The sequence below is a fragment of the Aspergillus thermomutatus genome, assembly GCF_002237265.1.
Source record: "Aspergillus thermomutatus strain HMR AF 39 chromosome Unknown NODE_61, whole genome shotgun sequence".
Classification (NCBI taxonomy): Eukaryota; Fungi; Ascomycota; class Eurotiomycetes; order Eurotiales; family Aspergillaceae; genus Aspergillus; species Aspergillus thermomutatus.
The window spans coordinates 1-124,736 of record NW_020798110.1 but is presented as its reverse complement, the minus strand read 5'-3'; the positions used below and the strand labels follow the sequence as shown (position 1 = coordinate 124,736).

Below are 124,736 nucleotides of genomic sequence, written 5' to 3'. Positions count from 1 at the left end.
TTAGAACCAGTTGCCCTAGTAGATCCAAATAATTCAAAAATTTATATTAATTTGATTGTGTGGTAGTAAGATATCTCATAATATTTCAGCATCGGCCAAAATTATGTTTTGCTGTCTCGCTCGGTTGTGGATTACGTTAGTAAAGAAGGCTTAGTCAACCGACCGAATCACAAGGGCTAAACGCACCAGTCTGATTTGTTGGGAAATGATCATTTTGAGACGGAGGATGCACTCCGCGATGTTGTTGGGTTGATCATCACCGCCACGTTAATCTCATCTCCATAACCCCTCCCCGGCCTCCTCTTCCCCTTTCTTCTTTCGTTCTCTTCTTCTTCAGATAACTTCAACTTCAGATACTTGTATATACTCTGCAATCCAGAAAATGGCCCACAAATCTACCAGATCGTCCACACGCGGGAACTCAGGTCGCTCCGTCCCCTGCTCCTCCGCCTCCTCGCTCGCCAGTGCAGATATGGATGTGGATCGCAAAGTCTATATTCCGCTGTGCTTCTGCCTGATGTCGTTTGCGGTTATGGTCTATGTCAACTGATTCTATCCAAACACATTCGAAAACTACACTCCAAGACCCTCTCAACGCTGCGTCGAATACCGACCACCCTCAACGGTCGGCGACGTCATCCTCGTACAATCGTACTATCGCTCCCCGATACCGATGGTCTAGTCTACAAGACGATAAACATCCACATCCGCCCCACCCCACCTCACCATACTCATCGCCAACAAAATCATGCGTAGCCATCATATGCAAATCATATGAATTTGAGACGCTACAAGGCAAGAACGACGTTTTGAGATGGACTCGGCACCTGTTCTCAGTACCTACAACGTCCGTCATCTATAACGCTCACCTCGAGATTCTACCAGACGATGTCGTCCAGTCGACCCCGAGCGCGAGTCTAGATCACATTGGTTGGTTGCAACATGGAGAATAATTGTGTCAGGGAGGGGGCATGATACCATCCAAGCATGCAAGCCAGGCAAATATGCCTTGCACAGCAAGATATGCACATTTGATCATGATACAGAATGAAAGAATATCCACAGTCAGATTGCTATGAGTTCTAGAGCATCAGTTAGGCTTAGGCCTGAAAGTGAATACATGAGACTTAAATATGAGGCCCGAGCATATATTTCAGCAATCAATCAGTTAGTTACTAAAGATACCACTCACATCTGCGTGTTCTGTTCATCTTCGCGATTCGACTTCATTGCGAGCTCGAATTTTTCTTCTATGATAATACCTTCAGCATGCCACACACCTCTTGGACACTGAAGCAGAATGCTCGTCTAAAAGATTCCTACCCCAAAATGTCTTCGACACGAAATCAGAGTACTTTTCATTGCGGGCATCTGATGGGGTATATATATGATGACAACGGACGCCAGGCCAGAAACTCAGCACTCTTTTCGGCTGGAGTATCCTTCACCCTGCTCATGCCTCGAGCTCATCCTAGATTCCTAGGTCCTTTACGCTCAGAATCAGATTTGCAAAAGACAATATGCACGTTTCTGTGGCTAGGCCGTTATCGCCTCCAGACCTCAACCCATGATACAAGTCTGACAATAAAATAAGGTACGAGAGCATAGATCCCTAAGGTCAATCTCCAAAGAAGCCAGCAGGGAGGCGTGGGGATTTTCTTTGAAGGAGAGACTAGGGATAATTGCTAAAAGTACAATTGGAGACAGAGAGGACTTAGTTACGCCTACTGAGAGAATGTGCCGTGCCGGCTTGACAGAGGACCCATTAGCAGATGGAGACCGTCACTGCGCTTTACTAGAAATGCTTTCTTTATTTGCCATAAGCCATTGTACCAGGTAGTGGGCAGTTCAGAGAAGGAGAAACTCTTTACACACAAAAAGCAAACATTTAAAAAAGTACTACCTACTACTCTTCATAAGCTACCTACTCAATTTCCATTGCTTTTTGTTGATTTTACCTGCCTTTTTCAAATGCAGCTGAACGTGTGGTACCCGGTGTGTTTAGTGAAGAGATGAACATAAGAATGTTTGTTGTGAGTTTCCATATAAGAAGCCCGAATGGTCCAGGGGTAAGATTCATCCTTCGGGGTAAGCACCACTAGTGGTGTCAAGCTTCAGCTCTTCAAAGAGCTTTGTCTGGATGAGACCCGCGTTCGAATCGCGGTTCGGGCCCTTCCTTTTTTTGTTCTTCCACACACACACACACACACACACACACACTCTCTCTCTCTCTCTCTCCCCTTTCTTTTTTTGTTTTCGTTCTTTCTGGGGTGTGTGTGTGGTCCTCCACTCTCACATTATTTATTAATTATTAAATTTATTTTATATATATATCAATTATATAGAGAGGGATAGATAGATATATATATAGACAGGTGAGATCTCTTTATTTTTTCTCTTTAGTCCCTCTATTTTTCTTATGATTGAATAAATGAGCCAGTTTTCTTTAGAGATGGTTCCGAGAGTACCACAAAATATATATCCATGTACAACGTCTATTCACATTTCTATCAAATTCACTACACATCTACCGCATGGTCACCAGCTCCTCTGCACTGGTCGGGTGGATAGCAACACAGCTATCAAAGTCCTTCTTGGTAGCGCCCATCTTGATCGCGACACCGAAACCCTGCAGCATCTCGCCCACGCCGAGACCCAGAATATGCAGACCGACCACCTTCTCCTCGAGGCCGACACACACGATCTTGAACTCGGTCGGGTTCTTCTTCTTCTCCTCGGCCGGCAGGACGTCGTAGTACATCGCGGTGAACTTGGTATAATAAACCTTGACCTTGTCGTCCCCGTAGCGTTCGCGTGCTTGCGGCTCGGTCAGACCGATGGTGCCGACCTCCGGGTGCGAGAAGACCACGGTGGGGATATTCTCGTAGGACAGTTTGGCGGATTTGAGGGCCGGGGGACCGAAGAGACGGCTGCCGAGTTGGCGACCGGCTGCGATGGCGACTACACGAAACAAAAGTATTTAGTCGGGTTGTTCAACAGAGGGACAAAGAAGAAAGTAACGTACCCGGTGTCAGTTCCGCAACGCCAGTGACATCGCCAAGGGCGTAGACACCTTCCGCCGAGGTATTCTGGTACTGGTCGACGGTGACGTGGCCGCTCTCGTTGAGCTTGACGCCGGGGACCTCGAGATGCAGATCCTCGATCTCGGGCACACGACCGACAGCCCACAGCAGCTCGTTGAATTCCATCTCCGACCCGTCCTTGCCAATCAGCTTGAGCACCTTGTCCTTGCCCTTGCCGTCCTTCAGCAGTTGCACCTCCGAGAACCCGCGGTGGTTCTTGTGGATGTGCACGCCGGTCGCCTCGTACCGCTCCGTCATCGTCTTCTGGATCATAGGGTCGAACTTGCGCAGGAACGTCTCGCCCCGAATGAACATGTGGGTCTCCACGCCGACGGCGGCCATGACACCGGCCAGCTCGACGGCGATGTACCCCGCACCTACGACAGCAACCTTGGGCGGGAGCTCCTCGATCTCGAAGAACCCGTCGCTGGTGATACCGTGCTCGGCGCCCTTGACGTTGGGAATGATGGGCCGGCCACCGGTCGCGATGAGAACGTGAGGCGCCGTGTACCGCGCCTTTCCGCCGTCACTGAGCGTAACCTCGATGACCTTGGGCTCGACGAACCGGGCGCGCCCGTGCACGAGGTCGATGCCCTCCTTGCCCCAGTTTCTCTCGTAGGCACCGTTCAGACGCTTGACCACGGCATCCCGGGTTTCCTTGAATTGACGGTAGTCGATCTTGATGTCCTTGGGGATGTCGTAGCCGTAGTGCTCGCCAACGTGGAGGGCTTCGTTGATGGAGGCGAAATTCCAGGTCATCTTCTTGGGGACGCAGCTGCAGCCCCGTTCGGTTAGCATTTCCCACGCTTCCCTGGGCACGCATGGGAGCAAGGCACAAAACATACCCGACGTTGACGCAAGTTCCACCAGCCCGTCCACTCTCCACAATCAGCGTCTTCGCACCATACCAGCCAGCGGCACGCCGGGCGCTACCGCTACCACCACTACCACCACCCAAAACAATATAGTCATACTGCTGGACGTCTGTAGGAGCCATCTTGGTAGAGTCCGCCGCAACCGCAGTCGATGTAAAGTGTCGAGAGAGAGAGGCGAGACGGGGCGCTGTGTTGGAAATCAGAGTGCGAGAATCCAGTTTCTGAATCGTAGAGTTGGCTCGTCGATCTGCAACGGTAGAAAGGACCCGAGCGGACTGAAAGATCGTGGGTGAGCGGACCAGTTGCGACACACGAGGTTTGGATGCCTGAGCTGGAAGCAGAATGCGGAGGGAGGAGCGGGAGAGCATGGAGGATCCTCGTTTCTATTTCTTTTTCCCCCTCGGCGAGTGGTGGATGTCGAATGAGGGGAGAAAGGGTGGAGGAAGATGGATTATTGGAGGGGGCAAAGCCAGCTAGAGTAATCAAGAGCTAAAATGGACACTCCGGAGATTGAGGCTGGCGGGGAGCTCGAATGCGGTCGATGACGGTGGACGCGGATTGCTGACGCAGAAGAACTCAGCGGAGTAGATCGACTACTATGCGAGGTAATAGACTGCGAGATCACATACCGTCTACAACGGCAAATTGTCTCCAGATAATTATCTCCCAGGATTGACGGCGGTTTCCGATTTTCTTGATCTTCTGAAGATGAACACCAAATTCGCCGATACACACCGATTTCGGTGTTCGAGGCCTGGAAATTCGGTCATCACAGCCACACGTGACGCGATTGATTGCTAAGCATTTGATGATGAACAGCACAAAAATGACAAATCCTCAGAGAGTCGGGGTCGTCCTATTTTGGGGGAATATCTAACCCGGAATAAGGGTATCGAAACATTATGTATTTATTTACATGAGAGACAAAGCAAATTCAAGTTGCCGGTGATACCATATTACATCTCGGTCGGTAATCATCACACATAAAGCTTTGTAGCACATGGATGTGAAGCCAAAGCAAAAATAACAGCATCAATGATGACAGATTCGCACGTTCAATGAGATGGAGAATGCCCAGACAGACGGCGCCCGCGCCAACAAGTCCTCCGTTCATGCACTCGCTCCATCCAACAAGAAACAGAAGCTAGGGGGGTCATAGAGCAAATGGAATGTTCAGGAGATATGAGAGATGAGCTGACCAGATAGGATTATCCTAAGAAGCTGAAGGTAGTGAAGAGGGATCATCAAGCAAAGGGCTGCCCGGTACTGCATCCAGAGCCACGGCATGCAATGCGGGTTTCTCTGAATCTTGCAACTGTCCCCGTTGGTGACGTTCAATTCTCTCCTTGACCCATTCTGCCACTTCCTTGTCCTCGGTAGCGGTACTCGGAACGTGTCCACTAGGTTGGCCATCAGACGAAGCGGCGGATGTTGCATCGGTACCGTTCGACTCCGTCGGCGGTTGCATCAAGGGAGCAAGCCAAGGATGTCTGAGCAACATACTATACGAAGGGCGCTTGCTGGGATTTTTATCCAAGCAAGCGCGGACGAATGCGTGCGCCTCTTCCGAATATCCTTCCTCCGGTAATGTTGGCGGATCTCCATGCACGATAGCCTTAAGAATGATATTAGAAAGCGCTTGATCACCCGATTAGAATGAGGAAGACTCACATGCAACTGGCTGAAAATGTTGTTAAAAGTTTCAGGAGGATATGGGTAGCGACCGATAGCGCATTCGATAATGGTCAGGCCCAAACTCCAGACGTCACTCTGCACACTATAAGTTCCACCACCAGTCGCGCCGGACTGCTGCACACCACCTCCTGCAATACGTTCAGGTGCCATATAACTCTGGCAGCCAATATTCGTCTTCGCGATACTGGCGACCAAGTTGCCGCTGACACCGAAATCGCAGATCTTGATTTGACCTCGAGAGTTGACTAGAATATTAGTAGGCTTCACGTCCCGATGAATGATGTTATGATCATCTTTGAGGGTCTTCAGTCCCATGACGGTGGATAAAGCAACCTTTCGAAGGATGTTTTCCGGTACGCCGTCCTTGTAGATTTTATCAATAGAGCCTCCGTCCATATATTCCACACACATATAAACCGCGCCCTCCTGGAAAAAGGCGCCGTAGAAGTCGATAATGAATGGTGAAACGCAACGGTGCAGAATATCCAACTCCATGATGATCTGGGCAAACTTGTTCTCATCCAGCTCCAGGCGAATCTCTTTCATCGCCATAATGTAACCGGAAAGATTGTCCTGGGGCTTAGCCGCAGAAGTGCTATCCGAGTTCGAGTTCTCGGTCGGGCGACTAATGACCCCGCGAAGCCCCATACCAGGTTTGCGCATATGTGGCCGGCTATGTCGAACTTTGTAGACCGTTCCGTAGTTGCCCTTACCTAGCTCATCCAGTCGTTCAACCTCATCTAACGAGATGCTGAAACTATGCCCGGATGAGAATTCGACGCCGCCACCGTGCAGGATAGCCTTATTCTTGAAATTCAGAGTTCCCGCCTTGGTGTCAATGTACTCCGAATATTTGCTGAATGCGGACCCTCCAGATCCATCTGAAGAGTCATTGCCAGGCGAGCTGCCTCCTGACACACTCGCAGGGCCAGTGGCATCTGACAGTTTCAACCCTGGCTTCATTCTTTTCGCGGCCAGGCTGCCAGTTTTCGGCGAAGGCGAATGGGAACCAGGAGAAGCTCCCGGAACCGAGGGTGAAGATGCCCAATTTTTACCCTGAGGGCGTGCCGTCGGGGGAAGGCGTCCGGCGAGTGCGCCTCCCATCGGAGGCGATGGCCCTGCTATCGGACTCGGCGAACCGGACACGCCTGATCGGGACGAAGGAATTGTTCCGGTAGAGACGGCATGAGGTAAATGCGGGGGAGCACCTTGTCTGGAGAGGGAGAAGGCCTTCATCTTGGCCAGGATGTCCTGATTCAAGCCGCCCGGCTGCGCGCCACTCATGGAGGCGTGTGGCCGTATCGGCGTCCCCGCACCACGCCGAGCCGCATTGATTTGGCCCAGATGAGTTGACGAAGCACTTAGTCCCGAAGTCATATCACGGTCCGGCCGAAGGGATGGTGCCGAGGTATGAGACGGAGGAGCAGTGACAGAGGGGGAAAGGTCATCGTCCGTGGTGGTGTCGGATTGATTGTCAATATCGACTTGGGGGGGCGGAACCTCTGCGACGGATTCTTGTTCTGGCCCCATTGTAGTCGCGCTCATCGTGGAGATGGGAAGAGGGGATCGCCGTTTCGGCTACTTTTTTTTCTTGATCCGAATACGGACAACCCAGGACTGCGATCATGAAAGGAGGGAAGGCGAAGAATCCAGATTGAGCTAGTTTCTGAGGAAAGGATAGAGCAAGATTTCTGTAAATGATCCTGCTGCTGTAACAAGTGTTAGATATCTGACCTGGAAGAACCGTGAGGTTCTAGGAAGCAGGGTAAATTGCCTCAGCGCGGGGGCAAAGCCATACCGAAAACAAGGCAGGATAGATGGACCAAGTCACCACGACCCAAGAAAGACGAGTGTGAATCACTTGCAGAATCGCCCGGTGCCTTGAAAAGACGCCAGAGAAAGGGAGGGAGGGTAATTGTACGAATGGACAAGTTTTCGAAAGGTATAGAGAAGAACCATAAGAAAACGAAAGAGGAGAGGGAGTTTGAGATAAAAGATGGAGATCCAGGGAATGATGCCTGGGGCAAGTGTGGCAGCCAAGCACCCTGGGAAATCTTGGCTGTGGATGGTCGAGAAATTTCCAGCTACGAGCACGTTTTGTTGAACCTGGGTTGACTTGGGAGATGGCGGAATCCCAGTTTAATTATGATAATGGATTCAAATATTAGTAGTAGATAGTAGAAGTAGTCATCTCCAACTATCTTTCTACCCATCAACCATACAATCACATATTCGGGTTGACGAGATACGTAGGTACTATGGCCGGGGGATGCGCTTCTTCCTCTCTTTGGTGCGGGTGCGTTTGGCGGGAAGAAACACCAGCCAATGGTTGGCCTCAGGCGCTCAAGGGTATCGTCTTAGTAGGTGGACAAGGCAGCAATCAATAATCATATATCATTTCATTTGTTATCGAAGTACGGAGTACGGTATATACTCGTACCTGTAAAAGTACTTGAGCTCAACCTTTTGAACAGTCTTGATTCTTTACAGACGAAATTCCAACAGAAAACAGTCTCTTGAGAAGTCTACAATGGCCAGGCTGAATATGAATGAAACCGAACCATCCGTCTTTACCGTCGGCACACGGAACTGCGGCTTCAGATCTATGGCTGACACCCACGGAGCAAATTCAATCTGATAGACTACGTTTCTAGCCATATCATCGACTTCAGGAGTTCTAGATAGTAAGGTACCTAGCTAGGTAGGCTGTTTCTCGCTTTGACGGCACATGTCAATGAAGCTCTTATTGTTGCTCACAGTATCTTGGATTCTTGGTAATAGTATTAATGGCGTAGGTTTGATCTTGATTTTGGAGAATTGATAACCCCACACTACGTCAGACACAAGCCTCCCAAGTAATTAGTTCATTCCTCACGACTTGTGTCAAGGAGTCAAGGTGTTTGCTCGGAGAAATATCAAGCTCTGTTCTTTGGCGTCCTTCTTGACTTTGGGCACGGAGAAGTTATTTTAAGGACTCGATCACCGGACAATCGACATCGCTGTATACTGTGCTACACTGTGTCTGCTATCCTGTCCATCCCTGATAAATCCTTAGCCCCAATTCTTGAAAGGTTGCGAGTACTCCGTAGTCCGTAAGGTACCTAGCTACCTACTAGGTATTGATGATACACCATGGTCTCTAATTGATCAAAAGGAGCTGTCATTGGCGGGCTCACTGGCCATGTTGCCGATCGGTTGAAGTCCCTCCCGTTGTGGCGCTGCTGTGGATGGTGCAATGCATGAATGTTTGACTTGACACAATGACGATCAGCCAGTCATACTCTCTGAATCGGAATGAAGGCAAAATCCGTTGATTGTGTGCTTATTATTATTGCCCATGTTTGCTCCTAAAGTCTCCCACCTTGATTCGGGTACGAAACACCAAGGCAAGCCCGTTAACCTGTCCTTTGCACCCGATGAAGTCATGTATAACGTCGGATACTGATAGTAATCAATAATGCAACCCGACTGCGTGTGGTTCGGCAGCCATTCGTCAAGACCCAGGGAACTTGTCAGTGGTTCTTCTTAACAATAATTTAGGTATCATATTCAGGTCCCTGTCCTTATCCTGTTGTGTTTGTCGGCTTGAGTGAGGTGCAGTCGACCCAATTCGAAAGTATCATCAGAATGATTACAGAGAGGACTGACGATGACTTTATATATTCATGATTCAAACTGTCGGACTTTGAATGTATCCGCAAGGATTCAACATGTATGTGAGCCGATCATGACGTGATGGAGGTAAAGCTCTCATCGACTGTCCAAGTCTATCAGATATGTCAAGCAAGAACTGTAGTAGTGCCGTATACTCCGTACTCCTGATGACTTCAGACCAAGTTGCAGTATCTAGGTAAGGTATGAGATAGGACTCCTGTGTTTGTATAATGGATTTTCACCTTTAAGCAAGTAGTAGTACTTCTCTAAGGATTCGCACATCAAGAGGAATTGCGCAAGTGAGATAAGTATGGGGTAATAATGACTATCGAAGCAAGGTACTTATGTTGACTCTTTGGAGAGCCAAAGTAAGGTAACTAGGTACGGAGTACGGAGTACGTAGATAGATAAGTGATAAAGCCAATCACTACCGCAGAATGTGCCATTGTAGCACATTCTTCACTCTGACTGGATGCTTGGCACATCTTTTGCGTCAGAATGGGCGTTTATGCCTTTATGCCGGCCATCTGGATCGATCCGGATCAACTCTGCAAGAACAAGAAGCCTCAAAACAGTTGTCAACCCATCGCTGGCACCTTTAGAGGTCGGACAAAGGATTAGGTAGTGGTTATATCATCACTATCTCAGCAGCCTGTCACCTGGACCATTTCATTCAAGATACCTGGAACTTTGCTTTGTACTGACTGAGGACTATTGATCTCCCTTCAACGATCTTATTCTTATCGTTTCTCGCTTTCTTGGCGCTAAGACTCCTTTCTCAGCTCAGCCTCTGGGCGATTCGCCATCCAGCACTGCCACTACCGGTAATTCTGTAACTATCCCGCAAGAGCTTCCCCATCCCATTTCTCTCATCTCTATCTTCGTCCTCATCCTCATCCTCAATATTTTACTGTCACTACAACTGTGTATAACAACGGTGTATACTATTCTCAATTGATCCCGTCTCTTCTCTCGCCGATTCCCACCTCTTCTCACCTCCTGGTGTGCGCGAAAGCCCGACCGGCGGCAACCTTAAATAGTTAGAATTTCTTATCGACGACATCACCTTCGGCTTCCCGCCACCGAACATCCTTCTCTCATCCTCCACGTCTGGGTGATTCTAATCAACAACTTCCCTGGTCCATGGCCATTTTTACGTCTCCCACATCGCTTCAGAATGTCAATGCCTTGGTTCCCCGCCAGTTCGTGACCCAGATGCAATCGGGGGTCATGAACCCGGGGATCCTTCAGAATGGCGCCCATTCGAGCCACCCATCATTCTTCCACCTCGTCCTTCTGGTTTTTGAAGCTGTGTTGGAGGTCGTGTGTGTCAGCTTGCCCGGTTACATAGTTGCCAAACAGGGCATGTTCGATGCAGAAGCTCAGAAGTTGGTCGCCAACCTCAACGTCATGCTGTTTACCCCATGTCTGAGTATGTAGCCCTTTCTTGTTAACTCCGGTGGATAATTTTGAAGCTGATATCGCGCAGTCTTCATCAAACTTGGTTCCCAACTGACGGCGGAGAAACTCACCGATCTTGCCATCATCCCGTTTATCTTCATCGTCCAGACCTTCGTCTCTTACTCCTGTGCTTGGGTTATATCGCGATGTTTCCGTTTCAAAAAACGACCCGCCAATTTTGTGGCTGCAATGGCTGTACGTATTCCAAAATCTTCTCACTGCGTTGCCTATCTAATCTCCTCTATCTACAGGTTTTCGGTAACTCCAATTCTCTACCTATATCCCTCGTCATGTCGCTCTCACAGACCCTAAAAGGCCTTCACTGGAGCAAAGTCCCCAATGACAACGATGACGAGGTGGCGGCCCGTGGAATTCTATACCTACTCATATTCCAGCAATTAGGTCAGCTCGTTCGCTGGAGTTGGGGCTATCATGTTCTTCTTGCTCCGAAGGAACGATACCTGGAAGAGGCAGAGAGGGAAGAGGGTGCGACCCGAGTCGAGCAAGGCCAGGCATGCTACAGCGACAACCCGAACCAGACGGATCCAGATGAGCCACTCGTCAGAACCCGAAGCTCTGATAGCCTTACTCACCGTGCCGCGGGCTCCTCCGGCGACACGGAGGAGTTCACGTCCGGTGAACAGACCCCCGTGACAGTCCGGACGTATTCCTACACGAAGCTGCCCACTCATGGCAAAGTGAACGGTGAAGCAGATCACCCCCCTTCTCTGATTGGGCCCCCTCCCAGCGGACCATTCCTTCCGCGTCAAAGTACTGGAGGCGATATCCTGTTGTTTCCGAACGTTGAGTTGTCGCACGAAGGTCACCACCACAAGAAGGGACCGTTCAAACGAGTCAAGGAGTATCTAGGCCAACGCCGCAGTCGCATGACAAGCTCCATCGCGAGCGGCTGGGAGAAAAGCACAAACGCAGTGTACAGCCGACTTCCGACCAGCGTACAAAAACCCTTGTCTGTTTGCGCTCGCGGTATTAAAAGGTTTTTCCATGGCCTCTGGGACTTCATGAACCCCCCTCTGTGGGCTATGCTTGTGTCGATTATTGTGGCATCCGTGCCGTCCCTACAGCACTTGTTCTTCGACGAGGATACCTTCGTGAACAATTCGGTCACGCGAGCTATCAATCAGAATGCTCAAGTTGCTGTACCCTTGATCCTGGTCGTCCTAGGAGCGAACCTTGCACGGAACACCTTGTCTCAAGAAGCGCTCGAAGACCTACAGCATCCAAAGGAAGAGAAGAAGCTGATTATTGCCTCGCTCGTGGCACGCATGCTCCTACCGACCTTGATCATGGCCCCTCTCCTTGCTCTGCTCGCTAAACACGTTCCTATCAGTATCCTGGGCGATCCAATCTTCATTATTGTCTGCTTCTTGCTTACTGGAGCTCCGTCCGCTCTGCAACTGGCGCAGATTTGCCAGATCAATAATGTCTACGTCTCTGCCATGTCGAAGCTTTTGTTCCAGAGCTATGTTGTTTGGTAAGTTACTTGCATGCTCAATCTCAAGATTCAGACACTAACGGATCCTAGGATTCTCCCTTCGACTCTAATACTTGTCATGTGTGCCTTGGAGGTCGTTGAGTGGGCGTCCGCTTCTACCTAAATGGGTTTTATGATTACGATTAGTGTAGTTTTATGGGTTATTCTTACGGCTTGGTGTCTGGTGGTTTGATTTGTTTCTTTCTTTCGATGTCTTATCACCGACATGCGGTCGGTTGACGGTCTTGTCTGATTACGCAGAATGGGAAATGGACAGGTGATACCAATGGCATAGGATGGCTACGTAGATTTCTTAGTTAACCCCACCAAAAGCTGGCTCTTTGCACCTCAGGGCTTCTTTGCATCGTCATGATAATTAGACTAAGCCTACACTACATAGCTGCACACTTCTCTCTGCTACAGAGAGTTGCACGTCTGATCTCGTCACCCATGGCAATCACCACCCCTGCCAACAATCACTTCATGACACGATATGGCAATGAAGCAGCTATACCTGTGAATTTTTTCCTTGGAAGCGAAGTACTCTACATAGAGCTGCAACCGCGAAACCCACAAGTAAGCCCTGCCGATGGAGAGATCGTTCCAACATTGGGATTACATCTAAGTCTTATGGAGAATCCATTCAACCATCCCTCCTCTGCGGACAGGGGCTATTACAATTGGGTCTAATCGGGCCATAATCTCTTGGGTGTGTATTCAGAACTTATCGCTGAAGTCGTAGATGGCTTTTGCATAACCACTGGGCATGGTTGCTAGAGGAGAGTGTGAGGTGGTCATATGCTCATGCAGGGACGTAAAACAGACTAAATAAGCGTAATATCTATTTTACTAGCGAAAAAAAAAGACTAAAGATATGCACACTTGCTGGAGGCGATGTACGCAGCCGCAAATGGAACTCTCCGAGGAAGCAATTCCATCGGCGGCCTGTTGAGCTCTATCGCATTGCCATCGCGAGGGTGTCTTCCCCATTGTTTCTCAACAGTAGTTACTCCGTACACTCATGCATATACCTATATAGCTGTACACTCCTGCCCACCAGAGAAGACACCATTGATTGTCTCATCACTCATGACATCCACCACCATCGCCATGCCATTCGCCAAATGCCACAGAATATGACAATGAAACAACCACACCCCTGGATTCTCTGCCCGGAAGCGTAGAACCGCATACCCACGACTGGGGATCTGGACCGTGTCACGCAGTACCGCACGGGAGAGATCATATGGTGAAGCATCCCTGACCCCGTTGTCATTGGCATTGGCACGATCGACAGGCTCTAAACCTGGCGGATACGCGTCGGTAAAGGGGTTATAGGAGCCCCAGCCTATGGGAGCTTTATACACGTGTAGAACGTAGAAGTGGTGGCCGTGCTGGGAATGATCAGCTTCTGTCTGTTCTGTTTTGATACTTCATCCGTGGAAGGCGAAGGGGAGGGGGAAGCCATACGAGGTGGAAAGGGTGAGCCCCTTCGTCGAGGTTATTCACCACCAGGTCTACCCACACCGGATCAGGTCCTGTAGCAATAGAGAGTTGGTTTTCGTCCCATTTGTCGCGGGGAAGATAGAGGAGGGGCGATGGAGGGTTGCTTTGCGGTTTCCAGGAGGTGCGGTTGAAGTAGGCGTAAGGGACATTGTGGTTTTTGGAGAGTTTCTGGATCTTGGTGTACACGACGTGAGTTTGGTTGGCGTGCTTGGGGAGTGAAGAAAGGATGGTTTGTGAAGACGGGATAGTCTCGAGATTGAGCTTAGGATACGGCTTGGAGTTGGAGCTGTCTGCCTGGGGGCTGGTGGTCTTGTCTGTGGTGATGAGAAAGGTTTGTTCTGCGCTCAGAGCTGGATTGAGGTATCTGAGGTTCCTGAAGTTTGAGGTCAGGTCCTGTCGTATATCCTGGGATATGGGGTTCGGGCTTACTCGTCATCGATTTTGATAGTCATGGATTTCTGTTTATGTGTGGTACTTTCTGATGAAGGTATAAGGATTGCATCCATACGTTGTCCGGGGTAGAGCACGCCGGCTGAACTGGCTTGTGGTTGGGGTTCCACATCGTTGCTATCGAGTTGGATGAGATCGAAAACGCTCTCGGCGAAACTCAGGGTAAAGCCTGTAAAGGACCTGGTGGTAGGTTAGCATCTGACCAAAGAGAGACGCTTCTCCACCTGCCCTGTGTTGACCACACGTATCCTGTAGGACAAGCCATCGTCAAAATCAAGATACGACAAATCGATATAATTCTCGACGCAGTCTACCGGTCGTGCGGGTACGGCCATGGAGCAGTTGAAATGGCCCACGCCATTGATTAATAGCGAGTCTGGGACAGGCTGCGTTGCGTTAGCACAACAACCAGATCTATTTGGCCTACTAACCTCATTGCCAAAAGATCCAGCGCGCATATACCAGTCTAGAACTTGGAAAGCTGGTCGATGATACCAGTCACCAATCAGAAGCAACATGTCCTCGCTGTAGTTGTCTCGATGATTTGCTTTCTCCTCTTCGGCCATGAGGCCACGTACAGGAAGTTTAAGGGGAGGCGCATGCACTACGAAGCCTCCATAAAGCCCGTCTGCTCTGGCCACTCCGGAATGAGCATGGTACCAAAATGTCCCGCTCTGGTTCTCAGGAATGGTGAGGTTATAGATGAATTTGGACCCTGGAGCGATTGGACATTGCGAGACTCCAACCGCACCGTCCATTGGGCCTGGAAGATATCATTAGTGATTCGGTACGACAAGCTACAAATCAATGAAGCACTTACTTTGCACATGTAAGCCATGCCAATGGATGGAAATCGACTCATCTTCAAGTCTGTTGGTCAGGGTTATGACGAGAGTATCGCCCGAGCGAGCTTCGATCGTTGGACCTGGGAATAGACCTGTCAGATTATCGATCAGCAAGATAGTTCCAGTGGAGGCAGGACAATAGATCTTCACCATTGATCCGATAGACCCGTTTAAGAACTCCATCAGGACGTAAATAGTTTGAAGTGACCACCCAGTCAAGATGTCGCGTTTTCGGTTCACGGTATATGTGATCCTCAGGATGAAGCTTTATCATCGGACGCAATGCATCGGGGTCACTTACTTGCGAATGACTGTCTTTGCCATGGGTTTGTGATAGGCCTGGCAACGAGATCCAAGGGTTCGGTGTGGAGGTTTGTTGGAGATATGCTAGCGCGATCAAGACACATACAGCCAATGGCCACACCACTAATCCATAGGACCAATTCTTTGATTTCGTCGATGTGCATTCATCACAAGATCTCTCATATCGCTGAGACACCGGTAATAGCTCCTCTGATTCTATTTGGTTCTTGCTCAAGGAGGTCTCTGCGCAACAGCCGCGCTGTTCCTCCATCGTCTTTCAACTCCAGAGAAATCGTTCATTTGAAGAACAATTTATTTTGCCGATCTGTCATATGAAACTGTTACAATTTCTCCTCGTCTCGTCCGGAATCCCGGCAACAAGCGAGGGGTTACATTGCATCATGTTGATCTCCATTCCCTCGAAGGATGGTACCATCCTCAGGCATCCAGCAGGAACCACATCCTGCCACACGTGCTCGCAAGGAACGCCTGATGGAAGCAATCCAGAACTACATCTCCGCACCAACTCAAGGCTTCAACTCCACCTATTCATCGCTTATCAGCCTGTCAAGGCTTCTTCAATATTGCTTGTTGCAGTGCTGATAGAGAATCAAGCTAAAAAGGCGCCGTGCTATTTGCCAACGTTTTACGTGATGATCAAATCACATTCCGTGATTGTCGAATGTAATCTTCGAATGTTTACCATGTTTTTGTGCTTTTTATGATCCTTCGGCCTCTGGACTTGAGTAACCTATGTAAGTCCAGGATGCAACGGTATTGTATACAGACGTTGCTGAAAGATCGCCGAACTGAGGCACCAAAATTGGATAAATTGATCCTTCGCCCTGCAGTTTGGTAGCAAGTCCTCCTCTCTTTCTCGGTGGTCACTCTAACTTGTTCAGCACTGAGTTCTGAGCTGAAGACTGAGGTCGAAAATGCCACTATTGATTGGCGCTGCCTTGGCCGTGCTCCTCGGGAGCCGGCCTGTCATTGCCGGATCTTTGAAGGACATTGAGCATGTCGTTATTTTCATGCAGGAAAACAGGTCATGGAACAATGTATGTTCTTTGGCAGCTACATCTCAATCCTGGGGTAAAGCGGTCACTGATAAACACAGTACTTTGGCACGATGGCAGGAGTCCGGGGTTTCAATGACCCCAACGTGCAAGTCAACCCTGGCGGGTTGCCTGTCTGGTATCAGTGCGTATCACAAGTCGATCGAGCGCTCTCACTGGCAAGAAAATAGCTGACGCATGTTTCGTTCAGGCAAGTCGACCCGAGCATGTCCACAGACGCCAAAACCCTCCTTCCCTGGTATCTCGGCTATCAAGGTGGATCTTGGCCCGACGCAATTCAGTGCATGGTGGCGGGAGATAATGGTTATACTGATAACCAGGCGGCTCTGAATCATGGCCTGAACAATCATTGGGCCCGCAATAATACACCGTGGAGCTGGGGATACCTCAAGAGGAGCGACATCCCTGTTCACTTTGCTATTGCTGAGGGCTGGACGGCGGGTGACATGTATCAGGTTCGAACTCTTCTTGGCAGGTACACTCTACCAAGTATTGACATCAATCCAGGAAGCTCAAATCACATCCACCAACCCGAACCGCGTCACATTGGTCAGCGGCTCCGTAAACATACCTGGAAGTCCGCAGAGCGCTGACCAGGGAGGACCTTATTTGGACAATAATGAGACTCCGGGTAAGAAGCATGACCATAAATGCTGTTCTTCAGATTGACAAGATCGATTCAATAGGCTGCGACAAGAACAACGTCAACTGTTATCCTCTCAAGTGGAAGACCATCTTCGAGTTTTACGAAGATGCAGGTGTCTCTTGGCAAGTGTATCAGGATGATAACAACTTTGACGACAACCCTCTGGCCTGGTTTGAGCAGTATCAAAATGTTTCGGCTTCATCGCCTCTGGCGCAGAAAGGCATGGCTTACTTAGGACTGGAAACGTTCTATGAAGCAGCCGCAAACGGAACTCTCCCAGAAATCAGTTTCATCGTTGGTCCTGCAGAGCTGTCCGAGCATCCCCCGTACATGCCAAAGGACGGTGCATGGCTTCAAAAGAAGGTGGTCGACTCGGTCGTGAACAGCCCCAAGTATTCCTCCACACTGCTGCTTGTCAGTTACGATGGTATGAAAACATTAGCCGCTCGATCATAACGGTTGACACTGACGCGGCCGTTAGAGTCTGGCGGCTTTGGAGACCACGTTGTTCCCTTTCACTCCCCTGAAGGTACTCCAGGAGAATGGATGGAGGACCCGTATGGCAAATTCGGGCAGATCTTTGTCGGACCCGGTGAGCTGGGATTCTCCTCGTATCATTGGTAACCTGAACTGTACTGGCGGTTGATACCTTGATAGGCGTTCGAGTTCCCTTCTACATGGTGTCTCCCTGGACCAGGGGCGGCCGTGTTTTTACCGAGCGAGCAGACCACAACTCACAGATCCTCTTCCTGGAACAATGGCTGACCGCTCGCGGATACAAGAACATCCAGACCGATCAGATGGTGCACTGGCGTCGGGAACATATGTCCAACCTCGTCAACGCTTTGGATTTGGACCATGTAGGGCCCTGAGTGACCATGCAATCTGCTTCGGTAACATCACTGACGATTTCATAGCCTGACTACAGTATCCCTCGTATTCCAAATGCCGATGCGCCCGCTATGATCGGTAACTCGTACGTTGGTACATCCATGTGCGAAGCCAAGTATCCGGTTCAACGACCATCTGTCCCGTACGGGCAGCAGAACGACACGTCTGAAGCCTTGTGGTTCGAGGACGGATACAAGGAATGCGTTGGTTACTTGACCGAAGGTCGTTACCTGGTGTTTGAAAGAGCAGGTTATGCACTCACGAATGCCGGCAACTCCACTCATCTGAGCAGCAGTCCCGCTGTTTCTGATCACAGCGAAAAGAAACATCGATGGGTGATCCACTATTCGAATGGCGAGGAGAGCGGGCTTTTCCTGATCTCCAGTGCTCTGGATGGTAAATGGCTCGGGCCAAGCGGCACCCTCCTACCAGCCAACAGCAGTGACCAGGCGGCTCAAGTGAATATTACCTTCCTCGGCAATGGTCAAGACTACTCGTTGGAGTATGCTGCTGGATCAAACGAGGTCGGGTTAGGAGGAAAGTTAGGCTTCAAGGTGTGGAGTGTAACTTATCACAACTAGAATTTGCATGAAAGGTATGACTAGGTCAGACGCCTGGAGTACACAGCATTAGGATGCAATGAGAAAAATGTTCAGTACAGCACCGTGTTGTTGCTGTAATTGTAGTGGTAATTACGCCATAAAAAGGAACGTGATTCTAGCTTGGTGGCCTTGCAAGCCAGGCATTTTTCAGGCGACGAACCTATATAATCCCTTGTTTCCCCTCACACTGTCTGTCCCTCTGTTGACTACCACTTGTCCTCCCAACACCAGATGATTCCCAAGCGACTCGGTCATTTGGTATGGCTTCTCGTACGAAAAAGAAAACCCCATGCGACAAACCACAGTATGACTATGGATGAATAATGTACGACTTTTGCAAGATCACCGCGTAACCACCTGATTGCGGGGTCAACGCTTATTTCTCCCCATGCGATTTGATTCCTGAGCCCCAGAGCAACGAACCTCAATGCGCTAGTCAGAATCATTCGGTAATAATGCTAGACTTACCAGTATCTGCATTGCAGATCATTGTCAGCATCCGAGATAGTGAACAGCTAGGTATCTCTATCTTGACGTTGTTCTTGTCTGACTCCTGCGGGAAGCTGATGATACCCGCTTCAGAGGAATAAGTCACGAGTGTGAAGTCAACCAACACGCTAGGCCAATGTATAATCGTCTCTTGCAAGCCACTGGCTCTGGACTAAGCAAACATTGGCGCCGCAGAAGCCGTTCTTTTGTTTTCCGGAGGGCAAGTCTAGACGATGATTGCCTGAGGATTCGTACTTCGTCTCCCAAGTACGTATCTATCTCTTGAGGTACCTGAAAAGGGAAACTAGTCACCTGAGGCCACAGTCTTTTTGGCCTGATAAGCGACTTTTTGGGCAATTTTCGCCACTCTCTTTTTCCTCTTCCCAGCCAGCTTTCATCGCAATTCTCTTTCTCCTCCATATTATTATCGTCATCCTGTCGCATCTGTTCATATCTTGTTCAAGCATCTAGATCTGTCCGTCTAGTATTCTCAAACAACGATTCGGTCCCTTTAAACAGTGGTTCCCACCAGGAGAATCCACTCGATTCCCGACCGCTTCCAAAGTTCAAACCGTGTCTCTTCTCTTGTCGGCTCCCCACTCGACCGCTATTATTCTCTTTCTTTCTCTTCTCTGGCCTTCTCCGTCTATCCAAGGTGATTCGTGAGTGCGTCTATCTACTCTCCTCAGGCTGCAATCCGCCGTTGCTTGAACCAAGTGTTCCTGTTTTTGAGGACCTTCAAACCAATCGCTTCAAACAAGAGTTTCACCGGCTTCCTATCTTTGTGTGACAGCTCTCAAACTTTTTGTTTGTCATTTCATCAAAATCCTGTCTTTTCGCTGGGGTGTTCGACCACCTCCTGGGCTGTTGGACATGCCCTCCTTCACCGACCCGAGCGGCGATTCTGGTCTGGGAACTGATGGTAGGTGTCTAACTTCGTCCAATTTATCATTTAGCCCTGATAAACGTTTCCATTCTTGTTATCAATTGAGCTTTCCGTTCGTAGTTCGGTACACAGTAGTACTTCTGCTCGGTTGTGGCTCAACCGTCCCCGGATCACATGAGCGCATAGTCTGTTCACGACTTGTACCCAAAGCAGCTTTTATGAACTACCTCCATGCATCAACCTACCAATATCCCTTGCTCTGTCCGTACCTTTGACTAGGGAAATGATGGATTCTGACCAATTTCTAGAAGGAGTGAAGCCAATTTTGGGAACTGGCCTTAATATCTCTTCTTTTCAGAAGATTCTCACTGAGAATGGGCATGCGAGCCCAGCAATTGCGGCGGTTGAAGGAAGTCCTTCCAAGCAGCACCGCGCGCCAGTGGCCAAAAAACCCACGGCTCGAACCCCATTGCATCATATATCACAGACACCCAGCGTCATAAGCGAACCTCGGAGCCAGTGTGAGAAAGACCAAGGCGCGAAGATTGGCGAAGAGAACCCTCATGATGGCCTATTTCACCAAGTATATGAATGGCTTCAGCACGAAAAAGTGAAACAAAAAACCCGCCGGTCGAAGTTGAGGGGGACAGGCGAGGGTGTCGAAAGTGATGGCGACGACGATTACTACGATGGTATCCTGGAAAAGACTGCATCTCACGACTCCGAGAGTGTATTTGCTCTCGACAAGCTCGAAAAAATCCTCATTCGGTACGCCGCTTCTCGCATTGAGGGCTCCTCGTCGGTCTATCCCGTACGGGGACCAACCCGCAAGCGTTCCCGCATCAAGGGGCTGCGGAGAGGCTCTGCATCTGAATCCGATCAATTCGATCTTGACTCGGCAGCTCCCAGTGTTGATGCAGTACTGGACAATTCTAAGACGCTCGCATACACAGGTGGGACCGCCGAGGGTGACGATAAAGACGGTGACACCGAGGCAGACGATCGACGAGCCAAGGATAGGGAAGCTTGGCTGACGTTCAAGAACGAGATTGTCCGCCTTGCCATTACGCTACAACTCAAAGGTTGGCGAAAGTTTCCTCAGGAGCTCGCTGGCGAGATTGAGGTAATCAGATTGAGTGGTGCCTTGACCAACGCTGTGTATGTGGTCAATCCACCAAAAGCTATCCCTCCGCTTAAAGCCGAGGATGGATCTTATTCTCTTGTTCCCCGAAAGCCCCCGCCGTAAGTCATCTGTCGATTCTCCGAGCCTGGTGATAAGTGTTAACGATTTGTGTAGGAAGCTTCTTTTGCGTATCTATGGTCCGCAAGTAGATCACTTGATTGACAGAGAGAACGAGCTGCAAATTCTTCGCCGCTTGGGCCGCAAGAACATTGGGCCCAAGGTACTGGGAACGTTCAACAACGGTCGATTCGAGGAGTTTTTCGAAGCACGTCCACTTACGCCCAAAGACTTGCGTGTTCCTGACACCATGAAGCAAATCGCGAAACGTATGCGCGAGCTGCACGAAGGGATCGAATTGCTTGAAGAGGAGAGGGAAGGAGGCCCGGTAGTCTTCAAGAACTGGGACAAGTGGGTTGATCGCTGCGAGCAAGTCATCAACTGGTTGGACATGGAAATTCAGTCTGAGCACAATGAGGCCAAGGCAGCTTCTGAACCTTGGCGCCGCCGCGGCTTTGTTTGTGGTGTCCCATGGCCCATCTTCAGGAAGGCCGTCGAAAATTATCGGAAGTGGCTTGTATCAAGCTGCGGAGGGATCAGTGAGATCAAGCGGCAGCTGGTTTTTGCCCACAATGATGTAGGTCAATCCTTCCGGCCTTTGCTTTTGGTCTTCGATTTTTCATCCACTAAACGGGTCAGACTCAATATGGCAATCTGCTTCGAATGGAACCCAGCTCCGAATCGCCGCTTCTTTTGCCTGAAAACAAGCACAAGCAGCTGGTCGTCATTGACTTTGAGTATGCTTCGGCAAATACTCCCGGCTTTGAGTTTGCGAACCATTTTGTGAGTATAAACTGACGACGTTAAAAGGCCCCAGCTGACCCAATGCAGAGCGAATGGTGTTATAACTATCACGATCCCGAGAGATCCTGGGCTTGCAACAACCGACACTATCCAACACCGGAGCAGCAACGCATGTTCATCGCCTCGTACCTGACCCACAGACCAGGAGTGCGGTCGTCCGCTTCTCCGTCCATCACTCCCCTCATGCGAGGGAACTCGTCGAGCATGACCTCATTAGCGCCTCTGGACCTCGACTCGACCACCGAGGCAGACCTCCAGCGGCAGTCGGAGGCCGAGAAGTCGCAGGAAGATAACTTGGAGGCCGAGCTCCAATTCCTGATGAAGCAGACGAGGGTCTGGCGCGTGTTCAACTCTGCTCAGTGGGTGGCCTGGGGAATTGTACAGGCCAAGGTACCCGGTATGGAGGAGGGGATTGCGGCGGCCGCAGCGGCGAAAGTGTCTAATGGGAACGGTCACAGCAGTGATTCGAACGTGTCAGTCGTGACAGCTGCTGAACCACCCGTGCAACCTCCAGTCGACGCGGATGTGGACGAGGCGGACGAGTTCGACTACCTTGCCTACGCGCAGGATCGGGCGATGTTCTTCTGGGCGGATCTGCTTGCGCTGCATTTGGTCCGGGAGGATGAGCTCCCGCCTCAGATGGTGGAGCATATCAAGTCTCGCATGATTGAGTATTGAGTCTGATGTTTAGGATTGGCCCAGGGGAGTGGAGGGAATGGATTTTTTTCACTTGACTATTTATGACGACTGATGACTGATGATACGAAGCTACTTGGTTCTTCAACGGTACTGCGCAGCTAACTTGTTCATGATTCGATGTACATGTACATAGCGTTCTTTTCGTGACGGCTAGCTTCTGTACCAATGGTGCGCTTGTATCCTCCATTACGCTCATGGGAACTATCATAGAGCACTGCCTATCGAGCATGCCAGTAATCATCATTTCATGCGTTAACCCCTCCGACTCAACAATCTCTTCTGAGTCTCCTGCTTCGCCTTCTCAACCCACGCCTCATACGCCCCAGGCCCCTCCTCCTCCTTCATCCCCACCACCCCCTTGACCATCTCCCCAATGAAACCAACAAAATTCCACCGGCGCAGGGTATTCTCCCACGCCCACGCCCGCCTCTTCCTCGCCTCCCGCTCCAACAACTCCACATCCCCCGTCTCCCGCGCGCGCACCCTCAAATCCCTCACCACAGCCATAAGGTTAAACCGCGTCTCCCCCTCGGGGTACCGCGCAATCCGCCTCTGCAGCACCTCAATCACCCTCTCGGGGAACGTCTCGGCATCGCACGCGCCATGGCTGATCGGATACGGCTGCAACCCATCAAGCTCATACAGCACGCCGTTGACAGGCGTGTACGCAATGAAATGGTAGACATCGCCTTCCTCGTCCTGGGGACCGCGCACGGTCTCGTCGACGAAGGGCGAGGCGCGCGCGAAGGCGTTGTGTGCTGTGCGGATGATCTCGGAGTTGGAGAGGGCCTCGCCGCGGAGGTCTGCGGGGAAGCCGGTTGTGAAGTCCTTGAAGGAGCGGAGCTCGGGGCCGATGTTGATGGGGTGCGGGCTTGAGGAGGGGGAGTCCTGGTTAAGGATGACGGAGAGGATGGCTTGGGTGCCGCAGGCGTTTTGGATGGTTTGGGCGGCGAAGAAGAGGTTTTCGGGGTGGGAGGTTTCGTAGGTGCCGTCGAGGGGTTGGGTGGTGGTTGCTGAGGGGGGTTCGCGGATCCATTTGAAGAGAAAGATGACGCCGTAGACGGGGCTGGTGAGGGAGTGAGTGTTAGTTCGTGGGGAGGAGAGATATGGTGGGGGGGGTTACCTGAGTGAGCGTATTGTGTCTGCGTCGAGGGAGATGAGTTCTTCGAATTGGACGTCTTGGACGCCGAGGTTCTCGATCAGGGATGTGAAGACGCCCTGTACGGGTTAGGTTTGGAGTTTGGGAGAGGAGAAGTTGGATATTTACGTACCTCATCCGACTCGATCGTGCTCCAGCCTCCGCCGTCGGCCATGACAGATAAATCCGGGTGGTAGAATGAGGTGGGGTAAGTGGTGTGTTCCGAGTAGCGATCACTGCTCTAGGATGACCGAGCGGATAGAGATGGAGCTGTTTTGAAAGTGTACGTATATGATAGATGGTCCCTCTTGGAGCTGCGAAAGGAAACTGTCAGGTCCTACGTAAGGTAGCCCAAAGAGGCATGTTTGGCAGTGATGCAAACAAGCTCCGACTCTCCGCTTCAGCACGACTTCATTGCGATGCAACAATCTACTCATCAGTGAGATGATCACGAAGCAGCCATTGATATGATGAAAGTGGTCAGTAACATGTAGCACATGCAGTTTTGTTGTTTTCAACTGATATACTGGCTTCCTCTACTTCACGAGGATGATGCTCCAAGCTACATCCACCTGTATATATCTTTGCTACCATGATTGAGCATCGCTCATTACCTCTATGGAGGACAGGTTCTCTCTGCTTAAGCATACATAATACTTAAGTACAACAATATACTTTTCAAGAGAAGCATCGCTGCTCACTGAAGAGCCTGCCCGCTATGCTGTCTACCATCTCAACCATGCCGCTCCATCAGGAACAGGTAGCTACACAGAAGTCATCCCAACGACCATCAACAAATAGTTCAGTACTTCTCATGGAAATGCAAAAAGTACACAAGCCGAAGCAAGAATAGAACAAGAACAAGGCCGCAGTGACTCTGATAGCACCCTTCATCGACTCTCAGACACCACAATTAGCCAAAGTACCAGCAACCTAGCATATCCAACTTGAAACACCGGAACCCAGATGAAAATAAAGAAAATCGGACCCCAAAATCAGACCCACCAGGAATCTAGCAATCTACTAGCAGATTAGTACGGAGTACGGAGTACAGACTAACTATCTTCATCATACCAAGAGTCCCAAGGGCCAAGGCAGAGGCTTTCCCATACAGGCCCCATGTACCGAATACGAGGTCAACCTATTTCAGCAAAGGTTAGACTAGCCTTTAAGCCTGACAGCCAGTGAGAAGCTGATAATTCTGAAGATTATCGATTGACGATCAGGGTCAAAGCACATGGGGACGGTGTCACGATACGATGCCAAATTTAGGTGGAGCTAAGTAACTTACTGTATGACGCTATTAAGTCCCCAGTTCAGACCCTCTCGGCTCGTTGCACAGCCTTGAAAAGACTTGTATGTCTTCAGTAATTGATCTCAAGCAGCTGAGTACTCCATAGTAAGTTGTCGGTTGACTGTCGTCTGATGTGCTCTGTATGCCAACAGACAGCTCCTGACGATGTGCGTCTTCTAAAAATATACACACGTGCGAGCTGGGATGGTATGTATTTCCAGATCGACATCTTGCATGCTTTAGTCTTGTGATTTCATCTCCTCCGTCGATTGTGCTGCAGCTGCAGAATTCAGATTATCTTTGGACTGACTCCGCATTTGTATGATATCCATATCCTATTTTTGTAACGACAATGTATGCGATGCTCCAATAAAGTGGAAACGAGAGTAGGGTATATTGCTATCTTGGTATCAAATCCATCCATTCCTTGTTTCATCCTCGTTCCCCGCATTTCCCTCTTGTAAGCTGGATAAAGTAGTCCTAAATCAATCAAATCATTCGTAGCGAATGTGGGTATGTGAAGTTCAACAAATATGCAAGACAAATCAAATCGAAAAAATGGTCCAGAGAAAGCATTGCGGCCATAGAATCAAAATTGTACAAAAAAAAAAAAAGAGAAATAGCCCTCTATTCGCCCATGCTCAATCAAATGCGTTTTCGTAAGTCGGCCCGCGAAAAGATGTGTAGTAGAGAATTTGAGAAGTGAAAAAAAAAAAAAAAAAGAACAATCAGGTGCAGATGGTTCCGTTCCAGGCTTCCGTCGTCGCGGTCAGCCCGGCAATGTGCATCGAATGAGCATCGTCGTAGAGTCCGATGCTTAGATCGAGGGTTCCATCCGCCCGCGAGATCTCTCCGCAAAGCATGTTCTCCAGATAAGGCGGCGCAAATGCGGGCGAATGATGAAGCGAGCTGGGTTCAGAGAGGAGTCGAGGAGATGGGGGGTAGAGAGTATGCGACACCGGAGCCGTCACGTAGGTTCCCGCGGCGTCAAATGGCGAGCTCGCAATCGTCACCGCAGGAGGCGAATGGAGAGGAGATTCAAGAGGAGGCGTGTAAGGTGCATAGGTAGCGGAAGTCGAAGAGGGTGAGGACGAAGATGCGAGGCGATAGTCGTGGTAGTTGCGATATGGGCTGGGGGGCGTGGGAGAGCAGTGGTCGAAGGAATGTCGCGGTGACCACTGAAGACGGCTCTTGTACCTGGCAACGAGGTGCCGAGGCAGGTCCATGAGACCTATGGCAAGTTGCAGCTCGGGACTGAAGGGATCTGCTGTACTCCTGGTCACGATGATCCGGTAGATTTCCTCCACAGGTCCTACTGACAGCGGGCCCAGGTAGGCACCACCCATATCAGGAAATAAGCTGTCCAAGGCGACTCCAACGCCGTAAAACTGTGCAAGAATGGCCAGAGCGCCAATATCTGCATCCCCACCGCGGAGCATGGCGGCGGGGAGCCAGAACAGCCATCTGCGTAGCGGCTGGATGCGCTCAAAGGCTTGCTCGGGTGTCTGCGAGAGAAGATCCATCTGAAAGTTGCGCACAAAGTCGAGCAGCTCTCCAATTCGGGTGTAGTACTCGTGGTTGTGAACGACCCTCTTTTGCACACTCTGGAGGGCCACAATAGTCTGGTCGAGGCTGGCCAGGTCGGTGTCCTGAAAGCGGTATCCTGTCATAACTGGGGAGTTTGTGCATGCCAGATACCTCTGGTTCTCGAGAAGCACGGCCAATTCGGACTCGTGCTTCCAGATCGGGTGCATCGCATTCAAAACCTTGTTCGGATTAGTTTTTTTTGCCCCCCTGAATTATCTTTCGGCTAGTATAATAACTCACCGTGGTAAGGCCTTGCTGTAAGGATGCCCACGTTTGCCAATCAGATGCATGCCACGAGAGCAAAATAGACGAGGCCAGGATGGCCTCGCAGTTTTCCTTTGAAAATGTACCAATGGCCTTGTGCAGACCCTTGATTGCGATACCGCGATGATGATACGCGAGCTGCTTTGTCTCCTGATTCCGTGTGATCCAAGCGAGGTGGGAAGCTGACAGGGTGAGGATCGAGCTCATCACAAAGTCATTGGAGAGAGCGAGGGACAGAAAACTTATGAAGCTGGTTAGAAACGCTCATGTTCATTCTCATCAAGGACTCCTTACAGTGGCATCTTCTGAGCCCAGATTGTACACTCTCCGAAACCACGGCGATGAAGATCGATGGACAGTCCAATGATATGATGGATCAAGCGCAAGTCTGACCGGAACAACTTGTACCACGCATTTCGAGGGTAGTGCATCAGTTCTGGGAAGGGAGGCACTCCGGTGACGTGCCAGTTCTCAATCTCCACCTCGATCTCCGGCGACATGAGCAGGTCAGGGGCTTTGCGGGCCTTGTTCGATTGCTCGCGTGCAAGAGCAACGTCCATGTAGTCGCAACGGCAATTGTGCTTGGTGCAGTTTCGACTACTCAGGAATTAGCAACGGACAGCGTACACAGCAGCCGGCGTGCTTTACCATTGTGGGAAGGTCTCATCACATCTGATATGTCGTCTCTTGCATGTCGCACAGCCATTCCTTGACTTGGTATGGCTCTTGCGAGGAGGACCACCGCCAGGACCGGCCATTGTAACTAGTGAGGATGGAGGAGGGGGAATATAGATGTGAAGCTTGAGGATGGTGTCCTAGGAAAAAGGCTACCAACGGCAGCCAGGTGATGTACAGTGCACAAAGATCTTTGGCAAGCGAAAAGAAGGACTATAGTGGGATGGACAATGGACAAAGTATAAGTAAGTTTGCCTTCTCGGTCTGGCGTCAGGGCGTTCGGAGGCTTGGGGCAAGGACGGAGATGAGGATGAGAATAAAGGCCGATGATAAAACAACGGAAGGAAGTATATAGTCGATCCGGGACAAGGTTAAAATGAAGAAGACTCCAAAAATAACCTCGAGCCGCAAAAGCCCCAGTTGGAGGAATGAAGATATAGAGCAGATGCACGTGGAGAATACGAGAAAACGGCAGCACCCTTGGGGTCGGGTTCGCGTTTTGAACCAGTATGGAGTATGGAGTATGGATATTGGAGAAGATCAAGCGAGGAATGACAGGAACAGGAGCAACGGAGGATTAAATCAGTCAGTGGGAAATCAGGATGGCTTTGAAATGCAGCCACTTTTTTTAGTCCCTCTCTTCTCCCTTTCTCAGCCGTTGAGCGCTTTGGGAAGAGGGAACTGAACGATCGTGTCAAAAAAAGTCCATGGCAGGAAAAGAAAACAGACTACTATTAAAATCAAAATATAGTACTACTCTGGAGCTACGTCGATAGGTAGTGATTAGTAAAATAGACGAGACCATAGTCATAATTAATAATAATAATGATAATAAAAAAATAATCAAAATGAAGGGACCAAGATAGATCAAGACTAGTCCACTGCTTGAAGATTGGGACGCCGACATGCGCGAACGCCACGGCGGAGGACCGGTCAGATGCTGATCGTTTGGGATTAATAGACGGAGTCCAGTAGGAGAGATCGAAGATACATGGAACCATCTGCCACCAATATGAAAAGAGTAAAAGGTTCAGGACGTCGGTGTGGGGGCCCAGAAGATGGAGCAACCTTCAGAGTTCAGTTTACAGTTACCAAGTTACAGACCGTGGAAGAGAACGCAGCATCTTTGGATTCTACAGGAGGTGAGTATCAAGTCTGCTATGTACTTTTCAGGGAGAAGGGTAGGTGGACAGATGAGATGCTGCTCGAGAGCCTCCTGCCTGGGAGAAATGATCAGAAGCATTCTTTACCTGTATCCTTTGTCCTGATATCTGGTTACAGAAAAATGTAAGGATTTAAATAAAATAGACGTGATAAGAGGAAAATAAAAAAACAAAAAAGAAATCTACTACTATGATTGAATGCAAAAATACTTCAAGGGCAAGGTACATAATTATAATAGACTTTGATGGCACCTGGAGTTCAGCTGGAAGAGGGGCTATCCTGGGTACCTAGTAGTAGCTTGCACCTGGCCCAGTCCAGCATTTGATCGGGCCCGAAGCATCGAATCATCTTTTTTCTTCCCCCTCCAGCCGGCTGCACCACATGGCAGAACCACCACCACCACTATTATTATTATTATTATTATTATTATTATTTTACGTTTTAATCAATTGAAGGAAGTGTTTGGATTTTGGATCAATGGTAGATACCTAGTACTAGGTAGTCTAATTTGACGGGGCAAAGTCAAAGTTTCGTCTGGACTAGTAGTCTGTAGATAGTCTGTCGCGCTTTTTGAGACCGAGGCCGAGAAAATGATGGACAATGCCAAAGGAAATTATCTCCACTTATCCACAACCGACTGGCCGCCAGCAGAACAGGCAAAGTGTAGGGCATCGGATGTTTGACACACTCAGAGAACTGAAAGTCAATATTGCAGAGTAACAGAGGGCGATTTCGTCATGCTGCTGTCAATGTCCCTTGAGCAGAATGGGTTGCATCCCTGTCTAGAATGATCCTCCAGAAAGGGGTGCGAGAAAAAGAAAAGAAACCACATTCCCAAACGACAAGTCTGATGTTTGTGACATGGGTAGAGAGGTACCGACGATTACCTTGTCAAACTTGACATCTACCATTTCTCTTGGAAACAGGACAAGGGTCTGCAGGATCTCTAGATCCTGTTAGACCCAGGAAACAGTTTGGTCGACTCTGGAGCATCGCATCTGTGACGTTCTCCATTGAAGAACTGCCCGTTGTGGATTTTGGGGGAAAGACAGACATTGGTTGGGACTTAGGGGGAAAGCTCCCATGGTACTGCTGTCCATAACTAACGGGATTCGGTTAGCTGAATGATTAGCTAGGGGTGGGCAGCGGGATGTTGACAGACAGCTCAAATACTTCTTGTCATTCGTCACTTCGAGAACAACCTCATTAAGGACTCAGATGCTGCCGGAGGGTCTTGAACACTCCTTTCAGCGAGATGGCAATTTCTATCCCCATCATTCGATAGCCAGAAACTCGGAGAATATGACACTTAATCTGACAGGACGGACATCCCCTCATTCCACAGAAACACTACTCCGTACCTACTGCATTCCATGCTGCAAAGTCCATACAGTCTGGTTGATCGACTAGCCTGTCAACCATCCCTATCTCTGGTTCGTCAGCTTTCAGCAATACCTTGGCATTCAACTTAGACTCAATTCGGATACATTGAACGAGCAACGATCATTTTAACCTATCTCATCCGTTCATCGCCCAAGCTGCCGATTCGGCGGCAGGTCCCTACCCGAGACAAGAAAAGGGGTCGCACTGCTTATCTAACTCTTAATTGGTTTGATCCTACTTTGAGTGTCTATCACAATTACAGGTGATTCTGCTCTCAAGTGAATTTAATGGGACAAACTTTGAAAAGTGGTAAGCTTAAAGCTCGCTCGGATGGATACCAATAGACTCTGTTTCGTTCTCGGTGCTTCTGAAAGTTGGGCCGCCGTGCCCCTTGATCTGACAGAATGAAACAGCCGTTTCAAGCCGAGAGAAAAGCACGTTGGCTCCACATATTACGGTGACGTACCGGTCGATTTCGACCTTCCTGGATGTCCAATGTTGCCGAAAATATCTATCGAATCAACGCTGCTGCCATCGAAGGAAAGTAATGATACATCAGTCAAACTGCAAGCAGCAGTGGCACAGACCCTAATCAAAGCAAGAACAGTAAAAATTGTCCGCAGTCATCAGGCATGGCAAGGAACAATCAACAAAGAAGAAAACCCATCGACAACGACAAGTGATGGTCAAGTCACTAAACCCTGTAAGGCTAAAAACCGTCATAACCACTGCGCGGGTCGACCAATCTCATTCCACTGCTCAATCGACTAAACTGAGCTAGGCTGAGGCTGTGAAGCTCTAACTACGTACATTAGTACCAGTCACTAACCAGATAAGGCATCATAACGCTTGTTCGAGATGAACGAACGGGCTCCTCTAGTACCAGTCCGCCGTATGAACTATCTATTTAGCATTCGCAGGAGTAGTGAGGCACTTTACAATGCTGCTATTACTGAAAGTACCTCTAACTAAGGAAAGTTTGAAGATTATTGTGCTGTGCAGCCCTTGCCCTCTGAATTATCCCAACAATCTGGGTCATCTGCGGCTGAGCCCTGAGCAGTGAATCCGGTGAAGCCCACGAGTGGGGCATATCTTGATTAGTCTCTTCTGGAGTCCGGGCAAACAATATGTTTGCATTTGCAGATTCAGACTGACATGGAAAAAAAAAAGGCTGCCACTTATAAGTTGCAAGTTGCAAGCTTGGGTCAATCGCATATGTGCATGAGGCTGAGGCCTGTTTGCTTCCACGTGAATAGTCGAAGATGATCACAGGATATATCCTAGTACATCACAGAAGTACTCAGAATTGAACCCCGAGGAGATTGATGGCTCTGGCTGGAATGTCACACAGTTTCAGCCTCTAGACGCAGGCGCCAAGTCGCGCCTTGTGTGCGACAAGATATTCCCAGGCCGCCGGATGGAAAATCTGGCCGTCGGCTTCGATCCACGTCCAATTCGCTAATCTTCATCGAAACGGGAACTCTTCCGCAAAATAAATGATTATTGCCTCAAACACCAGTTATTTAGTGGCATTTTGCTGGGGGTTCCGAGAAGGATTAAAAAGGCTGTGAGAACTGAGAAGGAAGAAAAGAACAGCCAAGGAAGGTTGTTTCATAACGAAATACCCACCGCTCACAGGGTCAGGCTGTGAACTGCGAAGAGGCTATTCTGGACCATCAGAGCTATTCGGGGTCGCGGGCCGGGACCACAGTCATGGAGAAGGCGCAATTCACTCATTGCCCAATGAAGAGTCTCATAATAAGTCGATAGCTTCAGTGATTACCTATGTTCTTGCTTTTACTCTCGAATATCAACCGTCTGGTGCAGACTGTCTAAGGAGTCGTCGAGATTCGGAGTGCTGCAGACTGCGACCTGGCTTATCAGTGCTGATTCCATCGCATCAGCTGATATCTTGCCGATTGTTTCGATTTTCGAGTCTTTTTCATTCAGAAGACCCCCTGCATATGCATTGTGACTACTGTCCATACTCCAGATATCTAGTGCAATTTGCAAGGAGAGATTTCCCCACCCGACTCCATGTGTATTTTCATGCACTGTAATACAGAAGCCTCACCACGTTTTCGCACCAAAGGGATAATCCTTGATTGATTGCAATCAACGAATCCATGTGGCTGTCGCCCATGAAAGGATCCTGCCTGGCCATCGTCACCTTCTCTCAGCGAAGGCTGACGTTCAAGGGCAGGCAACAGTCACTCAACAGATTAATAAGAAGATGTTTGCCTATTTTCCATGGCCTGAGCTCCCAGAGCCGAGTCTTGGCAAATACTTGTAACCTTGTGAGGGTGATTTACAGAGATTTCACCCCCTCCAGAGTCCAAATGGATGAGATGGATGAAGAGTGGAGGTGGGTCAGAGAGACCCTGACCCTTGCCTCCGATAACCCCTCCCTAACCATTTATAGCATCGTCGGAGGTTCCCGATTCTGACAGCCAATCATAACTAGGACGCCACTCTCCGCGTTTGATTGTCACTGCCCACTGAGGATCTCAGATTCCCGTCGGGCCCACCTCGATCAACTTCGAGCCTGACGGAATTTCCACCTTGAACCAATGGGAAGCCAGCCTGGGCTGACATCCCGGCCCATGTTCTTCGCTTCTCGCGAGATGGCACCTAATCCGGTTAGATCTGGATCACCGCTTGTTTGGGTCTGTCAACTTAATTTTTTTCGAGTCCGGCGCAACTTTAATTCGGCTGCTCTGCTTTTGTCCGGAATTTGGTACCCTTGCTCCTCCCTTTCAATGATATCTAAGCGAGATAATACATAGTACATGAGTTTGTTTGTCTTGTAGGAAAGAAAAAGGGCGGAATATGAATGAGTTTATATGAAAATATATGAGCTCAAGGGGCTGCTTTATTAATGATCTAGACTACATCAAGGGTGGAAGCAGGGATGCAATGCACCTAATTAGGCAAAGGGCGCACATGGACGCCCCGCCATACCTGGATGCCATGTGGGCTGACAGGGTGAAGCAGTCTGCAGGATTGCAGGATAGATACTTGAAGCCATGCGTCTCTGCCTGGGAGTCATGGAAGTGATTATTGCCTCCGTCTCAATCACAATCTTCTTCTGGAAAGACGAGAATAGCCCCTTGTCAGAGCTCGCCCCGACATGCAGTCTGTGAGGATATTAATCACCCTTTTCCGCTTAGCCCGCAAATGGCCATGTCAGAACTTAATGATAGTAGTACTTCGAGGCCTAGTAAATCAAAGTGCCTGATCAACCAGGCTAGAACAAAATTATCAGTGTCTATGATGCGCGCAGGCGACGACGTGACTCACAGCCTTCTTGTGTAATCCAGAATCGACCAAATCTGGCCCACCCAGGGTCAACCGTCACAGGAGGATGAAGCCAACCGAAATCAAGCTATCGCCAGAAACACAATCACAATCATATTAACCACCAAAAGCGATTGATTCTTGATTAATAATACAAGCCGATTGCTTCCAAGCCAACGATTGTTCAGCAAGATCGGTCGTCCTATCGGAAGCGTCTCATCGATTGCCCTTTGCCTAGGTACTCTCAGGACCCCGCATCCTCAGATGATCATAGCCAGTACTCTTATTCTGTACTTGTCCAGATTACATTCAGGACCATGGATATAGCTATCAACCACATTCAAGAGAACAGATAGTTGGACAGGTACGAAGTACATAGATGACAACAGGAGACAGGCGAAGAGCCGCAAAGCCAAGACGCCAGCAAGCAGCACAGAACAGCACTATACTCGAAACTGTACGCTCCACGAAGCCAGCCATGATGAAAAAGGGCAAAGACCCCACCAATGACAGCGCAGGCGGATGATAAAGTTGTCATGCTTTGCAGTTTGGAGTTTACAATCAATTACTACATACTACACTCACGGCCCCCACAGCTGCATCTCACTAGGAACTTGAAGAAGTTGCTGGTCAGTGCCAGTGCCAGTGGTTCATTATTTGTCCTAAACTCCTGTCTAGACTCTAGTCTCGATAGGTCAGTACTTAGACTAGTTTGAGGTCAGTCTAAATGAGATAGCCTTGCCCTCGGTCGTTCTTCAGTCTTACCTAGACGGGTGTCAAAATGCGAGTCCCGTTCTCGATTGGCGCGTTCGACAAGGTCATCTATCGCCAGAGTACACCCTAGCGTTTACACAGTTGCTTCCCCATACTCCGTCCAGTAGTCTCCTCGCAGCGATAGCGACATGACACCTGCACCGGAGGAACCCCGGAAACCCGCTCCGTCCACTATCACTATCACTATCAACTCCTTTCTATAGCGTATATTCAACATTTTATCCTCAAGCACGGTACACGGTAGAGGAAACGAAGTCGTAGTCGTGGTCGTATTCTCATTCTCCTTCCCATTAGGGACTTATCTCGCGATGCGATGCGAGGCTACACTCGCACCCTGGCAAATGAGCAATCCAATCGCTGCCGAGTGACCAGTGCTCATGCCACGCCAAGGGGCCGATTGCTTCTATACTTATCTCCCCTCGGACCTAGGCTTGGGATCTTCTGCGTGGCGTCGTTGATCTTCATCTCGTTCTCCGCTCCTTATCACGGTCCCTATGGACCACGGGCGGTGTGGATGATGCGGGAGTCTGAAGCAGCTAACAGCCTACAAAGTACAAAGTATACTTGCAGCCAGTGTGCTGGAAGTGCTGTTTAAAAATAGGTGTCCGGGATCAGGTCTAGGTATTGGTCTTGTCCAGCTACGAGTCTTAGCCAAAGTGGTGAAAACGAGAAACCTGTTGCGGTTGTGATGCAGTTTGGATTTTTAATCAGAATGAAAGTAGCAAGAAGAGCACTTCCTGAGTCTGTAGTCTACTGCCTGACATACATCGCCTCTGTACATAGTTCAGTCGAAATAAATCAATCGCTACCTAGTCTATCATATCTTACTAGCTACCATAGCTATCTCATAAATCTCATCATAACAGATCAACAAATGGTACAAAATCCTCTCCCATCCATCAAAAGTCCTGTCGCCACGTCACAGCACAGCACCCATCTTTGCTCTGCAGAATACTTGCCCTTCTCTTTCGTGGTATATACCCCTTCTGGATTATACTGCTTTCCCAGAATCATGATCAAGAGAACATCCGATGTTGTCACTTTTCATTGCAGCAGTCCTGCCCATCAGATCAACACTCTATGCAGACCCAAACATCACAACATGTGCGTAAGAAGAGAAGGACAAAAGATGAGACTAGACATCAGATTAAACAGGAAACACGCCATAGATCATGAAGCAAACATAAAGGAATCAAGGCTCACTCCGCCCTAATGAATTGAACAGAAACACTCGCCACAGTCAGAATGCATCAACCATTAAGGAATAGGGAGTGAAGAAGAATGTACTGCATTTCTGAATTGCGCCAGTCCGCCATCAGTAAGAAAGATTCTTTTTTGACGAAATCCGTGAGAATAATGTCAACTGCCGACTCTAAATCTGGTACACAGAGCGGAGTTTCTGGACCACGTGCGGCGGAAGCTGGGTGAGGAACGAATCGAAGTCGGGTATCATATTTTTATAGCCTTGCAGGACCTGCTATTCATTAGCAATAGTCATTGGACAGTAAGATAAAAGCAAAACGAACCTGCTGGAACGAGCTCTGAATGTCACGGTAGTCCTCTTGATGAAGAGACTTGGCAGGGAAGGTGGCAATGGCCTGAAAGTACTCGCCCAGACAAGACTCCAGAGCCTGCGGGTTCTTCATCACAACATGGTTGAAACCGAGGAATGCGGATGCCTTTTCGCGCGTGAACTCAATCTTGCTCATCGACTTCAGGAACGAGCCGGCGTACTCGGCCAGATGTGAGGCGAGCTGATCGGAGCAGCAGAAGCCCAACCTTCCGAGGGCCATCGCGGCATTTTCATTCACCGAGTCGATGATTTCCTCGTTGTTGATGATGGTAGACAGTCCATGGTACAGTTTGTCAGCGTACGGTGCCAGATTGGCTTTCTCCGTGACAGCGATTTCACCGCACGACCAGCAGGCATTGTTCAGCACGCTGAACCCTGTGTGTCGGTCGTCATCTCGGATCAAGTCCAGGTCAAGCTGCTTGATCAAGGTAGGCATTATGTTGGGGATATATGGCTCAAGCTGAGGAAAGATGTTGATGGCGCAGTCACCGAGTAATGCGTACGACGATTGCCGGACCTCGTAGTTCGGGTCCTCCATGCAGAAGCAGAGCAAATCAAAGAAGGCGGGCTGCGAGCTGGCAACCAGTTCGCCGCTCTTCTGGGGATCGATGGCTTGTATGATCGCACTGAGGAGGTCCAGGCTGGTCACCAAGAAATCCTTGTCGGGCTCATCAATGGCTTGGTTGTTGACAGAGGCGATGTATTCCTGCAGGTTCTCGTAGATAATCTTGGTGCACCGTTGGAACAGAGGAGGCGCAAATGGAGCAAAGGCATCGCCATACGCCGCAGCAATGTACCCCAGGCACTCGAGCAAGGGGAAGAGTTCCCGAGACTGGTCTGTCACCTTGTTGTACCGATCAATCAGGGCCGGCATCAGGATATCCACCAGGTGCGGTTTCGCCAGCTCTCCCATCACGCATTCAGCTAGCGTCTGAACACAATCATACAGGATATACATATTCCGATCTTTGTACTTTCCAAAGCACTGCACAAACTGTCTCAAAATAGGCTCACAGTAGGGTATCAAGTTTGCATCCGACTTCTCCTCCAGACTGGCAAAGGCGGAGGCGGCCGCCTCTTGTACCTTCTTATTGCCGTCCAGCATCCGGTGCAGAATACCCTCCATCATAGGCTCAAAGAAACGAGCCCTTTCCGATGCATCAACCAAGTGGGAAGCCCATTCGGAGTACCGTCCAAGACACCAGCAGGTGATCTGTCGTACGACAGGCTGGGCGTCGTTCAGAAGCGAGATCAAGTAGGGAACAAGCTCGGGAAGGTGGGGCGTGACCGCATCCATACAGCCGTCTGCAACCGCACCGAGCGTCAGGACCGCGGCCTCACGCTGCGGCCATTGCTCGTGGCGGAGAGTTTCTTTCAGATAGGGCAGGATGATCTCGAAGATTGGCTGGTGATAAACGTTTGAGAAGACGTCCAGCGCAGCCGCAGAGCATTTTCTTAGAGTCCACTCGTCCTCCGGGTCATCGCCAAACTCAGAATCCTCAATCTCGCCCTCGCTCAGGTCGTCATCGTCATCTTCGTTAGCAGCAGCGTCGCCGTTAGCCTGCGCGTCGGGCTTGGAGAGGTCTAAACGAGCGGATTTCGATTTGGCGAATTGGGGCCTAAGGTCCTCCAGACGGTCTTCGAGTTCAGCGTCGTCACCTTCACCCGATAAGCGAATCGCATCATCCTCATCGTATACCATGCTCCGAAGCAGTACGGGAACAATCTTGGACATGTGTGGCGCCAAGGGCTGTTGCAGCTTCACCTGCTCGCCTGCAACGAGCCAGAACTCCGCCGCATCGAGGGCGAGTTCGGGGTCCTCCTGGTTGTTCTGCTGCATGATGATGTAGTTGACCAGTCCTTCCATGTGCGGGATAAGTTTTTCGGGGGCAAAGTCCACTAACTGCGCGAAAGTCTGACACACCATCCGTCGCACATCGGTGTTGGTGTCGCTGGCGAGCTGGAACAACTGCGAAAGAAACAGATCCATCGAGGCGATCAACGCCTGGGGTCTGGTGGGGAGAAAGACGTGGATGGTGCCCAACGCCATAGACCGAACCTTGGGGCTCTCGCTGGATGTGAACTCCATCAACTTCGGAATAATTACATCGAGAGGGCGTTGCCCCTGGTAATCCCGATCAAGGATCTTGCGGTTGTCTTCGCAGACTTTCGCCAGGGCCGACATGGCGGCCTCCTGAGCCAGGACCGGAACGTCCCTTGAAGCGTTCTCCACCAAACTCAGGAGTTCATGTAGCACCTCCGGCCATGCCAACAGCCCCGCTTGTTGCAGCAGCTCCGTGATAATGCTACCGGCGGAGTTCCGCACCTGAATGTTGCTGTCCCGCAGCCCGGCCAGGGTCGCGGATCGGATGTATGCTAAACCGGGCTGAGGAATTGTATTGTATGCGACCCGAATCTTCGTCTTGAGGTTCATCGCAGCGGCGAAACGAACCATATTGTATGTGTCATCATCCATGCCCACGGCCGGGGGGATCTGCGGGGTGCAAAAAAGGTAGGTGATATAATTGACATAGTCGGGGGAGGATGTCGCTTGAACAAGCATCTATCATACCCAAAGAAAAAAAAGAAGCTTTTGTCAGTCACATGTACCTAACCCTCTGGAATGTATATGCGAGGCGAGAAAGCAAACTGTGGATGCGAAAGACAGGGGAACGAAAAAAAGTGGTAAAGCCTACCTGTTCGGCCTGCTTTTGTGCTGTGCGATTGTGAGGAATTAATGAATCCCTGAGACAGCCGGCCAGCTGCCTCAATGGCTCATCCTGAGGTTGCCATTCCATTGTGCCGAACAATATGAGAAGGGAAAAAAAAAAAAAAAAAAGGAAAAAAAAAACACGCAACGTCGGATACGAAAGGCAAAATTGCCCTGAGAGGAAGAGTATGTGGGAGGAAGAGGGAGAGGTTAGTTGGTAGTAGTGTAGCACAGGAAACCCCGCCGTCGACTAGATACTTGGGGGGTAAGCGGTCTCCAACCCGTTCGATTCTTCGCCCCCTCTGAGGAAAGAAGAAATATATGAATGTAAGACTATCGCAGATCAAGTGGGGAGAATATCGTATTAACAGCAGAGATGAAGAAAATATGAATAAAACAAGTCATATAGAAGACCAAAAACCCGTCTGGTGACTGAGAAAAAGATCCCCGACTGCCAGCAAAAAGTTCTTTAGGGGTGAAATCGTAATACCAAGGTAATAATGATAACGAGCCTCGAATGTAGGGCCAGCTGCACAACATTCCAAAGGAACGCTAATTACGCGAGTCGTCATCAGTATAGAGGAAGTATACAGAAGACATTGCAGGATAATATCTGTATCTTAAATTATAATGACAAAAAAAGTCTCTCGTCAATGGAAGTCTTCATATGAATTCTAAAGGTACAGCAGCAATGGTAATCATGCGGTGAATTGTATGGTAACACCATGAATTCATAGCGCATTTTGAGTCGAAAATGTATGAAATCCGGGGCGCTGGTGATAAATGGTATTACCTGTATACCATTCTTACTCGAGGTTCCATATCATGAACCATCTTGCTCTTGGCTTGGGATGATATCAACCTTTTCCACTGTTCTATGCCATGTTCAGAGTCAGGTTAATAAGATTCGTATCTATTCAATGTGTAAAATAGGTGGATCTAACAAAGATGCAAAGCAATATTCTATGCAAGATGTGCTCCTCCCTTCTTATATTGCGTTGAATATGTCACCGGCAGTATATATCAAGAAAAAGCTTCCAGATATCAACCACTCAAAGGATCATCGAGTCCCCTATAGACCCATATTTCTCGGCTTATTCGAGGAGCCCTCACTACCAGCTGCTTGTAATACCAACCTTAGGCCCAGACCAACTTCTTGATATCATAAACCAGATGCTCCAAAATCCCCGTACGTTTCTTGGCGTCTTCCAGTGAGATAATTTTCGAGTTCTCAATCACAGACGGAGGCTCTCCTTCTTCACTGGAACGCGGTCCCTCGCCGGCCATCATCGCGCGCTCGATCTCTTCGCAAATAGACCGCACCCAATCGGTTTCGCTCACAGTGCCGCTCCCTGCGGCGTTGTTTTGCGCGACGGAGTTGGATAGAGGAAGCGCTTTGAAGGCAATAAATCGCGTGGCGGACTGCATGCCACCTCGGAACCAAGAGTATAAGCCCCACTCGCTGCTGGATTGCGCATTGCTGTTCAGCGCCTTGGTGTCTACATTGCTCTGCAGAGAGCGGGTGTTGACGCGCAAGGCGTTCTCGCCGCCTTCGCGGTACTCGATTACCAAACCAACATTACTTTGTTCATTCGCTTGTGATTCGGTCAAGATCGATGTAATGTATGTGCCGTAATTCAGACGTGATATCGAGCGTAAATCGATGCGCTCGAATGAGGTCACCTTGTCAATATTCCAGTCAAAGCGGCAGCTGTAGACAGCCGCGTCAGTCAGGAGCAGGACCGCTTCCTCGAATGGTAAGGCCCGTAGGGTGTTGGGCTGCCGAGGAGTGAGCATAGTCCAGCCTCCCAGGAACTCTTCCGACTGGTCGCTGATCACGATCTTGCAGCTCGTATCGATCGCGTTCCGGCGCAGTTTCTGCACGGAGATCCCTGGATCGGCAGTTTGCATCTCCATGGCGAATTCTGCGAATACGCGAGTCGACACATTTCCCAAAAGATAATCAATGCATGCCTGTGAGAAGTAATCGTTGACAATATTGTTGTAGTATCTAGACAGCGTCAATCCCAGGTCGTTCAGTGCGCCTCGATAGTCCCGCTTGCGGGTTCGTGTGTAGTCTCCCTTCAAAGCTGCCGTGGAGGAGTACTGCTTCGAGATCGCATCTCCATTATCTGCCCAAAGGGTGTTGAACCACTGGGTAGAGGCGTCGCGGCTCAGATCGATGTCAATTCCCTCGAGCTTCAGTTCGCGTTCCAAGGCCCACTGACCGAAAGCACATTGTGCAACACCGGTACGATCCAAACAGTCCATGCAATTGGTGCGTATAATGCCCGCCTGGCTTTGAAGGACGACACCATTTTGCACGATTGTATCGCCATGGTCGTTTAGGATGGGCTCCAAACGTTTCACAAGTCGGCTCACGTTCTCAAACTTCATTCCGCGGCATTCGTTGTGAAAGTCAAACCACTCCACTCCGAGAGGTACACCGTCAATGCCGCCAGATTCGTTCAGCACCCGAGCGTATTTCTCGTATTCATTACCAAGCTTCAGCTCACCGGCTTGCTTGTCAATGAGCGACACCGCTTGGAGTTTCCCATACCTGCGAGCTAAGTTTCGAAAATGCCTGTCAAACGCAAGTTGATTTGTCTCCGTCGAGTGGTGAAGCACCGGAACCGGTTTGAAAGCATATGGCGATTGAGAAAAATAGAGAGGGATCGATCCGCGCACTTGAAGGTAGGAGTAGACATTGTGGCCAGGATCCCAATCAGGAACTGAAAGGATCTGCTCCGTTTCAACGGTGTTTGCCGTGTCCCCTTGGTCATCCACGCCGCGGCGAAGATACCGGAGCCCAGGTCGCTTGACCGACCGTCGCGAAATCAGAGTCAATAGGAAATTCCGCTTTTCGGCATCAACTTTGATGCTCTGTGTTTCATCTTTCTCCCCGAGCATTCGACCTTCTGTGTGCTCCTCTGCGATCTTGGAGTCCGGGTGTTCTGTTTTAGCTGCCACAGTGAACTCTCGCTGACCGACGAAACCTTGCACAAGAGGCAGGATGAGACTGTGCGCGTCGGCTTCGACGAAAGGATTCATCAAGTTTCTATTCCAGAAATACTTAGACATCCAGATTAGCTAAGCTGCCTCAATATGTTTAGTTTGAAAGAGGTTTTACATACCAACTCGTCAACTACTTTATGCATAGGCAGATGATCATTGCGCGCTTCCTGGGCGCCGAAAGACCTGGTTAAATCGTAATCGTAGGCAAAGAAGAAGTTCTCGGAAGAATATATAAGTCTCGTATATCGCAGCAGCTTCGGCAGCAGTTCGACCGTTGGGTCGGAAGTCAGTGGTTCCTTTCCATTTTCCAATGGCGAATCTGCGCCAGCGCCTGGCGCATCGGAGGCCACAGCTGTCTTTTCCAATTTCGCGATAGAAGGCTGCAGCTCGGTTCCCACGTCCTTTTCAACCCCGAGAAGTCTTTCCCTGGTATCCTGGCCCACATTGCTAAGCCCTGGGAGTCCGAGTGTCTTTCTCGAAAGCCAGCTCGCAGCGAATCGCCCGAACCGGACGCGCTTCCCGATCACATCTTCAGCGATACTTTCTCTGCGGTCTCGAGGGGGAGGGAGCTCCTGTGTTGGAGATGCTGGCACACTGTTGATGTCGGGTTCTCCTCCATCCGTCTCATTGTCGGAGATGCTGCCTTCTGAAGCGGTCTCGCCTTGACCCGCCTCTCCCTGAAGAAGGTTTCCCTTTGCCTGAGAGATTGCCCGACTGGCATCCGCCTGCGATGAGAGTGGAATGATTGCAATATTGGTGATGGAGTAGATCGGTTTGCCTTGTATCTGCGCCACTTGCTGGCGTTGCGTTATCGAGATGAGAAACGAGTATGATGCAACGGATAAAAGTCCTTGATTAAGACTGTCAGTTAGCGGCCGGTGCCCAAGCGAGTATTTGCCAGAGCACGCTGTATTCAGGACTGCAGGGACCGAGGACAACATCACTAATAGTAGCCAAAAATACTAGCTTACCGACTAGACCATAAGCCTCCAGTCCGTCATCTTTCCTCACAGCGTGATCCGATGCCAGCGCCGACAGCGACGTAATCTTGTTCGTCTTGTAGTCAATCCGGACAGACTGCGGCTCGTAACAGCCATTGTTACGCCCTCCATTTCCAAGCGACTGAAGGATGAGACCGTCCACAGCCGCGAAAATGACCAACTTGCGCAGCAAGCCAGGCATGTCGCTGGGTAGAAGTCTTTGCGGGGATGCGGAGCAAGTGTAACACACCAGACGTGTGTAGGGAAGAGCACCGCTTGATATCGTATCTCAAGGTGTACAGCTGAGTTTCACAGGTATGTCAGCATGCACAAGAGTCTACATCATCAACCCAAGCTGTGTGACAGGAATCACGTTGTGCGTGTGGTATTAATCGGTTGCACAGCTGACCTTGCGCGTACCCAACCCAACCCACCTTGCCCGGCGGGAGGACGACTTACATCATAGGCAACTCAGCGCTCGAGCGACCTGCCAATTGTGTCATGCTCCCCTATCAAGTAAATGAAAACTAGCTATGATTGCGTACGTGAGTTTGGATTCTTCAAAATAATCAATGCCATAGGCATTGATACAAAATCTATCCCAAAGTCGACACAAGTGCGTATATACAGATCTTGTTTTGGCACACGACCTGGCGGGCTGTTGGCCGAGCCAAGGTGCAATCATCCAAACGAGTATCCAAAGAACATCCAAATCAATCATAAGCAGCCTTGACCCTCACCCTGGTATATCCTGTGCTTGTAGAAAAGTAGAAGTACAGTTGCATCCCGCGACCGTAATGAAACCGAGTTCGATCGTGGCAAAATAACGGACGAATCAAGTTGTGAAAATAATGAAACCGAAGCAAGTGAAAGGAAAACGTTACGAAAGTGTCCTTTGTTCGTAAAGAAGACAAAGACCGTAGAGAAGATATGAAGATAACTATGGTGATTCGTAACGTACTATCGCTCGTCATGCTTATTGGGGTGTTGAGTGGTGCGATCAATATCATCGCTTCGTTTATATGTCGGCCCCGGTTCTCCGTCGCTTTCCTCCGTCAACTCTGACAGACCAAAAGCCTGATTCTCGACATCGTAAGAATGCATGAGCCCTTCGCGGTCCCCATGCCCATTCATGAAAGCAAAGCTAGATGAACTCCGACGGTGAGGCTCATTGCTACGGCGCGATTGCATAGATCGCCGGGTTTGGAAGCTGGCAATGCCATCCGTAGGCACACCTTCGTCATCCAATTTCGAATTAAGCATATGTCGTCCGTCCGGATCATGCCGGGAAAGGTTCAAAAGGTATACGCCGGAGAAAATTGTGAGGAATCCGCAGAGCAACGAGATGGTGTTGACAGCATCACTTGTATTGAATCCCTTGAAGAGAATAAATGAGGCGCATAAAGTGGCGGTTGTAAATGTGACGTAGTAGAGAGGATTGACACTGATGAGAACCATTAGCGTCAGGGCCTTTTTTTCATTGGAGTCGCAAGAGCTCACATGGAGGTTGAAAACTGATTCAATGCCTTGTTAAAGTAGTTCATCTGTGTAAGGATGCAGAAAGCCGTGACGATCAAGAAGACGTATGTCGATGCATGTGTGAATTGGTTGTTTCCGTTGAATGTGAGTTTCAGAGCGATTCCGAAGGCCTTGACGGACATGACGGAAACGGAGCCCACGGTTGAGCAGATAGAGATAAAGATCAAGGGGTTCTTCTTTCCATAAATTGGCGCCACTCGGTAGATCATGACCGTCGAGAAAATTGCAACAGCAAGGCAATAGATAAGGAACCCTAACATAGAGATACGAGGTCAACCACTGTACCTAGCTAGACGTCGAGAGAAAGGGAAAGGACGTTGTTCATGGGACGTACCTGGCTGGATTGCATACTCGAGGATTTCGTCAACCGTCTCGACTGGTTTATCCGGCGGCGCATGCAGAACGATGACAACGGAGCCAAGCAGACACAAGGCGCAGCCCAATTTTCCTAAAACCCCAAGTCTTTCTTGCAGAAAATAGGATCCAAGGACAGCACTTTGAGATAGTAGGTCAGCCAGGCGCACCGGGACTCAATCCAACCTCAGTGTTTCTTACCCAATCAACACACTAAGCGCACCGAGCGGAGTAACGAGAATGGCGGGCGCAAAAGCATATGCAGCGAAGTTGGCGACCTCCCCGATGGCCACTGTAGGTCTCCGTCAGCTCTCCATCCTATCCCTTTGGGACTCAATCGCGGCCATTCGTACATGTAGTGACACCACCCCACCATATCGGACTTTTGAGATATGAAAAGCCTTCTCCTTCAAATCCATGCCTTTCTGAAGCGTGCATTAACCCCTGGATGCGATCAATCAGCTATATCGTTCTATGTGGCAGTGGTTTTCATCGGCGGGCGAATCGGGAAATGAGATCGGTCTGTTGCGGACGGCAGGCGAGGCGAACGAACCTTCTTTGTGATAACGAAACTTGTACCTGGAAGATGGGTCAATACGAGGCCAAAGATCTTGATAAGAGGACACGACATACCGATAGCCATTGTTGACAAAATGGCCAACAGCAGGCCGACATATCTGCATCCCAGGGATCAACCCGTTAGCAATGAACTGGCCTGAGGGACAGGTAGTGGCGGCAAGCTGCGCGGAGAGTAAAACCATACTTCTCTGAAATCATCCTAACGAATTTGCAGGAGCTGATTGCTCCTCCTCAAGTAAGAATCCCAATGCGAGGGAATGTTCGAGAAAAGATCAAGTCGACAGGTGAATCGACGTCAACAGAGAAGAGTTGAATAAGGACCGGGAGGCTTAGAAGCATCCAGAGCGCGCCAACAATGACAGACAACGAAGCCGCGGGCCAACAGAACAACGCGCCGCAGAGCAACGAACGAACGGATAGAGGCAGCAGAAAAATTGAGCCAGCCCAAGATTTCTTTTCTGCAGGCTTATTCGGGGATGGTGGATGGTCGAGAACTCCTGCGATCGAAAAGAGAGAGCTTTGATTGATACAAGTTTGGCGTTCCAGATCCTGGAATAGAGGCTGGTGCCTGCGCTCGTGCGGTGGGGTTCCTCCCTCTCCTCCAAAGACGGAACCGGGGGGCTGCGCTTGGGATTGACGCGTAAGAGGCAAGGCGAAAGGCAAAACTGAGTTATGAGGCAAAATAACTTCAAAACAATTGTACTGTACAGAAGGATTGATTGAATCTCGCTAAAGATCAGATAATAAAACTGTTCGAAGTCGATGAGAATGGCACGCAGTGTCTATCTACATGGAGTGTCAATATAAGAACCATGTGATTGGTATGGCACAACATGGCTACATCGCTAAAAAGCAGCCTTAGAAACTGGTATTATTATCATTGCTGGAGAACAATTCCACCAAACTAACTAAATCATAATAATAGTACATAGGTACTACTCAACGTGCAGGAGCTCCATAAGCTTGAATAGATCAAGAATTGCGAAGGTCTCATATAAGACTGTTTGTACAGCCAACACACCTTGAAGCATTTAGAAAAGGACAACGGTGTCCTTTCAGTATTATTCACATTATTATTATTATTGATACCATTCAGTCCCTTCTCAATTTTGTAACTAATCAAATCAGCCAAGTAGCTCATTATTCAAGCCATTATTATCTATCCAATTAACAGCCTGTTTCAGAGGCCGTTCACCCCCCTGTTGAGCCCTTCCCATGGTCTCCCTTGGGATCGGCGTTTCACCCACGGGCTTCTTTTGAGGATCTGAAGTAGCGAAATTACATGGCTGCTAAAGTGCTAAGAATAACCCTATGTGCAGAATGCCGAGGTGCATAACTATGATCACCATGAATATGATCATTTTTGAGATCATTGCAATCATTTTCATTCATTTTGTCTTTGGCTCTTTGCTGATCAAACAGTGTTTAGGATTTTCTCATAGGCATTATTGCCATAACTCCCTTACAGAGGAGCTTGTTCAGTGCGTACAGGCAACCTTGAAGGACATCAATTTCATCCCCTTGTAAGCCCCTTAGGCGATAGATGTAAGGAAAAGCACATTGATCGACTACTTTCGGCAGCCTTGTCGACCAGGAGAAGACCAACATGAGCAAAGAAATTAAGCAAACTACATCAGATGCCAGCATATCTCTACCATGCCTGTGGAAAACCGAGCGCAAGACAATCATGATCAGATATATGAGATTCGGAATTGAACATGAAAAGGATAAGCATATCATTTTGTACCGTCCAGAATAGCGAAAATGGAGTAAACCATCACGCCCACACACCAGTCACGCCGATGCTAGATGCTATCAAATAAAAAAATAATAATAATAAAGGTCCTCTGTTGTAGACGTGTGCACAATGGCGGAACCCAGGCACGGTGACGCCAAGAGCGACCCATGAGTCGAAGGTATCATCTCGTATGCCAAAAGCCACGAAAACAGAATGCGAGAAACAATATGCACTTCAAACGCACAAATGATATCACATACAAACCTGATGTGGCAGCCAAATCTGGCTTGCCTTCAAAGCAGGAGAATGCAGTTCGAAATACACTCGAGAAGGTGGATATACTCGAGTAGAAGCGTAAGACCAGAGTGTTACGTACCTTGTTACGATAGACTGCCGAATTCTCCATTGTCGAGCAATTCCTAGACTGAGATGGAAATATCAGAGTATACGGCCGATATGCGATCGACATCCATCGAGGAACGGTCCGCGGGTTTCGCTAGATATGAGTATGTTTGTTAGATAGGGATGTGAACTCTTGAATGAGCTCAGGGATGGCGGGGACGGGAATGAATGAAGTAAAAGCATGGGAGCAGTCTGGGGTATCACGAAGATCGAGAGCGTTTGAGGTCGGGTGAGGGATTCTCAGCGAGATCAAACTCGTCTTCCGGCTCGCGGGATCGTTTCGAAGCTCCGTTATCGAGCGATTTCGAGCCAGGCGCCGGCCTTTCGTCGACAGTATCGAGACCATCAGCAAGTCCCAAATCGATGTACTCTTCATCATCGAGCGGCAGCTCTTCATCATGCTGGTGGGAGATTTCGGCTGGAGTATCGTCTTCAAACTCATCATGATCCTTGCCAAATTCACTAATGTCGTTGACAGTTCCATCCTTGATCTTCAAATCTTTGGAAGGGCTCTTGAATAGATCTTCTACGTAACCAAGCGCATCGTTTGCAGGATCTGGTGTATCACGTCCTTGTTTCTCTGGTACCTGCGGATTCGGAACTGACCCAGAATCCTTGTGCAGATAGTCGCCGTCATCAGCCCTTGAACTCTCTTCAAGATCGTGACCATGTTCTTCAACAATGTCGACTGCATCGTCGATTGAAGAAAAACCATGGCCCACCAACAGGTGTTCCGTGCGATGGTCTTCAACGCCAGGGTCAACGGAACCACCGTCGGGTCTCTCGTCATCACTATCGCCCGAACCCTCAGTGACTGCAAGCTCCACAGGATCTTTCCGTTCGGGATTTTCCTCCTCGTCACTGTCATCGATCTCAGAACGCTCACGCTCAAGACCACGATCTGTCTGGTCATTAAGAACTGGACTGGCAGAGCCATCTTTGTCTTCCTCCTCGTCGTTCATATCGGCTCCAGGCAGATGAGCCATAGTAACAGTTGTATCTGTCTGTTGCTCTTCAGAATCGTATGATTCTTCAAGAGCTGGCTCTTCGTTGCCGGTGGTATCCTTGTCAAACTCGGGATCATTGGCTTCTTCGACCTCTCCCTCTTCATTCAGTTCGTCCTCTTGGACATTGGTAGCGGGAGCAACGCTAGAGCTCTGCTTTACCAAAGAACAAGTGTCGTCGCCTGCAAGCTCCTGGGCTTGAGGCGCCTCTCTATTGTCCTGTATATCATGGTGAGACTCAGCTTCATCTGATGCAACCTGCAATTGGCGAGCATCAATGTTCTGATTGTTCGTTGGGTCGCCTGGTGACACCGGATCTTCTTCTTGGCCATGAGCTTCGGAGCCCTCCCCAAGTTCATCATCGACTTCTTGATAATCATCCCACAAGTTGATCTCAGACAGCCCCTTTCCTTCGCTTGCAGCTAGTAGCAGGTCTGAGATTTCCGCTGGAATAGTTAACTTCGTACTCAAAGTAAGATATAGCGGCTCTGGGGAATCGATTCCGTCATTGTGGCAGAGGCGCAGGTAAACATCGATAATCTGGTGTAAGTTCACCTTCGAGACATGCGAGGAGTCCTATATCCAGAATATTAGCGCTTGTTACCAGAACGGTTTCATGTAAGAGACACTCACCTCTATGAGCTGTAAATTCAAAGACTCGATGTCTAGCACCAGAATTTCGTTCTCCCCAACATGTTCGTAAAGTATCTCGCGACAAGACTCGAAAAGTTTCCCGAGGGGTTCGTAAGCAAGCCTTTCGTCTTCGAGAAAAAAGGTCTCCGAAGAATCACCCTCGTGTGGAGGAAATAGGGAAATCTCATTGTCCTGATAGTAGACCTTGACAGGATGCAGAGTTACCTGGCCCATCGTGTCAGGCTCATGCTCGGATCCTTGTTCAGGCCCTTGCAGGCTGAGTTCCTGTGCTGCTTGCTCCTCTGTACCTTCATCTCCTGCTGCACCATGCTCCTCAACAGGCTGCGGAATCTGGCCGGTGTGCTCGTCGCCGCCTTCATTATGATCACCAGCGCCCTCCTGATGATCTGAATTCGGGCCAGTCTTTCCGGCATCAAGAGGTCTTAACTGGGAATCTACTTGATCTGTTTCGTTAGTGCTGTTGGTGATGTCTCCTCCGGCGCTTTCAGGCTGATGCGCGTCAAGGGGTTGATCGGCGTTGTCGTTGTGCTGATCGGGTGCTTCCTGCAACTCATGACCGGTTTCGTCATGGTGCTCGAATTCTGCTTCAGGATGAGTCCCTACTGCAGGCTCCTGACTATAGTCTCCAGTGACGAGATTTTCAGCTGATTCCGCTTCTTGTGTGTCTGGTTTATCTGTGTTGTCAGACACCTGGACTTCCTGATATTCGGAGACCGCAGCATCGGCGTCATCGACATATTCATCTTCTAGCATTTCTTCCTCATATGTCTCTTCTATACCGTATTGCATCTCTACATTGTGACTGGCCTCCTGATATTGATTGTCAGCGTCGACCATAGTCGGTTCGGCGATGTCATCCATCATATCGGCATCCCTCGCTCCATCTTGGTCGATATCAACTTCCTCTAATGTATCCGGGTAATCGTCGGCTGCGGTCATGTCCTTGTCGGCATTTGAGGCGTGGTCTTCCATGACATCGAGATCAATGTCAAAATCATCCGCATGACCCTGATAGGGAGAAGCCATCTCCATCGTGTCATCAAGGCCAGGGACTTCCATGTTGGAAAATGCTAGTGACGATGCAGTGGTCATGGCATAGGTGTTTTGAGGATGTTGAGGTCTCGCGTTGCTAATGCTGGTACGCGCAAAACTTTCAAGGTGGCGCCTCAAATACTCCGTGAGGCGAGAAGGCAGAGTGAGCCGTCAGAGAGCTATTTCTCTTTTCGAGATGAGAAAGATGTAAGATAAAGCCCCACCCAACCTTTATTATGGCCAGCTTGTATCAAAGTGAAGTAGGAAGGGTAAAGAGCGAGATTGACGATGATGGATTCCATAGAAGGATGCAAGCAGAAGCTTCTTGTGCTGCGGTAAGCGAGGGGGTAGCGCAGTGCACGGACCAACGGGGAAGAAGAGAACAGCAAGCGACTCCGGCTTCAATGAAGGAGATATCCCCAAACAACAACTTCCGGATCAAGCAGCCTTCTCATCTACATAGCAACCATTGGTTTCGACCTTGACAATTAGGCAATAATGGTGAGCTTACTTTTTTCTCATCTAACCAAATCTACGCTGATCGCAGTGCCCAATAGGTTGTTCTCGCAGCATCAATATGCACCCGCGGGGGCAAGGCAGTACTCTCACGTCAATTCCGGGAGATTGCCCGCTCCAGGATTGAAGCCTTGCTCGCGTCCTTTCCGAAGCTCGCTGATTCCGGAACTCAGCATACAACCGTTGAACAGGACAATGTTCGCTTTGTTTACCAGCCTCTTGACGAGCTATACATCGTCCTCATCACGAACCGCCAATCCAACATCCTTCAAGACATCGACAGCCTTCACCTTTTCGCCCAGGTGACCACAAGCATCTGCAAGAGCTTGGATGAACGGGAGATTGTTCGCAATGCCTTCGAATTGCTTAGCGCTTTCGACGAAATCGTGACGTTGGGATACCGGGAGAATCTGTCGCTTTCTCAGATCAAGACATTCCTGGAAATGGAAAGTCACGAGGAGAGAATACAGGAAATTATTGAAAGAGTATATACCACATTGGCTTTTGGGTGCAGCAGATTGCTGATAGTGATGAACAGAACAAAGAGCTCGAGGCCAGCGAGGAGCGCAAAAGAAAGGCGAAGCAGCTGGAGATGCAACGAAAGGAGGCAGCTCGCAGTGGCCGTTCTATGGCACCCAGGACCCCATCCTATCCTGTATACACTCCTCCATCACGTCCTGCTGTTCCCGAAACATACGATACTTATGAAGCAGAGAAGAAGAAGTCATTTGCGAAGTACGCCTTAGTCTTATATTAGCGTGAGGGAGATTATTGCTAATCAAGCTCATTTCCTTAGACCGTTGCCCACACGCGGAAAAGGAATGCAACTTGGCAAGAAATCCAAGACCACAGATATTTACGAGAAAGTTCGAGGTGATCTGGGCCCCGAAGTTGAGGAATCGAGTCCCTTGGTGACTCCCCAAATTTCGACGCCGGCGGGCGAGAAGGTCCCATCCGCTCGTGCCTCATTATCCGCCGACAGAGAGCCTATCCATATCACCATTGCCGAAACAATTTCTGCCAAACTTACCCGCGAAGGTGCCCTGAAGTCATTCGAGGTGAAGGGCGACCTCCAGCTTCGGATTACCGACCCATCTTTCACAAAACTCAAGCTGGATCTGCTAGCCAATCCTACACATGGCGCACAATTCCGCACCCATCCAAACGTTGACAAAGCCGTTTTCACCAACTCCTCGGCCATTCAGTTGAAGGACTTAACCAAGCGATTCCCAGCCAACAACTCAATTGGCGTCCTTCGTTGGCGCGTTGCTAGCTCGGGGTCTGATAATGCTGATATTCTCCCCATCACGTTCACAGTGTGGGTGAATAAGGGCCCCGACTCAACCACTGTGACTATCGAGTATGAGCTCACGGGCTCTGATACCCTGAGAGATGTTGTCGTTTCCATACCTTTTGGTGCAACAGAGCCTACGGTGTCGAGCTTCGACGCCGTCTATGAGGTCTCCGGTGATAGTTTGGACTGGAACATAGGTACCGTGGACGAGACCAACGCTTCAGGAAGCTTTGAGTTTGAATCCGCAGGCGACGGGGACGAGAATGAGTTCTTCCCGATGAATGTGCGTTTCTCCAAAGCCACTCCCTTTGTCGAAGTAGATGTGACCGACGTCTACCTACTGGAGATGGAAGGCGAGAGCACTGGATTCTCAAAGGATGTGAGAAGCATTGCTGAGGGCTACGTTATCGAATAATCACTATCCATTCCGAATTGTATAGAGTACTAATGACGTTCGGATCGCCTTTGAAGCACCGCGGTTTCCTTTGTTCTCTATCAAGACATTTTTTTATCGTCTTACCAATTTATCCCAATACTATGACATTGCAAATTGAAAACGAGATTAGGTTCAGGTAGAATAGGAGCTTACTCCTTTGACTTCCAAAGCCCTTCTTGACATACATAATGACACGGGGGTGCTTGGCTGCAACGAGTAGGGTGTGCCGTGGGTGTTCCCGAAGATGGTGTACCTTCTTCTTCCACACTACTTGGTACCTTACCTACCCAGTCAATAATGCCTGCTTCACGCCATTGGTTGCTTCACGATCAGCTTTATCAGGAAAGGTATTTGCGTTCGATTCATACCTTCTGGCAACCTTTCGTATCTCTGACAATAATCCTTGTCCAGTTGAAGAATGTCGTCGATGCTTGATCATTTGAGCTTCCCGTTGACAGACGTCAGTATTATAATTCTCTCGAGTCCAACCATACTCCTGCAAGCCCCGGCGCAACAGGCTCAAATAGGCGATGGTTGATCCACGGAAGGTGTTAAATGAGACATGGACACTCTAATTGACAGCCAGTGTCCTGCCTGGCACGATCCTTGTGGTGCACCCCCTCCTGCATATCTCGACTTTCCTGTGGTTTTTCCTCACATTCCTTCCGACAGTTGACCGTCATCACACATACAAGGGCTCATTATTGGACAGTCCGTCAGGACAGGAACCAGGGGTCTTGTGATCCGTTTTCTCATAATCATCGCGCAATAACTCTCCAACGTCAAGTTGACAAGCACGGTGGGGGCGACAATGTCATAACACAACGGCTACGCAAACACCTCTAGTTTCTCGTTGGGACATGGTCGGTGTCTAACAACGATACACTCTCTTTTATTTTGCGAGAGTTAAATTCCCGTTGAGACTCCGTCTCGACCATTAGTCGGCTGCCAATCTTTTCGGCCAACGCCGATCAGAGATCAACATTCAACGCTATCTGCCATGCTACAGGCGGCTTACTAACGAGTTGGCTCTATCGGCCATGGAAGGACAGGGGCAGGAGAGTGGATGGGAGCTCAAACTGCTGGTCCAGCGAACGTTCTAGACTTCCCGGCCATCAGGGGTCCAGATACACTTGCATGCATGGACTCTTACATGCAAAGGGAAGTGGCAACAACCAGGCTAGATGCTTCTGAGCGGCAACATGCGTGATGCGCAGATGGGGTCTCCCTCCCACTGAAGGCATAGCTTGAAGTCACACTGTTGATCGTATGAGGCGTAAGAGGCAATGCCGAATCTGACTCTTGTCTCTAGTTTATGGTTGCCACATTGCGGTCCAGACTGACAGGATCAAGCAAAATGTTGATTGGATTTCCAAGGTGCTTGTACTTGTGCTTCGTGCTCTGGTCTAGATCCACCAGATTTGGCTCCAACAACCATAATAAGGGACATAACCTACTTTTCAGGGTACGGGGATGTTCTCCACCTCGCACTTAAATTCCGGTTCTCGGAATATGGGGGATAGGTGATTTGGATAAGATCTTCTGTTGCTGCTCATGATCAATGCCTTTCCCAAACGACAACTTATGCTTGTTATCTGGCCATCTACCCACACTGACAACAGAAATCTTGTAGGACTTTGACTCGCTGCTACTACATATTTGGCAGTACTGAGGAATCATACCCGACTCTGTTAGGTAAAACTGACATAATGCTTTCGGCGTGAAGCTCTCCCACCATCGAAGCTTCCTTCAGAGTATATTGATGACAGGTACTCGTCAGAATATACTGCCACCAAAGCGCAGCTACTGAAATGTGATTCTCTCCGCAGACATTCACATCAATCCTTACGAATCACAATGAGCGGCTTGCAGTTCCAACCTTGGACAGATCAATCAACTCTCTTCAAGCTGCCTTGTACTGACGCAGAAGGCTTTCCTCAATTGCCTCAAGTGGTAAGTTTTCCCCCTTCAATTAAGAAACCTATCGGTTGACATATCTTCATGCAGGAGAATCCAATCCCCCGGCTGCCAGAAAACGAAGCGGAGAGACTGGGCAGTCGAAAGATGGCTATCCCAAGGTTGACCGAGGGAACTGAATCTGCGTTCACATCACCTGGCAGATTTCATCGCCGTCACGTACGTCGGGCATGCGAATCTTGTAGGCAAAGAAAGACAAAATGTACAGGGGATAAATCCGGATGCCGGAATTGCCGCGAGGCTGGGATTATCTGCTGCTATACAGATGGTAAAAGGGAAAAGTCAAAAAGGTGAGTTCTAGGTCAACATCTTTCTCAATGAGACATATTTGATAACCTTCAAAAGGCAATTAGCAAGCCTGTCAGCCAAGGTTCAAGCATACGAAGACGTAATCAGGAAGCTGAGTAGTCGATTTGGTGTTTCCGATGAGCGACTGATGAGCATTGCCCTAGCAGTGGTATGAGTGCGCCCTTCTCAGTCACCTCAAAGTGCTAAGCGAGGGCAGGAAACGCCACTGGAACTCAACGTACCATCAGACATGCCCGGCACATCAACTGGAGAACAGAAACCCCCATGGAACTCTGGGTCTGATCCGCCCTCCCGTCAATCCTCTGTCGACCCCAACGAGGTTATAGACCACACCAAGGAGGACTTCAACAGAGACGAGACTGCCCGAGCAACCGGGTATATGGGCAGAAGCTCCGTGATTGCTTGGCTACAAATATTGAGTAAAGAAGTCAACCAGGAATGTGGATCCTGGCCTCCGAATTCCTCTGATATCGGCGACGATAATGGCGTGCCATCTCCATCCTTGACCCCTCGACCTGATGGCCAAAGTGACCCATTAGTTGCCTCGTCAAACTTCTATCTCGATGATCTGGATCTACCAGTGATTGAGTCGCTCGATGCAAGTGATACTCCTTCAAGAGACACTGCTACTAAGCTTCTCAATGCATATCTACATTCAGTGCATCCTTCTTTTCCGATCATCGGCATCTCGACGTTCGTATCACAATTTCAAGTATTCTTCAACCAACCCCCAGTAAAGCCAGGGAAGAAATGGCTGGCGATTCTGAATCTCATATTCGCCATTGGTGCGAAATATGCCCGCATTACCAATGCGGAGTGGAAAGGCGGCGAGGATGATGATCTCATATATTTTTCAAAAGCGAGAAGTTTGAGCTTAGAGAACGAGCTCCTTCATCATCACGATCTCCAACAGCTGCAAGTTGAAGGACTGGCATCTTTATATTTACTGGCCTCGGGCCACATCAATCGGTATGTCCTTGCGGCCCACCCATGGACAGGCAATGGTACTGCTAAATGCGACTGTTCTAACTTTCATATCCTCTCAGGGCATGGAAACTGTCTGGGAGTGCGATGCGCGGGGCCTTTGCTTTGGGGCTGCATCTACGGAATGTGGGCATCTGTACATCAGATACCTCCAAGGAGATCAGATACCGTGTTTGGTGGTCTTTGTACACGCTTGATCATCTGCTCAGTGCGATGACGGGACGGCCGTCCTGTATCGTGGATAACTCATGTACCACTCCCTTACCGGTACCGTTCGATGAGTGTGATTTCCAGAAAGAAGAGGTGGTGCGGATGATAGGTGATACATCAAGAGGCAGCTCAAACCAGCTGGACCGGATCCCCCCCGTCTGCCCAAGTGCATCCGACCTGAGCACCTCCTTGGATCCTGAAACAACCGACGGAACGGCTAACACCAAAACTCCAGAGAGAAGCACGGTTGAATACCTAAAGAACCTTTCCCCATGCATGTCGTTATATTTCCTTCAGCTCTCCACACTCACTTCAATCAACAAGAGGATGACAGCCAAACTATATGGTCCCGAGGCGATGCATTCTCCCTGGCCAAGCAAAGAATTCACTATCCAGAGCCTGATGCTTGAAATCGATTCATGGTTCATGAACCTGCCTAGTGCTTACGATTTCACATCGACTCAAACGTCACAGTGTCCTGCAAGCCAAAGGATGAGCCTTGCTCTTCTATTCTATAGCACAAAGATTGGTATCACGAGGCCATGCCTTTGCCGCCTGGACTCAACCCGTTCGCAAGGCGAAAAAACCTTTGATTTCTGTACCAAGACCGCAGCTGAGTGTGTCGAGTCGGCTTGCCACATGCTGACACTCTTTCCTGAAAGCCCAGACGCTACCTTACTTTACAAAGTATCACCATGGTGGTGCATTCTACACTATCTGATGCAAGCGGCTACTGTTCTGCTTCTCGAGCTTGCTTTCCGTGCTCAACATGTCCCAGATAAAGCGTCAATAGTCTCGAAAGCGGCCAAAAAAGCCCTGGAATGGCTGTCAGCCATGTCAACTTTTGATGTGGCCTCGGAAAGAGCCTGGCGACTCTGTGATGGATTCCTCAGGCGTCTTGCACCGCATGTTGGTGTTGATATTGAAGATTTCCCCCCCGCAGGCGATACCGCTGGCGACGCTACACCCGATGCTCAGCTTGATGATCCAGAAGATACAGCCGTGGCTAGAGCAAGTGCTGACAATCTAGCAACAGAGCTAGATGCCATTACTTGCTCACCTATGAATGAATCAGACTCCCCTCTACCTGGACCGATCCCATTCGATTTGGACTCATCGGATCCGTTCGACTTCATGAAAACCGATAAATCAGTATCAGGTCGCAATACGTTCGACGACCTTTTCCCATACGATGCAGATACGGGTCAGATTACAGGATCTTTCTTCCCACCTGGGAACAACATCGATTTTGACTTGGGATGCTTCTGGGGTGACCCGATATTCTGGAAAGAGTAGCGCAAGAAAGGAAAAGAAAAAGAAAAGAAAAGAAAGGCCGAGGGGCATTCGTCAGTGAAAACAATCAGGATTCGGGGATGACAAGAGAAAGACGCATTACGGTACAAGCAGCATTATCATGAAAAGCAGCTTGATCTTTCTTGCGCATATACTGGTGCATGGCCTCAAACTTCGGCACTTCTCATCGTCGATCTTGGAAGCGGCACAGCATGACCAAACAACCCTCACTTCATTGCATTGCATTTCTATCGTCCGTTCCTTTGTTTTTTTGCATTACTTCAACATGGTTGCATTCTTTTTGCCATGAATAGAGGGATAGAGGGATAGACGGATAGACAGATAGAGATATGAGAGCATGATCCTGGACTCGATGCAAAGAGCAGAGATTCAGCAACCTTTATTGATTAAGTCATTATGTGACAAATCTTCTTAGAGGGTGATACCGCTACTATACACAGAGATAGTCGCAAGGCACTGTGTTATACACATTCGTCGGCTGAAAAGGAGCGGCCTCTCACCCTTTGTTTAATCACTCAGCTATGTATACACTCCAGCAAATTATGTCTTCTTTAGTCTGCTCTCTATCAGTAGCATTGCTCATTAGCACCATTCTCAAAAGCAGCATCATTTTTACAAAGCATGAACGTGATGCAACATGTAATCATTCGACCTTTCTAGCCTAGGTCGGTCTAATGGCATTATGTCATGTCAGGAATGACGTCGCCGACAGTAATCTGCGCAAGAACGCTGCTGTACCTGCGTCACAGACCGTCAACGATCAAGCCTCCCAGTTTCTTCTCGTCGCGGTAAAGAGTAACCGAGCATTTTCTTCCTGGGTTCTCGGCCGCAGCAGGCCCGACGGCGCAGCATGCACAGCATTAATCTTCGAGAAGCGAACATCAACAACCGATGCCCTACGGCGAGCCCGATTGGCCCAGGATTCCGACGCGAGTGGCCACTTCTTCTCATCCCAGGACCGTATATCGACGCCCAGTAAGCCTCGACCGTCCCCCACGAAGCGTTCAATGCAGTCGAGAGGCGGTACGAACCGGCGACGGACGCCGCAGCCGGTATGATTTGCGTCCAGTTGATAATCGGGACACTGTTTCAGGGACGATATGATCGCCGTGATGTCGGATGGCGGAACGGCCGCGGTGGAAAGAGGCTGGGGCCGTTCGGGGGTGTCCTGGCCATTGTCATCTTCGCTTTCGGGATCGAGGGTGAAGTCTGGGTCTAGCAGACTTGATCCTATGAAGATGGTCTTTGTGCGTAGTGCGAAGAAGCGAATCATCTGGCCTAGATGGAAAGCGTCGCAGGCGTTGGAGTTGCCGAATCCGCAGCGGCATTGAGATTGACGTGGTTGGACTGTAGTTGGTGCTGCTGATGGGGTTGTATTGCTTGATTTGGGTTCATATGGTTCGTCTAGTGCACCGTAGGCGCGGAGGAAAAAGGCTTGTAGGTCTGTGATGGTGTTCAGAACGCATTGGCGTCTGTAGTATAGTTCTTCTGTTATGGGTATTAGCGTACGGCTCTTCAGGCTTGCCAGTCGATTCCCACGAAGGAAGCGAAAGGGATGATATATTTCTTTACCTTCTATACCATCGGGAAGATATGCCCAGGGAAAAGTACGTGGAACATGACTCTCCATGCCATTGACCCAATACCTAGACCCCACAACAATCAGAGCATGCGTTAAAACTTGGAACACATGCGGATCATCCAGAAATCTGGCAATAAATATACTTTGCCGAATACGATCCTCGTTCATCTTCAGCAGCGGGGTATCAAACTTTGACAAGGGAATCTTGCCCTTGCCATAAGCATATTTTGACCTTTGCAAAGCCTCTCTCACAACGTGCGGAGAATTCAATGCATCGCCTGTTTCAAGTAATCTGGCAACAAGTGAGGTCGGGTGAACCCTCAACTCGGCGTCAAATTCTTCCTGATCATCTTCAAGGGAGCTGTAAGACAGAATTCTCAAGAACAACTCAATGGCATCTGCCCCGAGCCTCGATAGGAAAATATCACTGGGTAAGCTAATTGTCGGCAGATTATGCTGTGAGCAAGCTCCATTGGCGATATCTGCTATATCGTGCTCTTCTTCTTTCACCTCATGCGTCGATCTTTGACCATGGACAGCCCTTTGCTGCATGAACTGCCGGCCCTCAGAGAACTTGTTGGGGTCGAGTAGAGCACGAAAGTACGGGCTGTTTTGCATCAAGTCTTGACTGGCAACTTGCCAGCGATGCTTAGCAGCTTGAGATGAGCTTGAAACGGATGACCCAAGGTCTGTGTATTCAATGATAACATCTCCATGATTGACAATGGGTTTCGCATATTGCTGAGCTTGACTCAGTGGACGAATTTCTCCATATTCATGGCCGTTCGCCGTCGGAGAGGAGCTCGCTACTTGGCGGGCATCCGCGGCGAACTCGACCACATTACGTGGAGGCAGTGTCCGGCTTGGATCTCCAGTCTCAGAGGAGGCAGGAAGTTTATGTCCTGCCCTCATACTGGAGTATGTCGACTGATGCTTGACCCAAAAAGGGTCTATAGGAAAGTAGAGCGCACGAATACAACGAAAGTGTGATGCGCATCTGAATTACGGGCCCTCTAAAGAACCTATCTGAGCAACCGGGTAATTGCTGGCCTTGTCATGGTTTCGGTGACGAGTGACGTTCTTTCAGAGAGCAGTGGCATGCTATCTGGCATAAATGAAGAAGAACATTCTAAAAATAAGAGAAAGATCAATTCACTGTGAAGGTTTCCCCTCTAAATGTATATTACTCTGATGAAACAGTGTCCCCAGAGAGATGTAAAGAGTATGATAATGTAGAACAAGACGGAAAGTTGAGGTGGAAGTCATTGTCAATATTCGCCTCATTAGGCGATGAAGTCACGTGATGCGATGCTCTCTACTGTGTAGAACACCACATTCTAGCGTACAATCAGGTGATAAGGACAGAAAGACCAAGCTCTTTGGTAGAAGGGCGTGAAACACCAAATTAAACAGACGATACTCAGGTAAGGACAAATTCCCCAAATTCTCGCTCGTACGATTACACAAACTGTCCCTGGAACCCTCAAACGCCGCATCTGCAAACTGTAAATTCTGGCCGTTAACAGTCTGGAAAATATGTGTCTAACAATAAATTCCCAATTCTGAGTCAAGGCTCTGCCTGGTTGAGAAAAAGAAGATAACACTTGTGCTAGCATCAAGGTAATGATACCACGGGAACATGCAGGACCCTCGGTACGCTCAGTGAATTCGAGCTCGCAAGGCCATTTACTGCATGCTTGACTGTTGCATCACGGAGTTTGATCGCTTGCCCGACAATAGCATGCAGCTTTGTTGCAAGTGGGCTCATGATCCTCGACGGTAACTCCGGAGCCACAGGAGTCGTGGGACTCATTTCCTCGTCACTCTCATCGTCGTCTTCTTCTTGGCCATTCAGCATGCCGTTCTTGTGAGAGATCACAGAGAATATAGCAAGATGAGCTGGAGTTTCATCTGAAGTGTCTATCTCATATCCGTTCTCTTGGAGAGAATTGATGTCGAAGATGTCATTCCCCTGGGAAATGAGGTGCCACGGCTCACTGCACAGGAACCCCAGCACGAAATCTGGGTTGGCGCGAGCAGCAGCTATACAGCTCTGTCTGTATTCAGGCGTGAATGATGTGTCGGTCATTGACGGGAGACAGAGCACAAGGCCACGTGCAAGGAGAGGCGGAGGTGGCAGATCATCGCCGTTGGACAGATGTTGGAGATTTGTTTCTGGAATACCATCCTGCGTTATGAGGTGAGGTGTCGAGTCCAGGAGCGATTCGGTAGAATCTTCCGTATGTTGAGTAATAGTCTGAGTGAGAGAGATGGTCGAGGATTTCCGAAGAGCAAGGCCAAAACCACTGTCATCCACAGCGTAGTCAAGCGTCAGATGTTGCTGGTCAACATCGGTGTCTTCCTTTGATTCAGCATCATCATGTCCATTCAGCCAGGTCTCAGTCGGGGTATTAACAGCTGTAATCTCTGTTCTGATGGTTTGCACACTGTCTGCAACAGCTTCTCGAGCGGCAGCCTTCAATGTTGGGATCAAGATATCAGCTTCCTGGTTCCCAACAGCGACACCAGATGCCCAGGCAGTCGCAATGCCAGCCCACGAGGCTGCTTTGACAACGCCTTTGGTGTACTTCTTCCGTATCAAATCCACCAACTCATTTCTCACTTCTCTTGTCTCGGTTTTCGGCTGGCCAACAACGTCGACGGTAGCATTGAGGATTCGACCGCTTTCCCAGATCAAGAAGGCGTGTCTCTTCGCCAGCAAGGTCAATTGGCGGACTGTCTCGTCAGACCAGTCGTCAATGATGTCTGCATGAACTTGTAAGATCGCAACATGAGGACCGACCAAAGAAGCCAGAGTAAGCAGAGACTCGGTGCTGGTGATGGTATGTGAAGGAGAGACGCAGACTGGTACACCATGCGGTAAACCTTTCTTGGCCCTGGCTAGTGTTTGCAGGTAGGCAATGATACGATTGCCCCGAAAAGAGAAGGATTCGAACTGCGTAGGTGATTCCATATTGAGCACTGATTGATCGTAACAAATCGTGATTCTTTTGCCGGAAGGAGGAGGGGCACAATGGGGGGGGCCTTGTTCTTTTAACTATCTGGGAGGTGAGAGCTGGAAAAGGGTCAATAATAAATGGAGCTTCCATTTCTTTTGACGAGCTAGACATGTACTAACTACTAAGCTACTAACGCATCACTAGCCAGACTACCAATGGATACTAGATCATTAGATAGATACCGGGTCACTGGCGGCTTAGACAAAGAACTGGTCGAGACCAAAGTGATTGACAGTTGGCCAAAATCTATCCCCACTTTTCCTGACAGTTAGCTCAGCAAGATCATATGCTGGCGGAACTTCTGTAATGTTTATTAGCTATCGATTCTTGGATTGAGGACCCGATACTTCGTTTTTCGTCGATCTGGTCAACAAACTCAAAGTCTCCGAACAACACTTGCATAAACCCAAAAGAGGCAAACTCAAGCAAACCTTGTATGAGCTGAGGGAGTGGGAGCTTCTCTTCTCCGCTTCAGACTGGAGAGAATCCATCCCACGGAGTATATACGGAGAAAGTCTGCCATACCATCCCTGAAGTGACTCCGTCATGATCCACCATGTCCCTTTCTTAGGATGTCATTTGCGACTGTCGACTGCTCGTTTCTTTTTTTCTGCCTCTGCGCCTGTGTGCTGAGTGTGCTCCAATCATCCAACATGTCAATTTTCTGTGATGAAGATCGCCTCGCTACAGTTCACCGTCCCATTCGCCAACCAGCAGAGCAGGGCTGAAGTTACCCGTAACCCGCGTTACCCTAAGGCGCGGCGACGCCACGGCTGGTACTAAGGTAAGTAGGTACAGGTACTGTCCGTACGGAGTACTACTTGGGTAGTTACCTAAGTAATGGTAAGTAGTGGGTTTTCATAGTCCATACCTTACCTTGCAGGCAGATTCATTAGATCACGCCCTATTCGCCCTGCTTGTTTGAGGATAAAATGAGGTACGTACTTACTAGCTATTTAGCTAGTCTCCTGTTAGGGGAAATCCGTCTCGTTGAACCAACTTTTCGGGTGCGTTTCAAGGGGCCGCACGACGCAAGTATGTAAGGTATACTCTTCCGGTACGGAGTACAGCGTTACGGGATGTGGCCCGCAACATACCTCATCCAATAAATGCTGAAATGAGGGGGGCAAGAATAAGGCAAAAATGAGTGATATCAGTGACATAACTATCCGGCGTATGATTTATCAATTACAAAAGGGGCTGAAGTCTTGAACCTAGTTTTGAGGCTAAAAAGCATGACTAGTTGGACTACTTGACAATTGAGGTTAGTGAACCTTTAATCCTGAAGATAGGAGATAATCAGATTGGATCCTTGCTCATCCAACGGCTCCTCTTCGCTTCTAGGTAACTTTGGAGCTGAATCACTGCCTCATAGCGGTGAAATAGCCTGCACCGCGTGACTGCAGCTTTGACTGCCTTCAATACGATCAGACTCAGCGTACGAAAGGAGTATTGAACGGAGTACAGCACTCAGACTTGAGGCTTGCGGGATCATAAGACACATCAACTTACAAAAGTCCCAATGAATAGGTCATACAACGGGGACTTTGAAACTTTATCCACCCAACGTCAAAGCTCCTGAATCACATCCTACGAGGTTCAAGGACGCGCATACTTTTTGCAGGTAGAGCTGGCTCTGCACTTTGTGGCTAAGATCCGTGCTCTTATTCTGATCCTCGGCCTTAGGTGTTGGCAAGTACACACTTGTTTTGATCTCTCCGACGGTGTAACCGTGTAGGTAGGCTTGATTTCGCACAGAGGACTCGTATGTAGGAGCTGTGGTCATGACGTGACACATCCAAACCTTCAGCATAAATGCATCATAGCTCCTGATAGCTTCGACATCTTAGCATCTCTCGGACAAGAATCCCGGGAACTGTTCTGCATGAATACTGTTCAGATCTTTCGTAAGTCCCTACTCTCAAGCATATTCTAATCCCGTATATAGTCTGCTGGGGAAATATGTCAGTCAGACACTGGAAAGCGGAAAGAGTTATGGGGTGGAGGGTTTCTGCCATCAGTTGCTGAAATCTTCCATATTATTATTACTACACATCGTTCTCAAGGTTAGCTTGGAAAGGTCAACTGGAACTTCATGGTGCAATTATTGTTGACTCGGCAGAGAAGCTTAAATTCGGTTATTCCAGACTGCCCGTACCTTGCAATATGTGTATGGTGTATGTCCCTTCACTAGGCAAGGTTCGCTGATCGGCAGTCGTATGAAAAGACAAGATAATGGTTGTTCGTACTTAGACAACCTGTTTCTCATATGAGCTCAAGGTTCAGCGAGAAAATGGATATCACGAAGAGCTCATAACCTTCAATGTCTGCGTGAGAACAAGTTGAGGCCTTGAAGGGCGTGGGAAGCCTTAAGAATAAGGAACCAGGTCGAAGTGGGTCAGGGGTCATATTGTCCCAAAATAGTATAGCGGCTAATCTCAAATTGATGTTCACCCACATGATTGCTACTACTGTTCGTCTCTTGTCAACATTTCCCGAATTCGCGTATGATAATTCAGCACTCTGATTGATTTCTCAAAAGACTGCAAAAATCCAAGGAAAGACGGTGGTGCTTTGCAAAAGCGCGGTCATAACTGGCGCAGCGTCTGGTCCCATCTACGGAGTAACTATTATTGTACGACCGACTGATCCGGAGCGATCGGACCCGCAAGCCTTGATATTACGAAGCTCACGCCACTCCTTTTTCCGCGATTTATTTTCACATTCTCGCCATCCCTTCTGAAGTGTTTGGTTCTTGAGTTTAGCGATTCTGTCCTCGCAGTCGGTCTAGTCGACTTCCATTCTTCTCGAATCTGTGTCGGCAGCGTGCAGCGGTATTTCAATAACCTCAAAAATTCTGATCATGCCTGGAAAGATTCTGCCAACATTCACCCCGGCCGAGGTCGATTCTCACAATCACGCCAAATCTTGCTATGTGACTTTGGGCTCCAAGGTTTACGATGTCACGTCCTTCCTCGATGATCATCCGGGAGGCGGCGACTTAATCCTCGAATATGCCGGTAAAGATGTGAGGGAGATCTTGCGGGATGAGGCCTCTCACAATCATTCTGAGGCGGCTTACGAAATACTAGAGGAACTTCTTGTTGGGTTTCTCGATACCAAGTCTATCGGAAAGACAGCAGATACGAAAGGGTCGGCTACAGAAGGGGCTGAAGAAGATTCGCGGCCAGTGTATGCTACGACAGGCATGTCGCGCGAAGAGGACCTGTCCGTTGACACAGACTACACCAAGGATTATCAAACTTTCAAGTTCCTAGACCTCAACAAGCCATTGCTTCTTCAGCTCTGGAATAGTGGCTTCAGCAAAGAGTTCTACCTGCAGCAGATCCACCGGCCACGCCACTATAGGGGAGGAGAATCCGCTCCTCTATTTGGAAACTTCCTGGAGCCTCTAAGCAAGACTGCGTGGTATGTGGTTCCTCTGCTCTGGCTTCCTCCAGTCACCTACGGAACTTTTGTTGGATTTGCTGGACTGGGAAATGTCCCTGCAGCAGCTTGCTACTGGCTGTTCGGTCTTTTTCTTTGGACCTTGATCGAATATCTCATGCACAGATTCCTGTTTCACATTGACGGGTACGTACTCTCTTCATGCCTGCCCTTCTACCTTCACCTGACAATTTGGCCTTCATCAGATATCTTCCTGATAACCGAGTCGGTATCACCCTCCATTTCCTTCTTCACGGAATCCACCATTATTTGCCAATGGATAAATACCGGCTTGTGATGCCACCAGCTTTATTCGTGGTTCTGGCTACGCCCTTCTGGAAACTGGCTCATACAGTTTTCTTTTATAACTGGTATGCTGCGGTCACAGTTTACTGTGGTGGCATATTTGGATATATCTGTTATGATACGACACATTACTTCCTCCACCACCGCAAGTGAGTTTTTTCGCTCCCTTCTTGTTATCAGTCCACATGTCTAATGCAGTTGCCTCTTCTAGCTTACCCGCCTATTATAAGGCACTCAAGAAGTACCACCTTGAGCACCACTTTGCCGACTATGAAAATGGCTTCGGTGTCACAAGTCGCTTCTGGGATCGAGTTTTCGGCACTGAGCTTCAAACCCCACCACCCAAGGGCGCGAAAGCTCAGTGATGAAGACGGCTTGGGATTTCTAGTCTTCGCCTCACACTGCGACGAATTTCTTTCTCTGCTCATATCTTAACCTTACGACTAATTTTAACCGACTGCGGTTCCAATATCCAATTCTCGCTGAACACGACAGCTCTTTTGGTTCCTGCTGTTGTTCCTTAGACAAAGGATGAAAGGATTATGTACTTTCAGTCTCTAGTGATTGTGACTTTCGTGCCTGAGTCGGCTCTAGGACTGTTGTTCAACGACTGTATATGATTAGCTATTAATACATGGATAATTCGAGTCTTTTCTGTGTTCATCATGAAGTACTGGGTGTCCGATCTTGTGAGAGTTGGCCTGAGGCACCTCACTGATCAGGGTTAAAATTTTAGAATAGGAGGCAAATGCCAAGGATCATGTGACCATCCGCGGCTTTCACATTTGAGACATCCCATGGACATCTCACCACCGGCTTATCAACAGCGCAATCTGCGACACACTTCAATCAAGTGATCATCTAGCCCGGCTTTAACGTTCTAGTTGCAAGCTTTAAGGAATCCGATAGTACAAATAGAAGGGTTCGCTCAAGTCAAGCTTGATAACTTGTCACTTTCTAACGAAGCCCAAGTGACCAAAGTGCTTCCGTGCCATCTCCTTTCTCTTTCTTTCCTATTCCAAACTCGTCAGACACAATAGTGTTACCTATCACATCATCACAATGTCAGGTCTCGACGTTGAAGCTCTCCTCGAATCGACAGCCGCACCAACCCCGCAAGACTCCGCACAGTCTCAGGACCGCGATGACCGCTCAAAGGCCGATAGCAGTGAACGCCGTGATCGGGATCGCTCGCGGGATCGGGATCGCAGACGGCGCGACCGGAGCCGAGAACGACGCCGAGAACGAGATGCTGATGGAGACGAAGACATGAAGAGTCCGAAAAGCGAACACGGCAGTGCTAACGGAAGCCATAGAAGCAGAAAGAGGAGCAGAAGCCGTGAAAGTGAACGCCGTCGGTCTCGTCGTGATCGCTACGGCGATGACTACCGCTCCTCTGGTGACTTTTACCGCGGAGGTGGACGGGCTCGCACTCGATCTCGCTCCCCCTATGATGACCGCTACTACCGCCCCTCGGGTCGCTCTCATCGAGAAGACCGGGAAGATGAGCGACGCTCCCGCCGTGAACGCAAGCGCAGCCCAAGCCGGGAGAAGTCCCCAGAGCTCAATGAGGATGAACGTGACAGGCGTACCATTTTCGTTCAGCAGCTTGCGGCACGGCTAAGAACGAAGGAACTGATCGCTTTTTTCGAAAAGGTTGGACCCGTTAAAGAAGCTCAGATAGTCAAGGATCGTGTGAGTGGAAGGTCTAAAGGGTAAGCTTGGTCCTCTTCTTGGAACGAGCCTGTCGACTAACGGCTTAATAGTGTTGGTTATGTCGAGTTCAAAAGCGAAGAATCCGTCGCGCCCGCTATTCAGCTCACCGGACAGAAGCTTCTAGGAATCCCAATCATCGCACAATTGACGGAAGCGGAGAAGAACCGCCAGGCCCGTAATCCAGAGGCCAGCAGTGGACATAATCACGCTGCACCATTTCACAGGTTATACGTGGGTAATATCCATTTCAGTATCACTGAAAATGACCTCCAGAATGTCTTTGAACCGTTCGGTGAACTCGAATTTGTTCAGCTGCAAAAGGACGAAGCAGGTAGAAGCAAGGGTTACGGCTTTGTGCAGTAAGTGACGAACTTGCCTGTCTTCGCGCTTGCCCTGCTTTGACTGACAAATGTTTCTGTAGGTTCCGTGATCCCAACCAAGCCCGAGACGCATTGGAAAAGATGAATGGCTTTGACCTTGCTGGTCGCGCAATCCGCGTTGGCCTTGGCAACGATAAGTTCACCCCTGACTCGTCAGCGCAACGCTCGCAGGGCCATGGTGCAAACCAACAAAATTTCCAGGGCTCTTCGTTCTCCGGCCAAGGAGGACGTGGTATCCAGGCTGGCGGTACCAGTAACTTCGATCGTGCCGGTGGCCGCGATTCTGAAAAGGGAGCCGGCGCTAGTGCTCTGGATGATACAGACGTTGCCGGTGTGAACTTCAACAACTATAGTAGGGACGCATTGATGAGGAAACTTGCAAGAACAGATGAACCTGCCGAACCTGCTGCCGATGATAAGCAGAAGGTGCTCCGACCCAAGACAGAAACCAAGCCGTTGCCTGTCAATGTCAACATGGCAAGTCGATGCGTTTTGCTTCGTAACATGTTTGACCCTGCGGAGTAAGTTATCTGTATATTTCATAGTTCGCATTCACTAACCAAGGTACAGGGAAGAGGGCGAGGCCTGGATCAAGGAGCTGGAGGATGACGTCCGCGCTGAGTGCGAAGACAAATATGGCCATGTTGTTCACATTGCACTAGATCCCAACTCTCAAGGCGATATCTACCTCAAGTTCGACCGAGTCCAAGGCGGCGAGAACGCCATTAAGGGTCTCAACGGTCGATTCTTTGGCGGTCGACAGATCACCGCTCAGCCTGTCGTCGATGCCGTGTACAGCAGTTTGTTCTCCCGCACAAAAGCAATTTAGTGCACGAGCAACTTCGTGAACACCTACCACACATGCATGACATGGTAGGTATCTCATCTAATCAGGTATTAGGCGCAACTCGTGACGGTCAAAAAACCTTTGAACTTTGCAATTTGATCTTCCTGCTGCGGCATGGTGCTTGGGTAACGCTGGCCCTGGTAGGTGCCGATCTTCCAACGTCTCGCTTTCGTGGTTGTCATATGAGCCGGAAGGCTGTTGTGCAATGATTTGTTTATAGGAACTCCGCATTATTTTAGCGCAAATGGGGAACTTCTTTGTACTCTGACCAAACTGTAGAGCAATGTTTCGGGGTACCGGTCCCTTCAAGCCCATTAAGAAGTGAGCCATGTCACTGTTGTATTGTACTCTCGATGACATGCAACACGACCACGCAAGGTAGTACCTCAGGATGTCAACCGGGTAGGTATGTTACCTGGGACCAAAAGGTTTCCCAGATCGCCCTTGAAGAATGAAGGACTCTCTTCAAATAGGATCAACATACCTTGTTTGATTTAGATAAGAACGCCTGTTGTTTTTGTGGTGATATAGAAGATAGCTCATGCTCCATTAAACTGCCTCCTTTGGATTCTGCAGAGGTTGCACATCAATCCCGTCGTCTTATTTACCATATGATCTTCTGGCAGTATGGCAATAGCGTCAAGTTTTGAATGTGAAACTTGTGATATAAATTCAGAAAGACTATCCCAGCTTATTAAACACTCCTCATTCACAGAACCTTGTATTCCATCTTGATAACTTCCTTAGAACTTTCCGGACAAGCAGTCACAAACATGATAGAAAACGTCGCCAGCTGCGCATCTGAGACTGCTGGCATCCAATAGCACGATGTTTATTTCTCTTACTTAGGGCGCCGAGCTTTGCCTAAATCCCACGCACACGGTGAATCATAAATTGTGATAAATTCTCACTCTCCCAAGTGTTGACCCTGACTGAGCCGATTGCGGACACAGAACAAAGGACTCTTCAGCGATCCTCCTGGTCTGCACTCATCATTCTCCTTCCGTGGTACATCCAGACCGCCAGAAAATGGAGATGCATACCTTTCGCCAGGAACTTCCTCCAGCTGAGGAGGCCCGCAGCCGTCCCGAGCCGAACGCCAACGGCGTCAATCCTGGGCTTACTCCGGACGAGGATCTTGAAAGGCTGCTCCGACGCCACCGTCCCGACATCGCAGCCGTCGAGTTTGGCCTGAATTACAGCCTGGAGTGGGCGACACAGCACTTTGCAACCAAGCTTGCAGAGCTCTGGAGGAAAGTGGAAATGTTCGGGCATATCTTTGCGAATATTCCTGACCCTGCCAGAGATGATCAGCTGCCCATTCGTATCAGGAGCTACCTCGTTCGCGTCTCGCACAGTTACCTGATGCCCCGGCTGCTCAGTAGCCCTTACACGAGGTGGGCCCTGGTTGCCAGAGCGATCAACGAGTGGCTGCTTGACTGGGTTCTGAACGAGACGGTGATACAGGGATACGACATGGTTTTGGATGCCGAGTATCAACTCTTGAAACTCCACCTACTTCGTGGTAAGTAACGTGGACTTAAAAGTCCTGCATGTCCATGATTCTCCCGCTAAGACATTCCGTTTAGATCTTGATCCTTTCGTGCGAAGACTCGTGCTCAATGCCATGGTGAAAATCATTTGCGAGACTCTGTGCAGGCCTGGATTCAAAGAATTCTACTTGGAAAAGCACCGGTGGCTTGTGGAGAAGCTGTGGCGGTACATTGGACGTCTTGTTCCAGACATGCCTGAGTACCAGACCGACGGCCGCACCAGAATCGCACAGATTATCGCAAAGGCGCAGACTCTGTTGGTCGAAATGCTTCTGACTCATCTGGAGTATGTGCACTATTTCCCGGAGTGTGATGAGCTCTTTGACCCGGTTGAGATGGTCAACAAGGACCCCCAAATCGACAGAGATCCAGACGATCTCGCGAATAGACTTTTCAGAGTCAAACTAGGATTCACTCCCGTCACATTCATTCGCAGAAATTCCGAAGAATCATGGACCTCCGAGATTGTCTTCCAGAGTGAGGTGCTGTTGAGACCCGAGAACAGCGCGGCACTTCTCCCGGATTGGTTGATATTTCGAGACTAGTGACCTTGAGAGGCTCGAGACGGTTGGGTGACTGTATTCAAGGCTTCTGCGTGCGGCTCTTGTCATTTGGTCTTTTCCGCCTTCTGGTATGATACCGAGAGACATCTTGCTTTGGAGTGAGTGATGGGGTCTTTGCATTCTCTCAAGCACTCATTCCGCCTCTGGGATGCGCTCGGGTCGGCGATTTGCTTTGAGGATTTTGCGTTCTTTTTTCACAGATCCTGGTCTGTTCCTGACTTCGCTCTTGTTCGCGAGCGAATGTGCTCATTAGCGAAAGAGACGACAAACTGTGACTTAATGTATGATAGGACACCAGAGAGATCAGGCGTTAATGATTTTCAATGGACGGCTGAAAGGATCGCTAAGGATCAAAGCCACATTGCTACCTAAACTCAGGTCATGTTGGCCGTAGTCAAAGAAGGCTCGGATTGGCGAATCCTGAGCTTAGCATCAAAAGAATGCAGTAGCCCCTGTAGAATGTGACATCGATCATCCTTGATGCATAGTATTTCGATCACCATAATCCACTATTACTATGCAGCTTGAAATAGAAAAACCACAAGGGACGCAATCTACCGGATAGATCGCTGTGCAGTCTCTGCCAAGCGGTGAAATGTCATTATCACCAGATCAAACTGCCGTTGCATTTCTCCGTCGCAGAGACGCTCGGGCCGCACTCTCTTCGCTGATCTCCGACACCAAGAAAAGGAACACTTCAGCATGAACCTGCGAGGGCGTCAATAACTCAGTTCTGAACATATTTCAAAACCCCCGTTGCCTTTCAATGCCTTCACCTTCATGATTTGGGCTCCTGCGAGGCGAGTCACTGTCCGAACGTGGACCTTGACCAACTACAGTATGTCGAGCTTTGCTCCTGTTTCCCCTCCCGCAAGTCTTATCTCCGACGCCGCTATACAGATCTCGGAGCTGTGTCTGCAATGATCCTGTGAAACGTTCGACGCGCTTACTGACCTTATGTTTGCCTCAAGCTTCCATTGCATTATCAAAGCGTCATCACAATACTAATTCGACGGCGTCCGCCAATTCCCGGACTGTCAAGCGGCCAGAATTCCACGACTACTTTGTTACGCACCTGCCATCTTCGTCGCTACATCCGGATCCCAGAGGACTATCTAGTTCCTACCATAAACTTCCTCGCTCCGCTTCTGTACCTCATACCGGTGCGATATCACATCCGCCGACGTCCTTTCAGGCGCTGGTTGACCGCGAGACTACCGTCGTCCGGATACCGCTACGCAGTGCGAAACACCACTTCGGTGCAGCCACATCCCGTGGGACTCGTGTGTCGAATGAGGATACGCACCAGGCTGGTGTCCTTGATATTCCTGCCTTTGCGAAGCGTCCCCCTGCGTCCGTGACTATCAAGCGGGCTGTGGGAGCAGGCACCGCTGCGCCTCAAGAGAGCCGCGGTGCAGATAGCGCCAGCGGCGACCCGCAAGTCTTCTACTTTGGCGTATTTGATGGGCATGGAGGGACAGAATGCAGTACATTCTTGAAAGACACGCTACATGAATATATACAGAACACGGCGGCCGAATCTGAATTCCAGTCGAGCCTGAGCAAGGACCGAGAGGGCCACTTTCCCAAGAATGAGTCTGAAATCCCATGGGGAGATCTGCCCATCATACAAGGGGGCAATCATAAGAGAATGGCGGAAATGGAGAAAGCTCTAGTTCAGAATTGGAGAAGACTAGTTGGAGGTTACTTCAAACGATTTGTGCCAGCCCACTTCTCGTATTGTGGAAACGGCGCTCAAGAAAACGGGAGCGCGTCACGCAATGGGGAATGCCATGCATGGGGTGTCACGATTGAAGAGATTCTAGAGTATGCGTTTCTGCGTGCGGATCTTGATTTCGTTTCGGCGCAAGCCGCCAGAGAAGACGATGAATTGGCCAAGGCCCATAAGCCCCAGTATCAGGATGACATTCTGTACGGGCCAAAGCACACACAGCAGCTTGGCGGTTACAAACGATTCAAGGGAGGTAGCACGGCCAGTGTTGCCCTCATCTCGACTCCGACTCCCACTCCGTTCTGGCACCCATCCGCTCAGTCAAGCCTACTGATCTCGCACGTAGGCGACACGAGGATTTTGTTATGTTCTACTGCAACGGGCGAGGCCATCCCACTCACCTCCAATCATCATCCTTCTTCCCCAATCGAAGCAAATCGGTTGAGACGATATGCCGCCACGTTTGTAACCGATTCCTTTGGCGAGGAGCGCATGAGTGGTTTGGCCAATACGCGTGCCTTTGGCGACGTCCAATCGAAACGCATTGGCGTGTCTGCAGAACCAGAAATTCGGCGCATCGAGATGTGTCCAGCAGAATACTCATTCCTAGTCCTCATGACTGATGGAATTAGTGGAACGCTCACCGATCAAGAAGTTGTCGACATCATCAAAGAAGCAAAGACGCCCGACGAAGGCGCTCGAAACGTGGTCAACTTCGCAACGGAAGTGACGAAAGAAGGGGACAATGCAACATGCCTTGTTGTCCGTTTGGGCGGCTGGGAGCGTCGACTGGAAGGAGGACTTGGAAGTCTGGGGACGAAGGAATCCCGAGAATGGCGTCGACAAGAAGCAACTGATCCGCGCAGTTCACGGCGATGAGCACAAGTGACTGATACACATAGTTGTACATATTTTTTTGTTTGTAATTCTTCACAGAAATTGCTGGTGGCTAAGCACCCTCCGTATTTCTGCTGTACATACATTCTCTTGGGCTTGAGGGCCGAAAGGAGCTTTCTTTTGTTGGCTTGAACTGATATCTGTACTTGAGATACTGGGATATAGATCAAATGAACATACAGATGCGCTGTAATATTTGGGCCTGGCTTTTGATACTGATGCAGATAATCCGCAAGCAGCTGCCTATTACGGAGTACTTGATACGGAAGTTCTGCTGAGCACGGGGCTCAACGAACATTATTCTTATGGCCAGCAGATTTATGGCCATCTCGTCTGTGTCCTCAGTCTGATCATCTTCGCTCATCCTGCCAATTGTCTCGAGTAGAAACAAAGTGCCGTTTGCTCTTGACTCGACGCTGCGAAAGCTTCCCTCGCTGCTTATCGGCCTTATCGCCAACATTAACACACACGACCAAGCAACTTTCCCCAGACGTCTCCTGATTGCCCGTCCAACTAATCGGATTGAAATTCAGGGCTGTTCAACCAACGCGACACTTGGCCTATCTCTGTTTCCCTACGCTCATTTAATTCACCTTACTTCCCCTAAGCCCTTGAAGTTGTTTGTCATCCGGGGAGGGTCGCGTCACAGCAAAGCGGAACTCGTCGGTACGTGCTTTACAAATCTCGCTCGGAAAGCTCTGTCGCTCTCCACAACTAATGATTTGTCTTTTATCCCTCCTTGGGACGCCAGACTCATTGATTGTGGTTATTTTAGTGTTCAATAACAATCATTCACCTCCTGATTTCGATCCGTACCAACCGAGCGCAGCTTTATCACAAGTCTCATTTCGCTGGCCATTGAAACACTTGGGATAAGACCTCGCTGTGCGGCCGCTGCGGCGTCACTGTTTTCGTTATCTTCAGCTTATCCTCCATTATTATACTTATCGGTTGCTCTACACCTTACCTGCTACAACCCTTCCTATCCGGGGCGATTTCTCTATTAAACATATTGCGTGTCGCGCACGTTTCATCATGAGCGCCAGAACGAGAAAACAAAAAGCAGCCCTGGCTGCTCAAGCAGAGGATAGCGACGTAACGGCTACCAGCAACGGCACAACGCGGAAATCCCCGCGAAAGAGCAGATCTCCTTCTCCTGACGTGGAGGCCAGAGAGAATGTGTTTCTCTTCATTCCGAACCTCATCGGTAAGAAATTGATATGCAGGTTCCCTCATCTGAATGAGACACTGACCGCTGCCGCAACGGTCCAGGATATGCCCGAGTTTTCTTGACCATTGCCTCCCTTTACTACATGCCCCTCCATCCACGAACATGCTCTTTACTATATAGCGTATCATGCTTGTTGGATGCTTTAGATGGATATGCAGCGCGATACTGCAATCAGTCCACCACCTTTGGTGCGGTGCTCGACATGGTGACGGACCGCTGCACAACCGCTTGTCTACTGGTCTTCCTCAGCTCCGCATGGCCCCGGTGGTCGATCATTTTCCAGAGCTTGATTTCTCTGGACCTCGCCAGTCATTATATGCACATGTACGCCACCCTTAGCATGGGAGGATCTGGCCAGAGCCACAAGAATGTTGAGGCTACCAGAAGCTGGATTCTATACCAATACTACCACAGCAAGGTGAGTGCGATGAATTGTCTACGAGTCGAAGAATGGCATGACTGACTGAGACTGCAGACTGTACTTTTCATCTGCTGTGCCCTCAATGAGCTTTTCTTCATTGGTCTTTATCTGCTCTCCTTCTCGTCTCCTATCCTCTCGCCCTCCCTTCTTCAAGCTCAAGATCCCAGTGCGCCTCCGGCTCTCGCTAGCCCATGGAGTGCCGGAGCTTTGGAGCTTGCCCGGGCAAACAAGATTGACAGCTTCTGGCCTTGGGTTATCACCGGGGTCTCTGCTCCAGTCATGGCTCTGAAGCAATTCATCAACGTCGTTCAGCTGGTTAAGGCTAGCAAGTGGCTCGCTGAGGGTGATCTTGCCAGACGCAAGGCTGCGCGGAACGGGAAGACACTGTAGACTGCTCGATCAGTGCATCGCGCAGGTGGACTAGCATTCCTCACCTGGGAGCTTTGTCATGATTGATACTCGACTGTCCGCGGCCAGCGCTTTTTGCTCGATTTCGGCGCTTCATCCTTGAATTGATTTTCGAGAACGGAGCCTTTGACTTTACTTTGTTGGGCTCCCAGCTTCTTTATGCATGGCTCGGTGCTACGGTCCGTATACTGACGCTAAGAAGCAGCTCTGGCTGCAATTATCGTTCTGCTTTCTTTTATTTATCCGCTTTGTGGGGACACACGGATTCCTTCAAAGCATCTTACGAAGAAGCAGGCATTGTGGTCCGTCTGGTTGTGGGATCCTCTTACAGGCGAATGTTCGCACAACGGATGCCTGCTCCAGGCATAATTCTTAGTATTCTTCTTTCCTTTTAATTTCTCCTTCTTTTCTTCTTGTCAACTAGGTTTGTTTCATTGCGCCTGCTAGGTATTTTTAATCTGTTTGTGTGAATCAGTGGACATATTCGAAATGCTTGTTAGCAGATCATCATCATCGTCACTATGGCTGGGTGTATCTGGGGTAGTCAATGACCAGGAATGATTCTGATTCTGTCTATATATCATCAGTAGCAATTTACTGTTCCTTAGGTAGCTATTCCAGAGGTATGAGTGTTTTGTATAGCTCCGAGTCCCCAGGTGCTTGCGTACTGCTACCATCGGCTTAAAGTGGATTCCGCCGGCTCTCAGTCTCCGGTGTCGGCGCGCGGGGTGGCATCCACCCCTCCATGCCTTGAGTGATATTTCAACTTCTATCGCTCACCTTCAGCTGTTCTTCAGTTCCCAGGTTCAGTTCTTTCCTTCTAAATCTATACTCACAATGCCGTCATATAACATTGTCGTTTTTGGTGGTGACCACTGTGGTCCGGAAGTAAGCAAGAGATCCCGCGCAGATACTCCTCGAGTCGGGATAGCTAATGAGTATACTTTTTGACCATAGGTGACCGCCGAGGCAATCAAGGTGAGCAGCCAACAAATGTTGCTGTCGACGGAAACACACACTGTGTGGCTTCGGTGCGAATAACCACATGAGCTAATTCAGATCCGTCAAATGCTAGGTCCTCCGTGTCATTGAGAAGTGCCGTGACGACGCTACCTTCAACCTCCAGGATCACCTGCTCGGTGGTGTAAGTGACTCACTTTCAAACTGACATTCCTTCGGCCAACAATCGCTCACAAGAACCCTCTAGGCATCGATCGACGCTACCGGATCTCCCCTGACCGACGAAGCTCTGGACGCCGCAAAGAACGCCGATGCCGTTCTCCTTGGTGCTATTGGTGGGCCCGTACGTGAACAATCTTCTCATCTCCCCAGGACCAATACCAAGAAGAGCGCGAAAGCTAACGCAACCCGTAGAAATGGGGCACTGGCGCCGTCCGCCCCGAACAGGGCATCCTCAGACTGCGCAAGGAGATGGGCACATTCGGTAACCTGCGCCCCTGCAACTTCGCCGCCCCGTCGCTGGTCGACAGCTCCCCCCTCCGCCCCGAAGTATGCCGCGGCGTCGACTTCAACATCATCCGCGAATTGACCGGCGGCATCTACTTCGGCGAGCGCAAGGAGGACGACGGCAGCGGCTACGCCATGGACACGGAGCCTTACTCCCGCGCGGAGATCGAGCGCATCACCCGTCTCGCGGCCCACCTGGCCCTGCAGCACAACCCCCCTCTCCCCGTGTGGAGCTTGGACAAGGCCAACGTCCTCGCTACTAGCCGTCTGTGGCGGAAGACCGTGACGGAGGTCATGGCCAAGGAGTTCCCCCAGCTCAAGGTCGAACACCAGCTCATCGATTCCGCGGCCATGATCATGGTCAAGGAGCCCAGAAAGCTCAACGGTATCGTTGTCACCAGCAACTTGTTCGGTGACATCATCAGTGACGAGGCGAGCGTTATCCCCGGCTCTCTTGGTCTCTTGCCCAGCGCTAGCTTGAGCGGGATTCCGGATGGAAAGGGCAAGGTCAACGGTATCTACGAGCCTATTCACGGTAAGTTGGTTCCTCATGTCGTCTACGGTTCATTGGGGCCCGGGTTTTGCGATTAAGTGTACGCTGACGCGTAAAAAACAGGTTCTGCCCCCGACATTGCAGGCAAGGGCATCGTCAACCCCGTCGCCGCCATTCTCTCCGTTGCCATGATGATGCAGTATTCTCTGGGCCGCATGGATGACGCCAAGGCCATCGAGGCCGCTGTCCGCAATGTGATCGAGGCCGGTGTCCGTACTGCCGATATTGGCGGCAAGTCGACAACTAGCCAGGTCGGCGACGCTGTCGCTGCTGAGTTGGAGAAGCTGTTGAAGCAATAGTGGATAAGTATCATGATGTTCGCAGCTCTGCTCTTACACAAAAGCAAGTTTTCTCGGTTTTTCTCGTCGCACGAGTCAATTCCAGTCCCATGTGATGTCAAATGGGATTTGACTCGATCAGATTTAAATAGATATGACACAATACTTATTAATCATCACTTCGTGGCCATTGGCCCGTGGTTGTCCCATAGCATCTGATGCCCCAGCCGTGCGCTTGCTCCATGTAGTAGAATATAAAGGTAAGAAATGGGTATCTTAACTGGCAAACATAGAATACCAATAGCAAACCCCGCCCTCATGCACCTATCGCTTGGTTGAGAAATGAGAATCCGTCGCGAACACCATTTTGCAGAAAGCCACCCGAAATCCACATAAGACATACATGGGCAAAGTCCAGTAAGGACTGCCATTCCTATCGTATTACAGGCTCCCCCATCCAGTCCGGCTCCTCCAGACCACCGACCCTGCCCCCGTCAGCATCCCCATTGGGATTGCGTCCCTCAGCCCCACCATCATTGACACTTCCGCGAAGGGACCGGCGAGCACTATGCCTTCGGGTCCGTCCATCCGCAGAGGCAGAGGGGGCATTGCCCATGCGTCGCCGCTCGTCGTCGCGCGCAAACACCTGGAACCCGCGCACATGTGTATCCTTTCCGTTCTGATGGTTCTCCGTCACGCGCATCTGAATCACCATAGCTTTCAGCACGTTCCCCGCATACGGGTCGTCTTCGTCGTCCTCGTCGGCACTTTCGCCGTCGTCGTAGTCATAGGCCGCTTCGTCATATTCAACTGGGTTCTCCGAGTCTGAAAACATGTAGTCTGGCCATGCGACGCCCTTAGACTTTCCTTTGCCCTTGCCCTTGCCGTCCGGGAGACGGGTCCGCGTGCGCTTCGGCCGTCGCCTCCGAACCCAGCCGCCGTCCCGGCCTCCCACGCCTTCCAGAGGGATATCGACCCAGCCGCAAGGCCCTTCGCCTTCCCATGTTGCGAACTCCACCAGGTCGTTGCCGCCCATGCCGGCTAGAAATACCATCTTGGTAGGTGTGTAGCTTTCGTCCATTTCGAAGTCGAGGTAGACGCGGATTTTGACCACTGCGACAAGCTTGAAGAAATGCAGCGTTAGCATGTGAGGCTGCGGCCCATCCGATTGCCAGTACTGGGTGGGTGAAGGGTGACGGAGGGCCGCAACACCGCAGCCTGGTTTGTGTGTCGAGACGGTCCACGAGGCTAGGGAGGATATTTCGCGGAGGTTACTTGGTAGCGGCGAGGGCGATCTGTCTGCGGAGTAGAATGAGAGGGGTGAGCAATTGTCCCGGTACATGATGGGCCGCAGAAATCATAGAATGGAATGGATCATGTGCTAGCTTACCTCGATCGTGCATCAATTCATCTTCGTCTTCTTCGCCTTCCAACTCCTCGCCGGCCATCTCTTCCATCTCCTCTGCGGAGAAATCCCTCTCTTCCTCCTCTGGCTCCAGATCTAGACGCCGATGTTCCATTTCGAAACTCTGATCTACCTCCTCCTCTTCCTCGCCCACATCTTCGTCGTCATCTTGATCGTCCTCATCCATCATCTGCCCTCGCTGACGGCCAGAGACTCCCCGCCCGAACAGAGAAAACAGGGCAGCTTGCGCAGCGGCACCAGGGTGGGCGGGAGCGGGCTCGGCCATCTCGACGGGACCAGAAGGATGCAATTGCGGGATACCCCGCGATGGAGGCGTCTGGAATTGGGGTTGAGCAGATACATGGCCCAGTCGCGATCTGTTTGTTTGTGGCCGTGGGGATTCGTCGGAGTCTGTTTCTGGAACTGGCGCGGGGTGTCTTCGGAGGAGGTGATGGCGAGGCATTGTGTGGGCGTTGAGGTAATTTGAGATAGTCTGCGTGGGTTTTGCGTTTATCCAGGCATTTCACAGGCTCATGGTGTAGGACGTGCACGGAAAAGTTGGCTCTACTCCGTATTCTGAGCGCGGAATCTACTCCGACCTTCTTGATCTTATCGCGTCAGTCGAACAATTGTATCTCCGCGTTGCTGTCACGTGCTGCAAACAGAACAATGAGCATAGATAGGAAGTCGGGGAGTAAAGTAGAAGATGAGACGCTTTTCAAATCACTATGAGTGTCAATATGATCAGTAAGCAGGTTGAACCGTCTAAGAAAACAAATTTACTAGAAGATATGGTATGATACAACGACGAGCAGCCGTAACAAATCGGACCCAGGCATGGCTGGCTGCACATGAGCCAAAGAGTAGGAGCAGGATGCGCTGTTGAAATTCAAACCCACTCCCAACTCCAATCCTGGCCGAAGTCCTTTCTATTCCTGAACATCCACGTAACCCAACTTCTGGCCCATCTTGATACGTTGGCCTTTCTCAATGGTCCAGTTCCATCCTCCTTCACGTTTCCCTTCATCCCAGCCAACATCGAATGGTTTCCTGGTTCCCGTTGGAGCCTCAAAGACAAGCACGATGGAGCTACCCAATTGAAAGCCACCCATTTCTTCTCCTCTCTGCAGGGGATGCCCGCCTAGGGTCCTGCTTGCATGGAGGTAGGTTGCCTCAACAAACCCGGGATATTGCTCGCCTCTCTGTGCGGCAAGTGCTGCAGCCCTATCTGCAGCCGTGTCTGTTGTGAGACTGTTCGTGCGTAATTCTGCGTCGAAATTGATTTTAATGGACCCCACATTCGTGGCGCCTACCGGGATATAGCTGAAGAAGCCCCATCGCCAGCGACCCAATAGAGCAACTCGTTCATTGAGTGTAAAAAGACCAGGTAAGTGACGTTGAAGGTAAGGAGAGACAGAGTATAGTTCGCCTGCAAAGTGTCGACGGCTCTCAACGACCCATGGCACGGGAGAGTGGAAGCGATGATAGTCACCCGGCGCAAGATAGATTACCACGTAGTAGAGTGCATTGTTCGAAGTCGGCTTAGGCGCGTACCACGGAGAGCCGTCCCCGCGAGCAAGATCGGCCTTCACTGCATCTTCTGAAGCAGCTTCTGACTTTGTGGATGCGTCCAAAGAAGCCGCACGTCTCCGTGCCCCTCCGTTGTCTCCTGCGAGGAGGGTCGGCAGCGTGTAGGAGATGCCGTTCACTTTGGCAAATTCCTCATCAGCTAACATGTTAGCTGCATCTTTTTGGGATGGTTCTGCCATGTGATTCATAAACTTCTTGCTGTGATCGGCGGTAGATGGTGTGGCAGCACCTAGGAGCGCTTCCAAGCTGTACGTTACACCCTTGACCTGTTCCACCTCACCGCGGTCGATCAGACCAAATTGCAGGATGCGGCCATCTGATGGGGAGATAATGGCGCGAGGATCGGGATCTAATGGTCGAACGCCCGGCTTTAGTTTGCGATAGAAGAAGGCGGCGAGATTCGGATACGTGTGAAGATCTGGTTCGGCTACCTCATCCAGATTGACACCGAAAATCCAAGAATAGAGTTTGAATCCGGGAACACGAAGATAATAGGGGAGTTCCAGCTCGTTGAAGCGCCCCCACCAGCGAGACATTGCCTTAAGAGGCAATGTTGACATGATCTGAACCTGCCATGGTCCGCTGGGCCTGACTCGAGGGCGTGGAGGGGGTCTCTCGAAATCAAAGGACTCTCCAAGTGCTTCCCTCTCGGCGCGTTCTCGTTCCGCCCGCTGTGACTTGTAAAAATGCAGTAAACCCAGCAAACCAATACCCAGACCAACGGGAATCGGGTACCATTCTACTTTTGTGGTTCGCAGGGCAAATCGAAGTCGAGATCCAAAGGAGCCCCTTGGCGACGAGTGCTCATGATTCTTCTGGCCATTATACTGCTTCCACGAGTTCGTAGAAAATTCTCTAGGACCGGTCCTGCGTCGACCAGTTGCTCTGAAAGACACCATATCCATCACTCTAGCTCTGCCCCCATTAGGGGGGATCGTGAGGTTCCGGCGAAAGGGCGCAGAACAGTTGGAGAGGCACAGGGCCATTATCGCTGGTCTACTCCAGAGACATCATCCCATAAGGGAGAAGAGATAGCGATGATGTATGTGACGTACTGTATAAGCAGACTGAGATGAGGTGGATTTCTTATCAGCCAAACTGTATGCATTATTGATGATATTCTCTTGAAAGTTTTGCGTCATGCGATGCTCACCGCCCGGCAGAATAAGCCGTTTAATCGGCTTCTTCGATGCTCTGCAGCGTCTGTTGTTTATCCCATCTTTTACATTGGATTTCTCTCTCTTCTCTAACTTGTCCTGTCTCTGAGTACTTGAGGTCATTTAAAACAGGTAGCTTATTGAACAGTTTCTGCCTGAGACTCTACCTCCTGATGGTGGGGTACTGAGCGACTGACAGAGGAAAAGGACACCGTCATCCTCAACGCCGCTCTCTCTCTCCGCACTCCGTCTTCTTCACGGTTCCATTTCTTCTTTCGTTTACACCTGTTTTCGCCCAAGCGAAGAATGATTATTCCACATGAACTTTATTGCTTGAATATTTGGCTCCGTTCTTGACGTTACGAATTCTGAACACTTGTCCCTCATTTCTCAGCCTTCACTAATCTTGAATCCCGAACAGCTACACCGTTTTATGTACCTGAAAGGATTATGAGCACCTCTCAGCTACACCTTCAGTCAAACTTTTGAAAGAAGAAACCTAAGCTTTCCAGATTATGGTGTCCAATTCTTCTTCTGATCAACCAACCGCGGCGTTGGAGATCGCTCCGCGCAGCATCACTTTGCACGTACTGTGCCCGTCCCTACCCGATCGCTTCACCTTCGATGATCTTCCCCTCTCCACGACTGTGGCTGGTCTCAAGGCTCGCTTGACCGAATCAATACCAGGTCGTCCAGCGCCAAGTAACCAGAGACTGATCTGGCGCGGAAGGGCACTTGTAGACGATGCTATGACTCTGGAAAGTGTCCTGGGCCCCATGGATGTATGCTCCACCGCAAATCTCCATCATTTGGCTGAGCCTCTCATACATGGAATATTTACTGACAATCAATGATTCGCTTAGAGTACAGAATATTCCATGCATCTTGCTCTCCCACCACCCTCCACCACCGCCTCCGCTAGACCCTCCATTCCATCCGCTCTCGACTCCCCTGCAACTCGCCGCCTACCAGACCCTTTTCTCAATAGAGCATGGTCCTCTGCACTTCCGACTTCTACTCAGACTTTCAGGCAAAGGGGCCCGATACCGACCGCCGTGCCACAGGAAGCTGAGATCGGACTTGCCCTTCAGCGTAACATTGACCAGATTCGCCGACAAATTCGGGCCACCGAGCGACAATCCAGATCAGGATCGCAGGGAGTCGCAACCTCAACTCCCTCCGTAGCTCAAGCAGGCACACAACAGCGGACGGGTTTCTTTCAGTCGAGTTATCCTCCCACGAGATGGCCAACAAGAATACATGGGCCACTGGACCCTTCAGACGTTCCCTCACTCCGATCTTCGCCCGCTGGTCCTTTGCCCTCTACGGGGACACAGGCCACGAATCTCCGTACTCGTCTGGATGTCCTACAGCTACAGATAAACTATGCCGAGGACCAGCTTCAACTGGGAATCGCACCTCCGGCAGAACGAATAATTCGTATTCGTAATCAGCTTTGTGAGATGCTAGACGATCTTTACAGTGATCCAAGCGCCGAACGCAACGGAAACATTGAATCGTTGCTCTCCCGTATTTTTAACGTTTACACTCGTGCGGATCAACTCCGCATTACGCAGTCTAGATTGCAACCATCTCACCGGGCTACCCACACTTCTGCAAACGCGGAACAGGCGCGCGCTCCTCTGTACCTTCTGTCGTCGCCAGGTGGGTATCAAGCTCTAATCGCGTCTCCGGGCGTGTCAGATTCGATTCAGGCGTCGCTTGCTTCTTTTCATGCAATGCCAACTCCTGAGTTTACACCCGTGCATGCTCCAGCTCAACCAGCAGGATTACGTGCCAATCAGGAGGCTGTAGTCATGGAAAATGTTGTTCGTCAAGCTGTGCTGAACCAGCGAGCGGTGAACAATGGACAGGTTGGTCTGTCCAGGCATATTAGACGCATCTGGCTCTTTGTCCGGCTGTACTTTTTCTGCTACATGTTCAGCGAGCCAGGAACTTGGTTGCGAGTCTTATATGTTACACTTGCCGTGGTTGCCTCTCTTCTTTCGGAGACCAGTATTCCGCGTCAGCTGTACAATATGACAATCGCTCCTCTCCAGCGTCACCTTGAAGGATTGGTACATGTAGCTCCTGATGCTGCTGACAATAATGGCGCTCGGGCTGCTGGGAATGGCTCTGGTAGGCTCAACGACAATCGTGCCAGCCTGCCCGATCAGCTTATCCAGGGTGTCCGGCGATTGGAACGATCTGCAGCGCTCTTCATTGCCAGTCTGGTTCCCGGGGTGGGCGAAAGACAGATTGAGGTGCGAAATGCAGCCGAGGCAGCCCGTAACGCGCAGCTTGCACGAGAAGAAGAGGAGCGTCGCAGACAGCAGGAGACCGCGAACAATAGCGAAAACAGTGCTGAGCGGCAGGAGTCTCATGAGGAAGCGAACGGCGCAAATGAGCGCGTCGAGCCAGCCGAACAGAACGCCATGACTACAAATGAATCCGAGCCTTTGATACCCCTTGAACCTGACGAATGAGCGCAACAGTTTCTCTTCTTTTACATGAGCGTTGAACTATCGCATGTTTAGTTAGCCTGCATTTTGAGCATCCTGATGTAGAGTAGCACATACGTTGAAAATGAATTGGCTCTTTCTACCTCACAATTGGGGATTGCGTAACAGGTATTGTCTTCTTCTCTAGGTGACTAAAGACCCAAAACCTCTTAATCTATGTACGTTCCTGGTCTAGGGTATCTGTTAGAGATTTCTATTCACACCGCCCCCTACGCTCCATTCACAACTTCAGGCTGAGCTTTTCTGTAGACGTATCCTGGGGCGCAGTGGGAAACGCGGACGGCGGCGCCATAGGGCCTGTATCAAACGACTCCTCCCCATTGAAGTGCCTACTCATCGCACACATCAGTCCTACATCCCAACACAACGACGAAGGAAAACAAGAGTCAAAGAAAGTACTCACCAGCCCCTCTCAGCACCCGCACTGAGAAACCCACAGTCCCCATTCTTCACACAGTCCCATCCACCTCCAACCCCCTTCCCACCCCGCCAATCCGGCACCCTCGTCCCAGACCGCAGGATCTCCGTCCCCGGAGCCAATAACGACACAGTCGACGCCTCAGCTCCACCCGTGACAACCCCCCTCCTCCGCCGAAACGTACTCAGCCCCGCCGTAAAGACATAAAAGTCCTCCGTCGAGCTATCCTCGGGCATGGCACCCGTCAGCGCCCGGCCCATGGCGATCAGCGGCGCCGCATGCGAGCAGATAAGCAGCGCTTTGCTGGTCCGTTGGTCGGGGCGCTGCGACGCCTCCAGCGCGGCGATCTCGGCGTCCACGTCGGCGATTATGCCTGCTAGCGCGGTGGCAAGGCGATCGTGTAGCTGTGCGATGGTCTCGCCGCGGGTGGAGGGGATGAGGTGTGGATTGTGCTTTGAGGGGCCCGCGGGGAGGATGCTGGGGAAGTGGGTGTGGAGGGTTGAGGGTGGTGCGGGGGAGGGATGATGGAAGAAGGAGGTTGGGCCGAACCATTCTCTGTCTCTGCGGTTAGCAGTGGTATCTTATGTTGGCTGGGGTGAGGATCCTGGTAAGGCTAGGAGCAAGACGCCGAGACTCACCCTATCCCATTCTCGATCCTGACATCGAAATCCGCGCACGGCTCGATATCGCCGCTTTGCTCGTGCTGCTTTGCCTTGAGCGCTTCGACGCTAGGCTGGATTGTCTGCAGGCATCGGTAGAATGGGCTGCAGTACACGCTGAACGGCTTAGGCTGGAACCCTGGGCTCACGATATGCGTGGCCAGCTCGTGCGATTGCCGGACGCCATGGGAGGTTAGGGTTGGGTCTGCGGGATTTCCGGTCGGAGTTGGGAATTGGGCTTTGTATGTGCCTGTTTTGTAGTCGATGGTCCAATTGAGGCGGTGCTGGAGGAGGCATTTTTAGTGATTCTGTACGGAGACCGGGGGACCTGAATCGGGGAGGGGAGTGAGTTGAGTCACCTACGCCATGGCGCGTTAAATATATTGTGTCCAAGGGCATTTTGACAACAGTTGAGGGAAGCAGGTGATGCAGGGATAAGTACAACAGAAAGGTCTTAATCGGAATTCCAAGAAAGTCTTCGATCCCAGGACAGTCAATCTACCATTCTCAAGATTTGCGGGGAAACCAGAAGCAGAGCCAGGCGGTGGAAGTTGAACCTCGGTCCGGATGTGGTCTACGTCGAGAAATTTACCAGCGCTTAGGGAACGGGAAATCAGAATGATGGACAGAATAGCCGACTGAATTGAGATAGGTGCAAGTTTCACACTCCAGTAAAACTATCTATGGCGTTCCTGCCAGGGTATTATCCTCAACTGCTCGCCAAGACGCCTCGATCATCGAGCATTTTCCTCGCTCCTACATCAAAACCAAGCCATGCTATTGCCGACACACCGACAAGACCTCAAAACTTTTATTTCAATTCTGATGGAGTTGTCTAGTAGAAGAAGCCGAGGAGCTTGCCAGCAACGTGCTTGCGACGGGCCTCCTCGTGATCCATGATACCGGCGGAGGTGGTCAGGACGACGTAGCCGAACTGACGAGAGGGCAGGAGCTGGACGGCCCACTGCTCGATGTCCTGAAGCTGGACGGGGTAGCGGGGGTTGATGACACCGCACTTGTTGAGACGACCGTTGAGCTGGATGACGATCTTGCCGGAGCGGTGGTCATCGACCTCCTCGAACTCGCCAATGTAGCCTGGCAAGAAGTCAGTAAGGATGTAGCGAAGATTTAAAAGCTGCCAAACACAAAGAAAGAAGGAGTTTTGGAAACTTGTAAGATCTTCACATGTTTCGATGAAACAATCTTCAATATATCGGGTACTTAAAGGGCAGACGTTGTGGAGTGGGTTAAGATTCGAAACCGCCGCCTAGTTATCAACCCGAGTGATGATGTCCTCCCCAAATCTTAGAAGTTTCCAAACCTCCCTTTCTTCAGGATGGTAGCAAGTTTGGGAAAAAAAACAAAACGTACCGTGCTTCTGCATGACGCTGAGGAACTTGACAATGACCTTGGAGCTAGGTCTGATCAGGACCTGGCGCTTACCGGCCTTCTCGGCGTTGTTGATGGCGTTGAGCGCATCGTTGAGGACGGAAGTCTTGACCATTTTGACGGTTGGTTGAGATTCTCAAATCGAGGAAATGTAGAAATGAGGTATCTAGAATTCGAAAAGCCCCTCTTCCACCTAGAGAAGCAAATTTCTCACCGCACGGGATCCACCATGCTGGAGAAATTTTGCTCCCGGAAGAGAGAAAACGAGTCAGCCACCAGTAGTCTTCGAGCGCAAAGAGTGCCCCCCAGGGGTTCTTAAGCCCGTGTCGTGATGAGAGAAGCGTATCACCCTGCACCTTTTGGCTTCTTTGTTCTCGGTCGCCATTTTGACCGAATTGAGAAAAGAAAGCCAAAGACCAGACGGTGATTGCTCTCCCAGACTAGCTGGGGGGCTGTAAATGAATTGATGATAGCGAGCAGAACATACCTCGAGGTCGAATTGACGGCGTTGGTGAGGACAGAAGGTTGGTACAGGATCGAGCTCGGCGCAAGAAAAATACGGTGAGGTTTTTGCGGATGTGCGCGCTTAGGGTTTCCGTTATTGTGCCCTTATCAGTCACCTGCTGATAGTGATCACGCCTCACTTAATGCCTAAGGCATTACAACGGAGACAAAGAATGTGTTAGACCGCAAAGATTATTACAGGGCCAATACACAGCACACAAGCTCTAGAAGCGATTCAGTCGAAGCGAATAATATGTTGGCTACCCATACGTTTTATTAATGTATCATTTCCTCTATACAGATTTTTCCATCACACCTCAATGTGAGAAAGGGCAGGATTATACGGGACTTTCAGTGTCAAAAGGGATTCATCGCTATGTTTCTCTTGAAGGGGGTTACATGACTTCTTGGGGCATACATGACGTTCACGAAAATGCTAATGAGGATCTTGGTCTAATTAAAACCGCCGTAGAACAAAATGGCACAGGAGGCAAGGGAAATGGTGCTAGTAATAAAATGGGGAGAAGGAAAGGAAGGGTGTCGAAAGGGCAGTGATGTGTCAGAAGATAAATAACAGGGGTGAAGGTGAAGGGTAAATCCGAAAAAGGAGAACAGTGTGCCCAGCGGATGCCTGCATGGTTGGGGAGAATTGGAAATAGGGGAGGGATATGACAAAAAGGGTTGAGGAATCGGATCGTAGGGGCGTGATACTTTAGCTCAAAAGAACTTCGATCATATCAGGGTAGGGGGCGTTGCCGTGAGTGCCGACGTGCGATGCTCTTATGGATATGAACAAGTAGCTTGCAACGTGTACATGCTGCATGTTCAGTGCCCTGAACTGTACTCACATCAAGGGTAGGGGCAACGGGCACGGCGTCACTTCCCATGCGGCACCTTTTGTAAAGCGCTTTCAGTGCAAGGGGAGCCGTCTTCTAACAGCAATGGTTATGTAGCATGGCCGGGTTAGCATGCATTTAAGCCATGGCAGCCGCCGTGGACATGTTGACCTGACGCTTGACCTGCTCGCGTGTCCACCGAGCGGTGTCAATGGTGCGAGGGCTGTATTCCCGGTTGTTCCTAGTCTCCCTGACTAGCGCGGTGACCCATTCATTGCGGAAGAAGCTGGCAAACTCTCCATTGGGGAATGTATCGGCAAGATCACTGGAAGCTCGTTAGGAAAACCGTAAAAAAAAAAAAAAAAAAAATCAAGGAGTCAAAGGAGAGAAGCCATACCCAAGAACGCCCATAGATGCCCTCATGAGACCCTCACTACGGCTGAGGTCCTGAGAAATGATGTGAAGGAGCTGGAAAATTGACTCAACATAGGGCTGGAGCTGAGCGGCTGCGACATTATTAGCATAAGTCAGGTGTGATCAATCAGGTATCGCTACGTACCTTGGGGCTTGCCCTTGTAGGTCAGAAGGATACCACCCCAGGCATCCATGATGCCCTCACGAAGCGAGACAATGTAGTCAAGCATTTCCATAGTTACGTCGGTACTGGCTGTGACGGCCGATGCCTGTTGAAGGACCTGAGCAACGACAGGCAGGTATACATCGAATTGGGTCCCGATAGCCTGTGCAATGTCTCCAAAAGTCTCGAGAATCGCGGGCTTAAGCTGATTGGTAGCACTCTGTGACAAACGGTTAGCCAGCGATTCTTTCCAAATTCTGCATCATCTTCATCCTGGTTCCTTACCCTCAAGTTGTTCAGCAGGTAGTTCATAAAGGCATCGCAGTAGGGCTGAACCTTCTCGTTCAAGGCACGGGCGATATCACTGACCAGGCCAATGGCCATGGAGCAGAGGGCTGGCTCTTCCTGGTTGCCAAGAGCATTGTACAGGAAAGGAGTGAAGGATTCCATGTACTTGACAAACTCCTCCTCCAGAGCGCTGGCGATGGCACCCACAGTGGCGAACACAACGTCGGGAACGCTGGACTTAGGTGGAACGGTGGAGAGAACCTGGAGCATGACGTGCATGATACGGTCCGCCTGGGGCTTAATCTCCGTTTCGAGACGCTGAACAATAGCCTGCCGACAGGTCAGTGATGAAAATTTCTGCCAAGAGCGCATCAGAAATTCTTACCAGAAGCACACTGGTCAATGAGGTTTGCATCTCCTCCAGGGTGATACGATCCTCGACACTGACAACCTGTTGCTGCATGGGGACAGTTTGCTCCAGACGCTGGATCATAACATCGGACAGTGTCGCGACCAGGGGCAAGCTGTCGTTGGCAGCGTTGGTGACGAACGAGTTGAGCACCTCGTATCCAGCGGTGCGGAGCTGGTTGTCGGCATCCTGCCTCTCTGTGAGGGTAAGGAGGGACTTAACGCTGTCCTGGAAGTGCTTCGACAGCGGGTTGGTGTGAGCACCAACATCACCGGCGAACCGATCGGCAACGTTCATCAAAGCCCAGCAGCAAGAGCTGGCAATCTTGGGGCTACTAGCAAGGCCGTTGAAAAGGCAAGTAATAAGGGGTTGTAGGTGCACGTCAGGGTCAAGGGTCTCAGAGCAGAAGTCACAAACGCGGCCGAGCGCGTAGGCCGTAGAGTCACGGACCTGGATGGAGCTATCCTCCATCATGCTAATCAGAACACTCAGGGCCTGCTTGATCAAAGGTTCCAGAATCTTAGGGTCGGGGCCGTCCATAATTGCGCCGAAGGCGGCAACTGCGGCATCACGACGACGCCAATCCTCGTTGCGGATGTTCTCCTCGACGAATGACAGGACAGGCTGGATAATATCACCCTGCACGCACTGCGCGTAAAGCTGCAGGGCCTGGTAAGCCGCGCGGGAAATGTTGTACTCGTCCTCGGTGGCATCCTCGTCTTGTTTGCACATGCATTGCAACAAGACAGGAACAACTTCTCTGCAGGCGACTCGGGCAAAGCTGAAGAATGGGCGAACTTCGGTGGCACCCTCGGCTTGGGCCTAGAAGAACTTGTGTCAGTTCTGTTCGGTACAGAGATTTGAGGAGGGAAAACGAACCGCGGCATTATCATCCTCGATGGCAATTTCCTCCTCGCAAACGGTGCACCAAAACTCAATGGCGAGCTTGGCAACGTCTTCCTCTTCGCTCTTCATGCCCATAATGCTTAGGCCAAAGAGAGCCTTCTCCATATAGAAACGCATCTTCTCATAGTACGAGCCCATAATCCGGTTCAGGCAACCGAACGCACCAGCCTGGACACGGAGATCATCGGCCTGCGTGGCCTCGCAAACAACCTGCATGATGTAGTTCCGTTCGCCCTCGTTCTCCATGTTGGAACGCACAAAGTCCACCGAATCACTGAGAGCCTTGATGGCGGCATTGCGAATGTCCATGTTGGGCTCCTCGCGCCGGGCACCCTGGACAACGGCCGTCAAGATGGCATTAGAGTGGGCAGCCAAACTTTCCCGCAGCTCTGGATCTTGCGACTCGCAGATGAAACCAATTGTGATGAGTGAGGCTTGTTTCAGCTGATCGGTGCCGGTTGCAACGCTCTGAACCAGGTGGTTCATCAGCTCTGGCCATTCGTTACGGGGAAGCTCGATGGCGGCGATCGAAACGATGAACTGAGCAGCAGACTGGCCGGCCCGGGCATCTTTGGAAGCTAGTGTCTTGAGCGCAAGCTCCTTGACCTGCGCCTTTACTTCGGGGCTAATCCCCGAAATCCATCGCTCCTGTACCTCCCTTAACTTGGCGAGATCTCTGAAAGTGAAAGCGTTCTTCAAGGCTAGACCAGCGGCGGTTCTGATGTGCGGAGCGGCGCTTTCGTTTGCCAACTCTTGACCAAGGGTAGTGAGGTAACCGGCCTATAAGAAACAGCAAGTTGAAAGATTAGCAACTGGGGTGTTGAGCGTCAAACGAGAGAGGGGGGGGGATGGCGGCTGGACGTACGAAGTCAACCTCTGCCGCGTGGAGGAGTTGTTGTTCAGCATTTGTACGAGTCGTCGCATCTATTATATAGATAAGCAACCAAAAGTCAGTCTTCGATGCTCAGATTAGGACGATATATATATGTAGAATTCGAAAGAAAGAAAAAATCCTTCATATAATGTTTGGGGGGGGGAAGGTGAGCAATATACCTGGCGACAAGGTGCCCTCCAACACTTGAGTGACGTTCATGTTGCCTTAAGCGGAAATCACACCCAGGATCACAAGGAAATGGAGGAGAAGAGGACAGGGAAAGGCGGGGGAAAGAGAAAGATAGGGATCGCTTTTTGATTTGACCAAGGATGGGCAGTAAGGGATCGAGAGAAAAGACTTGTCCACAAACAAAAAGGAGTGTTTGGTGCGGACAGTTGAGAGGATCAAGGAAGATAGGGAAAAAAAAAAAATAAAACGATCTTGGAGGTTCAGATCAAAAAGGTTGTTTTTGTGGATATGACGAGGCATGCACCGGGTCGGAGAAGAGACCAGACAGCGGACAAAAGATGTGGTGAATGCACGCCAGAACAAGGGAGAAAAAGGGAGAAAAAGCTATGAACAAAAAGCCCCCAGAATCTGCTTTGATGACGGAGAGACGCTTGAAGGGTATTGCACTCTGTAGTGGGGTGAAGGAAGGATAGATTTGGTAGGATTTGGGTTTTCTGCGAGTTTTCTGGAGGATAAGGCTGAGGAGAGGGAAGGCGAAGGGAGAAGGATAGATGGACAGAATTCTGCTTTCTGTTTTGTCTTCGCCTCTGGTATATTTTCCTTTCTTTTGATGCCAATAATGATGGTATGGAGACAGTTGAAGCTAGACCAGCAGACTAAGGCTAAGGATAGATACTTGATCGTACTCTGTATCTACTCCGTACACTTACAGAGAGGTCCGGAGTCTCTACGGGTACTGGCTGCTGAGACGCACCTGTCACGTGATGACACATTTCACGTCGCTTGGCAAAGCACTGAGACAGACAGCAGCAGCAGTATCTTATTATCTTATTTGCAGGGGAGTAGATATTATTTGACCAGCAGATCTTTTCATTCTTTTCTCAATAACTTCTAGAGAAAAATACCTACCTACCTACTGTTCCTCTGCAGGTCCAGATGTAAGGTAGAGTCGCTTTCGTCATTACCGTACTTTTACTTTAGTAGTACCTACGTACTGTGGCTGCCCCTCGCTCTTCTTACATAACCACTGCTGAAGAGTAAACACAAGGGGGGAAAATTCCTCTCTTTGCTTGTTTTTATTTTGCTGCATTGGAGGATCATTTTTTCCACTGTGTTTGCGTTGGCCCGGGCGACCGATCCCCGTCAGGGCGTCAACCCCAATCAGCGCACAAATCCTCGCACTAGTCGGACTCAAGACTCAGGACTGTATGGGTTGGTCTGGGATTTTGAAAGAGATCCACCGGTTGATGGGGCTGAGAAAATTTTGGGTGGATTGGAGAAGGAAGAAATTCATATCCTCACTGTGTTTAAACAGAACACGACTGTAATTTGAAAAATGTATTGAGCATGGCAGATATGTTGGGATTGTCGCACTTTCTCCCCTATTGTACTTGCAATCATACCGAGTATTTCGATGGATCATAGAATGTAGAATCCAAGTCGGTACGATCTCGTGGCCACTGATGTAACCAGGAATGCATCTCACAGTGAAACCATACCTCATACTCTGTGGATGAAGCAGGATGAAACATTGATTGTGAATGACCTTCTCTAAAATAGAACAGCCTTGCGATGCTCTCATTAAGTCACGCTACTTTACAAACGCAAATCAGCTATTCACTCTCCTCATCCTCATCCGCCATTTCAGCATCCATGTCCAATACCTCGTACCGCAGCCCATCGCCGTACAAAACGCAGATTGCCCGGCGATCTTTTCGCCCATTGACGTCGAACCTCAAGGGCCTGGCCTTGGGACCCGACACTGAAAAGGCATGCTTAATAAGGCTCGCGTGTGTGGAATCCGGCGATAACAGGTCCAGAGTAGTAGCATCTATTATGGGTTGAGGTGAGGAAGAGTCAAGCAGCTTGTCGCTGTAGGTGATGAAGAAAGGAGACGGCGAAATGAAGGCTCCTTCGTTATTGAACGTGGATGCCGGCTGAAACGGGATGTTTAGCAGATAGGAAGACCCTTCTACTCATTCCAGGGTAATTAGTGACTGGCGAAATAGGCGTGCGAGGTGGATAACATACTGTTATTCGACCAAAGGAGCATCATGGTATCATCCTGGACGAATTGAATCTGGCGAATTTCTCCTTCCTGCAGATTCAGTGCTCCTATGCAGATTTCCCGGGTAGAGCTGACTCCATTCTCGGAGTCTGAAACAACGCGGTAGATGTAGACTAGGAGCACAAGAGTAAGCATTCATCAAAGCACTTCGGAAGGTCGACAAGCTTACGTAGATGATGTGACTTCATTGATCTCACAGCGATATAGATAACAGTAACCGTCCCATCTTCGCTATTCTGGTGTTGATCCAGTTAGCAACAACACATCTAGGCGAAACAATACCCTTACCTCAGAGCACATAGTGATATCAATGACCTCCTGGTCGGCGTCTGGATGAAGAGCAAGAGGTGAACGGTGCAAAATACCTCTGCGTTGCGTTATCGCTATCTGCCCGAAGACTCTTTCAAACTGTAGTCCTAAGCGCTTTGTCAAATCATTCATCTTGGGAAGCTCTGGATGGCTTGCATCGTTTTGGCCCCGATTCAGCTGCTCAAGCAGCTTTTTGAACGTGTCGTAAAATGGCCGGTCATCTGCAGCCGTCCACTTGTCTGACGTGGTGGCAGAAGGCTTAGCAACTGGCACTCCCATCATGGGAAGCTGCTGGATGAAATGCTGGAGTGCGCTCTTGGTCAGCGCGCCTCTAATGTATTTTAGAGTCTGTGGATAATCTATCATGTCTGTCTTCTCCATGAGTTCATCCAGAGTTTGTGACATGGGCTCCGCAGTCTGCATATCAATTTCATGGCGGAGCCACTGGGAGAAGGCGATGAACTGGGCCAGTTCCTCGTTGGCATTGATAAGGACCTGGTGAGAAAGGAGATGAAGACAATCAAGCGTCTCGACAATCACATCGAGGTCAGACATTTCCAAGCCCAGCACTTCGCTGAGTTTCTGGAATTTAGACAGGCCAATAAGTCGGCTAAGCAGCACTTCGCATCGCTCAAGGGCGGGCAGTAGACACTCATGCGTCAGCCGTCGGACGTTCTCATAGCCGCTTGACACAGCCTTTTCCCACCGTTTATGACCCTGTCGCGTTGTGAGCTGCGTTTCGGAAAACAAAGCACAAAATACGTATATACCCTTTCGCCGACAATGTCTACCAAAAATTCCTTCAACGGCTCGAAGCAATCGCCCGTCGCCACGAGATGGTAAGCGGCAGTGACAAAGTCACAATGGCATTTGTCCTTCAGATCCTCGTTGACACTGCGCATGTATCGCGCTGGCAACTCCTGCGCATTCTTCCACTCAAGCTCAATCTGCCTCTGGACCTGGCAGATATAGCGGAGCAAATTCTGTAACTGGGTTGTCTTGTAGGCTAGAAGCGACAGATACCGACCCGACCTAGTGATAAAGCGAAGATCGATCGTGAGTAGATGCAGTCCATCAGAAGAGCCACGAGTCGACGCGGACGCCAGCAACGCATGCGTCGAGCTCAAGGGATGCGACGCGTGCTGGAGTATTCTGCAAGCAGACGAACTGCCGTTCGAGATCCCGATCTTAAACGAGCCAATCTCAAAGCAGTCGAAGATACGCAGATGGACAGTACCATCATCGAACCCGGCCAGAAGCACATCAACCGCATCATTACTAATTTTCGCCGAGGAGTGAAAAATCGCGTCGATGGACGCCCGAGAGCTAAACACGTCATCACTAGCAAGCTGTCAACCACAATGACCCCGAATCCATACTATCAAAATACTCACTCGCTTCCCGTCGCAGGCAGCGTACTCAATTTCGGTAAGGAGCTCTCGATATCCAGCAATGCCAGCTCCCGCGGTAAATCAGCCTTGAGCAGCGCCGCTGCCTTGGACGGCTGGGTGTCCGGCGACAGCAGATCCGAGACGGTTAGTTGCCCCGCAGCCTCATGCAGATGTCGCTGCGCAGCTTTGCTATCTGTAAAGTTGACTCCCCAGCCCAGACAGCTGATGCTGACGGGCTGAGCGTGAGCGCCCGGCTGAGACGCAGGGTAATGGTGCACCGTTTTACCACTGTACGAGCTGATCAGACGGACGGTGTCATCTGCGCAAGCAACCGCCAGTAGATTCCCTGCGGCCTCGTCAGTCAGCACGACAACTTGCCTTGAAAACAATAGGAGACTAAACTGACCATTATCCTTCCACTTCACCGCTCGGATCTCCCCGTCTGCCTCGTCCTCGCCCAGATACGGATCTCCCTTGAATGACCCCCCGAAGACCTTCTGCCCGTTCAGTCGGAAAACGCGTAACTCTTCATCCTCTGTGACTAGGGCGATCAGGTCCATCGTGGGACAGTATGTCAGCGTGCTTGTCTTGCATTTTGCCGGCAGTGACTTTTCGCCCACGGGCGTGAGCTGTGGCTGGAAGACCCCTTCAGCCATGGCTAAAGTTTATCTTAATCCATCCTCTGATGATAGAGAAGGATTGCGTTGGGCGAAAAATATTAGTTTCGATGCAACTGTCTCAAGGTTGTTAACTTGTTCCTGTAGTTGTTGGATGGATGCTGGAGTGGGTATTTTACCGACGATGCTTGGCACGCGTTTGTCGCGTTGCTTTTGACTTCAGACACCACTGAACTGGTAACTCAACTTATATTTCATCAGGACTGAAGCGAGCAAGGCCATTCATTCCAGAAGGGAAGCTGCAAAAGAATCTTGTGGCCAATTTCTCATGGTACTTTTCATCAGGATTTCCAATCAGGATTTCGTAGATTCTCTATCAACGCCCAGGCCAACTATAAATATTCTTCAGTCCACTCTCTGGCATGTCTAGATTAAGTACCTCCTCTGCTATTCGATATTCTGTGAATTAAAAGACACTGATCATCAAAATCTAGTTTTTGCGTGTAACAAATTGCCAAATGCTACAATGCCTGCATTGTTTAGACTAAAACAACCGATATCCTATTCCTCGCCAGCACCAGACTGGATCACGTTCCGTAGATAGGCCAATTCATCCATCATATCCAACATAGACGCTGAAGCATGACTGAGGCGACTGGGTACTTCCCGGTTGTCAGTAAGCGATGCCGTATTGTTTTTGACATCCTCAGGAAAGTGGATGGTGGACGCGTCGGGACTTTTCACCAAACCCAGTGTCTCGAAGGAGTTCATGGCGCCGAAGAAAGCTGCGTGCCTTTTTGGGTCTCTCTCCACGTTGTACATGTCTTCAATACCGAGGCCTGTCATGTCGAAATCAGACGGAGACAATGACACCGTCAAGCGGGGGAGAGGAAGGTTGAATTGAGGTGAGTCGCCGGCAATGGAGGTTGCGGGTGACGGCTTCGAATTCACAGTCAGGTGAGGAGTGTTTGGATCACTCGCCTCGGAGGCTAAAGAGGGTATGAGCAGGTCGGAAAATTCTGCGTCGCCGGGATGAGGGGACGGCTGGTTTTCGTTGTTGAAAGTGGAAGAGGAGGTCATTGACTCGGGAGAGACTATTTCTGTATCCGTACTCCATTCCGAGAAGTGACTTCTCTCGCAGTACGAGCTGCTGACAACGGACTCCTCCGTTTCAGTGAAGTCAGAAAAGTGACTTCCTAGAATCTCAGTGTCGAGTTCTCTTTCGCGGGCGTCGATATCGCGCAATGCTTCATCCATCACCGATGAGGGCGAGTTGGGTAAGGTGGGAAGCCGTTTTTCTTTGTACGTGAATGGGGTAGGCGTCGTAGCGTCGGGGATGGTGGCAGTTCTCAAGAACGATGGCGACTCTAAGGCCGCCAGGAGCTCTGTGGCCATGTATGAAAATGTTTTTGAGGCACACTCTTCACTCGCGCTCGTATTGTCGGGCTGCGTCTCAAGAGTCAGAGGACTCCTGCACGACAAGTGCTCCATGGATTTTGTGTTCAATGCACGACGATCTTGAATCGACATTGCCAGGGGGTTTTCATTGTCCGCAGAAACAGGTCGGCGGAAGAAAAGGTCTTCTGGGTGAAGGGAGTGCCCGTAAGGCCTGGCGTTCGAGGCCTGATCGAGGTCATGGAAAGAATGCTCGGGAAAGTCGAAGCGGCCTTTCCCACTACTACCGGTGCGGGATACCCCAGGGGCATGTCTGACTTTTGGATCAAGCTCCCTATCTGAGTAGTGGGTGTCGCTGAGGTCGGGAGAAGAAACATTCAGACACCGGATTGCAGCCCGAAGGCCTCTCGATCTTGGAGGTGACACCGAGCGAGCAGATTTGGAGCTAGAACTTCGCGGTGCTTTGTTTCCAGAGCTGCTTGGCTGGGAAGCCGCTCTGTTGGTCAATGCTCCCAGAGGGGATGTACTGAAGGACCAAGCCGGGGTTGGCTGCTGAAGTAGTGGCGGGGATGTACGGAGACGGGGAAGCTTTGGCTTCGGCGGCCGACGTGGATTCATGTACTTGTCGTCTGGGTTCATGGTCCGTATATCAGCCTTCCTGGAGCTCGGACTGTCTTGAAAGGTATGTGTGGGCCGAGTGTCGGGAAGGATAACGGGGACCTGAAGCACATTGAGCGGCTGACCAGGAAGCAACGGGCAAAGCGACGTCACTGGCTCCGCTTGGTTATAATACTCCACGTCGTTGTCCAACAAGTACTAGTTAGGACGTCAGTCTCAGAAGTTACAACTAACAGGTGGAAGTACCCACATAATACCAATAAGTACCTCCCATCTTGAGTCCACCAGACCGCGCTGGGGCCAGATGAGTGGGAGAACCGTCACAGACTATGTCCGTGAATGTGTGACATCCTCTCCAATGGCCTGGACCGACGCGTCGATCCCTTTCCATGACATATGGTTTCGAGAAGTTATCCCATGACCCGAGCAGTTTGACAGACTTGACATTGGGATTGGTAGTACTGTGTAGAGGGTCAATTCAAGTTCAAGCGGGCTGCTTGAGGGAAACTAACAGCAAGAATGTCATCAATGTTGTTGAAGACATGATAGCAACTGATATCGCAATAGCGGAATAAACAAATGTAAGTAGAGAAACGCTGAAGATATATGCCGGACTGATTGACGCTGAATTGCAGATTCAATGACAGGGAAAAACCGCAAAGTATTCCAAGCGATGCGAGTATTATATATATAGTCAAAGATAATGAAGAGTTACCCCGTTGTCGAGGACCAGCCCGGACAGCGAAAGTTGGTGAACGCGAATTGAACGAAATAAAAAAGCCTTGACGTTTCGAAACTGGCCGAGTGTCCGTTCTCTTTTAATGAGATCCAAAAGCTCGGTATCGAGGGTCGACTGCGCCGCTGAATTGACAGTATATAGACCGAATCCAAAGCTATTAATGGTATCTGACAAGCGAGTTCGTCTGCGACTCTTTGTAGTGGACGTCTCAGTAGCCGCGACGACCACAATGACGGAAATTGGATGTTCCTGAGCGACAGAGACAAGAGGCGACGAGAGCCAATTGGCTTGCTATATAGATATACCTAGCAGATGGAAGCGCCAGCGAGGCGGATAGACGAAACGGCGACAGTATATCAGCGCTTACTGCAGTTGTTGTGGTTTCGAGAGGAGATATTTTCTGAGTTCTTGAGAACTTCCAGCAGGGACTGAAAAGAGGCAAAAATGAACAAGGGTGATGGGAGCGCCATCAATAGAAGGTAATATATGCGACGTGAAGAATAATAATAACCATCAAAACCAGAGGCATCATCATAAATAATAATCAAAATCAATACATGAGGAAAAAGCACCTTGAATAAGATCCACTGGCTGCTGTAAGAACCACGTCACAACCCTGTATGTCGATAACATGCAGGGGGGAGAGAAACTTGAGTGTCAAATATTGGAGAGGAGAAAAGGATTGGAAGAAATCTGAGGAACTACTCAAACTAGTGAAAAATAGCGACAGCACAGGGCGATGATGACTTAATTACCGCAGAGGCTGGCTTTCAATATTCGATCATCCAGCCGACGAGACCGATTGAGTTGAAAGTGTAGCCTCTGATTGATTGACTCCAATAATGGCATTATCCCCATCCTGAATGCGATCAGCAGCAGAGCCACAAGAATGCAATCAGCCAGCCATGTGGTTGTTGACCCGAGCAGTGGAGATCATCATCGCCAGCTAAATACTCCGTACCACCTAGATATCTACCAAGTACAAGAAATCAACCACTCAATGACCATTACTCTGTAATTATCTTTCCAACCTGTAGAATAGTTGTACAGACCAGTCAACTTCACAAAATGATCAATAACACGCAGATTATCCACGTGAAAACCATGTATACTCTAGGTATCTATCTATGGGTTGCATGGGCCATGCCTTTGTAAAATACTGCACTTGATAATACCATTATTACCAGGGGCTTGTGCATAAGACTCAAGGACTCAAGGTAGACATCCCAACAGAACCATCAATTCATTCTAAGGATAATCTAAGATGAACAAGACATTTGTTAACTCAAAGCCGAAATGACTTGACTGACGATCATCTCACAGGCAGTCCTGCCCTGAATGTTGAACCCTAAGGCTGTATCGACCTAGCCAGACTAATCGAACAGTATCCGTAGCACCATCCAGGTCTCACCGGTCCTTGAACAAATCAGATAGACTACTCAGAAAGCAGAACTTCCAAATCCAAATTGACCAGTCGGATTCCCCGTGCACGCCGAAATTCTCCTAGTCCTGGCGCTTACGGCCATGCAGGTACGCTCTTAGTGTGCTTCGGTGCCGGGCAACCGATGGCAGAAACATCCTCACCCACACCGACCACGGCGGTTCCGATCATTATGTTTCTGTCATCGTCATCCCCTGCGGAGCGTACTCAATTACCATCGCCTGGATTGATAACATGGGGTTTTACTGGAGTCACCGATGTATGTCCGAAGCTTGTGGGGAAGGAACATCGTGATGTTGATTCCCATGGGTCATCTTCAATAGTAGGTAGTCCAGAGACGGCCGATGGATCCACTATCTGCTAGTGGTGGCTGAATGGACTCAACCAATCTCTCGACTTCTGGCGATACGATTACGGAAGATGATTCCTTTTACCTATTTTCACTATCTATTCGCCAGTTCGAGGGGCTTTCCAAGTGCTCCTGTTCACATTCAACAGTCTGGCGCTTACTGCAGCACGTTTCAGCCTACTCCCTTGCATGTGTGAAGTATGAGCCTGTTTGGGAATGATTACCTGTCAGTTGTCCTGGAATGTCCTGGCCAGAGCCTAGACCGGGAAATCAGAATAAAGAGGAAAATCTGCCTAATCCATTAACGCTGCTGGCAAGGGTAGAGAGGTATTAGATAGGTACGCCGAGTCCAAGCTGGAAACACAGTAGCCGCCCTCAAGCTAATGAAACAACAACCAGAATAACAAAAGCAATGAGCCACCGCGTAGCAAACTCGTCAAGCAGAATACACAACCAACTGCCTAAAACGCCTTCCGCTTATCGTATTTCTTATGCACAGCACCCATCGTGCACTTGAGGATGCCCTCCGCGTTCAGCGTCTGCCCGCGATGCCCCCTCCACGGCACCGTATCGACAATATCCCTCAGATTATCCTCCTTGGCCATCTTCCCCAGATCATCGTCCAGATCCTCCAGATATCTCCTCGCCCCCTCATCATCCCCAATCTGGAAGAACTGGATACCCACCTGCCACGGCACAGCCCGACACCGCGGCCCATCCAACCGCTTCGCAACATCAACAATCACACTCTCCGCATCATCCGTAAACACCCCATCCGTAATCGCAATGATATTCAACGGCTTCACAAACTTCGCCGGATCCCTCAGGTTCCCATCCTCATCCGTCGCGGCAGCCATCTTCTCCACACGCCGCAGGTACGGGTTCAGGATCTGCAGCAGCCGTTTCCCGTACGGTGTTGGCCCGCGCGGCCGCACACTGTTGAAGATCTCCTGCACGTCCGCGGCGGTGGTGATATTATGGTATGCGCCCGTCGAAGTGGCCGTCGCGTCGCGGCGGTGGTTGAGAAAGTAGATGTCGATTCCGTCCTGGTCGTACCGCGTGCAGATGGGTGCGATGGCGGCAAGGGCCTCCTCGGCTTCCTTCCACCGCGATCCGAGCATGCTTGAGCTGTCGTCGACGACGAAGATCGTGTCGAATTCGCGGAGGAAGGCGTAGGGTGAGTCGCCCGTGCTGCTGGTGAAGGAGGCCGTCGAGCCGGGTGTAAGTGTGACTGGTGCTGGTGCTGGTGCTTGCTGGGTGTAGGGGGGCGGAGACCAGACGTCGAGGTTGCTGGTTTGCACGTAGGTGTTTCCCTTGTGGGGCCTAGATTGGGTTGCTTGGTAGGTGGCCGTTCTTGAGGTGGTTGAACTGCCTCCTACTCGTGAGTGACGATGGCCCATTGTGATTTCTGGACTGTCGTCGATAGTATAAGCGGGTGGGAGCTGGCGCTGGAGAGATTCCGGCACGAGAGAGTCTCTTGGTGAATCAAGAGAAAGGGGAGGAGGGGGAGAAGATCGAGACTTGAATCTTCCAAAGAGAAGCGGCATTGAGATTTGGGAATCTGAATGATGCTCGTGGTATGCAATCGGCTCAACAAAAGAGGGAAAGTATGATGCCTTTCCTTGGTTGCGAATGAAGTCAAAACTCGCTAAACAGGCAGTCTCAACCACAGATCTATGGATTTGTCGACGAATGATCTCATTGTTTGTTCCTTTGCGTAGGCGCGAACATTACTTTCTTTTATCTACTCATAACCTTTAGTATCATGAACGACGAAGGCATATACAAGGCGGACTATGGTGTCATACTACTAGCACAGAGAAAGTTGTCTATACACTAGTCTAAGAAGGCTGAGGCTCTGAGCTTAGACAATCATGTCTAGGATCGCTCTTGTGGCATGTCTTAGAAGGTAATACAAGGGCTAAATCCCCCCCGAACCCTAAATGCAAAGGATTCAGGGTTCAGGATAAGAACTAGTGAAGGGACGTGCCAGAATAAAATGAGGCTGAGTCCTCTACCAATAATTATGACTCAGTCACTGTAGCCCTTGCTCCCATATTCCCGGAGTCCAGCAGGTAAGCCTTGCCTTAGGTTGCAGGCTTGCAGCACCGCCCCTCCGCAACCGCAGGCAGGGGCTGTGTAGTTGCCTCAGGAACAAATGAAACCAGACAGTGTGCAGTCCACCAGAAGGCTTCAATCTAAGCTTTCTGAGAAATACGAGGCGTATTATGTATGTGAGGGGGTCATTTACATATGTACAGCATAAATCATCTGACAACGCGCCTGACGAGACATACAAAAATCGTTCATCCAATACGCCAGATCACCGAGACTATACGCCGAGGTCCAATCAAAATCACTCGCATAAAAGAAAGCAGTCATTCAGCCTCCAAATGCTTCCAAGTACTTGTCAAAACTTTATTTCTCACAACAGCGGAGCTCTTCTCCTCTATGAGAACCCCATCATCACCCACGCCCTCAAAGACCCCCGCTTCGGATTCTAGAACATCAATCAAAGCAAGAGCCTGATCGATCCCCATACCGTGCCCGATGAGCCGCAGACAGTCAATGCCCCACTTTCGCAAAGGATGGTTCTTCCCCTCGGTTGCGCCGGCCAGTACCAGCGGCCACAGCAGCACGAGACCTGCTGTGTGACTCTCGTTGATGGGGACAGAGCCCGTCTGACTCTTTTCAGTGTTTCCAACGCCAAAATGGTAGGGTACGCTGGCGCAGATGTCCGCAGCCAACTGTCGCGTGAGGCTGCGGATCCTGAAGCAATGACTTTGCAGTTCGCTGGGAGCGCATGTGCCCGCTGACTTGCCGAACAGTCGCCGCAGACAGCTCAGTATGATCTCGCAGACGATGATCCGCGCGCAGCGATACTGATTCCATGTATGGCAGATCCAGAGATCGTTGTAGATGTGGTATTGATTGTTGTACGGAAGTATGCCACGACAGAGTCTCTTGAACGCTGCATCAGAGTAAGGGTTCTCGACGGTGCTGTACGAAAAGTCTGGAGGAAGAGATGCAAGCCAGGCTAGCAATTCAGCATCGATGCCGTAGGCAGCTGCTAGAACCTCTTGATTATCTGTCATGTACTTTTGGCTGACATCGGCGCGGAGGTTGGACAATCTGCCTAGGATGTAAATCAGGCGATCACCGTAGGCCTCTGTCTGTGGGCGGAGAAACATGCCAAGTGGTGCACATTCGAGCACCGATGGCGGCACGTGTACGCTGAGCTGTAAGCAGCTCGTAATCTGCGAGTGTCAGTTGTCATCTGAACAAAGAAAAGTCAAGCCGCAGGAGTCGGTGAAGCACGTACTATTTGAAACCGCAGCTGGATGAACAGTTTCAGACCCTCTTCATTCTGTACTTGCTCTGGACCGCGCAGTTCAAGAATGGCCGCGGCTCCGCGAATATGGTTCGTCCACTTCTCAATATTTTGTGTTGTTCTGCTGGTAACGACCTGGAATAATGTCTCAGATATCATGAGCAGAAAAAAACAGGCCAAAGCTACTTACCTCAAAAATTGCCAGCATCAAGACCGCCCCCAGTGTCGGATTGGCTTTCACCTCTGCTGGATTCGAGACAGCAAACGCTAACATTTGCAAAGCGTATCCATAATCCGCTTCAGCAGCGATAATCATCGACATGTCCTGTCGGACCCGTCCAAGCATCGCCGTCCCCACAGCACCGACACTCGCCTTCATAGCCTCCTGACTCACAGAAAAGCCCGTTCTCGCAAGAAACTCGGGACTCAGATCAATCATCCAGTGAAACCCAGGCCACGGATTGTACCGAAGAAAGTAACAGACCGCCTCATCCTGCGTGGTCTGGTACGACGGCTGAAGCCTCGTCAGCGGCTGCCGCTCAATCAGCTCCGGCTGCAGCGGACTATCATCGCTGAAGTCAATAGCATCGCTACTCCGGCTGGCCGAGACCGTCGTCGCACCCGATGAAGACTCCGGGCTACTCTCACTCGGCGAAAGGGTCCGCCGGGCCTTCCTTGCCTGCTTGGACTTTCGCGCTGCGGCACTATTCCGGGCCTTCCTGACAACCTGCTGACTTTCATCACGAAACATCAACGAAAGCTCGTCCCGGTAGCCGGGACAGGCCCTGTTGCCTTTGAGGCATTGCGAACAAGCAGGCCGGACCTGGTCGCACCGGATCTTCCTGGATCGGCATTGGCCGCATCCTTTGCTGGGTTTCCCACAGAAGACCATAGTGAACCAATAGTTTTCCGTTCTTCTAGAATAAAAGCAGCCGGTCGCACAAGCACACTCGTGGATGCAGAAACCCGTTCCTGAATGAGTAAGCTGTGCGAGCAGTGGTACCACCGCGGGAAGGCCTGTGTATGATCTGACTCTGAGCCTGCCAGGCGCTAGAGTAAAGCTATCGCGTCGTTGAGAATAAATTCTCGAGATGGAAGACCGTGCTCGCCACCATCAACAACGATGGAAATGAGATGCACAAGAGGGGAATCCTCGTCTCTTGCATGGTCGGTTCCGTTCCTGAAACTCCAGGAGAGCGCTGCCTCACACGACCCAATCAAGCCACATGTTGGGGTAAAGCTAGTCCGCATCAGGTGATCTGCGCCACGGCACTGCAGTGCGGGGGATTTCCCGAGGTTATCAGTTATCATCGATGTGAACTCTGTTCTCAACTTTCACGTCCATCTACATTAGTCTAACTGTTTGAGAGTATAGACGTCAGAATACCGGAAGAATCGGCAACTCATGCATAAAAAGATTAATCTGTGCGCAGCATCCATTACTTGACTGAGGTCTGATTGGCCAGGATATAAGAACAGCCAAAGAAAGTGTCCATGCTCTATATAATCATTCTCGTCGATCATGTGTCTACTGGAAGTTTCGAAAACTACCTTCATATAGCTGTAAGCCTGAGCTCAAGAAATCTAACGCCGAACATGCGCCACTCCCGTCATTAGGATCCCGAGGCAGCGAGCCGGTACTCCTCAGGAATGTCCACAGGCCACTTATCTACGCCGTCCAACAAGGCCAGCGCCATACCACCGCTCAGATGTATCTGAATGTGACAATGGAGCAAGAATGCGCCAGGATTGACGACTTGATATCTGATCGCCAACCAAGTGGGGCCAGGTGCAGTGGGAGGCGTTATGAATGTGTCCCGGATCTGCGGGGTCTTAAAGTTGAAGCTCTCCGGAATGTACTTCGTCGCCTCGGCCACTGAGGTATAGTTGAAATCTCCATTTCCTTGACCAATGACGAAGAACTTGTTCGAGTGCTTGTGAATAGGGTGAGGTGGCTGTAAAGGGCCGACCACTCTGAGGATGAGATCGACCCAGGTTCCGTTGCGAGTTGAAATTGAGAGATCGGGCTTGGCCGCGGAGCGATTAAACAGAAGCGGAGACGCTTCCTCCAGGGAGAGCGGGAAGCTTGAGTTTCCAAGCACCCAACGGTAGGATGCATTAAAACGGTGGATATCTAGGAAGAAGGTCTGGGCAACCTCTTGCGCCGGTACCTCCACAGGAAAAGGAATCACCATGCTCTCGTCGAATGCCACGACTTCCGCTGTTGTATTTGCGCCGGTGATGTCGATTGATGGCTGCGAAGGACGTGATTGAGCTTTGAAAGGCGTGTTGTAAGACATGCTCGCTTTGCCGCTAATAATCTGATTGACTCCGCTGTTTGCTATACGAACGGTGTAGTCACCAGCCGGTTTATCCAGCTTCACCATGATTGAGTACCGGTTTCCGTTGGCAATGGTGACCGCATCCACTCGAGTAGGGACGATGTACCTTCCATCGATGGCGTATATATACATGGGATGTTCGTCGATCGAGAAAGTGATCATTGCCAAACCAGCAGAACTAATTAGGTCGAAGCTGGCGTACGAAGCGTACGGATCAACCAGGAGTCGCTCGGTCGAGCCCTGAGACGGAGTACAGCCGGAAAACACCGTCGGTGGGATGGCACTGAAGTTATGCGGAAAATTTCCTTGGATCAGTGGATTCGTCGGGGGCACGCAACTGGGAAAGTCAACTTCAAATCGATAACTTGAACTACGGTACTTCTTTCGCACTTACCCAATATCAGTCAGCGAAGAGTTTCCCAAAAAAGCCCACTTTGCCGCACTGGCATACTGATCCAATGTACGGCGGTCCAGACACTGCACCGAGCCCTTTCCATTGACCAACAACGCGTTCACACAGAATGCGTCTTGTCCACTTGCCTTCTCCACGTGCCACAGCTCCTCGGACGTCAACTGGCGCCAGTCACTTAGCAGTACTGGGATTGTTCTTTCTTCGGCTCGACGCATGGCCTCGACTTCACTCGTACAATTAGTTATCAACCAAAAGGGCTTCTTTACTGCGTCATCAGGACGGATATAAATCGCTCCGTATAAGCCATCATCAATCTGCCCTCTGCTGTGAGAGTGATAAAAGTAGCTGCCATACTGTCCTGCATTCCACTTGTAAAGAAAAGTGCTGCCGGATGGGATTGGTCTTTGCGAAAGACCAGGAACTCCATCGGACCAAGGCGTTCCCGTTTGGTCAATTCCTGATTAGATGAGAGGTGTCAGACTTATCTATCACCTATTGCCGCTAAATAACCTTACCGTGGAAGTGAATTGTGGTAGCAAACGGAAGTTGATTATCCACCATAAACTCAACATCATCCCCCTGTCGCAAGTACAATGGCGGAGCTGGAAATTGGCCGTTGGTGAGGATCATCTTCCGAGCGATACCAGCTGGAGCCCAGTCCTCCCATGTCAGAGTGATCTTAAAGCGTACCACATTGGCCGATCCCCAAGAGACAAAGCATAGCAGCAGCAGTGCTAGGGAAGCCAGTCCATCGCGAAAGGAGCCCATATCGAACACTGAACACAGGGGAAATGCAACGACAGGAGAAAACATAACCGAACGGCGGAGAATCCATTGCTTTAATATCCCCGAAATGGGTATCAGGCTGCAGTGCCACCCTCAAAAAAGGTCCATCTCTGAACAAGTGGCAGGGCTGGCTGACAAAAATCCCCATGTGTGCAGAGTCTGTCAAATTCAAAATGCAAGGAGAACCAACCCAGGTTCATCGATTAGCTGCACGATTCCACTAGCCAAATGAGCTCCTCGGCTGAGAGTCAGCTCAGTCACATTGTACAAACCGGACCACCGGACTGATCGACTATTGATTCACAAATCCATATTGAATGAAACCGACTCTGGTAAGTGAGAAATCCGTCGAATTATCCGTGCCATACGCACCCACACCGGAAGCGGTGAGGGTGCGTATGGCACGGATACTTCGGCCCATGGCTTTGTTGGTTGTCGAAGTTTAGTTCTCGCTCTGGTGGCTGTATCCCAGTGAGGTGCAGGCACATGGTTCGCCAAGTCAGCGAAATCAGCCTCCTTTGATCAGTAGATCTGCAATCGGGCCGCATAAACCACAGACTTCAAGGACTGTGCACTACTAGTACTGCCCTGCACTCAGTAAACTATTCCAGTGTAGAATGTAAGATGCAGATCCTCGGTACCATCGACCAACTAGTGATTGCCAGGGAAGATCAGACCCACTTGTTTAAGTTGATGACGACCCTTAGTACGGATATGTGTGGTTTTGATGGGTAAAGAGAGGGCAAGGGGAATACGGAGCAGTTAGAGAGGTAGAGATCAAACAAAATTGACACATTGTCGACGTTTGTAGCAAGAAGTGGATATAATTTGGGGTGGTGAGCTTGAGTCGTGGTTGAAAAAAGGATGGAGATCAAGCCTTTCGGGCCGCTCTGCTCCAGCCTCCATACCTCGGCTCTGATCCTCGACGGCCACGGAAATAGCCGGGAGTCTCAGGACAAGGGACTTGTTTACGATTACTTCGGACGGCTATTAAATGCTTCAAGAAGCCCATAAACTTCGGCAAATTATCATGAAGCAGTCACAACAGCCTACAGATTCGAACTACCTTATGTCCGCTCAAGAATCCCCCTCAAGACGCCAGTTCAAGGAAGAGTAGAAATGTCTGCATAGCATTTGGATCAACTCAGTATCCTTATAGGACGGCTAAATCGATGCCCCAATGCAATTTACAGTCCTAATATGGACGAAAGACTCGAAAGGGCCATCCGAACCGATCCAGGGCCTTCAACGGCACAACTCAGGAGTTCAGGACATCGTCAAAGTCGTACGACGTGCCGATGAGGAGAAACACCCAAGTTACGTGCTAGAAACAATCATCCAGCCCCGCTCAGTCTTTGGCTTCTGGTTTTTACCCTCATATGGTCTACCAGGAACAAACTCGGGCGCGTCCCCACGAAGCTTCGAGGTTGGAGTCGATTCGGCGAACATCACCTCCTTGGCAGAAACAGGACTCTTTGTCTCTGAGGATGGCGAGTATATCTCTGGAGGTGGCGAATCCGTGAAGCTCGGGTGAGGGGTGAAACGGGGTGGTTCGAACTCCTAGCGTTCGACAACATGTCAGTATCCAAAGGAGCCGAGACAATCGAATGAATGAGCGAGCCAACGAGTTTGATCAATCTTACCTGCCGTCCGCCTGCGGTGCGAATGTCATGCAGAATCATCTTGTACTGGTTAAGTTGCTCCCTCATCCGCTGCGCAAGAACAGGGGGAGGAGTGGTCATCATTGCATGAGGTGCATTCATGGCAGGATGGGCCCCCAGGAAAGGCTCTGGCTGCGCATAACCAGGAGGGGGACTGTTCATCATTGCGTGAGCCGAATTCATGACGGGACGGCCGGTCATGACAGGTCCTGGCTGCGCAAACACAGCAGGTGGAGTGGCCATCATTGTGTTGGGTGGGATCATGGTGGGACGGCCGGTATTGACCGGTCCTGGAAGCCCTGGAACCCAGGTGTTCACGGGTTGATGATGCTGGTAAGGCAAAGGCTGGTTATTGAACGCGTTGACACGGGATCTGGGGACTGGTGCATGCGCGATCTCATCAGGAGTAAGGAAGGGAACCCTCGGATCTCTGGAGAAGCGTTCTATGTCTTGCACGAGGACGGGTGGGAATCGCTCGACCGTGCGGCCTCTCATTTGGTCTGGAAAATTGATTGTGTTGACCGTGTTGCCGAAATTGGTTGGCTGCCACTCTGCCATGTTAGCTACTCGAAACACAAGAGACTGTCATAGCAGGATTGTCTCGATGGTTGTTGGAAAAGACTCGAAAAGACAGACTTACCCGGTAGCGCTGATTCCTACGCTCCTTCCGCATGATGCTTGTTATGGAGAACACTTAGGGATAGAGTTCAAGACGAGTTGAGGCAGCAAGAGTCGAGAGTTGGGAAGTTGTTGGAGATCGTAACTTTTAGTACTGGTAAGAAGAGGGCGACGTGACGGGTCTGTTGCACTCTAACAGTCAATGGTCATTCACAATATCCTGAAAGGCTTTCGCCAGTAGGGCATTATGCAAAGCCACTTGAATGAACAAACAAGCTAAGCATAATAATTCTTTGTCATTCTGCCTTTATTTTGATCTCCCAAGAAAGACAGGTCGCTACAAAGCTGAGACTCTTTGTCCTTTGTGCCCTCAACCTCACCTCATTTTCTTCCATTGAGTGAGGAACACTCTTTCGCTGCCAGAAATGCTTATGCGTCTAGGGGGCATCAGTTCAATCCGTTTGGGGAAACACATTCAGATCAGTCTACAAGCTCAACTAAAGTACAGTACTTATTGAGCACAAGATGAGTTACTCATGATCATTCCTTTGGTAGGGCTACGCCCAATTTCTTTTCCATTTTTCTAGTGTTTTTGTGGCTTTTCTAATTCATCAGTGAAAGTGAAAACAAAAAGAAAAACAATCAACGAGCAGTGTTGACTCATACAGATGACCTTTTTTTTGTGGATTTTTTTTTCTTTCTTTTTTTTTGGTGTCTTCAGTCTTTCTTGACTGTTGACAAAGATGAAGCTTGAGTTAGGGTTGACTGAAGATCAACAAAGAGATAAGTAAAGAAAATTGTAAATCGACTGGGCGATGGCCGAGGCCCGGGTATCAAAAACGCAAGACAGCAAAAAATGCCATTGCTCATTCATTCGTCAGTCATAAGACAGAAATCAGGTGAAAGTGATACTCCGTAATCGTCATCAGTCGTGCAATTCATAAGCTGATGCTCTAAAAGGCGAATTTGGCCCGAGCTTGAAGGAAATGCTCATAAAGAGCACGTTCCGCAACAGCTTTCTTTTCAGTTTTTTTGCCTAGCATCTCCTCGGCTTCTGCGAGAGCTGAACGTGCGTTGTTCACAACATCCAGTTGATGCTTGAGTGCAAAAATTTCCTGTACACATCATCAGAGAAAGGGACCAGTCAGAGGAGCTCTACAACAGCAAGGAGACTCACCTGAAGCATCTTTGCTTTCTTATCCCTGTTCGTCTCTTCACAGATCTCTCGGTAAATTCGAGGAAAGAAGGCATTGACCTCATCATCTTTCCGCTCCGTAGGAAGATTCCACCAATCTGTATTCGAGGCATGGGTTGTCTGGGAAGAAACGGCTCCTGGCGACTCGGAGACGGCGGCCCGTTCCTCTGCGAGCTTTTTAACCTGTGCTGCCTTCTTTGAGCCTGTGGCTGCACTGAGATGACGCGAAACACGGGTCGAGCGCTGCGGGCTTCCAGTGGAAGCTGTCATGGCTGAAGGTCTCCTAGTGCGGCCATCTGCAGCAACAGGCGTTTGCAATCTAGGATTTGTGGCCGCTCTGGTACGCGTTGACTTGGTAGGCCTAGCAAACGATGGAGTTTGATACTCCTCGTAGACACGTGGCGAAGGGGCCGGGATGGAAGACAATGAGGAAGTAGGAGTCGGGAACGCTCCAGGTGAGACATGGATAGGGGCACTAATGCTGCGAGCACCCTTGCTCCAACCACCTCGTTCGGGCAGTCTGGTGGACTTGGTTCGCGACTTAGGGGCTGTCTTTGTCGCTTCCGATTTACCATCATCCTTATTAGCACGATCGACTGCGCCGCTTTGAGCCTTGTCTCCAGACCCTTCTATCGCAGCGTCGGTGCTCTCTTGATTTTTCGCACGTGCTTTATCAGCGGCACTCTTATGCTTGAAAATGTTCCGGAAGCTGTCAAGCATGCGATTGCTCTTCGACTCTGGGAACCTGCCTTTGTTTCCGCGCTGTGCGGTATGGTCGCTTTCGGGCACGATATCGTCGAAGGTTACAGTCCGCTCCAAACCAGTCGCACCGCTTGAGTGTGGTATATTTGGAGTCCGAGGAGTAGTTGCGGCAGACTCTCCTTGACTAGGGGGCATTGATTGTAGCGAGGAAGTCCGGGCAGGATGCTGTCTGTCAGCGGCTGGTGCCCCCTTGACCCTCGCATGCGCCGAGAGATCAGCAGTCAGGGACCCGGTAATTTCTTTTGATCCTTGGTCAGTACCCTTAGAGAGGGGGACAGCTTTCAGTTCAGGTAGAGGCTTGTCCTTGTTCAAGAACACATTATGTTCATCCGGAATCTTGGGCACCATAGGCACCATGTAGTGAGACTGAAGTTCATTCGAACTGGGATTGTTGATATCCGTGAAGCTTGGGTTACCCACAGGCTTTCGTGGAATAGAAAGCTCCCGTGCACTGATGTCTCTTCTGGAAATATTCTCAAGAGAGGGCCGGGGGCGGCAAAAGTTCCAAGAAGCTTCAGGGATTCCAGCAGGGCTGGCCCTTGCTTCAAGAGCTCCTTCTACCAGTCTGGAACTCTGCCCACCGAGGCGTGCATTTTGAGGGCTAGGCTGTGTAGCAGTACGATGGCCGTCCCGTTTGAGATCAGGTGACGATTTCTGAGACAGCTTCGAGGAGCCTTCGGTGCCCATGATAACGTTTTCTGCCGACGCCGCAATCTGCAGACGTGGTCCATAGAAACATTGAGCAGATCGTTCGAATGGCCGACGATTATCGCCGGTGTAACCAGTGGGTCTCTCAAGCACATCCTCGTCATCGTGCTCATAATCCGAGTCGCCACTGGAGGACGATGTGGATGAGTAGCGGGAAACCTCACGTTCTATGTCTACATGTCGTACATATCCACGCGGAGTATTGACTACACGCTGAGAAGGTGCCGCAACAGGCTCGCGAGTTCTCTCAGCGACACGGGTCTCACCAACCTCGTGTCCACTAGAGCCACCTTCAGGCATGTCCGTGCTAACCTTGCGGATTGCAACAGGTATGGAGCTTCGGTGCTCAGAAGTCACTCGCGAGTCTTTCTGTTGGTTTCCTCCAGTGTCCAACTTCTGTGAAGGAGGAGCAGGGATACGTGAAGTGTAGTTCTCTCCGCGAGCCCGTACAGCCGTTTGCAGTACCGGGGTGGTTTCAGCGCTTGCGTGTTGAGGAGTATCTTTGTTAACCATTTTGTCTTTAGCAATGTCAGCAGGATATTTCAAGTGAGGAGGGATGTACGTACCTTGCTGGGGAGCCTCGGGTCCTGCGGACTCAGAAGAGATTGTGTTATTCTGGACTGATTTTGCAGTGGATGCAGCGTTATCTGCTGTATTCTCCACAACTTCTGGACACGAGCAGATGTTAGCATCTCTACATATAAGTTGTGAAGTTGCTGATAGTTGGAGAAGACTCGACGGTCCTCACTAAGCTACTCCCCTGCCACCACAGGCTTGAGATAGCTCAAGAGAGAGATAGCAGCTCTTGCACATCATTGCAGGGTCAAAGGAGAATGAAAAAGGTCATGAGCATGGAAAACAGCAGTGCCTTACCTTTAGAGAACGGAGACTGGGATGCGTTATCAGTGTTGTCTGCAGTGTGATTCCCACCAGTCGAAGAATCAACAAAGGGATCCTTTGAATCCGGACCCGGTTCAGGTGGCATGTTGGCTTTTTTGTGGATCCTCAACGGAGTGATCGTTAGATCAGAAGAGCTATCTGAGAAAGAAGATCGAGGGGAAATATCGTCGTGGTTATTAGGAAAAGTGTGATATCGCAGGATGGATGAAGAGAGTGAAAGTGGACGACTATTCTGGTGTTGAGGGAAAGAGGTAGACGTTGCTAGAGACTCAGTGTGGGTAATCCCTTCGTCAGAATTTCTGAAATTTGGATGTGTTTGAATGAGAGAAGCCACGTCTTGAAAATACAACAGGGACTCGCGCACTGTGCGGTCCTCGTCTTCATTCACTATTGTAGGGCCGGGTCCATCTTCGACCTCTGTACTAGTGCCAGCGTCTGGAAAAAGTTCTGCGAGCTTCGGAGAATCAGTCGCCCTGCTGTAAACTGAGATTTCAGAGTATCTTCGACAGTCCCCGAGTGTGATGGTGCTTCCTATCTTCTAAGAGTGAGTCTTCCCCTGGTCACAGTTCTCAGGTATATCCACGTACAGACAAAGTTGACAGCGGTCTCTGCTGAGGTCTAGATAGACCAAGCAACATCGAGGCTCGCCTGAGCTGCTTGATCTCCTTGATACGATAAATTGGCTTGCACTGTAGGCCATCCACTCAGCTTTCCCTGAAACTCACAACAAACGTCCTTGACAACACGTACCTCGAGAAGCCGTTCGTGGGCATCCTTACGCATCGCCTTCACAGAAGCCTTCAGTGCATGCATTGTCCTGAGCAGTCTGACATTGCTGAGATTCTTGACGACGCCTCTCACTCGGGCTTTCCTGGCTTGATACCTCTTTTTGATCTCCTTCAAGATCCTCTCTTTTCGTGTCTCCTGCTTGACCTCAACCGGTTTGGGCCGAAATAAAAGTGGTTCGCACCCCATAATCTTAGGAATAGCAGGACCTGCGTATTGACGCTTTGGCCGATACTCCACCGGCTTGATGTCCTTGGCCTGAGTGTACATCATAAAGCGTGGGGCTTCTTTCGGCTGAGACTCGCCATCCTGCTTGTCGTTCGATTCATTGCTCTGGTCCTTGGGGGGCTGGCTCAAAGGAAACGAGGACTTGGGAGGCAACTTATCCGCACCTTTCTTCAAGTTCGGTGCTGATGCTCTGGTCCTAAGACTTGGTACAGAGTCTTTCTTGGGCGACTTACGTGGTTTGGCGCTGGAAGCAACATTGAGGGCACTGTTTTTTGTTCTGAGATTGGGAGCCGAGCGCTTCCCTTTCAGCTTTGCTGAACTTGGGTCGAGCTTCATCTTGAGTCGCCTGGTCAACTGCCCTGCAGGCAGCCAAAAAGTTCGCCTCACAGACTATTTCTCTCAAAGTTTGTCTATTGAAAGTCACTTCCCCAGCAATCGAAACACAAGAACGAGAGATAAGCAGAAAAGCATACCTATTCCGGCTTGGTTGTCCTATGATTGAACACAGTCAATATCTACACAAGCGGACGATCATGCAGGAAGTGTTCAAGGCTGGTGTTCCTGGAGATGAGAGATGAGATGGCAGCAAGATCTCTTATTCCAGAGTACTCAGTGTTGTTCTGGATCCAAACGAGGGCTAAGCTGATATCTCACTCTTAGAGGAAAGCGGCATATGATATCGAGATGATTAGCTAGGGGATCAAAGAGACAGGTTGTTTCCAAGCAGACATGTAGATAATGACAGCTTTATCTTGAAAGAAACACAGTGTGCGAGAGCAGGCGAAGATATCCTTCACTTCACTGTAGGCATAGGCAACCTAAGCGAGGCGATTCCTATTTGGGAAACCAACTAAGTGATAGAGGGCACGCCTCAGGCATCCCCTATTCACGGTCGCTTTACTTCTGTTTGTTTATTGCTTGGGGTCGTCTAGGCCCTCCTTGAGCTGCAAGTTGAAACCCAAAAATTAGCATGAAAGCAGCTTTTTTGGTCTTTTTATGCTTCTGAGTCTGAGATCTTGCCATATATACGAGAACACGGCAAGTCCGTCGACGCCCGAGCTGACCCTAACTATAGGGATGATCGCATGGAACAGGACGCTTGTTTGATCAAGGCATATGGACATATTGCTATTATCTGGAGAACAGGGGAGCAGAGCTTCTTGACGATTCGTATACCGATGCTCCTGTTGCGCATAGCTTGAGTACGGAAAACTCGACATCTACAATGGTATTCAGCCAGTATGAGAGCTCACCAAATCTTTCATCTATAGAGTGAGTAGAAATCTGCTAGCATCACATTTGTTTCGCGGCCGATCCAGGTCCCTCCGTGTCGATGTAATGTCCTCTTTTCCGTTTCACGGCTGCTCGCGCCTCAGTTGACCCGGTCTGCGTTTCTTCGCTGGGATCCTCGTCCCCCCACTCAGTCACTTCCCATTCTATTGTCGTCGAGTTGTCACCACTAACCCCTACACCGCGCCTCTTCTTCATTAGGCGGCCCAGCCGACTCCCCTCAATCATCTCCTCAAACCACGGGATACCCCGCGTCGTGCCCCGTCGATAGCTCCGAGTCAGGGCAGGCCCGCGAGCCGACGAAGGCACAACAACTGTTGCTTGGGTGGATAATGCTTGCGTATGCTCAGCTGGACTTACAGTCACACCTTTCTTTTCCTCTTTCTCTTCCGCTTCTCCATCCTCTTCCTCGGCTTCTCCGCCTTCATCCGATGATTCCGGAAGAAGGTTGAGGTCCTCCAGCATGCGTTGATCCTCGCCGTACAGACTACCAATCGTCACAGACATATAGTCCGCCTCCTCTTGGGGACTCTCGCTCCAGTAGGTGAGCGGAGTGCCGCAGTATCCGCAGAAGATGCGCTGTGTGTGAGGCGCATGACGAGGGGTAAAGACCCGACGGATGGTGGCATGGGTTTCGTCAGGAAAGTAAGACTCGGTGTGAGATTGATACCAGCTCAGGGGAACTCGCAGCCATGCCGTGAGAGGTGATCCATATGATTTTCCTGATACATATCAGTCTTGCATTGGCTGGTGGTAGATATAGGGGATCCAATACGTACGGTGATCCCGGCTGCTGTCAAAATATATATGAGCGTGGTCTGTCACATTTTCTGGGATGTCAATCGAGTACTGATTGCGACCACATAAGCAGGATCCGCGAAGAGGCGCACGAGTGCTCATATTCTGAATCAGGCTATTATCAAGTGCGGAATTCGCAATCTAAGCTAGTCTAGTATGAAATCAAAGATCGACGCCGCGATGTCTGATTGAAGAGTGGTTGCGAGCTCGATGAACAGGGAAAGGGAAAGCTAGACACAAACAGGATACTTCTTAAAAGTTGTATCAAATGAAGAAAAAAAAGGGAGAACTTGAGTAATATTGTTAGAATTGTCTGCACGTATGGGGAGACATTCGATAAAGGGTACCGATGACGTGAAGACGCCAAGGCAGCGGATCCCCGGAGCTTGGCTAACCTCAAATAATAATCCGGCGGCGACTCTGATTTTTGATCTTTCTGCTTTCCGACTAGGTAGTGTCTTATGTCAGAGACTCGACGCCAAAGACTGTAATTTGCAGCAGGTAGCTAGAACTTATCCGGTTAGTGAGAAGCAGCGTGACTGCGTGAGGCCTAGAAAGTACGGAATACAGATGGGGATTGATTCTCCGCACGCTACCTAGGTTTGGGTGGAGGATGGCTGGCTTCCTTAAGCCTTGGATCCATCCAGAACCAGAACGGTCTTTTCTCGACATGCTTTTGATCTCTACAATCCTCAAGAGGTCCAGTCTATTCCTCCAATTCTGTCACTCATTATTGCTGTTTCTGATTTCCTGCTTGTTTGTATTTGTTCTCGAGCACCTTTTTATATACCGCCCGCCCTATTTCACCTTCGTCGTCCCCCGCACTCAAGTGTCACATGAAAAAAGACAGTCACATGCTTCAACCTGTCACAGCAATTTGATCACGACAAATAATTCCACCACCAAATATAAGAAGAAAAGGAAAAGCAACATGCCATCTGCACAACCACCAGCATCCCTCGCCTCCAGCTCCTCCGAACCCTCCTGTTCTCCCATTCCCGCCAGCGCAAGCACAACAGCAGAGGACGCACATACTCGCTCCTCCACCACCCCCACCGTCCCCTCATCCTCTAAGCAAGCGGCCATCCCAGGCACAGGCACAACGACTGACCGGGATAAACCACGCCTTACAGAACAAGAGAAGAAGAATAACCACATCGCCTCAGAACAGAAACGACGCGCCGCCATTAGAGAAGGCTTCGATCGGCTTACGGAGCTGGTGCCGGGTCTGGAAGGCCAGGGCCGGAGCGAGAGCATTGTGCTCCGCAAAACGGTGGATTTCATACACTTGAAGCTACAGGAGCGACAGGAGCTCATTGCTGAGATCGAGAGCAGAGGCGGACACATCGACGATGTGTTTCGACCGTGAGGAGCATCCAATGCGCTGAGGGGATTCGAGGACGCCAGCCGAGGTTCGGCATTGCGGTTGTGGGTGGTTGTCGTTGACTGCCAGAAATGGGCAAATGAGACACAACCACATTTTCATGGGTTATGACTTTTGCGTTATGGGATATGTGTATTGTTTGGTTTATGGCATAAAAAAGCTGGACAAGTATCTGCCTGGCTTTGGTGCTTCTTCCAGCGAAAAATTGGGGTGGTCACTGAGTTTCTGGCAATGCTTGGAACACAGGCTGGATAGTTATGGCGCTCCGGGATTTTCTTTGTCACCTTTTCTCTCTGAGAGTCGCATTCAGTAGAGCGACTCCCTGTTCCCTGGTCGGCTCTTGTCGTTCGAACTTGATACCTTGATATGGACTTTGAAGAATGCATACTTACCGATGTAAAGTCTCACTCTGCCTCTAAAGCTCACCCTACTTTTCTCCTTGCACTTCTTGTCCGATACCAATTGTGAATAAGAATCACTTTCAAATTCAATTTGACCAGAATTGTCCCTTGGGATATTGCATAGTCTATATTTCCAGAACAAAATCCACGACGAACAACAGTACCAATAATACACATTGAAATATTTAATAATACACAATAAGACAGGGTAGTCAAACGATATCATCATGAGTATTCAAATCCGACGAACATTCAATAATCCGGAAGCCCCAGGTGAAATAAACATGCGAGGAGATGAGAGGTGTCCTGTTAGATCGTATAACGCCGCCCAATGCAATCTTTCTGTCAAGGTCAAAGCCGATCGGCTGTGCGAGACTCGCTCGACAACCCTGGCTGAGTCTATCAGGGGTTTTCGCTGGACCTAAGAGACGGAAATAGGTCTAGTGGCTGTCTCTGTCGGCATGTCGGCGGCCTCTAGGGAAATCATCGGCGTTGCGGCGATTGCCAAACTTTGGCTCGCGGCGGTCGAATCTGGACCCGCGGTCATGGCGGGAGAAAGGGTTGTCATTGCGATCGCCTCTGCGATAGTCACGTCCTGTCGACATGTTGTCGCTGAAACGGCGTCTGTCCGCGGAACGAACACCAGGTACTCCATCAAGTCCCAGATTACGGGCAGTGGTCGAATTCATTAGTGGGGCTTCAGGCAGGCCATAGCCGTGCACAACACAGTCGGTAATGGCCTGGATCAAGTCCCGCTTGCTAGAAAAAACACTTCTCAATGGGCCAATTTGGGCCATATATGCTCGCCTCTTCAGATCTTCTGGGACTTCTTGCACGGCTTCATTGACCTCCTTGATAAATTTAGTTGCGGGGGACTCGGGGTCGAGGTCGGAATTGGTCATATCGACCATAGCCGTCGTGAAGGTCTCCCTGTCTTGGTTGATTGGGAGACCTTTTAGTCGCCTGTTGAACTCAGGCAGCTCTCCTTTGTGGGTGAGAATCCAGCCCTCGCCAGTCTTATTCGCACGCGCCGTGCGGCCCAGACGGTGAATGTAGGTAGCTCGGTCCCTGGGGATACTGATTTGGAACACGTGAGTCACGTCGGGGAAGTCCATGCCACGAGCTGTCACATCGGACGAGAAAAGGATGGCAGACTTAGAGGCCCGGAAAGAGTCAGAGGAGCGAGTTCTCCGAGCTTGAGACAACTGCGAATGAATTTCGAAGACACGAACACTGCGTAGCGGATGATTACGCTGCTCGACTATATTGCGGAAAGTCTCGTAGACCAGATTAGTCTGCACCGTTGAGTTAAAATAGACAATTGCCTTGAATGGTCGCTGATCCGGATTCTCCTTTCCGCCTTCGACATATTTCGTCACAAACTCGAGAAGAGCAGGCATGGCATTCTCGTAGCCCTTGAGAACAACGTGCTTCTGAGGAACTGTGAGATGGGTAGGGACTTCGTCTTCTCGCACGGTCCTGATAAGCTTGAAGTCAGGCTTCATGGTCTGACGGACCATTCGCATGACTTCCCTTGGAATTGTCGCGGAGAACATGAGCGTTTGACGGTCGACCTTCATGGGGTCCGGAAGAAGACGTTGGATTTGCATGATGTCTTCAGAGAACCCATCATCCAGCAAACGATCTGCTTCGTCCAGTACAAGAGTGGTCAGATTGGGGGCCGTGACACCAGTGAAGGAGTCGGAGAGAACGTCCTTGAGCCGACCTGGCGTGCCGATCAACACATGGCATCCCTCTCTTTGGATGCGACGTAGACCTTCGCGCTTCTGAGTGCCACCAACAGCAGTCTGCACAATGACACCTGCGTGAGCCGCTAACCGCCGAGCCTCCACGGCAATCTGCTCTGCCAGCTCACGCGTAGGAGAGATGACAATGGCGCGAATGTCGGCGGAAGTCGCCTGTGACCGCCTCCGGTTCAGCCCCTTCAAGGATGGGTCTTTCATAATATTCTGAAGTACCGGCGTGAGAAAGGCAAGGGTTTTTCCAGTACCGGTCTTTGCCTGGGCCAAACTGTAGAAAGAGATGCACGGTTAGTTTGGTCGTCAAGGGCTTTAAGAGGTGAGAGCATATACTGACACATCATCCCCTTGCAAAATTTCACGCAAGGTTTGGCTCTGGACATCGGTCATAGTTTTGATCTTCATATCTTTAACAATTGCGCGAATAATTTTTGGGTCCACCAGTCCCTGCTCAGCCAAGTCGGCGAACTCGGTCAACCGCTCCTGCGGAGCAGCCAACTCCAAGTCATCAGGTTGCGCCTGTGCTTGAGCGGATTCCGACGAAAAGAAAGGAGACGACTTATGTAGCAATCGAACGGATTGAGGAAAGACTGTAATGGAAGGAGTCTGGCATCTCAAGAGCTGCGAATTCGACGATCTGCAGAGGGCACGGGGGACGGAGGCTCGCAGAGCGTGGACAACGCCATAACGGCGAACTGCGCCCAGCATCATTAAATCAGTGGAAGGGGAATGATATTGATATTAGATAGCACCAATTCAATCCAGAAAAACAACAATCGAGATGAAATCAATATCAAAATGTTGTTGGCTGATGCAAGGATTAGCCACAGTCTGAAACTTCAAATCAATTTTAGAAAGGGAAAAATAGTGGCAGAAAAAGTTCGAGACTGCAGGCGGTGAGGTTCGGCGGCGAGAGTCGGGGCAAATACAATATGATTGGCCCGAGTGGCCTCAGGCACAACATCCACCTGGGAAGTACGAAGTAGGTATGGTGATGATGAGCAGCATCAGGAATAAGACAAATGGACAGAGTCGCGATTATCGAGATAACTAAGTGGGACTTACGTTCTACTGATGCTGCAGTCTCTCAGTCCAATCTATTGTGCCAAACTTGACAAAGGGACGAGTCCGTGGCATCTGTCTCAACAGGGGCTTGCAAATGCATCTTCTGCCAAACAGAGCCTGGATAGTGGGTTTGCGCGTTGTTCCGAGTATTGAGTTCGACATGTCTACAACCGCCGATGTTGGATGATAATGGTGGTGTTGTAGCACGGAGTCCTTACTTCGCCTCGTCTCACGTCCAGGTGATCGAATGCACCGTTGATTCGATACTCCAGATCGAGAAATCGACTTGATGAGAAGGTATAATGCAGGTCAGAGTTTGAGGTTTTAGCTGTTCAAGAAGATTGGAAACTGCATCTCCTCTTAAATACCCTTCAAATGGGGGCGCAGATGTACATGGAGTCCTGGTATCAAACTTGTAGAGTGAACAACATCAAGAGAAATGAAAGAGATACTCTGTATCTAGTACTACTAGATATATCTCAGTTGCGATGAGTCCAACATGAAACAGCTAGTCAAGGCACATGATCTCACCCAATGAGATGCAGCTTACACGAATCATGACTTCATCTTACAATAATCTAAGGTACTAAGGTAGGTATCTAAGGTACGGTATCTATATCTACCTAATAATTACTTCATTCCAGGGACTCAGATCAGAATCATACCATGTCGAAGCAATTATGCAAAGATGTCCTGCAGTCAAACAGGCAATGCATTGAAACTGCATTAGTGCATTAGCCTCTGATATGATATGCATACCATGGCTGCTTTAGGGAACACCTCCGTACAACATCATAATGATTAAAAATCATGATATTCCGCCTTCCTGTTCATCATCGTCAAGGAACGGTTCTCTTGCCTAGAAGGTGTGTTTCAGCCGTCGGTGGATGGACATGAATCTCTCCGATAGCTCCACTAATGCAACCATGAAGAATGGGTTCCATAGAAATGTGCTACCTTAAGTCTCCGGCTCTCAACGGAGTAGGGATGAATAAGTTGGTATAGGAGCCACTCCACTGCTAAGGATCGCTCGGACAGACGAGTTACCTAGGTACTTTCCCTCTTTTTTGATTTCTCAAGAAGCTTCTCTGGTGTTCGCTGCTTGATAATCCAGGCAAATTCATCATTCAACCTCATAAAATTTGGCTCTGCCCCGCTTCTTCCTAGGAGGAGTGGGCTACTTACCTAGGCTATTACAGTATATAAATCAGTCCTGCTCCTCGTAGCTACAGACCAGCTAGAGAGATATTTATTGTTGGAACCTTTCTGGGAGCTTTCTGTCTATCTCATCCTCCCAATACTCTCTATACACTCACAGTCAAAATGAGCTCGAACAAGGCCCTTTTCTTCAAGAAAGTTCCTGAAGGATACCCCGTCCCCGGCGAGCACCTTACCATCGAGTCTGTCGACTATGACGCCAACACTCCCGCCCCCGAGAATGGCGTTGTCCTGCAGTCGCTCTACACAAGCTTCGACCCCTACATGCGTGGTCGCATGCGCCCGGCTCACGTAAAATCCTACTCTCCCGCTTTTGAGCTCGGCAAGCCTATCGACAGCTCGACGATTGCCAAGGTCCTCCGCTCCAACAATGCTTCTTTCAAGGAAGGTGATCTGGTCATCGGCTTTGTCCCCATCCAGGAGTACATTGTTCTCGATGGCTCCCAGGTTGCCAGCATCCGCCCTCTCGAGAACCCCCTTGGCCTTGAGGACATCCGTGTGTTCCTCGGCCCTCTGGGTATGCCTGGTCTGACCGCCTACTCTTCCCTTTACGAGATTGGTAAGCCCAAGAAGGGCGAGACGATCTTCGTCTCCGCTGCCAGCGGCGCTGTCGGACAGCTTGTCGGACAGCTGGCTAAGCACGAGGGTCTTAAGGTCATCGGCAGCGTTGGTTCCGATGAGAAGCTCGAGTACATCACCAAGGACCTGGGCTTCGACGGAGGTTTCAACTACAAGAAGGAAAAGCCCGCTGATGCTCTGGCCCGCCTGGCGCCCCAGGGTATCGACATCTACTACGAGAACGTCGGTGGTGAGCACCTCGAGGCCGCTCTGGACGCCATGAACAACTTCGGTCGTGTCGTTGTCTGCGGTCTCATCTCCCAATACAACGCGGCTCCTTACCCCATCAAGAACATCCACAATGTGCTGGTCAAGCGTATTGATATGCGTGGCTTCATTGTCTCCGATCCTGGCATGGGTGACAAGTACACTGAGGAGCACCAGAAGAACGTGCAGAAGTGGATCAAGGAGGGTTCCTTCAAGGCTCTCCTGCACGAGACCACCGGCATCGACAACGCCGCCGAGGGTCTGGTTGGTATCTTCCACGGTAAGAACAAGGGCAAGGCTGTTCTCAAGTTTTAGACGGGGGAAATTCGTTAAAAGATACTGCATGTTAATAGTATAATCATCTCATAAGCACATCATGACGAGATATGAGCGAAAATGAATTACATATGCCTGGCGCAAAAACATTCTTCAGGATTTGGGTTTCTGGTAATTGCGATCACGTAGGACTATGACGATTGTTAGTGAACACAATGTAGATGTAAAAGGCTCTGCAGATACAGTCTCTGTAGACGAATGTCGGCATCACTTCAGTCCAAGTACAATAATGCTAGAGCAGGCCACAGCTGAAGCATTCAGAAGACACAAATCCATCTGCCGGAACATCGGCCATTTTCGGCTGGGCGGAGAAACATTAGCGAATCAGAGCGCCCACAATGTGATGACCGCATCCCGAATCGGATGCCCGAGGTTCCAATTCAACCTCACGATCTCAAGCGTGCACCTCCAATTACTAGGTTCAGGACTTCCAAACGCGCTCACGGTCTACCCCAGCAGGTCTGCAGTGCAGCTCATATTAGGATATTGTTTGGATCGAGTTCTCAGCATATCGTCACGATGGCTTCGATTGCGCGCCAGTCCCTCCTTTCCAGGCACTCTTGCCTGTCCGCCTTCCGGTCGCCCTTGGTGAACAAGAACGTGTCGCAGGTTGTGGCTTTCCATGCTTCTGCGAAGAAGCAGATTCTGCCTCCTCTGCCTCGTGAGTTGCTCCTTGATCTGTTTATGAGGGGTTATGAGTTGTGATTGTGGGGGTGTTGCGTTGATGAGGAGGGGTGTACGGAATCAAGTAGAGCTAACAGGTTGCGTATAGAGGTCATTCAGGGAACAAGTATGTCGAAGAGCCCCATCGTTAACAGCATCGATACTGTTTGAGATGCGGAAGCGGAATACACACCATCATTCAGCCAAATTCGCAGTCCGCAACATCCGCTACATCCAGTTTTCAGCTTTCATACCGAAACAGAGAACGATGGACTGACACAAGACTCTCCCAGTGAACGACCCTGCTCCTATTCCCAAGCCTCACCCTTCGGAGGGTAGCTACCACTGGACATTCGAGAGGTGCGTACAGATGTGGAACTTGGTCTATGGAGACTCAGATGGAGGGGTATAAATCAAGGCAATCGACGCTGATGCGGATCTAGACTCGTCACTGTCGGACTGATCCCTCTGACCATCGCTCCCTTCGCTGCCGGCTCCCTTAACCCCGTCATGGACTCCGTCCTCTGCGCCCTGCTGGTCCTTCACTCCCACATTGGTTTCCAGTATGCTCTAGCCATTCGATTCGTTCCAGGCAGTCGAAATTAACACGTCACAGGGCCTCTATCATCGACTACTTCCCCACGCGCCGCGTCCCCAAGACCTCGACGTTCATGAACTGGCTACTGCGTGCTTTCACTCTTACCACCGCCGTCGGTCTGTATGAGTTCGAGACAAACGACGTTGGTGTCACAGAGGCCATCAAGCGGGTGTGGAAGGCATAGACCGATCTCTGAGGGAGTTGTTTGAGTTTTGCATTTGATTTCGATGGTTCTTTTTCAGGCGTCTGCCTATGTACATGTGCTCAATTTTCTATTTGTCTCGTCAAGCCTAGCCTGCTCTATTGGTCGGCTATAAAATGTAAACCGAAGACTTTTTCTATACCATGCCCTTTTCACATCGATGGAATCTATAGCGAAACGACCAGCGTCATAAAAGCATCCAGTATCATACCAAAGGACATCATCATGAGCCCAAGAGCCCTCAACCCGCCTTACTCCTCCTCCTCCTCCTCCTCCTCATCCTCCAACAAATCATCCTCATCCTCATCATCCGCCTTGGCCACCACCTTCTCAATCAACTTCAACGCCGCTTTCAACGGCAACCCAACCACATTATCCCAGCTCCCAGAGATACTCTCAACAAGAATCGAGCCCAGCCCCTGCAACCCATACCCCCCGGCTTTATCCGCCCCCTACCTCGTCCGCACATACGCCAGGATCAAATCATCCGTGACATCCCCATCAAACACAACATACGTCT

At 50.0% G+C, this 124,736-nt stretch overlaps 38 protein-coding genes across 38 annotated transcripts; 15 read left to right on the top strand and 23 right to left on the bottom strand.

Moving 5' to 3' along the window:
- Nucleotides 1-2,527: 2,527 nt before the first annotated feature.
- glr1 (glutathione-disulfide reductase GLR1) lies at nucleotides 2,528-4,326 on the bottom strand (the record flags this gene model as incomplete). The annotated part of the gene is made up of 3 exons (XM_026762312.1): nucleotides 2,528-2,961; nucleotides 3,026-3,858; nucleotides 3,929-4,326. 3 exons carry the CDS (start codon nucleotides 4,324-4,326, stop codon nucleotides 2,528-2,530), a joined length of 1,665 nt encoding a protein of 554 aa, XP_026615650.1.
- Nucleotides 4,327-5,171: 845 nt separating this feature from the next.
- pbs2 (mitogen-activated protein kinase kinase PBS2) lies at nucleotides 5,172-7,183 on the bottom strand (the record flags this gene model as incomplete). Its single annotated transcript, XM_026762245.1, has 2 exons — nucleotides 5,172-5,573; nucleotides 5,630-7,183. The coding sequence occupies 2 exons, from the start codon at nucleotides 7,181-7,183 to the stop codon at nucleotides 5,172-5,174; spliced, it is 1,956 nt and encodes a 651-aa protein (XP_026615649.1).
- A 3,267-nt stretch (nucleotides 7,184-10,450) lies between these two features.
- Nucleotides 10,451-12,387, top strand: CDV56_108502 (Auxin Efflux Carrier superfamily; the record flags this gene model as incomplete). Its single annotated transcript, XM_026762121.1, has 4 exons — nucleotides 10,451-10,739; nucleotides 10,797-10,963; nucleotides 11,020-12,263; nucleotides 12,315-12,387. 4 exons carry the CDS (start codon nucleotides 10,451-10,453, stop codon nucleotides 12,385-12,387), a joined length of 1,773 nt encoding a protein of 590 aa, XP_026615648.1.
- A 907-nt stretch (nucleotides 12,388-13,294) lies between these two features.
- On the bottom strand, nucleotides 13,295-15,247 carry CDV56_108430 (uncharacterized protein; the record flags this gene model as incomplete). Its single annotated transcript, XM_026762049.1, has 6 exons — nucleotides 13,295-13,657; nucleotides 13,734-14,142; nucleotides 14,199-14,399; nucleotides 14,502-14,605; nucleotides 14,651-14,982; nucleotides 15,040-15,247. The coding sequence occupies 6 exons, from the start codon at nucleotides 15,245-15,247 to the stop codon at nucleotides 13,295-13,297; spliced, it is 1,617 nt and encodes a 538-aa protein (XP_026615647.1).
- A 1,055-nt stretch (nucleotides 15,248-16,302) lies between these two features.
- CDV56_108347 (nonhemolytic phospholipases C family protein) lies at nucleotides 16,303-18,561 on the top strand (the record flags this gene model as incomplete). The annotated part of the gene is made up of 8 exons (XM_026761966.1): nucleotides 16,303-16,425; nucleotides 16,485-16,567; nucleotides 16,634-16,898; nucleotides 16,951-17,074; nucleotides 17,130-17,516; nucleotides 17,571-17,681; nucleotides 17,747-17,949; nucleotides 18,007-18,561. 8 exons carry the CDS (start codon nucleotides 16,303-16,305, stop codon nucleotides 18,559-18,561), a joined length of 1,851 nt encoding a protein of 616 aa, XP_026615646.1.
- Nucleotides 18,562-19,944: 1,383 nt separating this feature from the next.
- Nucleotides 19,945-22,679, top strand: CDV56_108238 (putative choline kinase; the record flags this gene model as incomplete). The annotated part of the gene is made up of 5 exons (XM_026761857.1): nucleotides 19,945-19,993; nucleotides 20,266-21,199; nucleotides 21,255-21,774; nucleotides 21,837-21,980; nucleotides 22,029-22,679. The coding sequence occupies 5 exons, from the start codon at nucleotides 19,945-19,947 to the stop codon at nucleotides 22,677-22,679; spliced, it is 2,298 nt and encodes a 765-aa protein (XP_026615645.1).
- A 273-nt stretch (nucleotides 22,680-22,952) lies between these two features.
- CDV56_108197 (putative 26S proteasome-associated ubiquitin C-terminal hydrolase) lies at nucleotides 22,953-24,013 on the bottom strand (the record flags this gene model as incomplete). Its single annotated transcript, XM_026761816.1, has 3 exons — nucleotides 22,953-23,766; nucleotides 23,824-23,918; nucleotides 23,972-24,013. The coding sequence occupies 3 exons, from the start codon at nucleotides 24,011-24,013 to the stop codon at nucleotides 22,953-22,955; spliced, it is 951 nt and encodes a 316-aa protein (XP_026615644.1).
- A 1,847-nt stretch (nucleotides 24,014-25,860) lies between these two features.
- CDV56_108088 (putative C6 transcription factor RosA-like) lies at nucleotides 25,861-27,741 on the bottom strand (the record flags this gene model as incomplete). The annotated part of the gene is made up of 4 exons (XM_026761707.1): nucleotides 25,861-26,898; nucleotides 26,960-27,224; nucleotides 27,278-27,580; nucleotides 27,632-27,741. The coding sequence occupies 4 exons, from the start codon at nucleotides 27,739-27,741 to the stop codon at nucleotides 25,861-25,863; spliced, it is 1,716 nt and encodes a 571-aa protein (XP_026615643.1).
- A 7,907-nt stretch (nucleotides 27,742-35,648) lies between these two features.
- On the bottom strand, nucleotides 35,649-38,647 carry CDV56_107715 (putative importin beta-2 subunit; the record flags this gene model as incomplete). The annotated part of the gene is made up of 3 exons (XM_026761334.1): nucleotides 35,649-35,750; nucleotides 35,803-38,412; nucleotides 38,546-38,647. 3 exons carry the CDS (start codon nucleotides 38,645-38,647, stop codon nucleotides 35,649-35,651), a joined length of 2,814 nt encoding a protein of 937 aa, XP_026615642.1.
- Nucleotides 38,648-39,696: 1,049 nt separating this feature from the next.
- Nucleotides 39,697-42,756, bottom strand: CDV56_107551 (SacI domain protein; the record flags this gene model as incomplete). Its single annotated transcript, XM_026761170.1, has 3 exons — nucleotides 39,697-41,631; nucleotides 41,694-42,424; nucleotides 42,546-42,756. The coding sequence occupies 3 exons, from the start codon at nucleotides 42,754-42,756 to the stop codon at nucleotides 39,697-39,699; spliced, it is 2,877 nt and encodes a 958-aa protein (XP_026615641.1).
- A 758-nt stretch (nucleotides 42,757-43,514) lies between these two features.
- On the bottom strand, nucleotides 43,515-45,208 carry CDV56_107438 (DUF803 domain membrane protein; the record flags this gene model as incomplete). The annotated part of the gene is made up of 6 exons (XM_026761057.1): nucleotides 43,515-43,998; nucleotides 44,055-44,346; nucleotides 44,428-44,588; nucleotides 44,649-44,739; nucleotides 45,001-45,026; nucleotides 45,081-45,208. The coding sequence occupies 6 exons, from the start codon at nucleotides 45,206-45,208 to the stop codon at nucleotides 43,515-43,517; spliced, it is 1,182 nt and encodes a 393-aa protein (XP_026615640.1).
- Nucleotides 45,209-47,366: 2,158 nt separating this feature from the next.
- Nucleotides 47,367-49,916, bottom strand: CDV56_107218 (uncharacterized protein; the record flags this gene model as incomplete). The annotated part of the gene is made up of 2 exons (XM_026760837.1): nucleotides 47,367-48,746; nucleotides 48,804-49,916. The coding sequence occupies 2 exons, from the start codon at nucleotides 49,914-49,916 to the stop codon at nucleotides 47,367-47,369; spliced, it is 2,493 nt and encodes an 830-aa protein (XP_026615639.1).
- Nucleotides 49,917-50,354: 438 nt separating this feature from the next.
- On the top strand, nucleotides 50,355-52,081 carry CDV56_107112 (coatomer subunit delta; the record flags this gene model as incomplete). The annotated part of the gene is made up of 4 exons (XM_026760731.1): nucleotides 50,355-50,357; nucleotides 50,414-50,857; nucleotides 50,911-51,107; nucleotides 51,169-52,081. 4 exons carry the CDS (start codon nucleotides 50,355-50,357, stop codon nucleotides 52,079-52,081), a joined length of 1,557 nt encoding a protein of 518 aa, XP_026615638.1.
- Nucleotides 52,082-53,959: 1,878 nt separating this feature from the next.
- CDV56_106876 (CeGAL family transcription factor) lies at nucleotides 53,960-56,878 on the top strand (the record flags this gene model as incomplete). Its single annotated transcript, XM_026760495.1, has 6 exons — nucleotides 53,960-54,055; nucleotides 54,110-54,260; nucleotides 54,345-54,369; nucleotides 54,425-54,536; nucleotides 54,585-55,357; nucleotides 55,435-56,878. The coding sequence occupies 6 exons, from the start codon at nucleotides 53,960-53,962 to the stop codon at nucleotides 56,876-56,878; spliced, it is 2,601 nt and encodes an 866-aa protein (XP_026615637.1).
- Nucleotides 56,879-57,656: 778 nt separating this feature from the next.
- CDV56_106737 (uncharacterized protein) lies at nucleotides 57,657-59,390 on the bottom strand (the record flags this gene model as incomplete). Its single annotated transcript, XM_026760356.1, has 1 exon — nucleotides 57,657-59,390. The coding sequence occupies one exon, from the start codon at nucleotides 59,388-59,390 to the stop codon at nucleotides 57,657-57,659; it is 1,734 nt and encodes a 577-aa protein (XP_026615636.1).
- Nucleotides 59,391-60,093: 703 nt separating this feature from the next.
- CDV56_106625 (uncharacterized protein) lies at nucleotides 60,094-61,452 on the bottom strand (the record flags this gene model as incomplete). The annotated part of the gene is made up of 1 exon (XM_026760244.1): nucleotides 60,094-61,452. One exon carries the CDS (start codon nucleotides 61,450-61,452, stop codon nucleotides 60,094-60,096), a length of 1,359 nt encoding a protein of 452 aa, XP_026615635.1.
- Nucleotides 61,453-64,361: 2,909 nt separating this feature from the next.
- Nucleotides 64,362-65,616, top strand: CDV56_106369 (fatty acid alpha-hydroxylase; the record flags this gene model as incomplete). Its single annotated transcript, XM_026759988.1, has 3 exons — nucleotides 64,362-65,092; nucleotides 65,152-65,400; nucleotides 65,463-65,616. The coding sequence occupies 3 exons, from the start codon at nucleotides 64,362-64,364 to the stop codon at nucleotides 65,614-65,616; spliced, it is 1,134 nt and encodes a 377-aa protein (XP_026615634.1).
- Nucleotides 65,617-66,313: 697 nt separating this feature from the next.
- Nucleotides 66,314-68,176, top strand: CDV56_106199 (putative RNA splicing factor (Pad-1); the record flags this gene model as incomplete). Its single annotated transcript, XM_026759818.1, has 4 exons — nucleotides 66,314-66,966; nucleotides 67,018-67,326; nucleotides 67,389-67,868; nucleotides 67,918-68,176. 4 exons carry the CDS (start codon nucleotides 66,314-66,316, stop codon nucleotides 68,174-68,176), a joined length of 1,701 nt encoding a protein of 566 aa, XP_026615633.1.
- Nucleotides 68,177-69,223: 1,047 nt separating this feature from the next.
- On the top strand, nucleotides 69,224-70,292 carry CDV56_106062 (uncharacterized protein; the record flags this gene model as incomplete). Its single annotated transcript, XM_026759681.1, has 2 exons — nucleotides 69,224-69,719; nucleotides 69,784-70,292. The coding sequence occupies 2 exons, from the start codon at nucleotides 69,224-69,226 to the stop codon at nucleotides 70,290-70,292; spliced, it is 1,005 nt and encodes a 334-aa protein (XP_026615632.1).
- An 858-nt stretch (nucleotides 70,293-71,150) lies between these two features.
- ptcA (type 2C protein phosphatase PTC6) lies at nucleotides 71,151-72,921 on the top strand (the record flags this gene model as incomplete). Its single annotated transcript, XM_026759506.1, has 2 exons — nucleotides 71,151-71,223; nucleotides 71,282-72,921. 2 exons carry the CDS (start codon nucleotides 71,151-71,153, stop codon nucleotides 72,919-72,921), a joined length of 1,713 nt encoding a protein of 570 aa, XP_026615631.1.
- Nucleotides 72,922-73,974: 1,053 nt separating this feature from the next.
- CDV56_105735 (CDP-diacylglycerol--inositol 3-phosphatidyltransferase) lies at nucleotides 73,975-74,981 on the top strand (the record flags this gene model as incomplete). Its single annotated transcript, XM_026759354.1, has 3 exons — nucleotides 73,975-74,146; nucleotides 74,212-74,588; nucleotides 74,646-74,981. The coding sequence occupies 3 exons, from the start codon at nucleotides 73,975-73,977 to the stop codon at nucleotides 74,979-74,981; spliced, it is 885 nt and encodes a 294-aa protein (XP_026615630.1).
- An 855-nt stretch (nucleotides 74,982-75,836) lies between these two features.
- leu2A (3-isopropylmalate dehydrogenase LEU2) lies at nucleotides 75,837-77,318 on the top strand (the record flags this gene model as incomplete). The annotated part of the gene is made up of 6 exons (XM_026759179.1): nucleotides 75,837-75,887; nucleotides 75,957-75,977; nucleotides 76,075-76,143; nucleotides 76,207-76,302; nucleotides 76,374-77,001; nucleotides 77,083-77,318. 6 exons carry the CDS (start codon nucleotides 75,837-75,839, stop codon nucleotides 77,316-77,318), a joined length of 1,101 nt encoding a protein of 366 aa, XP_026615629.1.
- Nucleotides 77,319-77,730: 412 nt separating this feature from the next.
- On the bottom strand, nucleotides 77,731-79,165 carry CDV56_105420 (anaphase promoting complex subunit DOC1; the record flags this gene model as incomplete). The annotated part of the gene is made up of 2 exons (XM_026759039.1): nucleotides 77,731-78,596; nucleotides 78,688-79,165. 2 exons carry the CDS (start codon nucleotides 79,163-79,165, stop codon nucleotides 77,731-77,733), a joined length of 1,344 nt encoding a protein of 447 aa, XP_026615628.1.
- A 466-nt stretch (nucleotides 79,166-79,631) lies between these two features.
- CDV56_105250 (phosphatidylserine decarboxylase 1) lies at nucleotides 79,632-81,278 on the bottom strand (the record flags this gene model as incomplete). The annotated part of the gene is made up of 1 exon (XM_026758869.1): nucleotides 79,632-81,278. One exon carries the CDS (start codon nucleotides 81,276-81,278, stop codon nucleotides 79,632-79,634), a length of 1,647 nt encoding a protein of 548 aa, XP_026615627.1.
- Nucleotides 81,279-81,964: 686 nt separating this feature from the next.
- Nucleotides 81,965-83,935, top strand: CDV56_105048 (uncharacterized protein; the record flags this gene model as incomplete). Its single annotated transcript, XM_026758667.1, has 2 exons — nucleotides 81,965-82,231; nucleotides 82,313-83,935. The coding sequence occupies 2 exons, from the start codon at nucleotides 81,965-81,967 to the stop codon at nucleotides 83,933-83,935; spliced, it is 1,890 nt and encodes a 629-aa protein (XP_026615626.1).
- Nucleotides 83,936-85,883: 1,948 nt separating this feature from the next.
- Nucleotides 85,884-86,552, bottom strand: CRP27 (40S ribosomal protein uS8; the record flags this gene model as incomplete). The annotated part of the gene is made up of 2 exons (XM_026758445.1): nucleotides 85,884-86,143; nucleotides 86,420-86,552. The coding sequence occupies 2 exons, from the start codon at nucleotides 86,550-86,552 to the stop codon at nucleotides 85,884-85,886; spliced, it is 393 nt and encodes a 130-aa protein (XP_026615625.1).
- A 6,081-nt stretch (nucleotides 86,553-92,633) lies between these two features.
- CDV56_104001 (putative anaphase-promoting complex component Cut20/Apc4) lies at nucleotides 92,634-95,444 on the bottom strand (the record flags this gene model as incomplete). The annotated part of the gene is made up of 7 exons (XM_026757620.1): nucleotides 92,634-92,992; nucleotides 93,052-93,201; nucleotides 93,258-93,324; nucleotides 93,377-94,114; nucleotides 94,168-94,723; nucleotides 94,792-95,134; nucleotides 95,195-95,444. The coding sequence occupies 7 exons, from the start codon at nucleotides 95,442-95,444 to the stop codon at nucleotides 92,634-92,636; spliced, it is 2,463 nt and encodes an 820-aa protein (XP_026615624.1).
- Nucleotides 95,445-95,966: 522 nt separating this feature from the next.
- On the bottom strand, nucleotides 95,967-97,962 carry CDV56_103742 (uncharacterized protein; the record flags this gene model as incomplete). The annotated part of the gene is made up of 3 exons (XM_026757361.1): nucleotides 95,967-97,616; nucleotides 97,669-97,879; nucleotides 97,931-97,962. 3 exons carry the CDS (start codon nucleotides 97,960-97,962, stop codon nucleotides 95,967-95,969), a joined length of 1,893 nt encoding a protein of 630 aa, XP_026615623.1.
- A 2,446-nt stretch (nucleotides 97,963-100,408) lies between these two features.
- Nucleotides 100,409-101,347, bottom strand: CDV56_103402 (uncharacterized protein; the record flags this gene model as incomplete). Its single annotated transcript, XM_026757021.1, has 1 exon — nucleotides 100,409-101,347. One exon carries the CDS (start codon nucleotides 101,345-101,347, stop codon nucleotides 100,409-100,411), a length of 939 nt encoding a protein of 312 aa, XP_026615622.1.
- A 978-nt stretch (nucleotides 101,348-102,325) lies between these two features.
- On the bottom strand, nucleotides 102,326-104,170 carry CDV56_103077 (Zn(II)2Cys6 transcription factor; the record flags this gene model as incomplete). The annotated part of the gene is made up of 3 exons (XM_026756696.1): nucleotides 102,326-103,204; nucleotides 103,270-103,413; nucleotides 103,469-104,170. The coding sequence occupies 3 exons, from the start codon at nucleotides 104,168-104,170 to the stop codon at nucleotides 102,326-102,328; spliced, it is 1,725 nt and encodes a 574-aa protein (XP_026615621.1).
- A 721-nt stretch (nucleotides 104,171-104,891) lies between these two features.
- Nucleotides 104,892-106,800, bottom strand: CDV56_102769 (multicopper oxidase; the record flags this gene model as incomplete). The annotated part of the gene is made up of 3 exons (XM_026756388.1): nucleotides 104,892-105,957; nucleotides 106,015-106,489; nucleotides 106,548-106,800. 3 exons carry the CDS (start codon nucleotides 106,798-106,800, stop codon nucleotides 104,892-104,894), a joined length of 1,794 nt encoding a protein of 597 aa, XP_026615620.1.
- A 1,335-nt stretch (nucleotides 106,801-108,135) lies between these two features.
- On the bottom strand, nucleotides 108,136-109,152 carry CDV56_102465 (uncharacterized protein; the record flags this gene model as incomplete). Its single annotated transcript, XM_026756084.1, has 3 exons — nucleotides 108,136-108,378; nucleotides 108,462-109,061; nucleotides 109,120-109,152. 3 exons carry the CDS (start codon nucleotides 109,150-109,152, stop codon nucleotides 108,136-108,138), a joined length of 876 nt encoding a protein of 291 aa, XP_026615619.1.
- Nucleotides 109,153-114,969: 5,817 nt separating this feature from the next.
- Nucleotides 114,970-115,866, bottom strand: CDV56_101553 (uncharacterized protein; the record flags this gene model as incomplete). Its single annotated transcript, XM_026755172.1, has 2 exons — nucleotides 114,970-115,688; nucleotides 115,746-115,866. The coding sequence occupies 2 exons, from the start codon at nucleotides 115,864-115,866 to the stop codon at nucleotides 114,970-114,972; spliced, it is 840 nt and encodes a 279-aa protein (XP_026615618.1).
- Nucleotides 115,867-116,695: 829 nt separating this feature from the next.
- Nucleotides 116,696-117,133, top strand: CDV56_101365 (uncharacterized protein; the record flags this gene model as incomplete). Its single annotated transcript, XM_026754984.1, has 1 exon — nucleotides 116,696-117,133. The coding sequence occupies one exon, from the start codon at nucleotides 116,696-116,698 to the stop codon at nucleotides 117,131-117,133; it is 438 nt and encodes a 145-aa protein (XP_026615617.1).
- Nucleotides 117,134-117,989: 856 nt separating this feature from the next.
- Nucleotides 117,990-120,020, bottom strand: CDV56_100917 (uncharacterized protein; the record flags this gene model as incomplete). Its single annotated transcript, XM_026754536.1, has 2 exons — nucleotides 117,990-119,580; nucleotides 119,647-120,020. 2 exons carry the CDS (start codon nucleotides 120,018-120,020, stop codon nucleotides 117,990-117,992), a joined length of 1,965 nt encoding a protein of 654 aa, XP_026615616.1.
- A 1,677-nt stretch (nucleotides 120,021-121,697) lies between these two features.
- On the top strand, nucleotides 121,698-122,732 carry CDV56_100489 (MDR family NADP-dependent oxidoreductase; the record flags this gene model as incomplete). Its single annotated transcript, XM_026754108.1, has 1 exon — nucleotides 121,698-122,732. One exon carries the CDS (start codon nucleotides 121,698-121,700, stop codon nucleotides 122,730-122,732), a length of 1,035 nt encoding a protein of 344 aa, XP_026615615.1.
- A 540-nt stretch (nucleotides 122,733-123,272) lies between these two features.
- CDV56_100172 (CybS family protein) lies at nucleotides 123,273-124,198 on the top strand (the record flags this gene model as incomplete). The annotated part of the gene is made up of 4 exons (XM_026753791.1): nucleotides 123,273-123,414; nucleotides 123,710-123,776; nucleotides 123,860-123,979; nucleotides 124,033-124,198. 4 exons carry the CDS (start codon nucleotides 123,273-123,275, stop codon nucleotides 124,196-124,198), a joined length of 495 nt encoding a protein of 164 aa, XP_026615614.1.
- Nucleotides 124,199-124,467: 269 nt separating this feature from the next.
- CDV56_100035 (uncharacterized protein) lies at nucleotides 124,468-124,668 on the bottom strand (the record flags this gene model as incomplete). The annotated part of the gene is made up of 1 exon (XM_026753654.1): nucleotides 124,468-124,668. A coding segment is annotated over one exon (201 nt), but the record flags the coding sequence as incomplete, so codon positions are not given.
- Nucleotides 124,669-124,736: the final 68 nt, after the last annotated feature.